At 35.1% G+C, this 114,712-nt stretch overlaps 1 protein-coding gene across 16 annotated transcripts; it reads right to left on the minus strand.

The window, feature by feature from the left end:
- Positions 1-44,147: 44,147 nt before the first annotated feature.
- On the minus strand, positions 44,148-94,208 carry LOC131150442 (casein kinase 1-like protein 3). Of its 16 annotated transcripts, XR_009135534.1 has the most exons (20): positions 94,055-94,192; positions 93,917-93,957; positions 93,252-93,321; positions 92,977-93,125; positions 92,368-92,463; positions 92,184-92,254; positions 87,977-88,038; positions 86,982-87,045; positions 86,764-86,848; positions 85,548-85,674; positions 82,143-82,225; positions 79,897-79,957; positions 78,677-78,813; positions 57,275-57,457; positions 56,160-56,207; positions 48,003-48,107; positions 47,677-47,721; positions 47,425-47,554; positions 44,829-45,019; positions 44,148-44,460 (listed from the first exon to the last, which is right to left on the minus strand). XR_009135534.1 is itself a non-coding variant. In XM_058101160.1 (15 exons), exons 1-14 carry the CDS (start codon positions 94,128-94,130, stop codon positions 57,278-57,280), a joined length of 1,293 nt encoding a protein of 430 aa, XP_057957143.1. In that variant the 5' UTR covers positions 94,131-94,192; the 3' UTR covers positions 56,661-57,123; positions 57,275-57,277. The 16 variants fall into 16 exon arrangements, 3 of the variants coding, with proteins under 3 accessions (XP_057957143.1, XP_057957142.1, XP_057957141.1); XR_009135537.1 differs by lacking the exon at positions 56,160-56,207 and having other exon boundaries at positions 94,055-94,208; XR_009135538.1 differs by lacking the exon at positions 56,160-56,207 and having other exon boundaries at positions 79,897-79,948.
- Positions 94,209-114,712: the final 20,504 nt, after the last annotated feature.

Below are 114,712 nucleotides of genomic sequence, written 5' to 3' on the forward strand. Positions count from 1 at the left end.
TTTATGGAGAGGAATTCTATAATTTTGGTAAATTGAAAATATCAAAGCTTGGTTCCGGGTTGCAATTCCATTTCTCTTTTAAAGGAACCATTGTTGACTTCTAAAAGCTTTAGAGCTTCATATATTTTATTTTGCTTTGATTTTTTTGAAGTACAATTTACATCTCAATTTGTACAACTTGCTCTAAATTTTGAGAGTATTTTTTGTATGCAGAATTTATATTATATTCTTGTAGATTGTGATGATTCCAGGTTTGCTGGATCATTGGCTAGGTGAGGGATTATCACTTAGAGAGGTGCTGCTCTAGCCTTCTGAAGGAGTGTGTAAAGGTATTGTTCTGCCCGGTAAAAGAACAGGTTTAGTGAATCCTTTGGGGGTTTGATAAAGGTGAGGACATAGGCTGTGTTGAAGCCAAACCTCGTAAAATCCTGTGTCTCACTCTCTCTTTCCCTTACTCTTTATTTTTAGTATATTTATATTGCATTAATGGTTTAAATTTGAAATCATATACACTACATATATTTGGAAATCAAACAAACATAAAGTTTAATTTTGATTTCGGTTGCGGAAAACGAAACGGAGTACGGTGGTTAAACCATACTTTGCGGAAACCATACGGGAGTACGTTACTTGGTTAAAACACCCAAAGAAAATTAACTAAGAGTTTACTTGAATTCTGAATTTTGGAAAGAGTGTGAATGTGTGGTTGTAAATCATATAAAAGAAGCAAATTTATTTTAGCAAGCATATCATTCAATTACAGGGCTTGATTCATATTTATAAGGCATACATAAACAAAGAAGCATCCTAATTTCTTACTACTATATATCTTAATTTTGGTTTGGTTGTTTGCTTTCAAATTGTGTTTGATTAGTTTGGATAGTGTGGTTGATTGAAAGGTTGATTGGTGATTTAGTTTTTTAAGTGCTTGTGTTGTTGATTGTATAAAAGAAACCAAGTTATTGTGTGTTTGAAAAATTAAACAAACAAGTAAAAGAATTGGTTAAACAATAAAAAAAGTTAAGTATTCTTAAAAGGAATTAAAGAGAAAGTTTTTAAATTCCCAATTCACCCCCCTCTTGGGAAGCTATCCTAATTTCAATTGGTATCAGAGCCCAATTATAGCAAAACCTAACAAGTAGTTATATAAATATCTAAATGGCACAAATAAGAGTAGCTCCCTTTGGTGAGGGTCAATCCTCAACTAGGCTACCTATTTTTTGTAGAATAAATTACACCTTCTGGAAGCAACGAATGAGAATCTATCTTCAAACAATGGACTGGAAGGCATGGAATATTATAACAAATGGAAATCTAATCCCCACTAAACTAGTTGATGGAAAAGAGGTACCTAAAAAAGATAAAGAACTAAACGATTCAGATTATAAAATGTTGCAAATTATCTCAAGTGCAATAAACACATTATATTGTACAATTGATGCAAATGAATTCAACAGAGTAATGACATGTAAAACAGTCGAAGAGATTTGGGATAAATTGGAAGTAGCTTATGAAGGCCCGGTAGATGTTAGGGAAAGTAGAATCGATATGTTAATTAGTGAATATGAAGCTTTTAGGATGAACTCCGATGAAAGTATACAAGCATGTACACTAGGTTCACCCATATCGTAAACTCATTAAGTGCCTTAGGAAAAACTTATTCCACCCATGAGATGATCCATAAAATTCTAAGAGCACTTCCACCTATTTGGGAACCAAAAGCCATAGCCATTACAGAAGGAAGAAATCTTAAAACAACTTCCTTAGATGAACTCATAGGATCTCTTCTAACCTATGAAATGATGTTGAAAGAAAGAAGCACTAAAAACAAAAATAAGAAGTCTATAGCTCTAAAAACTTTGAAAGAATATTCAAGTGAGGAAGAAAATGAATCTAGTGGATTAGAAGATGAGGACGTAGCACTCATAACTAAAAGACTTGGAAAATTTTCAAGGAGAAACAAAAAATTCACTATAAAATTTAATGGATCAAAAGCCGAAAAAGGAGAAAGTAATAAAAAAGAATACAAAAACAAAAATGATCCTCCCACTTGCTATCATTGTAAAAAGGTCGGGCACATCAAACTGTAATGCCCACAACTCAAGAAGGACAAGAAGAAAAAGAAGCCTGCAATGAAGGCAACTTGGGATGACACTAGTTCGAGTGAATCGAAAAGTGAACCAAGTGATCGAGAAATAGAAAACATGTGCTTCATGGCGCATAACAAAGAGGTAACTCTTATTATTCCCTCTTTTGAAGATTCGTGTAATGAATCTTGTAGTAATTCGTGTGAAAGTATGTCCTCTTACAAAGAACTTCAAAATGAATTACTCTTTCTACATAACAAGTTTATTAAAGTCTCAAAAAGGAACATTAGCTTGAAATAACAAAACGAGGCACTTAAAAATCAACTTGAATTTGCAAAACTTGTTGAAAAAGAAAAAGACTTAAAAATTGAAGAACTTGAGAAGAAAATAGATAATTTATCTCAAAAACTAGCTAATTCTCAAAAGAATGAAGATAACAAGAAAATGCAAGAAATTAATGATCTCAAAAACCAAATTCTAGAGAAAGAAAAGGTCATCTACAACTTTACCAGAGTTAAGGATAATTTTGAAAAGATGGTAGGACAACAAAGGATGGCAAACAACAAAGAAGGAATTGGATATAATGGAGCCTCAAACAAAAGAAAGAAAAACTTGTATATGGGATATTTTGTAAATCAATCTAAATATTATGCAAGTACTTTATCAACAAATATTCATGAGCACACCACTTGCCACATGTGCAAAAAGAAAGGACACATAATGTTTAATTGTCCACTTAAGAAAAAGTATACTAAAGTAAAAGATGAGTGGAAGATAAATGCTAAAAATAGACAAAATTTTTAAAAAAATTAAGAAGGTTTGGGTTCCAAAAGTAACAACTTGAATCCTTTCTAGTTGGTTTGCTCTAGGACCACTCCATCTAAGGATAAATGGTACTTGGACAGCGGATGTTCAAGGCATATGATGGGAGATAAATCTAAGTTCACCTCTCTCACTCCAAAGGATGGAGGATTTGTAACCTTCGGTGACAATGCAAAAGGCAAGATCATCGAAATAGGTAAAATAGATAAAGACTCTTCATTTTCTATAGATGATGTCTTGTTAGTAGATGGTCTAAAGCATAATTTACTAAGTATTAGTCAACTCAGCAACAAAGGATGTGAAATAATGTTTAAGAGAGACAAATGCGTAATACAAGATTCTAAGAATCAAAAAACATTATTCACTACACTTAGAATGAACAATGTTTATTGCATAAATTTTGGTAGTTTAATCTCTAAAGACATAACTTGCCTAGCAGTCATGAGTGAAAATAGTTGGCTTTGGCATAGGAGGTTAGGACATGTCAGCATGGATCTTATATCCGAGCTCTCAAAAAGGAATTTAGTTAAAGGCTTGCCTAAAACAAAACTTGTCAAAGATAAAGTGTGTGATGCTTGTCAATTAGGAAAACAAACCAAGAAAAGTTTCAAAAAAAAGAAACATATATCAACTAGTAGACTCCTAGAACTCATACACTTAGACTTGTTTGGTCCTACTAGAACCCAAAGTTTTGGAGGAAAACAATACGCCTTTGTAATTGTTGATGATTACTCAAGATACATATGGGTGTTGTTACTAGCTAACAAAGAAGAAGCTTGTAACTCATTAATCACTTTATGTAAGAAGCTTCAAAATGAGAAAGGGTATTATGTCTCAAATATTAGAAGTGACCAAGGAAGAAAATTTAAGAATCAAAATGTTGAAATTTTTTGTAATGAATATGGCATAAATCACAACTTTTCGGCACCTAGAACCCCACAACAAAATGGAGTTGTGGAAACGAAAAGTTGAGCCCTCCAAGAAATGGCAAGGACCATGCTTAATGAAAATGACCTACCCAAATATTTTTGGGCCAAAGCTGTAAATACAGCTAGCTATATAATTAATAGGGTCTCCATTAGATCAAACCTAAACAAAACACCCTATGAATTGTCGAAAGGAAGAAGGCCTAACATAAAGTACTTTCATGCTTTTGGATGAAAGTGTTTCATCCTAAATAACAAAGACAACTTAGGAAAATTTGATGCTAAATCGGATGAAGGCATTTTCCTAGGATACTCCACAAATAGTAAAGCCTATAGAGTCCACAACAAAAGAACTCTAACCATAGTTGAATCAATTCACGTAGACTTTGATGAATTTATCCCTCTTTCAAGAGAGGTTAAAAATGAAGAAAAAGATGATGTATTCAAAAAGGAGGATGAGATAGAAATCAAGGAGGAAAATGAAATAATCGAAGAAAAATCAAAAGATGAACTCATAGAAAATATGGAATTTTTAAAAGAATGGAAATATAAGAAAGATCACCCTCAAGAACAAATTATAGGTGAACCATCTAGAGGTGTGACTACTAGATCTTCACTAAAGAAATTTTGCAATCATTATGCATTCCTATCCCAAAATGAACCTAAAGATATTGAAGAAGCCCTTAAGGATGAATCTTGGATAGTTGCAATGCAAGAAGAATTAAACCAATTTGAAAGAAGTCAAGTATGGAAATTAGTACCTAAACCGAAAAATCATTTGATCATAGGAACTAAATGGGTATTTAGAAATAAAAAGGATGAAAATGGTATAATCACTAGAAACAAAACTAGACTTGTGGCAAAGGGGCACAATCAAGAAGAAGGAATAGACTATGATGAAACCTTTGCCCCTATAGCTAAAATGGAAGCTATTAGAATGTTGTTAGCCTATGCTTCCTACAAAGAGTTTAAGTTATACCAAATAGATGTCAAAAGTGCATTCTTGAATGGATATATCAATAAAGAGGTATATGTTGAACAACCCCTGGTTTTGAGGATATTGAAAATCCTAACCATATATTTAGACTAACTAAGGCTTTGTATGGACTTAAAAAGGCCCCTAGGGCTTGGTATGAAAAACTTAGTGGATTTCTAATTGAGAAGGGATTTTTAAGAGGAAAAATTGATAACACCTTGTTAATTAAAAATAAGTAAAATAATTTACTTTTAGTTCAAATCTACGTAGATGATATAATATTTGGTGCTACAAATGAACATCTATGTAAAGAATTTGCAAAATGTATGCAAAAAGAATTTGAAATGAGCTTGATGGGGGAATTAAACTATTTTCTTGGACTGCAAATTAAACAAGCAAAAAATGGGACTTTTATAAGTCAAACAAAATATAGAAAAGATATGATATAAAAATTTGGTATGGAAAATAGTAAACCCATAGGCACACCTATGAGTACCTCCATCAGCCTAGACAAAGATGAAAAGGGAAAATCCGTAGACACAAAGCACTATAGAGGCATGATTGGAAGTCTGTTATATCTAATAGCCAGTAGACTCGATATAATGTTTAGTGTGTGTATGTGTGCACGTTTTCAATCAACACCTAAGGAATCACACCAAATTGCTATTAAAAGAATCCTAAGATACTTAATAGGCACAATGGACTTAGGACTATGGTATCCTAAAGACATCGGTTTTGAAATGATCAGTTATTTAGATGCGGATTATGCCGGTTGTAAGATAGATAGAAAAAGTACAAGTGCCACATGCCACTTCTTAGGAAGATCTTTAGTTTTGTGGTTTTCTAAGAAACAAAATTTTGTGGCTTTGTCAACTACTGAGGCCGAATATGTAGCAGTTGGTAGTTGTTGTGCACAAACTCTTTACATGAAACAACAATTAAGAGATTTCAATTTAAACTACACAATTGTACCAATTAAGTATGTGAACATGAGTGCGATTAACATATCTAAAAATCCTATTTCACACTCAAGAACAAAGCACATTGACATAAGACAGCACTTCATAAGAGATCATGTTCAAAAAGAAGACATAAATCTGGAATTCATCAATACAAATGACCAATGGGCTGATATCTTTACTAACCACTCTCAGAAGATAGATTTATAACCATAAGAAGAGAACTTGGTCTACTACATAGTAGAGAAGTAAACTAAAAGGAACCAGACTTAAAAAAATATCTACAATCTTTAGGGTAACCTAGGGTTTTTCTCTTTTAAGTGATCAAAATTTGTTTTGGCATGTACTTTGATGTGTTGTATAATTCAACACTGAGTTTGAATTGCTTTCCTTGTCTCTTAGGCTCATGATATGTGATATGCAGCATGCTACATGTGGATGTTTGAAAAAATTGGTATCTTTAAATTGGTGATATGTGATATGCAGCATGCTACAAGTGGATGTTTGAAAAAATTGGTATCTTTAAATTGGTATTTTGGAAAATATAAGCATCAAAATTACTAAGTTGAGCACCATATGCGTGATTGAAAATTCAAAAATGTCACAACACATATAAGAATGCCCAATTTGACATATGATGTTGAATCTCGGCATGATTGAGGAGTGTGTGGTCATATGTACAATTTAATGTTTACCCTTTTTGATTGATGTCAAAAGGAGGGGTAGTATTTGAGCAAAATCTTGACATGATTGTGAGCTTGATAGGCATGATAAAGATTAAATTGATTGAAAGCATGATAAAGCATGATATTGATAGCATGATATTGAAACTTGAGCATGTTGAGTATGATTAGAATGAAAAATTTGAGCAATGAGAAAATTGAGCAATGGGCATAATTGGACTTGAATCTACAAATCGTTAAAGAAATGCTTATCGTAAGGAGGAGTAGAATAAAGCAAGTTGTAAGGGGGAGATTTTTTACGCTTATTCATATTTTTTGCTTCTCATTTGTCATCATCAAAAAGGGGGAGATTGTTGATCTAACTGGGCTTTTCAATCCTGTTTTGATGATAACAAAATGAAGGATGCTTTAACATATGATGTTAAGTGATGTGTTTTAAATAAAAGAACTCTCAAGGTTGATAGGTTGAAACTCAATGTTAATCTAGTGAAAGCTCTTCAGAATATTGAAGGCAATGAATGACAAACAAAGAAATTTAAGAGCAAGCGAACCCAAAGTCAAAAGTGAACCTCAAAAGGCTAAAGGATTTAAGAAGACCATAATTAGAAGAACTGTTGTAAGTACTTTAAAACCAAATGTCATTTAGATATGTGAAGCTCTTATAAAAACAAAAGAAACTATGAAACACTTTGTTTTAAAGAGCTTAAAACATGTTTTTGAAATCAAAGTAACAAAGGTCTTAAAGGAAGGAAAGTTTTCAAAATAAAAAAAGAGTTTTTGATAAGCCATGCACCTAACAGACGACTGTCTGTCTATGGACAGACGACTAACAAGTTAAAGGGTTTAATCAAAGTGTTCTAAGTTTAAAATTTTAACTATGACAGATGACTACCTACGTTCTGGCAAACGACTACTAGTATTCTGGGTTTAAATTTTAACTATGACAGATGACTGTCATTTCATGGCAGACGACTACCACATGGAGTAGATTTCAGATCTCAACGAGAAGCTTCTTTTAAAATTTTGAATTTCAAAATTTAGTCAATAATTTTAATATTTTTTCAAAGTTTACCTAATTATTTCAAAATTTAGTCAACAATTTTAATGTTTTTTCAAAATTTACCTAATTTGATGTGGATGTTGTTCTTTCAAAATTTTGAATTTCAAAATTTAATCAACAATTTAATGTTTTTTCAAAGTTTTCCTAATTTGATGTGGATGTTGATCTTTCAAAATTTTGAATTTCAAAATTTAGTCAACAATTTAATGTTTTTTCAAAGTTTATCTAATTTGATGTGGATGTTAATCTTTCAAAATTTTGAATTTCAAAATTTAGTCAACAATTTAATGTTTTTTCAAAGTTTACCTAATTTGATGTGGACGTTGATCTTTTAAATTGCCTATATATACCTCTTTGGGTAATGAAAAAACATGATAAAGAAAACACAAGAAAAGAGAGAAATCAGACAAAATTTGAAATTCATCTTGTGCTGAAATTCTTTCTTGCTCACATCTTTTGCTAAAGAGGAATTCTTTAATTTTGGTAGATTGAAAATATCAAAACTTGGTTCCGTGTTGCAATTCCATTTCTCTTTTAAACGAACCATTGGTGACTTCTAAAAGCTTTAGAGCTTCATATATTCTATTTTGCTTTGGTTTTTTTGAAGTACAATTTACATCTCAATTTGTACAACCTGCTCTAAATTTTGAGAGTATTTTTTGTACGCAGAATTTGTATTATATTCTTATAGATTGTGACGATTCCAGGTTTGCCAGATTGTTGGCTAGGCAAGGGATTTTCGCTTAGAGAGGTGATGCTCTAGCCTTCTGAAACGGGTGTGTAAAGGTATTGTTCCGCTCGGTAAAGGAACAGGTTTAGTGAATCCTTTGGTGGTTTTGCCAAAGGCGAGGACGTAGGTTGTGTTGAAGCCGAACCTCGTAAAATCCTGTGTCTCACTCTCTCTTTCCCTTACTCTTTATTTTTAGCATATTTATATTGCGTGGATGGTTTAAATTTGAAATCATATACATTACGTATATTTGGAAATCAAACAAACTTAAAGCTTAATTTTGATTTGGGTTGCAGAAACCGAAAGGGAGTACGTTGGTTAAACCATACTTTGCAGAAACCATACGGAAGTACGTTACTTGGTTAAAACACCCAAAGAAAATTAACTAAGAGTTTACTTGAATTCTAAATTTTGGAAAGAGTGTGGATGTGTGGTTGTAAATCATATAAAAGATGCAAATTTATTTTAACAAGCATATCATTCAACTACAGGGCTTGATTCATATTTATAAGGCATACATAAACAAAGAACCATCATAATTTCTTACTACTATATATCTTAATTTTGGTTTGACTGTTTGCTTTCAAATTGTGTTTGATTAGTTTGGATAGTGTGGTTGATTGAAAGGTTGATTAGTGATTTAGTTGTTTAAGTGCTTGTGTTGTTGATTGTATAAAAGAAACCAAGTTATTGTGTGTTTGACAAATTAAACAAACAAGTAAAAGAATTGGTTAAACAATAAAAGAAGTTAAGTATTCTTAAAAGGAATTAAAAAGAAAGTTTTTAAATTCCCAATTCACCCCTCTCTTGGGAAGTTATCCTAATTTCAAGAATGTTGATTCTTTTATATATATCCTCTATTGATATTATAAAGTGTTGCAATATTTATGTGATATATGATGAGATTGGTCGAGTCCTTTAATAATGAATATTGTTAGTTTTATAGTTTTTCTCTTCTAAAAATAAAAAAATCATTGTGATTTGAGGTGTAATCCCAAGAGGGGGAGTGAATTGGAGATTTTAAAAATTCTAGGCCAAACTAGAATCAATATCAGTATTACCCAACCTAGAGTCTTTCTAATCCAATCACAAAAACAACAGATATGTGAATGACAAAATAAACTTAGCAACTATAACGGTATCAGAATTTCCTAATCAAACACAAAGTGATACTTAAATACACAAGCAATAATATCAAATAGGTAAAATAAGCAAGCAAGTGCAGGAATGTAAAAAAAAAAGGAAAAAGTGACACAGGGTTTGTTATCGAGGTTTGGCAAACCGTGCCTATGTCCCCACCTCAAGCCAACCCACTTGAGGATTCACTAAATGCTCACTTAATAGGTGGAGTGACGCCTATAAAAACCTCTCGTCAAGCTCAATTTTCTGGGCTGAGCCACAACCTACAACCATACCTTATAGGACGGTGTTCCTAGCTCTCCTAACCAAGTATGAGCCAATTCGGTATACTTTATAGGACAGTGCAATCCTCTTCCGACCACACACTGGGAATACAACAATAATAAAAGATTTTTGTACAAATATAATGCTTCTATAATAAGCTAATGATGTACACTAATAAGCACAACACACTCTAGAATGATGGGAGATTAAGCTCCATAGAGATTTTGTTGATTACATGTCAGCTCTCAAAATATGTGTGTATATGTGTGGGTGTGTGAGTGTGTGTGTGTGTGTGTGTGTGTGTGTGTGTGTGAGAGAGAGAGAGAGAGAGAGAGAGTAGGATCTTTGATTCAAAATTAAATGTTCACTAAATATATTATCAAAATATCTTTAAGAACTTGTGTGTGTGTGTGTGTGTGTGTGAGAGAGAGAGAGAGAGAGAGAGAGAGAGAGAGAGTAAGATCTTTGATTCAAGAAAAAATATTCACTAAATATATTATCAAAAGATCTTTAAGAACTTAGGCTAGTATCTCAAAAGATGTTCTTCAAATATGAAGTGAAAGAGATATTAGGGTTTAACTTTCCAAAAATATTTTTCAAAAGCACAATGCAAACCTTTGAATCTTGCAATGATTTATGCAAAGATTCACAAGCAATAAAGAGTCTTCCCAAGAAATATTTATGAATCAAATAAGACGAGAAGAGCTTAAGTTATACTCTCTAAAAATCGATTTTCAACAATGCAAGAATGAGTGAGAGTATAAGCTTTAAAAATAAATATGTAATTCTCACAATAATGATTACTCAACCTAGTTTCAAGTTGCAATCAATATGCAAATGAAGAAGATGAGTATTATGCTCTCTTTCTAAAAGAATATGCAAACAAATGTGAAAAAGAGTGAAATATAAGCTTGTATGTGAGTGTATAGCAAGAATAGCACAAAAATATTTTGAGAGGATTTCTTTTACTAATCAAAAGTGCTAATCTAGCTTAGAAATGGGCTATATATAGAGTCCCCAAGATTTTCGATAGTTAAGGTGATGCTTGTCAATTAAAATTTGTTTAATTAAAACAATAATGATGATTAGCACTAAAAATATCGGGCAACCCGAGAGGGTCGATCAATTGATGAAGGCATCGGTCGGCTGACCACACAAAAATTTAAGCTTTTCAAAGAAGGTCGGTCGGCTGACCTATGTAAATTTCAAATTTTTAGTGAGGCTCGGTTGGCTGGGTAAGGTGTCGGTTGGCTAAGACAAAGGTAATTTCGAAGCCTTCGTGAGTTCGGTCGACTGAGGCTCAATTTAGTTTGTTTTGGCCGGTCAGCTGAGCAAGTAAAAATGGCCTAGTATAATGATCAGTCAACTAAGGAAGACACGTTCATTTTAGACCGGACGGCTGACCTTGAACAAAGTTACAATTTTGTCCTTAAGGCATGGTCAGTCGACTGAGCTAATTTAGGCATGAATGGTTTGGTCGACCGAGGACAGTGTAAACCTAAGTTTTTGCCCTGATTTTGACATTAAAATTTTCACCCTATATGTATGAGTATGGCATTTTAGTTAAGGGATTTTTCATAAGAGGTTTTGAGACCTAGGGTCAATCTATGGTCTTTGTTGAGCTATCATTCCCATCATGCATTATTACATACCAATACTTAGATGTAATTACAATACAAAATGAAATGTCTTTCTTCTTTGCTCTTCATGTTGTCATTTCATATGCAAATTGAAGTGAACCTTTAGCTCCTCATGGCTTTCAACATACCTAGACTTTACATGCCTTCTAAGAGAGTTATCTGTTTAAGTACTAGGTGCACAAGTGAGATACATTGGATTTGTCATAATCAAAACGAAATAGGACTTATAAAGTCAACAATCATCATTTTTCAAATTTTATTATTTTCTTTTCCAAAAAAAAAAAGCCAAATATTGTTTTTTGAGATTTTAACTTTTTAGTAAGCTATCTATGATGTGGTTGTTGAATATATTAAAGAGATTTTTTTTTTTTTTTGGAAACAAAACCAAGAAATTTCAAGTAGGGTTTTATGATTTTCCTTCCAAAGGAACCAACACGTTCTTTTAGACAAATTTACTTTTTAATGAACTATCCATGATATAGTCATTTGATATATTAAAAAGCCTATTTATGAAAAGCAAAATCAAAGATTTCAGGTTGGGTTTTATGGTTTTTCTTCCAAAGAATCCAATGTAAACAACACCAAGATCTACTTAAAAGAAACAATTGAAGAGACAACACAAAGTTTCATTCCAACAATCAGATTACAACAATCTTTCCAACCATGCGCTCACAAGATGAACTTCAATAGAGAAAGGACAACAAGTAGATAAACAGAAGATGACACACCTCGCAGTTGAGGTTGTGTGCTTAGTTTTAGCGGGGGAGTTATATTTATAGTCTCTAACTTGTGGCAAGGTCACATGGGCGGCTCACCTACCATGGTAGGTGGTCATCATTCACCAACTGTGGCCACCGTTCACACTGGTGGTCATCATTCACCAACCATGGATGGTAGCTGCCGTTCACACTACATAGGCCACGGTGTAACGATGTCAGTCCTCAAACCCCACTATCTAGAGGAGTTGCCTCCCAAACCCCCCATTGGTGGCGCTGCCCCCATACCCCCGTGTCTCGGAGGGGGAAGTCTTATGTCTTTATAGTTCCATTACAGTCTACCACTTCAAGCTCATCTGAGCCATATGTCAAGTAAGTGTGCCTATTAACTCATGGGAGGTGGGCATTGCACACACATATGCCAACATCCACTGCATTCAAGTTTCAAGAATTTTCTCAAATAAACCTAAAAATGTTTTAAAATTGAAAATTTGAAAATATCTTCAGGAACTATAGATGGCTTGATTCCTCTTTAAAGGATATGTAGGTTGTCTACTTTGTAGATCTACCCATACTAGCCTAAAAAAAATATATAGAAAATCACTTTTCTTTATTATTCTCTTTATTTTCAAGTTTGCATAAGTGTATGTTTATTCTGTAGAGACATAAGTAGTAGAATTTTGATGGGTTAAGTCCTCTACATAGACTTAATGAAAGTCTTATCAAAAGGAGTTAAGGAATGGAAGTTTTCTTAAGAATAAACAAAAGGAAGGAAGAGTTATAGTGAACAATCAATTGGATTTACAGGCAGTTGACTAAGTGATGCTACAACTCATTTTTTTCATGTTTTCACAATTATTTTTTTCATTTTTTTTTTCAAAAATCGAGACACATAAACATACACACATATTTCAAGTAGGTTTTTATGATTTTCCTTCCAAAGGAACCAACACATTCTTTTAGACAAATTTACTTTTTAATGAACTATCCATGATATAGTCATTTGATATATTAAAAAGCCTATTTATGAAAAGCAAAATCAAAGATTTCAAGTTGGGTTTTATGGTTTTTCTTCCAAAGAATCCAATGTAAACAACACCAAGATCTGCTTAAAAGAAACAATTGACGAGACAACACAAAGTTTTATTCCAACAATCGCATTACAATAATCTTTCCAACCATGCACTCACACGATGAACTTCAATAGAGAAAGGACAACAAGTAGATAAACAGAAGATGACACACCTCGCAGTTGAGGTTGTGTGCTTAGTTTTAGAGGGGGAGTTATATTTATAGTCTCTAACTTGTGGCAAGGTCACACGGGCTGCTCACCTACCATGGTAGGTGGTTGTCATTCACCAACTGTGGCCGCCATTCACACTGGTGGTCGTCATTCACCAACCATGGATGGTAGCTGTCGTTCACACTACATAGGCCATAACGTAAAAGTGTCAGTCCTCAGACCCCACTGTCTAGGGGCGTTGCCCCCCAAACCCCCCATCGGTGGCGCTACCCCCACACCCCCTGTGTCTCAGAGGGGGAAGTCTTCTGTCTTTATAGTACCATTGCAGTCTACCACTTCAACCTCATCTGAGCTATACGTCAAGTAAGTGTGCCTATTAACTCGTGGGAGGTGGGCATTGCACACACATATACCAACATCCACTGCATTCAAGTTTCAAGAATTTTCTCAAATAAACCTAAAAATGTCTTAAAATTAAAATTTTGAAAATATCTTCAGGAACTACAGATGGTTTGATTCCTCTTTAAAGGATATGTAGGTTGTCTACTTTGTAGATCTACCCATACCAGACTAAAAAAAAAATAGAAAATCACTTTTCCTTCTTATTCTCTTTATTTTCAAGTTTGCATGAGTGTATGTTTGTTTTGTAGAGACATAAGTAGTAGGATTTTCATAGGTTAAGTCCACTACAAAGACTTTATGAAAGTCTTATCAAAAGGAGTTAAGGAATAGAAGTTTTCTTAAGAACTAAAAAAAGGAAGGAAGAGTTATAGTGAACCATCAACAGGATTTATAGGCAGTTGACTAAGTGATGCTACAACTCATTTTTTTTCATGTTTTCACAATTATTTTTTCATTTTTTTTTTCAAAAATGAAGACACACACACACACACATAAGGTAACTATAAAAACCATTTTTCGTAGAATGGGTGCTATAGGGGTGCTAGTTCTTTGAATACTATCAAAAAAGAATTAAAGCAATTACCTTCCCTATTCACAATGGTAATTCTGAATTAAAATATCTTTTCAAAAAGGTTTTTTTTGTTTTTCCTTTGTAAAACTAAAATAAAATGGCAACTCCATTTGATAAATCAAATGGTTTGGTTTTCATTTTATTTTTAAATTATCACCAAATATGTTGGCAACCAAAATGGGTCATTTGAACTTAGTGTCGACAGATACCAATATAGAAATTATGCATGGTCAAAATTTTGATAAAGAGTTTATGCCAAGTGTTACATGGTCATAAGTCATTTCAAGAAATATATGTCCAATTAACTTTAAACTTCCATGCTTGAAAATCCCCCCCCCCCCCTCCTTGTCATTATCAAAAAGAAAAGGTGGGGTATGAATTTTGTAAAATGTATGATTCAAGTTTGAAACCGAATGTAGAATCGAAACCCCAAATGTTCAAAATTCATAATTCATTCAAGATTTGGATATTTCAAAATTTTCAATGAATTCACAATCATTTTCAAAATTCTTCACAATAATACTCATATTTCTAAAAATGAACATTAAGATACTCAATATGATCAATTTTCACGTCAATATGATATTCAGTAAGGCTTAATTTTATACAAGAACAAAATATTCCATAAGCTCAATTCAACATCATCTTTCCCAACATCAAAATGTTCAATATTTTTAACAATGATATGATGCTTATTTTGAGCACACTCCTCTTAAACAATGCATATATATTCAAAAATAAAACAAGGTTTAGCAATAAACATTTTAGTGTAAGAAATTTTAATTTTTCAAAACCATGCTTGCAATTCCAAAAATTCCCAAATTTTATATCAAATTAAAAAAAAAAACAATAAATTTGTACAAAATATCATAAAGCAGAGCAATTATATCAAACATTTGAAGGGAAAAACAAAACACAAGTTCAAAAACAAATTTTATCCCCTTATATAAAATAAAACCTTGGGCAAAAATAAAATAAAAAAAGCTTGAAAAACAACTATTTTGATAAATTCTAAATGGCAACACTTTTCAAAGAAAACATTCAACAATGTCCCAAATTTTAGGCATGTGAAAATAACTTAAACCCCCTTGGTACCCATATATTTTTAACGTATAATCTCCTTTTGTAAGGGTGATGCTCATTTTTGGATTTTTCAAAAAACATCATTTTATTTAGCTAATATTTTGTCAAAATTCTCTTTTACTTGAGCAATTTTTAGAAGAACATAATTAAAATTTTCAACTTTATTCTTTGAAATTTTATTTTCTAATCTCAAGTCATTTGCAAGATAACTAGACACAATCCTAGTCTTCAAATTTTCATTCTCCTTTTTCAAAAGCTCACTTTCACTAGACAAAATATTCCATTTCCTCTTGAGCCCTTTGTATTTAACACCAATGCTTTCAATATCATTATGTTTTTCATTTAAAGCATTATGTAACTCATCATAAGAGGGTTTTTCATCAAGATCAGAATCACATACCTCTTCTTTATTCTCAATAGCTATGAGGCAATGAATTTCTATTGCATTCTGTTCCTTCGTTACCTCCATTTCAATCATGTTACATTCATGAGCAAAGAAATTATAAATTTATCATATCTTCATATATAGTTGGAAGAATATGCCAAATTTTCATAATCATATCACAAGTGGATATCTATCAAATTCACTGTGGCTTGAGGCCCAAAACAAGGTATTCATTACCTTGGCATTTATTATGTGTAAATGCCTTTCATTTTTATCCCATATATGTCATGCCCTAAACCCGCCAGGTGGGGCCTGGGGTGTGATGAGACCATTCACATGTCTCTGAAACCATTCACACAACAACAATAATTAAACATTTTCCAATATATACAACCCAAAAAAAAGAGTATAACAAATTCTCCATATTACATCACCAATATTTAAAATATAAATTGTACATATGATTGTTCTTACAACCACCAAAAATTTCCAAAGTTCTCAACCCTACCCCGGAGCTTTCTAAGCTCGATCACTTGAAGAACGTGAAAAGTTTAACAAATCGCTGGGGTGAGACACCTCTCAGTAAGGAAAGAATAAACTATAACAGTGTGTAGCAGATGAGTTTCAATATATACAAAATATAGTCGTTTCTTAATCCACCATAACAGAGAATACACATGCATATCCACGCACACATACATAAATATTTACCGGTAAAAGTTCCTAATAATAGGGAAGATTACACGCTCATACATGTACCTTCCCTCTGCTCTGATACCATTTGTAACTTTCCCCATTTAATCAAGGTGTGGCTACAATTGATACTGATCAGGGCACTCACCCTAGTCGGCAAGCCCTCAGACGAAGAGTTTTACTTTGCCATAAATATTTATACATTTAAGTCCACATACTAGTATTCACACACATCCACATCAATCATCCCACAAAGTCTGCAAACATATACATCACAATTCATCTACACGGGATACAATACAAGCTACACATGCCCATCCACACAAGATACCACACGTATACTTCACACACCCAAAATTAATCATACCATAGAGATCCACGTATACACATACATCACAAAACATCCCTACTGGATACATTACATTCCATTCACATCCTCATAGGTCCACACAGGATACAATACATTCCATTGATCTCAGTATGTGGTCCACACAAGCCAACTACATACCTCTCAGTACATGGCCCACATAGGGCTACTGTGTACAACTCAGTATGTGGCCCACATAGGGCTACTGTATACTATCCAATACGTGGCGCACATAGGGCTACTATGTAACTCTCAGTACGTGGCCCACATAGGGCAACTGCGTACTACCCAATACGTGGCTTACATAGGGCTAGTGCGTACATCACTATATATGGCCCACGTAGAGCAGCTACGTATTTCACAGTACGTGGCCCGCACAGGGCATTGCATATATCTCAGTAAGCTTTCACAAACAAATCTCACATACACATTTATATTCACAACCAGACAATATTCACACCTTGGCAGTATTCACAAACAGACAGTATTTGCCACTGAACAGTATTCACAACCAAACAGTATTACAACCAGTTAATCATGAAAGGTTATTCTCATGCCACACGATTTTCCCTAAATATGAATTATATTCAAAACCAATCATTTTCAAATGTCTAAACCATTCAAAAAATCATACTATAATTATACGGCTCATTTACTCGAAATTAACCAATTCAAATTTAATAAAAAGCTGTTATAACTTACTCCCCTTACCTGTTCCTCAAAATTCTACCTAAAACTTTCTAAAATCCTGAAACGTAGCTGCTCAAATTCGTCGAGGATCGACAACCTACGTGCTAAGAGGAGGGAGAATAGATCGTGAGGCTTAAAGTGGAGAGAGAGATGAGAGAGATTTGGAGCAGAGAGAGAGAGAATGGTTTTCTAAAAAAAAAATGACCTAAGATCTATTTATAAGTGAGTTGTCCTCACAAAAAACCGTCAACGGTTTTCCTAGCCACCCTAAAACCGTCAACAAAAAACATGTGCTAAAGAATCTCGAGCACCTTTCTGGAGGAAACCAGCGATGGTTTTGTTTGAGGTTCTCCAAACTCTCGACGGTTTTGTCCTGTCCTTCACCGATTTCTTGTTTTTCCTTTCCCTTATTTATTTCCCTTTTTTTTATTTATTTTTCTTTTATTTTCTAGGTTCGGGTTATAACAATATACATTTAGGTTTAAGCTTTGTCACATCATTTTTCACATTAGTTGGATAATATTTCATATTTCAAAATCAAGAGTTTAAAGATATATAATCATCCTTATTTTCCAATAAGAAGAATCATTTCTATTAAAAATGGTGATCTAATGGTGGAATACCCAACAAAGGTAAGGATAAAGGTGTTGGTTATCATAGACCCTCTTTAAGATGGTTAAGTCTAAGACTTTGGACCAAGGCTTTGATATCCTTTGTGTGCCCAAGTGGCAACCCAAAAGAGGAAAGATCAATTGGGTTTAATTAAAATTAAATGCGTAGTATCAAAATTAAAGTAAATTAAATCAACTCAAGAAAATATACAAATATTAAGAAATTAAAAAAAAGAGTAGGGAAAAGAGAAATTCAAACTCTTTTATAGAGGTACGCCCACTCTCTCAAAGCAAACCACCTTGAGGTTCCACTAACTCCTTGTTTCAACAAAGTGAAGGAAACCAATTTCATCTTTTGCTTTATATGGAGGCAAGAAACCAAAGACTCCTTGCCTTAGTGGAGGCAAGGACGCCAATTACGATAAACGAATAAAATCAAATTTTCCTCATAAAGAATGATTTTGTATCAAAGCACAAGCATATAACTCTTAAAGAATGTTGAGATATGGATTGTATAATGAAATTGCACAGCGGAATCAACAACAAGAAATAAATAACACAACCAATAAGCACAACAACACAAAAATTTACGTGGTTCGGTAAAGCCCACATCCATGGAAGCAAAAGGCACACAAATTTCACTATGGAAATAAAAATTTGCACAATACACTTCAATAATGATCACTCTCACTCTCAAAATATGCTTAAATGACATATATAGATTTTTCTCGGAGGTTTCCCCCTATTTGCCCAACCACCCAACGTTCAAAATTCAAAAATTTAGACAAACTGCCGCAGCCCAGGCGCCCCTCGTCGATGAACACATGAGCTTCGTCGACGAGACCAAAAAAAACCTTCGTCAACAAATACAGAGCTCTCATTGATGAAGCTAGAAGTTTGAAATTTCTTACTCTCGATAATTATTTGTCAAAGAGCTTTAGAGCCTTCATCGACGAACCTCTACTATTCCCTCGTCGACAGGTATAGGCCCTTCATCAATGAGTCCTACTATGCTGCTCCCTTCATGTTTTTCCTCCTTCCTTTTTTACTTATCAAAACAGAAGTATAAGAGCCAAAAATAACAATCTCCACCTTGGTGATTATACGTTCCTTAGTAGAATCTCAAAAACATGAATCACTTCACTTTGAACTTAAAAACGCTTGGTTGGGTATGTCTCCCTTCTATCACTTGGAGACATGGAGTAAGTCCAAGCAATGCTTGAACTTCTCTTAAGTAACTAATTTCGTCAGAATATCCGCTGCATTTTCAGATGTGTGAACTTTCTCCAAAACAAGTTCACCCGAAGCAATCAATTCCCGAACCTTGTGGAACCTCACATCAATGTGCTTGGTCCTAGCATGGTATACCTGATTCTTCCCCAAGTAAATGATACTTTGACTATCACAAAGCAGCACCACACCATCTTGTTGTAACCCCAGCTCTCTAACTAAACCAATAAGCCATAAGGCTTCCTTTGTAATTTCGGCAACTCCATATATTCTGCCTTAGTCGTGGACAATGCTACTAGAAACTGTACCATGGATCTCCAACATACTAGTTCTCCTACAAGGGTAAAAACATATCCTATTGTAGACCTTTTTTCATCCATATCTACAGCATAATCAACATCAACAAACCCCATCATTGAAAGACAACCCTATTGCTTGCCGAATATGATGCCATATCCCGATGTACCTTGCAAGTATTTGAGTATCCATTTTACAGCTTCCCAATGCTGCCTTCCTAAATTAGAGAGGACCTTGCTCACCACGCTCACTGCATGAGCTAAATATGGTCTCGTATATACCATGGCATACATTAAACTCCCCATAGCACTAGTATAGGAGACCTTTGACATGTCCCAAATTTCCTCATCCAAACTTGGGCAATCTGCAGTAGACAATTTGAAATGATTTGCTAGAGGTGTACACATCGGTCTTACATCAGTCATGCTAAACCTCTCCAACACCTTCTAAACATAACCGCCCTAAGATAACCATAATCTCCCTGCAATCCTGTCACGACGAATTTCCATTCCAAGTATTTTCTTAGCTGAACCAAGATCCTTCATGTCAAATTCCTTATGCAATAGGTCCTTTAACTGATTCACCTCAGTTAAATCCTTTGCAGCTATCAATATGTCATCGATGTACAATAACAAGAAAACAAGAGAACCATCCTCAAGTTTATTTACATAAATGTAGCAATCATACTCACACCATTTGTAGCCAATCTTCATCATATACGAATCAAACCGTTTATACCATTGCCTTGGAAACTGTTTCAGCCCATAAAGAGATTTCTTCAACCCATAAGCAAAATTCTTTTTTCTTGGTTCAATGAATCCCTCCAACTGTACCATGTAGATTTGTTCCTCCAAGTCACCATGAAGAAACGTAGTCTTCACGTCTATTTGTTCCAAATGAAGATCGTAATAAGTTACTAACCCCAGCAAAATTTTGATAGAAGTATGTCAGACCACTGGAGAAAAGATCTTATCATAATCGATCTCCTTCTTTTGTGAGTATCCTTTTGCCACCAACCATGCCTTGAATTTCTCTCCTTCCTTTTCTGAAATTACCTCCTTCTTCCTATACACCCATTTGCAACCTATCAGTCTCTTCCCATCTAGAAGCTCCACCAACTCCCAAGTTTGATTTTTATGTACTCTCTCCATTTCCTCAATCATTGCTCCCATTCACCTATCTTTCTCCTAGCCATGCATTGCCTCTTGAAAAGAAATTGGATTGTTGCAACAAATAAGGAAAGCATAAGATACTAACTCATCAAAACCATACCTTAATGGAGGTCTAATAATGCATCCGGATCTCCATATAGGAATATCTACTGCATTTCTTGTCCAAACCTCTTCTGCCACTTTCTTTCTAGTGATGCCCTTGGTAATCGATTAACCAGAAAACAAGTCATACTAACTATCTCGACCAAGAAGTTCATTGGTAGCCCTGCATTCAATTTGAGACACCGAGCCCTATCAACAAGAGTCCGGTTCATCTGTTCTGCCACACCATTTTGCTAAGGTGTCTGGCAAAATGTAAAATGCCTCTTGATGTCCTACTCCGCACAAAACTCCATAAACCGAGAATCAACGTACTTGGTCCCATTATCCAACCTTAAGTATTTGATTCTCCTCCTTGTCAGGTTTTCCACTTCATCCCTTCAAATCTTAAACTTGGCAAGCATACTAGATTTTTGACACATGAAGTAAACCCAAACCTTTCGTGAGTAATCATCAATGAAACTAACATAGTACACATGTCCACCCTTTGATGCAACTCTAACTGGACCCCAAACATCTGAATATACATAGTCAAGAATTCCTTTCATCTTGTGAGTAATTGATCTAAATTTTGCCCTATTCTGTTTTCCAAGAACACAAAACCTACAAATTCCAACTGACGCATTTTCAAACCTTTCAACAATTTTCTTTTGTGTAGTTCTTTCATGTCATGTTCCCCCATATGCTCAAGATGCATATGCCACAAGACGGTCTCATCAAATTCGGCATCCACGGCTGCAACTCCACCTACAACGATAGTTCCCTGCAACGTGTAAATATTTCCATTCAGTTTCTACCCTTTCATTACAGTCTTATTACCTTTCCATATTGTCAAAAATCCACCATTGGACTTGAAATTAAAGCCATTACAATCCAAAGTGACAAGAGATATCAAACTCTTTCTTAACTCTGGCATATGTATTACATTACACAATGTTCTTACAGCACCATCAAAAATTTTTATCTTTACATTTCCTATGCCAACAATATTGTAAGAAGCATCATTACCCATAAGAACTGATCCATAATTTACTGACCTATAAGTGCTGAACCACTCCTTGTTTGGAGTCATGTGATAAGAATATGTCGAGTCAAGTATCCAAAAGCCTGTTAGATTATCCAACTTCGCTGAAACTGATAGAACATCACCATCCGCCGAATCCTCTTCTTGAACAACATTCATTAATTTAGAAATCCCCTCATGCTTATCAGCATTTCCCTTCTTCCAATCAGGACACTCCGGTTTCACATGTCCCCTTTTACCGCATTTATAACACCAGATTTCCTTCTTCTTCTTGGATTGATTCCGGGATTTCTGGTTAGACTCATTTTTAAACTTTCCTTTGCCTCACTCATTACAACTCTTTACCACAAGTCCTTCTCCTTCATCATGAATTTTCAACCTTTGATGAAAATTTAACAAAGCACTTATTACCTCTTCCAAATCAAGTGTTTCTTTTCCCCGTGTAAGAGTGGTCACAAGATTTTCATAGGTATGAGTTGAGGGCAAAGAATTTAATAGCATCAAAGTCTTATCATCCTCATCAAACTTCACATCAACTCTCATAAGATCACTTATGATTTGATTAAACGCATTGATGTGTTGATCTAGAGATCCTTTTACCATCTTGAGCCAATACAAACGCTGCTTAAGAAACAAATTTGTTATTGAGGGATTTAGACATGTATCGACTTTCTAAATTTTGCCAGATAGCCGTTGGAGAATCCTCTTCCATCACCCGATAGAGAACTTTGCCAGCCAAATACAAGCGTATTGTCAACGCTACCTTTGCTTTCAAATCTAGCCATGTTGCCTCATCCATTCCTTCTGGTTGAGCATCAAGTAGAGCCTTAGCCATTCCTTGTTGCACAATAATATCTTTCACTCTCCTTTGCCATAAACCAAAGATTTTGGTTCCATTGAATTTGACAATGTCAAATCTTGCAAAAGATGATCCTGATGCCATTACAACAATCTCTCTGATACCAATTTTTTGAGATATGGATCGTATAATGAAATTGCACAGTGGAATCAACAACAAGAAATAAATAACACAACCAATAAGCACAGCAACACAAAGATTTATGTGGTTCGGCAAAGCCTACATCCACAGAAGCAAAAGGCACACAAATTTCACTATGGAAATCACAATGTACACAATACACTTTAATAATGATCACTCTCACTCTCAAAATATACCCAAATGACACATATAGAGTTTCCATGGAGGTTTCCCCCCGTTTGCCCAACCACCCAACGTTCAAAATTCAAAAATTCAGACAAACTGCCGCAGCCTAGGCGCACCTCATCAACGAACATAGGAGTTTCGTCAATGAGACCAAGAAGAACCTTCGTCGATGAATATAAGGCTCTCATCGACGAAGCCAAAAGTATGAAATTTCCTGCTCTCGGTAATTATTTGTTGACAAGCTTCAGAGCCTTCATCGACAAACCTTTGTTGTTCCTTTATCGACGAGTCCTGTTGTGCTGCCCCCTTCATGTTTTTTCTCCTTCCTTCTTTGCTTATCAAAACAGAAGTATAAGAGCCAAAAATAACAAAGAATAAACAAGTGATTGCACTAGTGTTTTGGAGAGTTCTCTCAAAAGTGAACAAATTGAGGCGCAAGAGAGATTAAGAGAGAAAAAAGATATTAGGCATTTATAAAATTGATATCAATAGCTTCTCTAATGGTCTTTGGGCTTAAAAAAAGCATATTTATAGAGATTGGAGTCAAACTAGCTATTTCTACCCATTGAGTCAATTTTTTGTTAAAATTAGTATACCAGTTGTGTAGGCCAGTTGACCAGGCACTAGTCGTTAGAGTGCAAACTTAACCTTTGGAGTCTCTAAAAAGCAAGACCAGTTGATCACTTACTTGGATTGGTCGATTGCTCAAACTGTATACCTAGGCCAATCGGACCTACTTTCAAAGGCAATCAACAGCCTGGGCATTTTGCCTAGACCAATTGACCGCCCTTTCTGGTCGATCAACTGCCATGTAGGGCAAGCCATAACGGTCTTTCTATTATATGTGTTTTTCTTAGTTTATTTTATTTTTTTCTATGACCTTCATATTCTTAGAGATATAAAAATTATAATACAATATAATTAAGAGAAAAAACAACTAAAAAAATGCAAGAAATGAACTCTTCAAGTTCTCTTAATTTTTCAGCTCTAATGAATTGAATTTTTTGAAACATAACTTTAAAATTCATTAGTAAAAGGGCCAAAATGATAAGAAACGAAGAAATTGATGGGCTCTTAACTCAAGAGAGATGAAAAGACTCGTCAAAATTATCAAATGATGTCGAGAATCTATGTGAATAACAAATATTAGTCATGTGTATTTTGAAAATGAAAAATTTGTCACCTAAAGACTACCTAACAAAGTACGTTTTACTTTGTTAAGTAGTATGATTGTATACCAAACACCAACATCTCTTGCCTTCTTTGATTCTTAGAAATTTTAAAAAATTGGTGTATTCATATAATTTTCTTGCTAATTAACGTTTCACATAGGGCATGATTAATTTTACAAAACTTCTCGCTACTCAAGTAATTTAGTCATGTATTAAGCAATGAGGTGGTAGAGGAAACTGGAAAGTGACGATATTTTTATTTTTATTTTTTTGCATTTTTTTTTTCATGGCTCATTGTCACGAGCTAAGCTTGTTCAGGGCATTATGCTTGCCTGTGACCGCTTATCTCGTGTGTCCATCAAGTAAATACTAGTGTAGGGTTATTTTCTGCTAGTAGTGTCTTTGTATGCCAAATAAGGCAGTATGAATCCTCGGTCACATTGATGTTTCCTAGTACTAGGATGATAATTACATAAAAACCTCTTTAGGGGAGGGTGAGTGTTCATCAACAATTGTAAAACTCACTAGCTATTGTCAATGTGTTTAGCCTACTTTCCTCCCTCACTAAACACACCATGTCAACGAAGGTGTTGTTAATGAATTACATTTGCTTCAATGTTTACTTCTTGCTTGCCACAGCTTTCATGAATGCTTACTATTTCCACTGCTATTTGAATGAATGTTAATGAAAGTGTTTCGTGGATGAATGTTGGTAAATGATAGGCTGGCTAGTTAAGCAAGAGTGTTTTAGCTAGCTCCGCACGACCCTTCACAAAGGTGTGAAAATAATCGGATCGTGGCATTTGGTATCAAAGTTAAGTCAGTGACACTTGGTGAGAGCCCAAGGTTGAGTTGCTACGTGAATTCAATTGCCTTCGTTGTTGGATTTGGAAAGTTTCGGTAAGTGACCATGGCACCAAACAATGCTAAGAGGATTAGCGTACTGGAAGCACAGGTTGAGACAACAACCAACACTATGGCCGCGGAGGTGGCCCAGATGAGAGAACTTGCTGATGAAGTGATGGGATCACAAAAACATCAAGTAGGTTTGATAGGCGACATGTCAAAGGACTTTCTCCATACAATTGAAACTTTGTAGTCATGGATGACTGATCTGGATGCAAAGGTGAATCTGATGGTTCTTGCTATGGGGAACTCTAACACTTCGGGAGTTAGCAAGACCAAGGTGCCAGAACCTAGGACGTATGGAGGTGCTCGAGATGCCAAGGAGTTAGAGAACTTGTTGTTTGATGTGGAGCAATACTTTCACGTTGTGAGGATAGCTTCAGAATAGGCAAAGGTGAATACTGTGACCATGTACTTGGTTGGTGATGCCAAACTATGGTGGCGTGCCAAGTACAGAGAAATTAAAAATGGAAGCTGTGTAATCAATAGTTAGGCGGACTTGAAAAGAGAGCTCAAGGCCCAATTCTTTCCTGAAAATGTTGAGTATAATGCAAAGATAAAATTGAGAGACCTCAAGCACACGAGGTCAATCAGGGAATACGTGAAACAATTTTCTGCTTTGATGTTGGATATTCGGGATATGTCAGAGAAGGAAAAGTCGTTCCATTTTCTAGAGGGAATGAAACCGTGGGCAAGAACTGTACTTTATAAGCAAAGAGTTCAAGACTTTTCAACTGCACAAACAGCTACAAAACGCTTGACTGACTATGTTGGTGATGATACTGCTTCGTCCAAACGGTTTTGCGGAGAGGGAAAAAATGGAAAGTCTTAAGAAAGGCAAACCCAAGAGTAGGGGAGCCGAAACTAAATCATCAACCTCAAAGGAAGCTTCATTGTCTCAAGGGTTCAACACACCCAATGGAAAGGGAAAGAGTAAAATTTCAGGTTACTTGTATGGTGGATCTCACAGAGCGAGTGAGTGTCAACACAAGGGATTACTCAATGCCTTACAAGCTCCTGCTTTGGGAAAAGGGGTGGAAAGCGAGGAGGAAGAGGATCATGCCCCGAGGGTGGGCTCAGTGTAACTGGTGAGCGCATTGGAAAATCAGACAAAAATACCAAAAGTTACACAAGAAAAAAGGTTAATGTTTGTGGACTTGAGGATAAATGGGAAGAGTACTCGTGCTATGGTGGATACGGGGGCTACTCATAATTTTGTTTCGCAATTAGAAGCATGAAGACTCAACTTATCCTTAGAGAATGATACAGGATGCATGAAAGCAGTTAACTCTGTAGCACAGCCTACTTTGGGAGTAGCCAAGCAAGTGGTTGTAAAGTTTGGATAGCGGGAAGGTCATGTGAATTTCACAGCGGTGCCATTGGATGACTTTCCAGTCATTCTAGGAATGGAGTTCCTAAGGGGGATGAGGCTAGTGCTAATGCCTTCGGCTGGTTCTCTGTGTCTGATGGGAGATCACTCGTGCATGGTGCAAGTCGTTGCAACAAAAGGAGACTACGGTAAGTCCTTTTCAGCCATACAACTCAATGAAGGATTGGGTCAGGGTGAGCAGACATGTCTAACCACGGTGGTGGTAGACAAAGAAGCAGGCCAAGAGCTGGAGCCTACAACCATCCAAGCAGTGTTGGATAAGGATAAGGAGGTGTTGCCAGATAAGCTACCTCACAATTTGCCTTCACGACGGACTGTGGAGCATGAGATCGAGTTGTTATCAGGAGTGAAACCATCTGCTAAAAGGCCATGTCGGATTGTGCTTATTAAGATAGTAGAGTTGGGGAAAAAGATTGATGATTTGGAAGCGAGATGTTGTTGCCCTTACAAGGCTTAACATCTTATTTTGATGCTAACAAACATATAGAACTTAACATGCTTTGTTTAAGTAATATATTTTCAGGACTCAATGATGAATGCAAGGTTAAAGGATTCATGAAAGCTTGTACTTCAAAGAAGAATGATTATATCAAAGCTTGAGGCATGGATTAAAACTTGAAGATCATAAGAGCATTCATATTAAAGAAAAAGTTTCAAGAATGAAAGCCCAAGTGATCAACATGGAAAGCTTAAAGAAAGATGAAGCAAGTGTAAAGACCTCAAGGAATTCAAGAATTGAAAATTTGAAAGAGTCTATAGGAAATGTCATATAAGTACTTCAAAGAATTTCTATATCGATGCATGAAGCTCTTAGGTTAATTTCTTTGACCTAAATACCTTTTAACATACTTGAAAAATATTTTTATAAGGTCAAAAATTGTTTCAAAAAGGTTAGAATCATTTGTGGAATGAAAAACACCAAAAAAAGGATTTCCTAATTGCTGTCATTTTTTCTATATCTGCATTGAGGTGCATTTTTTGTCTATCAAAGAATCCTTATTCTAAAAGGTATTCAACATGAAAGTTGTATAATTTTCTCTTAACTTTCGGTTGACACCAAGAACACCTAATTTGAAGTTGTATAGAAAATGTTATGAATAAAATACTGAAGTGGGATCGAAGCTGTCAGCCAACTGAACACTGTTCATGGCGGAACAACAGAAGACTGAACCGGACACTTTGGTCGTCTGACCCTCAACCTTGGTCATTTGAAGAATATCTTCAGATGACTAAAGATTAAGTTTAGTCATCTGAAGATTTTTCATAAGGTTGTTTAAAGAGGTTGAACCACCTCAAACGACTGAAGCCGAAAGTTCAAACGTCTGAACATTGTTAACAGTCATTTTTTAAAAAAGTTTTTAGTTTCAAACTTATATTTCTTGTGCTCCAAACTTTCTATAAACTTGGGAAACACTCAAAAACATTTGGGGAAAACGAAATAAACTTGATTACTCATCTATAAATAACCCTCCAAGGCTAAGGATTAATTATACCAAGGAAAGACAGCAAACAAGCTTTCTTGCTCTCAAATCTCCTAATTCTCTCAAAGTTCTCTTGTGCAATCAATTTCCAAGTTTCACTACTGAGATTTGCTATGAATTTATCAATAAAATTATGAGCCTACTCTAAATTCTTTCAACCTAGAAAGATGGCTTACGGTGATATCTTCTTGAGCTTCATATTTCCATATTGTGAATTTGTTTGAAGTATACTAGTTTTAAACTTGTACTAATCAGCTCTTTGTGTGAGCATTCTTTGTACATCTATTTGATTTGTATCTTATAGATTGACGATTCCAATGATTATTTGGATCATTGGCTAAGCAAGGGGATATTACTTAGAGAGGCGGGCTCTAGCCTAGTTAAGGAGTGACTCAACGAGGGGATATCGTTTGGAGAAGGCAGGCTCTAGCCTTAACCAAGGAGTGTTGTAAAGGTATTGTTCCGCCTGTCAAAGGAACATGTTTAATGATTCCTTTAGTGGTTTCCCAAAGGCGAGCATGTGGGCTGGGTATAAGCCGAATCTCGTAAAAATCTCTGTCTCACTCTTCTTTCCCTACTCTTTATTTTCAGTACATATTTAAATTGTGTGGATGGTTTAAATTGAAAATCATATATACTACGTATATTTGGGAATCAAGTAAACTTAAAATTTAATTTTGATTTGGGTTGCGGAAATCGAAAGGGAGTATGTTGGTTAAACCATATCTTGTGGAAACCATATGGGAGTACGTTACTTGGTTAAACATCCCAAAGATAAATTAACTGAGAGTTTATTTGAATTTTGAATATTGGGAAGAGTGTGAATATTGTGTTGGATTTTATATTACATATCATATTAAGCAAATCAATTAATATAAGGCTTCACATCAGTAAACACAAATTATCATCACTACAGGGCTTAATTCAAATTTATATCCAGGGCTGACAACAAAAGCTATATTATGATTGAATAGTTTAAAATTTGATATTGAGTAGTTTGTGTTTATATTTCAAAGAGTGTTTAATCTTGCAAATTTCTATCAATCTAAATTGTGCTACAGGTAACTTGTGCTTGGCAAATCAATTGGTTGTTTGTTTTTCAAATTGTGAATGATTGGCTTGGTTACTTGAATGATTGGTTTGGTTGCTTGGTTGTTTACATAGTTGTGTTGATTGATTGAATTAAAAGAAAAAAGTTCTTGAGTGATTAAAGAATTAAACAAACAAGTCAAGAATTAATTCAAAGAAATAAAAGAAGGTTAAGGATTCTTAAAAGGAATTAAAAGATATTTTTATAATCCAATTCACTCCCCCCCCCCCCCTCTTGGGACTACACCTTACTTTTCAATTGGTATCAGAGTAGGGTTATAGCAAATATTAATTAGTAATTATAAAAAGATCTAAATCGCTAACTTAGGCGTAACTCCCTTTGGAGAGGGACAATCTTTAACTAGGCCACCAATCTTTTGTGGTTTGAACTATACCTTCTGGAAAAAGAGAATGCAAATATATATTCAAACTATGAATTGGAAAGCTTGTGAGGTTGTCATGGAAGGTGACCAAATTCCCACTAAGATAGTTGATAGAAAACAAGTCCCTAAGGAGAAAATTGATATGACAGACTTTGACTATCAGATGCTGCAAGTAAATTCTAGTGCCATGAATGCTCTATATTTTGCTTTATATGCCAATGAATTTAATAGAATAATGGCTTGCAAATCAACTAAGAAGATATAGGACAAATTAGAAGTAACATATAAAGGAACTATAGATGTTAGGGATAATAGGATCGATATGCTTACAAGTGAATATGAAGCCTTTAGGATGAACCCGGATGAATCCATAACTAATATGTTTACTAGATTCACTCACATAATAAATTCTCTAAATGCACTAGGAAAAACCTACACTATTTTTGAGATGATAAGGAAAATTCTTAGAGGGCTGCCAACTATATGGGAACCAAAAGTCACTGCCATAACGGAAAGAAGAAATCTGAAAACCACTTCCTTAGATGAACTTATAGGTTCTCTCCTCACATACGAAATGGCAATAAATAAAAAGAACAGAAAAACCAAAGCTCAAGAATCAATAGCCTTTAAAGCTTTAAAAGAAAACTCAAGTAGTGAAATGGATGAAGATGAAAAAGCCTTCATATCTAAAAAGTTAGCAAGGATACTAAGAAAGATAAACAAATTTAAAAGAAGAAACCAAGACTCCGAATTAGATGAAGAAGGAGAATAAATTAGCAAAAAGAAATCTAAAAGTAAAACTCCTACAAGCTATAATTGCAATAAAGTTGAACATTTAAAATCGGAATATCCTCTACTTAAGAAAGAGTCTAAGAAGAAAAAGAAAAAGGCTATGAAAGCCACTACTTGGGATAGTACAAGTAGTTCAGAAAATGAATCAAGTGACCAAGAGGTTATTTATACCTGTTTTATGGCTTGGGACGATGAGGAAAGCATCCCATCTAAGGCTTTAAATAATTCTTGTAGTGATGAATCCGATGGTGAGTGTATTCCATCTTATGATAAATTACAAAATGATTTATTCAAAGTCTATAAGATGCTAATCAAAGTAACTAAACAAAATACTTCATTGAAAATAAGAATGAAGGATTGATGAAAGAGTTAGAAGCAATTAAACTGCTGAAAGAGAAAAGGATTCAAGACTCAAGAAAATTGAAAGTAAGAATGAAGCTATAATAAAGGAGTTAGAATCCAAAAATCTTACTGAAAAGGAAAAAGACTTGAAAATCAAAGAATCAGAATGCAAGAATGAAAAAATGATGGAAGACCTTTGATCCCTATCCTCTAGGGTATATGATAAAGATATATATATATATATATATATATATATATATATATATATATTTCTGAATTAAAGGATAAAATCAGAAAATTATCTCTAGAATTAGAGAAATCACAAAAGAAGGTTGATGACAAGAAAGATAAAGAAACAAATGATCTCAAGAATCAAATTGAAGATAAAGAAAGGATCATTTATGACTTTACAAAAGGAAAAACAAACTTTGACAAAATGGTATGCTCCCAAAGAATGTCTCTAAACAAAGAAGGTATTGGATTTAATGGAATTGAAAATAAAAAGAAAAGAAATCTTTACTTGGGTTATTTCTCAAAAGCCTCCAAAGATAATGCAAGCACATCCTTTAATGCTTACACTAACATCATATGCTATCAATGTAAGAAAAATGGGCATATAAAGTTTGAATGTCCATTTAAGAGAAAGGATGTAAAAACTAAACAAGTATGGAAAATTAAGGAAACATCCCTTGTAAAACCAACCGGACCCAAGAAAGTTTGGGTACCAAAATGAAAGACTAGTTCATAAATGAAAAACTCCATGGATTAAGTCATTCCCCTTTAAAAATTAAGAAAGTAACTTAATTCATGATCAATGAATGAACTAGTTGAAATAGAAAAACTTAAAGATGAGTTTAGTAGTTTATTATAACAAATTCAAAATGGCATTGTTGGCAAACATCATAAGAGGATTTTAACAAGGCTTAACTTAAGAAAATATCAAATTGAGCTTATCACATAAGTACCTTGATTAAGAAAAAGATACTTGAGTATGAAATCTATATGCCACATGCTTACATGCATATATGATATGGTATATGCTACATGTGTATAACTTTGCTTGTCTTGACTTGTATTGAAAATTCATGGCTCACTATGTTGCAAATTTGAGCATGAGATTTTTTAGCATAAGCATGAATTCTAATATGAAATTAATTCTTAACCATGCATGCTATTAATGAATCACATGGATAAACTTACTGCTTTATATATTGATATCTATGAGTTATGAAAGATATAATGGTTATATTGGTATCCATGAGCTGTGCATAATGTGAATACGACTTTGATATCTATAAATTACTTTGGTATCCATGAATATTTTTGGTTTCACATTCTAAAAGTTTTAATTGGTATCACAATTTTTTTTTTAAAAAAGGCTCATTTGGCATCACAATCTAAAAGATCAATTGGTATTTTTTAAGCATGACAAGAGAAATTATATCTATGAGCATGATATGACATTGATGATATGAGCATAATATTGATATTTGATACATAATGTGAATCAATTTTTTGAAATATAAGATGAAAAAAAAATTGATAACAAAATTAAATGTATTGAATTCAGGGGGAGTGTTATAACTTATTGCTCATATTATGATTATTTCCCTATTAATCAAATTCTCAATTGGTATTAAAGTTAATAAAAATTTTAAATTGATATCATAAATTCTATTTTAAATTGGAATCATAAAATCAACAATTGGTATTGAGTGTGTTCATATGTTGGATATGCAATGTTTGATGATATGCTTAGAATATGATTTTATTTTAACTTAATCATTTTTTTTTTCTCTTTTTGATTGATATCAAAAGGGGGAAAAGTGTTAAGCAAAAATTGGGCATGGGATTGCAAAAATTGAACATGAACATAATATATCAAAATTAGGAGAAGTACTTGACGTTGATTGATAAACTTGAGCTTGAATAAAGTGATGAGCATGATTGTAAAATGAAGTGATGAGCATGATTATAAAAGAGTTTTTGAAATTAATATTGATCTTACAAATATTGTTAAGATGATGCTTATTGAAAGGGGAAGTCTTTTTAAGGCTCACTCCAATTTTTGCTTCTTGTTTGTCATCATCAAAAAGGGGGAGATTGTTGGTCTTACAAGGCTTAACATCTTATTTTGATGCTAACAAAAAAATAAAACTTAATATGCTTTATTTAAGTGATGTATTTTTAGGACTCAATGATGAATGCAAGGTTAAAGAATTCATGAAAGCTTATACTTCAAAGAAGAATGATTATATCAAAACTTGAGGCATGAATTAAAACTTGAAGATAATGAGAGCATTGATATTAAAAAAAAAAAAAGCTTCAAGAATGAAAGCCCAAGTGATCAACATAGAAAGTTCAAAGAAAGATGAAGCAAGCATAAAGACCTCAAGGAATTCAAGAATTGAAAATTTGAAAGAGTTTATAGAAAATGTCATGTAAGTTCTTCAAAGAATTTCAATATGGATGCATGAAACTCTTAGGTTAATTTCTTGAACCTAGATACCTTTTAATATACTTGGAAAATATTTTTATAAGGTCAAAAATTGTTTCAAAAAGGTTAAAATTATTTTTGGAATGAATAACACCAAAAAGAGGATTTCCCAATTGCTGTCATTTTTTCTACATTCGCATTGAGGTGCATTTTTATCTATCAAAGAATCCTTATTTTAAAAAGTGTTCAACATGAAAGTTGTAGATTTTTTTTCTTAGCTTTTTTTTGAGACCAAGAACACCTAATTTGGAGTTGTATAGAAAACGTTATGACTAAATACTGAAGTGGGGTCGAAGTTGTCAGCCAACTGAATACTGTTCACGGCGGAACATCAAAAGACTGAACCGGACACTTCGGTTGTCTGGCCCTCAACCTCGATCATCTGAAGAATATCTTTATAAGACTAAAGATTAAGTTTAGTCATCTGAAGATTTTGCTGAAGGTTTTTTAAAGAGGCAGAACCACCTCAGACGACTGAACCCGAAAGTTCAAACGTCTGAACACTATTAACGGTCATTTTTTAAAAAAGTTTTTAGTTTCAAACTTATATTTCTTGTGCTCCAAATTTTCTATAAACTTGGGAAACACTCAAAGACACTTGAGGAACACGAAATAGACTTGATTACTCATCTATAAATAACCCCCCAAGGCTAAGGATAAATTACACCAAGAAAATACAGCAAACAAGATTTCTTGCTCTCAAATCTCCCAATTCTCTCAAAGCTCTCTTGTGCAATCAATTTTCAAGTTTCACTACTAAGATTTGCTATGAATTTTTCAAGAAAATTCTGAGCCTACTCTAAATTCTTTCAACCTAGAAAGAAGGCTTACGATGATATCTTCTTAAGCTTTATATTTTCGTATTGTGAATTTGTTTGGAGTATATTAATTTTTAACTTGTACTGATCAACTCTTTGTGTGAGCATTCTTTGTACATCTATTTGATTTGTATCTTGTAGATTGACAATTCCAAGGACTGTTTGGATTGTTGGCTAAGCAAGGGGATATTGCTTAGAGAGCCAAGCTCTAGCCTAGTTAAGGAGTGACCGGACGAGAGGATATTGTTTGGAGAAGGCGGGTTCTAACCTTAACCAAGGAGTGTCGTAAAGGTATTGTTCTGCCCATCAAAAGAACAGGTTTATTGAGTCCTTTGGTGATTTTCCAAAGGCGAGGACGTAGGCTGGGTATAAGCCAAACCTCGTAAAAATCTTAGTCTCACTCTTTCTTTCCCTACTCTTTATTTTTAGTACATATATAAATTGTGTGGATTGTTTAAATTGAAAATCATATATACTACGTATATTTGGGAATCAAGTAAACTTAAAGTTTAATTTTGATTTGGGTTGCGGGAACCGAAAGGGAGTACGTTGGTTAAACCATATCTTGCGGAAACCATACGGGAGTACGTTACTTGGTTAAACATCCCGAAGATAAATTAACTGAGAGTTTATTTGAATTTTGAATATTGGGAAGAGTGTGAATATTGTGTTGGATTTTATATTACATATCATATTAAGAAAATCAATTAATACAAGGCTTCACATCAGCAAACACAAATTATCATTCACTACAGGGGTTAATTCAAATTTATATCCAGGGCTGACAACAAAAGCTATATTATGATTGAATAGTTTAAAATTTGATTTTGAGTAGTTTGTGTTTATATTTCAAAGAGTGTTGAATCTTGCAAATTTCCAACACTCTAAATTGTGCTGCAGGTGACTTATGCTTGGCAAATCATTTGGTTTTTTGTTTTTTAAATTATGGATGATTGGCTTGGTTACTTGAATGATTGGTTTGGTTGCTTGGTTGTTTACATAGTTGTGTTGATTGATTGAATTAAAAGAACAAAGTTCTTGAGTGATTAAAGAATTAAACAAACAAGTCAAGAATTAGTTCAAAAAAATAAAAGAAGGTTAAGGATTCTTAAAAGGAATTAAAAGAAATTTTTATAATCCAATTCACCCCTCCCCCCCCCCCCCTTCTTGGGACTACACCTTACTTTTCAGATGTGTTCACCCTTCCAAAGCATTGTTGGGAGCATCGGTGTTGTTTCAATGGAAACATGAAGAGCCTCTACGGAAGGTGTTCGACAGGCTGAGGGGAAACAGTCTGTATGTGAAGAAAAGGAAGGTCTCTTTTGCTCAGTGGAGCAAAAAATCCTTGGTTAAGTGGTTGAACAAGGTCGTATCCAGAGGGGTATGGAGAAGGTAAGGATGATTCAAGAACGAAAGATCCCCACGACAATGAAGGAGTTGCGTTCCTTTCCTAGCCTTACTAGATACTGCAGGAAGTTCTTTGAGGGATATTTGCAGAGAATGACTCCAATGACAGGACTAATGGGGAGGTATTATTGGCCGCACACACGAGATGATGTGGTTGATTATACCAAAACTTGTCTCACTTGCAACCAAGACAAGGGGGAGCGGAAGAAGTATGGTACAGGGCCGCACCAAAGTATTGTTCGGCAAAGGAGACGATACAATTGTTCCTTATGAAACATTGGGGTGTTCCCCAAGTTATTATTTGTGACTGAGATTTAATGTTCACTGACAACTTCTTGACAGAGTTTTTCAGGATATTCAGGTCATATCTTGACATCTCTTCGAGTTCTCACCGACAGACATACAGACAGATGAAGAGATTCAGAGAGCTTCTAGATGAGTACTTGTGCCATTTTGTCAACAACAACCAGAAGAATGGTGTGCAACTACTTGATGTGGTTCCATTCCGTGGCAACACCCAAAGGCGCTCAACAACCAACAAGAGTCCTTTTGAGCTTGTTACAGGCGAGCTACCACTGTTACTTCCCACAGTGAGTGAGCCATATAGACAAAAAATTCCCAGGGCATACATCTTCACCAATGAAGGGAGATAGAATGTAGAGTTTGTCCGAGCCTATCTAGAGAAAGCTTCTAAGCAGATGAAGAAGTGGGCAGATAAGGGGAGAAGATCGCAGTTTCATGTCAGCTACCTCAAGCCATTCAACGCTGACACCAATTACCTGAGCAAAAGTCAGTCCAACAGAGCAGAGTTGAAGACAGTGCAACCTGATAGACATGATGTTGAAGAGATCCTTGTAGACAGAAAGTTCATATCCTTAAGGAAGAAGCGGCAGAAGTTCCTAGTGAAGTGGAAATGCCTTGATGACAAAGAAATCAGTTGGATTTTTACGAAAGATATGCAACCGCTCGTGGACACAGTTCAAGAGTACCTACCGCCAAAATCTACGAGGACGTCGACCGCATAAATGGAGGACAATGTCACGAGCTAAGCTTGTTCAAGGCATTATGCTTTCCTGTGACTGCTTATCTCGTGCGTCTGGGATGGGTTTCTATCATGTAAATACTAGTGTAGGGTTATTTTCGGCTAGTAGTGTCTTTGTATGTCAAATAAGGCAGTATGACTCCTCGGTCATTTTGATGTTTCCTAGTGCTAGGATGATAATTACATAAAAACCTCTTTAGGGGAGGGTGAGTGTTCATCAATCATTGTAAAACTCACTAGCTATTGTCAACGTGTTTAGCCTACTTGCCTCCCTCGCTAAACACACCATGTCAACGGAGTTGTTGTTAATGAATTACGTTTGCTTTAATGTTTACTGCTTGCTTGCCACAGCTTTCATGAATGCTTACTATTTTCGCTGTTATTTGAATGAATGGTAATGAAAGTGCTTCGTGGATGAATGTTGGTAAACGATAAGCTAACTAGTTAAGCAAGAGTGCTTTAGCTAGCGTCGCACGCCCTTCACAAGGGTGTGAAGATAGTCGGACCGTGACACTCATGCATGTCTATCAGCACAGTAAGAATTTGTGGTATAAGAAATATTACTAAGCCCATTTTTCTTTGTTTCTTTTAATTTTCATGGTTTATAAAAATGGGGGGAATTCTTTCTCGAAAAAGTACCAAATAATTAGATTAAATTTTTATTTATTAAGTAATTATTGTCATTTGGAGGCTATGAAATATAGTAGTGATTGTTGGCTTGGTCCTACCCATGTGGTGGGATCCAACTAATACAAATGATAAACAAAGTAAAAATAAAATAAAATGGAAGGAAGAAGGGTGTTGGAAGTTGACTCTTGCATAGGGCATAAAATGTTGGTTGTCATACCACATTTGCTTTCAATACTAATTATTAGTCTCGATTAATGGCAAGCTTGATTAACAATTTGAAACATGGCGATTTCTTCTTTGATGATTCCTTGATTTATGTGTATAACTTAACTTTCCAAGTATGCAGGCGTATTTTCAAAGTCATGCATTGATTTCGGGGACAATTGTCCTGATTGTTGTGGCATGATCATTTATTGAGTGGTTGGACATTATATACATGTAGTGTCTAGAAAAAGAGTGGGTTTCATTGCCATTTGATGTGTAAGATGGAGTAGAGTGGGAGTTTAAGTTCGTGAGAGAATGAATTGTAAAAGGAGTTTACCTTGGATTCTTCCTCCTATACAAATTATCTTTTCTTAGGTTAGAAAAGGAATGTAGATTTTCACAATTGTGGGGAGAGGAGTGGTACTCTCTTGTATTTTTTTTCTACACCTTGATAGTATTAAATTCTTGCTAGAGTGCCCATGGACATATGCCTAGTGTTGAACCACATAAATTTCTTGTACTCTTTTATTTATTGTAATTTTGTTATCTCTTTATCAATTGTGATGTGTGTGGTTCTTGTGACCCAACTAAGCGGTATCAAAGCTATGGTTTTTATTGGTGAGCAATTTGACAAATTTCTAAAAGGAAAATGATGGAGAAGGTTGCAAGCAATCAAATCGAGGTGGAGAAATTTGATAGAAAAAAGACTTTTGAACTATGGAAGTTTAAGGTTCATGATGTGTCAACACATCTTAGGAAACACAAAGACTTTCTTGGGAAGGAGAAAAAAGCTAGAAAATATGTCCAATGATGATCGGGAAGAAATGGGCATGTAGCGGTTCCTAAAATCTATTAATATCGAATGATATCTTGTTCAACGTTAAAAGTGAGAAAGAAGGAAGCGAGGGATAATAATACAAAGTTCTTTCATGCATTTGTGAACCAAAAGAGGAAGAAGGCTAAGATTCATTCATTGAAACTTCCGAACGGAGATGTGTTGGATTCTATGGAGGCTGTTCATGAGGGTGTAGTAAGATATGTTCAAACTTTCTTAACAGGTGCAGGACCTAGTCGAACAGCTTACCTTGATGATATTATATCTCCTATGATTTTTGAAGAAGAGAATATTGCTCTTTGTCGTACTCCGTCCAAGCTGGAGGTAAGGGATACTATTCTTTCTATCCCAAGAAATAGTAGCCTAGGTCTGAATGGTTTTGGTTCAGCTTTTTTCCATGATTATTGGGATATTGTAAAAGAAGAGTTAATCGATGCAGCTAGAGATTTTTTTTGCTGGGTCTCCTCTTCCTAGATTTTATTCTGCATCTTACATTATTCTAATCCCAAAAGTTCAGAATCCCCAAAGTTTTGACAAGTTCAGGCCTATTAGTCTTTGTAGTGTTATTTACAAAAATTTTTCAAAAATTATTGTTACAAGGATGAGAGGTTTATTGTCTACATTGATTTCTCCGGAGCAGAGAGTTTTCATTTCCGGTAGAAGTATATTTGAAAATATTACATTGGCACAATAAATGGTTCATTCTCTGCATAAGAAGTCTAATGGTGGAAATGTAATAATCAAAGTAGACATGGCTAGGGCTTATGATAGGGTCGATTGGGATTTTTTTAACTTGGTTCTGAAAAACTTTGGATTTTCTCAAAAAATTTGTGCTTTAGTGGCGGAATGTGTTTCCTCTCCTTGGTTCTCCATTATGATGAATAACACTTATAAGGGTTTCTTTAAACCTTCTTATTATCTATTTATTATTTTACAAGAAGTTCTTTCTTGGCTTCTAAAGAAAATTTTTATGGAGAATAAGATTGGGGCTTGCTATCATCCTCGTGGGGCGCATTTGGTATCTCACCTACTCTATGCAGATGACATTCTTATTTTTGTCAATGGTAAGAGAAGTTCCATTCGAATGTTTATCAAGACTCTTAAAAAATATGAGGATTGGTTTGACCAAATGATAAATAAAGACAAGTCAAGTATTTTTTTTGTCAAAGAGAATTGCTTATGCTCGGAAGCGATCCTTGTTAAGGATGACTAGCTTTGCGGAAGGAGGATTTCCTGCTACATACTTAGGTGTTCCTTTGGTATCGATTCGTCTTATGACCCGTTTTTTAGAGCCTCTAGTTGATAAATTGAGAAAAGAGAAAGCAGATTGAAAATTTAAACTTTTATCTCAAGGGGGCCGCTTAGTTTTAAATAAGCATGTATTATCATCAATGGGGGTTCATCAATTAGCGGCAATTGACATTCCTAAATTGTCTTCACAAAGTTAAATTCTATGTTATCGATTTCTTTTTGGAGTGGAGTAAAGGATAAAAGAAAAAGGAAATGGTGTTCCTAGCCTTTTGTTAGGGTGGTTTGGGTATTAGGGATTTTGCGGAAGAAAAAAATCATTGCATATGAAGTTTGTGTGGAGATTGTTAACTACGAATAATCTGTGGACTCAATTCTTTAAAGCCAAGTATTTGAATAATTGACACCACTTGAGAGAAATAAAGCCAGATAAAGGAACCAGATTTTGGAGATCAATTGCTCGTGTGATACCTAAAGTATTAGAGCATGTTCGTGTTCAAATTAAAGAAGGATCGGCCTCTTTCTGGTTTGATCGATGGTTAGCCTCCAGTCCCCTTTGTGCTAAGATTCAGGAAATCAGAAACCATAAGTTACGAACACGAGATTGTTGGGATAGAGATGGATGGAATGTTGATTTATTGGTGGATCTGTTGGGTGAATAACAGGCTGAGGAAGTAATGAACTCTGTTATTTCTTGCAAGGAGGGTTCAGATACAGTGATTTGGGAACCTTCAACAGATGGAAAATTTACCACGGCAAGTGCTTGGGAAATTATAAGGGAGCGTAAAGAGGAATTCTTAGTTTCAAAATGGATCTAGCATCCTATATTGCTAAAACGGGTGTCAATTTGTATGTGAAAGTCTTGGTTTGCTAGTCTTCCGGTTGATACTCGTATTCAAGAAGCAGGTGTTCAGATGGCCTTTCGGTGTGATTGTTGTTTAAATGCCAAGATTGAATCTCTAGACCATGTGTTTTGTACAGGATCTTTTGCTCAAGAAGTATGGAAACAAGCAACGGTGGTGTTGGGTGTTAGTTGTATGGCAACAAATACATGGAAAGGCAGAGTTAATTTCTGGTTTAATTGTGAAAGATAGGTCTCACAGTTAGGCATTTTGGTAGGTCTCATACCTAGTCTCATCATTTGGAGACTTTGGACTCGTCAATGTAGAGTCAGGATGAAATCAATTCATGATTCAATGAGAACTGTGTGGCTTAATATTAATTATTGGCTGAGATCCATTTCGAACAAGTTAACTAAATGTGCACCTACTTCTTTTACGGATATTGCAATCCTTCGTGCTTTGGATATTCAAGTAAAAAATGTGAGGGTTCGTCTTCCTCATGTAGTCAGATGGTGTAAACCTGGAATAGGTTGGGTTAAGTTGAATGTGGATGGAAGCTATAGAGGTAACCCAGATAATTGTGGTGGTGAAGGTATAATAAGAGATGAAAGAGGATTATTTAAAGCATCTTTTTCCTCATTACTGGGTTATGGAACCAATAATATGGTTGAATTGAAAGCGATTATTATAGGAATTAGTCTGTGCAAAGATCTTGGATTTGATCTAGTGAAGATTGTCTGTGACTCTGCTTTGTTGGTTCAATGGATTAATTCTGGGAAGTGTTCGGCTTGAGACTTATGGGAATTGTGGGAAGAGTTTGTGTTAGCATTGAGAGGCATACATTACAAAGTGAAACATGTTTACAGGGAGGTAAATCAAAGTGTGGATTTCTTTTCCAAGCAGAGTGAATCTGGTATATCTCGATCATATAGTTGTCAAGATGAGCTTCCACACAAAGTCAAGGGAATGATTCGATTGGATTTGTTGGGATTTCCTTCCTTGCGCTCGTGATGCTTTGTGCTGGTATTTGTGAAGATTGTAGTGGTTGGTTTATTCCTCAAGATCATCCGGAGTTTTGTTTATTTTCCACTTATAGTTGTTTAGTTCTTATTTATTTGTTTGGTTGTCGGTCATTGGTTTATTGATTTTGAATAAGTTGGTTAAGTCAGTTTTACATTCTTGGGGTTTGATTTTATTTTCCCCAAGTCTCAAGCTTAGAACCACGGTATTCATCTGCTATAAGTGAGAGGTTTTCTAATAAAGATAGGAGGTGCTACCCTCTTTTTCCAAAAAAAACAAAAGAAAAAAAGAAAAAAAAAAGATGACTTTGAATTCGTGGGAAAGATTGGAAAGCTTGTCTCAAGTTAAATCTCTCTTCAACCAAATTCTTCTAAAATATGAAGCTTCATCCTTTGAAAAATTTTGGGTCACTTGGATGCATTTTATCACTTTCTAGGCCAATTGGAGAGCATTAGAGTGATGTTGAAAGATGAAGACACGTGGTGACTTTTCTTTTTTACTATTGATAGTTATGACGGTTTAGTCATGAAATTTAGTTACTCCAAGGAAAATCTCAAATTGGATTATGTGACAACCGTATTGTTGGCCAATGAACTTTGAAGGAGTGCCAACCATAAAAAGCTTTAGGTTTAGTGGAAATTAAGTTCTTATTACTAAAGGCCTATCAAGTGAACAAAGAACATCATCAAGGAGCCATTCAAATACCTAGAATAGTAGACTTGTTTGTTGGGATTGTGGAAAGAAAGGGCATGTGAAGAAGGAATGCCGAAATAAGAAGAATCTAGACAACAAACATAGGGGTGAAGCAAATCAAGTAGGAGAGTCCATTGTTTTTTGGTGGTGGTGAAACATTTGCTAGTAAGAGCTCTAATACATATGAAAAAAAGGATTATTGAAAATGGTGCAATTCATCTTGTGTTCACATAAATCATAGTTTCAAACCTATGATTTATGTGAGGGTAGTTATGTGACAATGGGAACAACTTAAAAATTAAGGTGGCAGAAGTTTGTTGTGTCCAAATTAAAATGTATGATGGAATTATGAGAACTCTTGGAAATGTAATGCATGTATCAGATTTGAAAAAAAAAATTGATTTTGCTTTCAGAATTAGATTCGAGAGGGTATAGGCTCACCAGTTAAGGTGGGTATTTAAAATTTCAAAAGGTGCACTTGTGATGATGAAGGGATCTCGAGAAGGAAACTTGTACAAGTTAATAGGCACCACATTAATGAAAAATATGGGTGGTTTGGGTGCATGGAAAAGAATGTTCTCCCCAAGGAAGGGAAAGGTGGTGGAGCCTTACAAACCAAAAGTTACTTCGGGAAAAAGGTGACTGTTGTAATATGCGACTCATATATTGAGTGGAATGCATGTACAAAAAGGAAACATGGTAGAAAACAAGAATGATGCTTTGCAAGATCAAACCGTTGACAATTTTACTAAAACCATCTATGGTTTTTCCAAGTGTAGAAAAAAAGTCGATTGTTTTTGTCTTGTTACATCAACTATTTGGTCTCAGCTTCAAGTCGTCGATGTTAGTTTGAAACCATCGACAATTTTGCTCGATTATTTAGTGCTGGTTTTCAAATTTTGAATTGATAAATTGTATAGGTTGAGTTTCAAGGGGAAACCCTCCGAGAGGGTTATATATATATGTTGTATGATGCAACTCTTATGTCTTGACAAAATATAGTTATAAATCATCGTTTGCTCTCGTAGAGGTAGGTATTGTCAAACCACGTAATTCTTTGTGACATTGTTTTATTTCTTTCATGTAATCTGTGTGATTATATTTTCTGTATATTTCACTGTGGTTGTTGCATTGTAAAATCATTTGTTTCCGTTGCGCATTCATTTGCGCAACAATGATTGTATTTCCAATAGAGAAGGGCAAGCCACATTAGTCTTCTCTATGTTTCAAATCAAGGTTAATTTGATGGTTCGATATTTGGCAAGTGGAGAATTTATCAAGGTGGAGCATTTAAGATCAGGAATGGCACCATATGTATGTGAGGTAGAGATTTGTTGGGTTGGTCTTGCCCATGTGGTGGGATCCAACTAACACATATACTCGGGTTATGTATAAATTGGACTCATTAATCAATCCACATACATATTGAATCCAATCCTTTGGGTTAAGTTGATTCAATTAAGGTGCATTAAGCGGGTTCTGCGAGTCTTTGAACAACACTAGATCTATAATTTTAAAAGATTATTTTTAGTGGTGATAGTTTTATGATACTTGTGTCCAAAGATGTAAAACATTCCTTTTAATAAAGATCCTATTATAGTCCTAAATCGAATGTGTATTAGGGAAATCTTGAACTCATAAGAATGATTTGAACTCCAAGTAAAACATCTTTTATAGGATAAAATGGTAAGACTTGTGAACCAAATAAAATATTCTTGTATGCATCATATTGGCAAGAATGTTACTTCATGAAAATATTTTTGAATTCACAAACCAAACAACACACCCTGACATGATCATTTTATGTATATTTCTTTCAAAAAAAAATTATAATGCAAACCAAACAAATATGCCAATAAGACAAACATCTCATTTTTAAAAATGTTCATTGCTTAAATAATTTTTTGTTTTTTTTTTTTTTTTTTCAATTCCACAAACCAACCGCCTTGTAAGTCTAAATTTCAGGCTTCAGGCACCAATTTTTTTTTTACCATACGCCCTGAAGCCAGCTGTTGTTAACCGTGAGGTCAATCTCAACAGAAGTGAAGAATCTATCACAAGGTGAGAGCACATCAAACCCTAGCAGTTCAGCTTAAGAAAATGGGAAATCCCTTGCTAACTTTTTTTTCTCCTTTTTTTCTGAAAAGATGATCCACACAAGTTCAGGAAATGAATGATTAATGGTGATTTTGCACTCCCTCACTAATTTTTTTTTCCCCCTTTTTGCTGAAAGGATAAATCCAGAGTCATGAAATGGTTAATGGTGATTTTGCTTTCATTGCAAATGAAACTGCATGCATTAAGATATTTCAGTTCATTAATGCATTTCACAATCAAGAAATTGTTAGTTTTATATATGATTCGTATTTCACAATCAAGAAACCCTTTAAACTCTCTCTCTCTCTCTCTCTCTCTCTCTCTCTCTTAAATAAAAATTATCTTTTTAATACTTATGTTCAATGTATGGTTCGCAATTATCAATAAGCACGTAGAAACTCACCTAATCACATGGTATGCTGCCTGATCAGACGCCCTCTCTTCTCTGCAGTGCCTAAATCAAGTAATCAACTCTCTTTAACTGGACTTTACTCTTTCATGGAGAAATACAGAAGCAAAGCCAATGGATGCCATCACCTGCACAACCAGGTTAAATGACTTAATCTAGAAAACACAGCAAGCGGCTAATGGTCTGGGCATACAACCTAGAAATTTCAAGGCTAAATACCACCCACATGACCAGCACATTGGTGACAGATCTATTCGTGCAATTTGCACACAAATTTTATCAGACTCAATTCCCCAATTCATAGTAAATATATCTTTTGTACTGTACCTTCTATGCTGCAATTGTCCAGAAATATTTTGTATAAGACTGACCAAAGTACAGTAAATAGTGATATGGAACAGATAATGACAGCAGCAGGAAATATGTAACCATAAGAATGCACTTCAGAATCAACAGGTCAGCAAGAGAATTGATGTATAGCTCAGCAAACTGATACCGTTATTTCACTCAGTATAAGACGCAGCTGGTTTCCATTTAGACTTCTTGCTCCATTTTATCAGGGCATATCAGATATCCAACATTCTTCCTCCTTTATTGAATATTTCCACATCAAAGGCGGTCTAGAAAAAATGAAAGGGGTAATCATTCCTATGCTTATCCTTCACCAGTTTCATGGGAGAATAATTCCTGTGAAAAATAGTCATATTAGGAAATTTCATAATAAAACATTAGTGCACTGTAAACCAAATCACCATCAACATTCAAAGAATAAACAACATAAAATCCGATTTTTAATGTTTAGCATGAGATTTAGGATTCCCCATCAAAAAGAAAATGCATTAGATTTAGGCTTCGACATTTGCCAAACAACAGTGAATTTGCACATAAATCCTTGTCTTTGAGAGAAAGAGACCGTCCCCTTCCCTCTCCATCCTTTGTCCCCAGCAGGCTGGAGAGTGGAGCTTTTTCTCTTGTTTTTTATCTTTTGTGGGGCAAGGAGGGGGGCATAGTTTTAAAAATCAGTGCTATGGCAGTGTCAACCATCATGTAAAGGCATCAATAGATTCTGAGACCATTAGAGGGGCATAGATTTAAAAAAATCAGTGTAATGGCAGTATATCAGCCATCACGTAAAGGCATCAGTAGATTCTGAGACCATTATAGCACAATCTCTAGGAGGCACTTCAATTCACAACTACATAGGCCAATCCAGTCTATTACAGACAGATATTAATTGTTACAGGCCACTACATTGTCAAATTGCCTTTTCATTCTTCTCCTTTTTTCTTGTTCTTTTTTTTTTTTTTTTTTTTTGAGAAAAAATAAAATAAAATAACATAAGGGCAGCAGGGTGCACAAAGATCCCGCATATGCGGGGTCAGGGAACGGGTGGGCCACGATGCGTCTATAGTACACAGCCTTACCTTGCATTTTTGCAAGAGACGCCTCAAACCCATGACCTTAGGTCAAATAGTGACAACTTTAGTGTAGCACCTAAGCTCCCCTTCAAATTAATAAAGCACCAATCCCGTTGGATTTAAGAGGATCTCACTCCTTTAAAGCAACCAACACCAGCGCACCAAAACGATGCTAAATAATGAACCTTGTCCCGTAACAAAGAGAGAGATTCAATTTTTTTTTCTGTAACCATACGCACATTATGTTGCAGGCTGCAGCCATAATCCCAACACCATTGGGAGAACTGCACATCCAATGACCGCATCTTTGCTTTTACCAAAACCAGAAAAAGGAATATAATCAACGAATTCTCCACCTTAACTGGAAACCCAACTTTCTCCCAATAACTCTAAAAGCTTATTCCACATCTTCCAAGAAAAGTCACAGTACAAAAACAAATGAGAACTTGTTCTGAACTGTCAAAACATAATTAGCAGACATCAGCATAGAGTGTTTTCAAAGGTCTCCTAATCTACAACATATTATTGAAGTTAACTCTACTAAGAACCAACCAACCATATAAAAGCCTTAATTTTTTAGGGAACTTCAGCCTTCCAAATTATTTTTATGGAGCAAAAAAATGGAGCTAGCACTAGTAAAATGATCAAAGAAAGATTTACAAAAATAAATTCACAAAGAATTTAAGAACCAATAATGACTATCCATTCTAGAAAGAAGAATAACAACTTTCCAACATCATCAACAGAGAAGAAAGCTCCTCCATGTCCCTAAACATTTAGAGATCTCCAAGAGTGGAGGTCCCTAGAATGTGTATGACAACGGTCAAACTGGCTATGAATGCCCAAAATAGGTTTTTGATTCCTTCTTTGCATTTTTTTTTTTTTTTTTCACTCTTTCATATACTAAAGCTTAGAAACTCAATTTTAAGTGGTTTATTTTAATTAGTAATTTTTTAAAAAAAATAATTTTAGGTTTATTTACTTTAATATTTCAGTATTATTTTTTTAATAACTAAAATCTACTTCTTTCTTTATTAAAATGACATACATATCTGCATATTGTAAGTTCCTTAAAATGTTTCTTTTTTTTTTTTTCTAAATGTTTTTCTTACACCTAATCTAGAGATAAAAACACATTCTAATTCTATAGCTATATGCATTTAAGTATCTTGTTTGAAATATGAACATTATATTTTTTATATATTTTTTTACATTTCTGATTTCTTAGTTCAAATTGCATATGTAATCAATAAAGTAGTTTAAAGTACCAAATACATGCTTCTTGCCAATGGCAGCTACAGAAACCAACATAAGATTCAATACTTGTAGCATGTCTTATTTTTAGATGGATTAAAATTTACTAAATAATTTGAAGCATTATGTGGGATTTTGGGATAAAAACATTTGAATCTGCATGTTTTTAACAAGTTTGCTAATGCAAAAAATCAATTCACGGGTGCAATGTCCATTACCCATTACTTAACATTCATAATGGCCATGACAGTTAGCTCACAGCCATCATTTTTACATTGAGCACCATCATTTTTTGAAGCCATGGTTGGGGATTGGAAGAATACCTCAACAAGAAAGAAGCTGATACAAAGTCCACCATAGCAGGATACTGGAATGTCTAAAGAATAAAATAACATGCACATGTACGGCTACATTTATTACCTTGCATCCCCGGAAACATAATTGACAGCAAAATCCATACAGCAACAGAAAGTAGTATTTCAACGAAAAGCATGTCAATTTGTCATCACCCCTCCGGTAACAATATCCCCAACATTTAAACCTTCGAGATCTGAAGTATAGAAAACAGGCAAACTAGCAGTAAGAGATGAATCATACAAATCTCTAAATTAATCTTCAATACAGGGAAAGGAACAATTGATGGGAACTCCATAGATAACAGCATTTTGGTACCTGAAGCACTAGATTGCACTTTCATATTCTGAAGGACTTGTGTACCTAGGTTAAAACTAATTGAGGTGAACATCCAAGAGTTATATCCAAAGAAATGAAATAATACGAATATAAAGCAACTCAACACCGAGCTCTAGGACTAGTTGAATCAAACAGAAAGAAATATGATGCATTGACAGAAGAATAAAAGCTGTAAAACCATGTCATCCCTGGCAACAAAACATGGAACTGGCTTAGTCATTTTTTCCATCTACATGTGTAGATACAATCAAGCCTTCATAGGCCAAGTTCTAGCACCATCCAGTGCGTTTGCACTTAGTAGTCACCTTGAGAAAAATACACAATGCCATCCACATGCAGTCCAAACTTCATGGCCTTTGCAACTCTGTAACAGCTTCGGGGAATGCTCACATTCACACACAGGCATACAGCTGACAGAAAAAAAAAAAAAAAAAATCAAGTCCTCACAAATAAATAAATATACAATTTATACAATGAGTTTTACAGCAAAATAAAGAACCCAAGCATTATTCTGTATGAAGGTGAGCACAAGACATACAAAAATGAATTCTGAAAAGACCAAGCAGTCTCTGAAGTTAATTAACTCATTTTTTTTTGGCACAAATTTAGAAGCATTTTATTAGTGCCAAAGGGAATATGTACAAATTCAAGGTTTCAGCAGAGCTGACTGGAATTTCATACGTTGCTCCAAGTTAAGTGCTCCTGCTTTTCACATCAATAACAATCTGTACCGTAACATCTACATTTAGAGCAGCTTTTTCATGTATTAAGAGCTTTTCTAGTTCTTAATATGAGGTAAACTTCAGCATTCCAGGAATGCTTGCAAATTGTGCAGGATTGGAAGTTCCCAAGTATCCATCTGATATTTGTTCCCGATCTTTAGTTTGTCTATCAATACCAAGCTGTGCAAGAACCCCATTGAATATCTTTGCAGTAATTGGGCAGTTAAAAAAAGATATGGTTCCAGGTAATTGTGGAGTCTCCACAGAGTGCATAATGAATCAGATACCTTCCCCCAAGCTTCCAGCTTCTCAAGAGTGATTAGTCTGTCCTCATCCAAGGGCCAAGTGATTAAGGATCCCTTGGGAATGTCTTGATTGAATCACATGCGTTTTGCCCAGTTAACATGGCAGAGTTCTCTCAGATGGAATTTCAAGCCTTTTCAACATTAGGGTTGAAATTATCATCCAACAAATCACAGACTCTCAGTTTAAGTTTGCTACACTTTGGATGGAAGGATAAGCTTCTATGGATTATGGCATGCTGTAGATTCTGATATGTACTTCCACTGTCATAACAAAATGATAAGGGCATATGGGATCCCCTTGTCTCACTCCTTGTTGACCTTTTCAATGGATCCATTTACAATGATTGAGTCGGATGGGGTTGAGATGCATTCCTTGACCCAACCTGCAAAATTTGCTAGTGTTTCAATACATTCAACCAGTTGAATAATGAAATCCAGTGTATGGAGTCAAATGCTTTCATCAGATCGACCTTCAGAGCCAGTCTAGGGGGTTTGATGGCTAGGTGGTACTTATGGGAGAGCTCTTGTGCCATTAGGATGTTGTCATGTACACTTCTGCCTTGAATGAATGCTGTTTGGCTGGGGCTAATGAAGGAGTTGAGGCTTTTTTGTAACCTGTTAGCCACAACTCTGGAGATGAATTCGGATATGAGGTTATAGCAAGCAATGGGTCTGAATTCCTCAGCCGTGTTCGTGTTTTCTGTTTAAGGAACCAATGCCAACAGAGTGCATTTGACTGCCTCAATGTTTTAAAAAGTGAAGGCGTAAAGCAAGGCATTTCAAACCTCGAAAGGTGCCTCGTAAGCCTTACTGCATTGAGGCGTAAGCCTTTTTAGAATTTTATTTTTAGATAAAACTATGTAAAAAAAATTACATATATATATATATATTTAAAAATAAAGAAAAAAATTAATAAAAAATTACAAATAACATGCAAAAAAAAATCAAATATAATTTGTAAACTACTTGTTCGCCATTAAAAGAAAATACTATCTTGAATTCATTAGTATACCATCCCAAGAGATAGCTGTAATATGACAACGTTCAGTTCATTTTTAAGATTTAATATGCAACTTTTAATTATTTTGGAAAGGTTGAGGTTCAAGAATTTTAAAAATCAACTCATATTACAAAATTCCTTATACATAAACATGTAGATAAATTTTCTGGCAAAATCTAACTTGAGATTAACACACCCAAAATGCATAAGCCTCAACTAAGAAGGCTTTAAAGTTTGAGACACATTATTGGCCCACAACCTAAAAGCTTTAGGTAAAGTGGTAATCTAACATGGTATCAGATCTGGTTACCTGGAAGTCCTGGATTCTAGTCTCATTGCCCGCATTTATTGTGTGATAGTTAAAAGTTTTATTGTATTCCCTATCATGGGTGTCATTGTTGTGTATTTATAGCTCCACGTGCTATCGGGCAGCGCGCAGGGGAGTATTAAACTTGATATACATTGTTGGCCCACAACATAAGAGCTTAAACTTTTAGGTAAAGTGGTAATCTAACAGAAAGCACAAAAGGTGTGCCTTTTGTACAAATGCATAAGCTTCAGCATGTAATGCATTTGCCTTTTTGGGATTTGTTATTTTAGACAGCCTCAAGGCATTTTGGGCATGCCTCATATTGAGGAGAGCCTCAATGGAGCCTTTTAAGTAATTGGCCCACCTTAAAAGGTTAGTGTCTTTGAAGAATGACAATATTGCGTTGTGATATCATCTCCCACAATACAGCAACAGGTTTTGTAGAACTTGAGGAGGAGAAAACAGCAGGCCCTTATTCCATCTTTGTCTGCTTCTTTGCTCTGTTAAGCTTTTTCTTCTTTACTCCATATGAAGTTAAGGACCTTTCTTAGAAAGCCAAGACTACAGGTCTAGATCTCTTCATTCTTTTGACAGACGAGATTTGAAGAATGACAGCAGTTCATTATATCCAGTGGGACCCAATGTGCTTCCCTTCAGAGATTTTTTAGTGAATGGATCTGGGATTTGACTTTGTCAATCATTTGTTTCCCATTGAGAAGAACCTGCTGTTTTTGTCTGCTAGTTTTAGTCAGTTCACTCTAGCTCTTTGTCCTAATATCTGTTCTTCTGCTTTGAAATAACTCAATAAGCATTCCAATTCAGCATTTGAGTGACCACATCCCAGTCACTAGTAAGCAGGCCCGCTTGTACGTGTGATAGTTCCACCCTGGCATCACTAATTCTGCTGCTTATGCTTGTGAAAAGCTTGTCATGGACTAGGCTCTGTTTGAGTAGCTTTGGGTTTTGACTTGATAGACTGGGGAGCCATTTATGATAACTGAGTCACTGACCAAGTTTCTGAAACTGTTCTGAGGAAATCCTCATGCTTAGCCCAACAGTTGAAGAAACAATTTGGTTCTGGGCTCTTCCTAGTAGAGTTGATTTTCAAAAGAATTTTGGGAAATGCCAAGCCACAATTTTATGAGACTATACCCTGTTCAATTTTCAGTAAATGAAACCTTCCTTTCTTTTCTTGATCCAAGTGAAAAGGGGTCAATAGCATGGTCTTAAATTTCCATGAAATTGCCGAAATTTCTACCAAATTTTCCATTTTCCATCACCCTAAAAATCAAAATGGAAGTTGATTAGCATCTTACATAATTTCCATCAAAATGTCAATGAATTATCCAAAATTTATTGAAATCTTGAAATTTTAGTAGAACTTGTCAAAATTTTAACAATAGAATGAAATTTCCTTGTAATTCAAATGTGAGATTCAAACACAGAGAAAAATTTCTCTCTTAATTTATATTACTTCTTTTTATTATCAAAAGATTATTACAATGGCATTTGAAATTATATGAAAAGTTAGATCTACAACAACATTTTATATAATCATTCGTATTTAAATTATCTTTATTTGTATAATAAATAATATTTAATTGATTTATAGTTTTCATTTATATTAACTGAATATGTTTAATACAAATTATGAATGTGTTTAATACTTAATACGCATTATATCACAACTATTGCTTCTTATACACAACATAGATGTATTTAATTGTAATATATTAGTCCTAAAACTTACATTATTATGTCTTAACCATTTATAAAGTTTCAGAAAAGAATTCCATATTTTACTACAAATTTCCATCATTTGTTTCAAATCAAAATTAAATTGACATCGAAATCTCAATACTTTTGAAGCTTCAAAATTTTAGTCGATATTGAAATTTAAGAACTTGGACAAGAGATGGAAAATCATATAATCCTATGGAGTATAGGCAGTTCCTGGAATCAGAGATGCCTAATAAGGCACCTGCAGGTATAGAGTCACTGCTTTGAGCTATTCCTGACTTTGTTGAAGTCCCCCATTACAAATCACAGTTTGTTTTTAGTTGATTTTTAGAGATTTTAGAGATCATTTGGAACCACTTATGTAGAAGTATTTCTTAGAAAAAGTGCTGAATTTAGTAAGTGTTGATAATACGTGCTGAACTAGAGAAGTGCTGAAAGTTATAAGTAGTGTTTGGTTGTATTCAAATAAGTGGTATTAGGGTATTTGCTTTTATTATAGGACTATATGATTATTTTTAAACATATTTTAATTAAAAATTTCAGTAATAATTACTTTAATTATTTACAATTAAAATTTCAATATTTTCTATTTAAAAAATAAGATTATTATTTTTAATTAACAATAATCTTGTTAATAATGTATATTTATAACATATTACTATCACATTAAATTATGATTAAAAAAATATTATAAATGAAATTCAAATTTTTAATTTATTTAATGTTAATTTAAATTAATAAATAGTTATTGTTTCAATCCAGAATTGAATTATAATAACTAATATGTCATATTACATAGTAAAACAATATATAGTTATTTTTAAATATATTTTAAATAAAAATATTAATACTTTTATAATTAAAAATTCAATGATAATTATATTAATTTTTCAATTAAAATTTTAAATACTTTTCATTACCAAAAATAATATAATATTATTTATTTATTAACAGTTATTAATGTATATTTATAACATATGATTATCACATTAATTTATATTAAAAATAATATTAATAACTAAATTAAAATTTCTAATTTATATAATGTTAATTAAATTGATAGATGGCTCTTCTTATTCATTCCAGAATATAATTATATTTTATCAATAATTAAAAGGTTATAATGCATAATAAAATAATATATGATTAATTTTTAGTTCACAATTTCATTAATAATTATGTTAACTATTATTCTACATTAATATTTAAATATTTTTAGTAAGTAAAAATAATAGAATATTATTTTTTGATTAAGAATAATCTTTTTTCTTAATTTATGTTTAAAACATATGATTATCATTTAAATTTATGTTAAAATAATATTATTAATTAAATTAATATTTTAAAATTTTAATATTAATTTAAATTAATGGATGGTTCTTCTTCTTCATCCCAAAATTCAAAATTAATATATTATTATACCCAATATATATGATTATCTTCTAATGTATTTTTTAAATTATAAAATTAGGATTAAATTTTCTTATATTTACAAAATTGACTCCACCTATGAATAGTGCCACTTATACGTGGCTAAAAAACTATCTTAGATTGCTTCTCAAAATTCACTTAAATAGTTCTTTAAAAAGTGGTTCTAGAAAAACACTTTTTGCGATAAGTGTTTGTTGTTCCAAAAGGATTTCTTTTCTTGAGAGTTGTTAGAAGCATGAGTTTTAAACCAGCAACTAATTCCCTCCACTAGAGCCTCAAGAGAAAACTCTTGTAAGGTTTCATGGAATTCTGAGATTTTAATGGAACGTGGATACCCAGATTCTAGCAATTGAGCCATTGCTATAGTTATGCAAGACCATCCAATCTTTTTGGATGTTCTCTGTCATTTTTGTAAGGCTGTCTAGCTTGATTTTTATTTCATATAGGATAATCATCTGAACTTCATTGAATTTAATCAATCTTATAACCTCTTCCTGTTTGATTGAGTCATTAGGCCCCTCATGTTCCAGCTGCTGATATTAAACATCATTGTTGGGCTGTTTGAGTTTTTCCTCAGCATTTGTTAGGTTCTTTGAAGGCCTGCCCTTCTTTCTCCCCTTCTTTCCAACAGTTCGTTTTTCTCAGTGATCAGGCTTAGGGGAGGGTTCATTTATTTGCAAGCTTTTGCTGCAAGAAGCCTTCTGATGGCTTGGAATTGGGTGAGGCTGCTTTGGTGAGTCATTGGGCACAATTCCACAAGGGTCAATTTCTTTCGCTTCCCATATTGGCATTAATACACAGCTTTATTAGCTAAGTCCTTCTCATCCTCATCAATAGACTGCCAAAGCTTCAAAAGAATTCTTCTGCCGCACTGAGTTTCCCAATTTAACATTTGAATCCTTTTGAGGTGTACTGGTTGATTTTGTTGTTTTTCAGCTACATTGTCTCCTACAGCTGAGGGTCCAACTTCCTCTTCCTTTGTATTTTCCATCCATTTTTTTCTTAGTTTTACATTGCTTTACATTGTGTCCAAACATAACAGTTTGAACATTTCATTGGTCTCCAAGCATATCCACAGTAAGATGTTCATCATGAGGTTGCTTTAAATCCACAAAGTAGGGCAGTTCATCGTTAGCATCAATATCAATACAAGTTCTTGCATATTATATATTTTTCATATGTCAAGGGTATGAGTCCAAGATGATAAGATCTAATCACCAGACTCTTTTTTATCTCCACATCTAAAGCTAAAATGATTAAAATGGTGATTCAACAATGGGGAATAGCATAAATACAAATAGTCTCTGGACTAATGTAAATGTAGGCAGAGACTGGCCGTGAAGGAATAAAGAATTGGTTTTTTAAAAATGCCAAAACAATAGAAAAGGATAACTTTAAAAAGTATAAAGAGGGAAGAAATGAAGCAAAAAAGGCCAGTGTGGTTAAGCATAAAGCATCTAATAATTTACAAGCTAGGATAGATACAAAAGGAGGAAGAGACATATTTAAACTTGCTTGAGCTGAAAGAAAGAATAAGTGCTTAGTAATATGAAATGTACAAAAAATGAGGATGATAATGTCTTGGTTAAAGAAAAAGAAAGCATTTTTGAAAAAAAAAATCCAAGAAATTCAAGGATCTGGTTAAGACTTTGTTATACTATTTTTATCCTTTTAATTGACATAGGCCCCAATCATCTAGTTAAAAAATATATGGAAAATGAGGAAAAATAATAAAAATTTGGTTTACTTGCAAAAATTGGAGTCAATGAAGTTAATTTTTCATTAAAAAAATATGAAAAATGGAAATGTGGCAGGACCGAATGACATCCCAATTGAAGTTTGGAAATGCCTAGGTGACAACAAAGTTATTTGGTTAACTAATTTATTTGACACAAATAAAAGAACTAAAAATAATCTTGGATGAATGGAGGAAAATCACTTTAATACACGGTATACACATATATACAAAAATAAAGATATTCAAAATTGTAATAACTATAGTGGAAAACTTATGAGTCATGTAATGAAACTTTGGGAAACAATCACTGAACAAAGACAAAGGTTAAAAACAAGGGTTTCAGATAATCAGTTTGACTTTATGCCTAAGAGATCAACTACAAAAGCTATGTATCTTTTAAAAAGATTAATAAAAAAGTTTAGGGCAAAGAAAAGGGACTTGCACATGTTTTAATTGACTAAGAAAAAACCTATGATAGGGTACCTAGAGAAGTTCTATGGTGGGCTGAAAAGAAGGGAATAATAAGTAAGTATATCAATGTCATTAAGAATGTGTACAATAGAATAATGACTAGCATTAGAACTACAATTAGAAAGTCTATGATTTCCAATCACAATAGGTATACATCAAGGTCTGCTTTGAGCCCTCATCATTTTACATTAGTGATGGTAGTGATGGATGAAGAGTATCCAAAATGAGGTTCCATGGTGTCTGTTGTTTGCATATTATCTTGGTTGATGAAGCTAGGGGTTTAGTAGAATATAAATTATAATTATGAGAGAATACTTAGAATCTAGACATTTTAAGATAAGTATGAAATGTAATTTCAGTCATCGTAAAAGAAATACTAGAGAAAAGATTAAACTTGATGGTCAAGACATATTACTATTAGATTTTGCTACCATTGCTCTATTGTGCAAGCTAAAGGTGAAATTGAAGAAGATGAAGTACAAGAGTTGAAGCCTGTTAGGTCAAATGGAGAACTGTTTCAGGCATGGTTTGTGATTGTTGAATACCTTTAAATTAAAATAAATTTTTTTAAAATGGCTATAAGACCATCTATGCAATATTTTTTTACCACAATGCTGGGCAACTAAGAAATAAAGTGTACAAAAAGTAGAGTTGCCGAAAGGAGAATGCTAATGTGATTTTAGTGCTATAATGTTGAAAGATGAATTAAGGAATGAACATATTCAAGGTAAGTCAGGGATAGCACCTCTAGAAGATAAGATAAGGGAGGGATGGCGGCTGAGATGATTGACACCTACAATGTAGACCAAATAGAACGTTAGTCAGGAAGAGTGGCTAGTTACTGTTAGGAATAGAGGCAGACCTAACATAACTTAGAATGTGATATTGAGTCATAATTTACAAACCTTAAATTGTCAAAGGAAATTGCCCTAGATCATGCAAATTGATGAAAAAGGATTCATGTAGCAAACCTCACATACCAGGACTTCAGGCTTGGTTTCTTTTGTTTGTTTTTGTCTCTCGCATATGAGTCCGAGTAGGGTGGTTTCCCAAATGAACTAACAATGTAACTAAGTCCCTCTATAGTTGGAACTTCAAAAAACTTTACCTATATTGGGCTTAGCTAAGCTCAGTAGCAGCATCCCATTTGGGAAGGAATAGTGGGGTATTCCTAATGAACCATGGTCCAGTTTTTACCCTCGTGGTTTGCAAATTCAAAGACAAAAGAGCCAGTGGCAAGTGAGAAATTTTCAAATTTATGTTTCTTCAACATTTTCTCTATCACAGTTTTGCACATACAAGACTGATGGAGGCTTCCCCATTTTCCTACCAGTGGGTCAATCTACATTTCTAATCAAGCTTGAAGACATCAGCATCAACTAAGATTTTTCTTTCATTGTTCGTTGGTCTGAAGTTAATTCAGGATCTACAAGATTCTGATAGCAGAACAAGCTTCTCCAATTAATTTGAGTATTGGCATAAGCATGTTTATTTCTTCTTGATCTTCCTAATAGTTCTTTGTTGCTACTGGGAAATGCTATATGGTCATTCAGGTCGACTCATGAATCATTCCAACTGATGATGCTGCCAGGAGATGGATCAGAACTTTGGTAGTTTGAGCAAGAGATTCCAGGAGGACACATGTTTGCACATACATGCTAATTTGCACCGGGATGAATCTGAAAGTCACTGAGCTCATTTTTCCCTTTCTATTGCACAATTTTCATCATAGGTGGATCAGAAGTTAGATTAACCCATATAGTGTCATGGCAGAAATAAGTAATAAAACATTCATGCATTATGCAGCATGAGCATAACCACAAAAGCTAGGCAACAAAACAAACCAAATAAAGTCTATACCAATCACTTGGCCGAAGAAATGCAGTTAAATGATGGCAACCAACTGCTTGAAGCACGAGTCTTGCCCCCAAGTTCATAACTGAAATTTGTGGCTTCATTTTGCTCCTCTAGTTTTAAAGGATTCTTTTTGAAGGCACTGGCCAAAGAAAGTGAAGTAGGAGCCATTGCTGCATTGCCCATGGTCTGCAACAATCAAATTTCAAACAGTTATGTTATACTAACTGGACAGAGCCCAAAGTGATTACAAACACAATACAATTGACATATGCAAATATTGGCAAGTACAATCCTTCAATAACTAGCAATTTTTTTCAGATGCAGTGAACGCATGCAGATGAATAATAAAATTATTTGCTTTATGAAACAGCTGACTCAAGATGAAACTCTTGAAGCAGGAAACCACCAGGGGTGGGGGAACTGGATGGAAGCTTGCTGACAAAAATGTATTTAGGTTTTAGAAGATACACTCCTCTGTGAACATTGATTGATACGAATTATAAATATATTCAGGTTCCCAAGAAGTCAGCTACAACTACATAAATGTAGCTAACAAAATTGTTTTTGGTTGTCCTACTTCCTGAAGAACACTATAATTTCCAAAATCATCTTAAAATAAAAACCTTCACAATATCTTTGTTCATTGATAATTTAATCAATATTTTAAATTTTTTATCTTGATTAAAATTTTGAGGCTTCACAAGTGCATAAATTTCAATGGGAATTTGATGTTGATCCAATTTTGGTTTCAGTTTTAAGAAATGATTGAAACTAATATTAAAGCATTGAATTTTTTTACTAATGAATCTTTACAAACAGTTAATAGATAAATTAATGCAAAATGTAGAACTAAAATATTTCAAATAAAATACATCAATGACAAATATGTAGTGTATAAGGTGCAGGAAGTGTAATAGAAACAGTCTCTTGCAAAAAAAATGCAAGGTTTGCCCCAAGGTAGCCCTTTTTTTTTTTTTTGCAAATTAAATTTATAAATCAGTTAAATATTACTTATTATGCAACTACAGCTAATTTACACATAAAAGGTTCAATTTTACAAACTACTTTATTTTCAAGAAAAAAAAAAATAGAAAAAATTATTAAGATAGAACTTTCATTTTGGATTTAATATCAAATTTCAATTTCAAGGAAATTTTGGGGCTATAACATTTCAAAACAATTCACTAAAATTTTGGGATTTCAATTTTGAAAGATAAGTGAAAATTTTGACATAAATTCTGTAACATGAAAATTAATTGGTTGTCATTTCAACTTCAAGGGTGGTGGAAAGTGGAAATTTTGATGGAAATTTTGATAATTTCAAGGAAATTTAACACCATGAGTATATGTCAAACACAAATAATTGTGACTAATTTATTTTTTTGAAGGCATTCATTTTTTATTATTTTATGAAATGAGTTACTGAGGAATGAGGATAATTATTCATATTTATGGTAAATTTAATAATTACATAATAAAGTTCACAGTCAGTTTGATAATTACATTATAAAGTTAATTTGTCAGTTTGATAATTATATTATAAAGTCAAGTAATTGTCAGTTTGATAATTACATTATAAAGTTAAGTAACACATTAAAGAAAAATTGAACTCCATTATGAGAGAAAAAAAGAGGAAGGCTTTGTTTCAATTGAATTATCTAATGATAAATCTTGCTTCTAGACTATCTTTGATTTGATCTATTACATTTTAACAAAGGTGATGGAGGCAAAAATATGACCATAACACAAAGGGTCAAAACTAGTTAAGGAGAGGACTCTAATATTCCCAGTGGAGAGTAAAAGGGAATAATAACCTCAAACGGGGCTAAGAAAGGTTTGTAACTCTCACAAAAAACTCGTGACCCCCAAAATAAATGGGGGCATTTAACCCTTAGGAAATTTAAACTAGGGAAGTCTCAATTATAGAAGGGGAGATCTCGTACAAAAAATACAATACAGCCACTATTACTACTGTTACCTAGATTCATAATCTCTCTCTCCCATTAAGCATCAGAGTGATCCTTGAAGCACACCCCAGGTCCTCCAACGCTCGTTTTCTTTTTTGGCAAATTTAGAGAAGCTTAGTCCTGCATTTTTTGGCAGCAACTGGCATGCCAGGTAGGGGAAGAAAGAGAATATTGTTTAGGGCCATGTGGGCTTCTCACAGCAATGCCCCTCAAATGAGTCACAAGGGACCAATTCCCCATTGTCAGTACATTCACCACAAACCAACATACAACATCATAGGGAAATGGTTCCCAGGGAGAAGTTCTTGGCTTTCCAAGGACAAATTGAAGTGATGCTGGGAGAAATTCTGCAGCACAAGGGTTCCTCGTCACAAAAGACCCAAGTAGCACCTCCAACCCCTTCAAGAAATGGAAAAGGTGTCGCTCCTCCAGTATCACTGAGTTAAAGCCCAACAACACCTCCAGTACCAACCAAGAGAATTGGAGTGAAAGACCACGTTAGCACTAATGTTAACAAACTCCATCCAACATAATATGAGGAAAAGTTCAAGAAGATTGATGTTTGGATTAAGCAAATGATAAGGGATGTCTGGGAGCATATGATGCCGGGAGTGGATCCCCATTCACTCAAAAGGTGATGTGGCTCCAAGGGGCTCTTGATGCAATCATGTGCAAAGCCTTTATACCTACCTTGAGAAGGATCATAGCAGTCTTGGTGCAAAGCTGCAATCTGTCGATTCCTTCATTTTTATGGAGAGGTAATTAACAAGGCATTTTGTTAGCACCCACAAGATGGCAAAGACCTCAGCTCACTTGATGAACTTCATTCAAGCAGAGAATGAATCGCTTAAGAAGTTTATGCAATGTTTTACCAACGCCACCCTTGCAGTAAAGAATTTGGGATATAGGGTGGTGTCACACAGGTAGACTATTTTCACACCTTTGAGAAAGGACCGTGCAACGCTAGTTAAAGCACTTTTGCTTAACTAACCAACCTATCGTTTACCCACGAAACACTTTCATTATCATTCAATCAAGTATCAGCGGAAGCAGTAAGCAATTATGAAAGCAGTGACAAGCAAGCAGTAAACATTGAAGCAACGTAATTCATTAACAACACCTCCGTTAACATTATGTGTTTAGCGAGGGAGGCAAGTAGGCTAAACATGTTGACTATAACTAGTGAGTTTTAAAAGATTGATGAACCCTCGCCCTCCCCTAAAGAGCTTTACATGCAATTCTCATCCTGGCACTAGCAAACATCAAAATGATCGAGGAGTCATACTGCCTTATTTCGCATAAGGAGAAACACCTAATAGAAAATAAACATACCCTAGTATTTACACGATGAAAACTCATCCCAAATACACGAGACAAGAGGTCACAGGCAAGCATAATGCCCTAAACAAGCTAGGCCCGTGACGCTCCCCCACTTATGCAGTCAACGTCCTCATAGACTTTGACACTAGGTACACTTCAACTTTGTCCACGAACAGTTGCATATCTTCCGCAAAAATCCAACTGATTTCTTCATCACCAAGGCCTTTCCACTTCACTAAGAACTCCCACCGCTTCTTCCTTAAGGATATGAACTCTTTGTCTGCAAGGATATCTTCAACTTCACGTCTGTCAGACTGCACTGTCTTCAACTCTGCTCTTTTTGACTGACTTATGCTCAAATCGTCCGTGTTGGCATTGAACGGCTTGAGACAGCTGACGTGAAACACAGGATGCTCTTTCATCCAAGTCAGAGGGTCAATTCTGTAAGAGGTCTTCCCAACTTTGGCCAAGATGGGGACTGGTCCTTCATATTTGCGAAGTAGTCTTCTATCTCGTCCTCGTAGTGACCTGATCTATTTAAGATTGGGCTTAACAAGCACCAAGTCACCTACATTGAAGTGTTACAGTCTTCTCCCCTAATCTACCCACCTCTTCATCTGCTTAGAAGCTTTCTTCAGGTAGGCTCAGGCAATCTCTGCATTCTGTCTCCATTCTCTGGTGAAGATGTACGCCCTCAGACCCTTTCCTTTGTACGGCTCATCCACTGTGAGGTAACAGCGGTTGCTGACCTATAACAAGCTTAAAAGGGCTCTTGTTGGTTATTGAGCTCTTTTGGGTGTTGAAATAGAACTGAGCCACATCAAGTAGTTGCACCCAATTCTTTTAGTTGGCATTAACGAAATGGTGCAAGTACTCTTCCAATAGCCCATTGAATCTCTTCGTCTGTCCGTCTATCTGTGGATATTAACTCGAAGAGATTTCAAGTTGTGAACCAAGGATTCTAAAAAGTTTTGTCCAAAAGTTACCGATGAATCTTGAGTCTCGATCACTAACAATGTCTTTGGAAACACTCCAATATTTCACAATATTCGTGAAGAACAATTGTGTCATCTCCTTTGTCGAACAGTACTTTGGTGCGGGTATGAACGTACCATACTTCGCAAATCTGTCTATAACCACAAGTATAAACCCTACGTTTCCCACTCTAGGCAGGTTGTGATGAAGTCCAGTGAGACACTTTCCCATGGTTTGGATGGTACCGGTAAGGGATCTAGCAACCCTGCAATCTTCTTCCACTCCACCTTGTATTGTTGGCAAGTGAGACAAGTTCGGGTATAATGAACCACATCATCATGCATGTGTGGCCAATAATACCTCTGCTTCAACTAGTTCTGTCATTGGAGTCGTTCTCCACGAATACCCCTCTATGAACTTCATGTAATAGTTGGCAAGGCCAAGAAAAGAACGCAACTCCTTCACAGTTATAGGGATCTTCCATTCTTGAATCGCCCTTACCTTCTTCATATCCCTCCGGATATAACCTTGTTCAATCACATGACCAAGGGATTTTTTATGTTCCGCTGAGCGAAAAAGCACTTCTCTTTCTTCACATACAGATTGTCCCCCCCCCCCCCCAAGCCTGTTGAACACCTTCCTCAGATGCTCTTCATGTTTCCCCTAAAACAACACTGATGCTTCGAACGGTGCTTTGGAAGGGCGAACATATCCTGCTTCCAACAACTCATCAAGTTATTTCCTCTGCTCTGCTAGATCTGGAGGCGCCATACGATATTGCCCTTTAGTAGGTGGTTTCACTCCTGGAAACAACTCGATCTCATGCTCCACACCCCATCGTGGAGGCAAGTTGTGAGGCAGCTTATCTAGCATCACCTCCTTGTACTCATCCAACACCACTTATATGATCATAGGCACCCGCTCTTGGCCTACTTCTTCATCTACCACCACCATGGCTAGATATGTCTGCTCGCGCTTTCTCAATCCCTTCTTGAGTTGCATGGCTGAAAGGAACTTCCCATTGTCTCCTTTCATCACAACGGCTTGCCCCATGCATGGGTGATCTCCCATCTGACATAGGGAACCAACAAAAGGCATCAGCACTGCCTTCGTTCCCCTTAGGAATTTCATTCCCAAAATGACTTGAAAGTCATCCAATGGCATCGCTATGAAATTCGCCTGACCTTCTCATTGTTCAAGCTTCATAGTCACTTGCTTGGCCACTCCCAAAGTAGGATGGGCTACAGAATTCACTGCTTTCATGCACCCTATATCCTTCTCCAAGGATAAGTTAGAGTCTCCATGCTTCTAGCTGTGAAACAAAATTATGAATAGCCCCAGTATCCATCATAGCGCGGGTACTCTTCCCATTGATCCTCAAGTCCACAAACATCAGTCCTTTTGCTTGTGTAACTTTTGGAGCTTTCGTTTGCTTTTCCATTGTGCTCACTAGCCGCATTGAACCCATCCTTAGGGTATCCTCTTCCCCATCGCTTTCCACCACTTTTCCCAAAGTGGAAACTTGTAAGGCACTGAGTAATCCCTTGTAAGGGCACTCTATAACTCTATAAGGGCCTCGACACAAGTAGCATGAAATTTTACCCTTTCCATTGGGTGTGTTGAACCCTCGAGACGATGAAGCTTCCTTTGAAGTTCATGCCCTATAGTCGCCTCCCCCACTTTTGGATTTGCCCTTCTTGAAAGACTTTCCACTGTTTCCCCCTCCACCAAACTCTTTGGACGAAGCAGTGTTATCACCAGCGTAGTCAGTCAAGTGTTCCACAGCAGCTTGTACTGTAGACAAGTCTTGAACTCTTTGCCTGCGAAGTTCTATTCTTGCCCACGATTTCAACCCCTCAAGATAGAATAGCTTATCCTTTTCTGACATGTCCCTAATATCCAACATCAAATCAAAAAATTATTTCACATATTCCCTGATTGACCCAGTATGCCTAAGGCTTCTCAACTTTTTCCTAACATTGTACTCAACATTCTCAAGAAAGAATTGGGCCTTGAGCTCTCTCTTCAAGTCTACCCAACTATCCACTACACAATGTCCATTTTCAATTTCATTGCACTTGGTGCGCCACCACAATTTGGCATCACCAACCAAGTACATGATCGCAGTATCCACTTTCCCATGTTCTTGCACCATATCAAACAAGAAGTTCTCCAACTCCTTGGCATCACGGGCACCCCCATACGTCCTAGGTTTTGGTACCTTGGTCTTGCTAGATCCCGGAGCATTAGAGTTTCCCAAAGCAAGAACCATCAGATTCATCTTTGCATCCAAATCAATTATCTAAGATTGCAAAATTTTCACAGTATAGTGAAAGTCCTCTGACATTTCACCTATCAAACTTGCTTAATGCTTTTGTGATCCCATCACTTCATCAACAAGTCCCCTTAGTTGGGCCATCTTCATGGCCACATTGTTGGTTGTTGTCTTAGCCTGTGCTTCCAGGCTTCCAGCACACTGATTCTCTCAGCATTGGTTGGTGCCATGGTCATTTACCAAAGTTTTCCTAATTCGAAAACGAAGGTAATTGAATTCACATTGCCACTAACCAAGCTCTAATACTAGGTGTCATGGGCCGACTATTTTCACACCTTTGTGAAAGGACCGTGTGGCGCTAGCTAAAGCACTCTTGCTTAACTAGCGAGTCTATCGTTTACCACAATTCATCCACGAAATACTTTCATTATCATTCAATCAAATATCAGCAAAGGCATTAAGCAATGAACATTGAAGCAACGTAATTCATTAACAACACCACCATTAACATTGTGTGTTTAGAGAGGGAGGCAAGTAGGCTAAACACGTTAACAATAGCTAGTGAGTTTTACAAGATTGAACACTCACCCTCCCCTAAAGAGTTGTACATGCAATTCTCATCCTGGCACTAGGTAACATCACAATGACCGAGGAGTCATACTGCTTTTTTTGCATAGGGAGAAACAACTAGTAGAAAATAAACCTACACTAGTATTTACATTATGGAAACTCATCCCAAACGCATGAGACAAGTGGTCACTGGCAAGCATAATGCCCTGAACGAACTAAGCTCGTGATGTGGCAATGGAAGCCTTGACAGCAGCCTTGCACCCAGGGGCGTTCCTAGTATCTTGGGAAAGAGACCATCATTGGAGATGGGAGAATTGATGGCTTGGGCACCAAACATATAAACTTAGATGAAATAATGATCACTTAAAGGAGTAATTTAAAGAGGAAGGAAACCAGAGAGAATGCAAAACTTCGCGTGGAGAAAACAAGAGAAAAGACATCCCAATCTTACCCAAGAGACTAGGTCAGCCCTCAAGGTATCAAAATTATACTCCATTGACTGCATACTCACGTGTTTATGTAGATCATGGAGAAAAGCTATCTAACATGGTCAAGACCTAATAGAAAAATATTATGAGTACCATGGGAACCACAGGCATGATAAAAAGGAATGTGCACACCTCAAGAATGAGATTGAGGCATTGATCCATCAAGGCTATCTTTCAAAATTTGGTGGAAAGAAGGAAGATATTCATAAGGAGAAGCATAGCCTCAACAACTACACAAGGAGGATCTGGCGAGGGGAGAAATTGCAGCAATTTTTGGAGGCACAAAGTATAGCTCCCAAGAGAGATGCATGATAGTATTCAAAGTCGATCCCCCAAGATTCAAGGAGGAACAAAGTTCACAAAAGAAGGCTCAAAAGGAGGAAGTCATCACCTATATGAAATATGACATGGAAGGTGTCCAAACACCCTATGAGGTTGCCCCAATGGTATTATTGGTAATTGAAAATTACAAAATGAGAAGGATTCTGGCCAATGGCAGCTTGGCGAATATCCTATTTGTCCTGCTTTGGAGGGTATTGAGATTTGACAGGACTATTGAAGTCCCATAGGACCCTTTAGTGCAGTTTGGAGGAGATACAGTGAAACCATTGGCACAATTCCACTTCCTGTGAATGTAGGGACCAACCTTATTACAATGATGGCAAGACTTTCTAGCAGCCATCAATATATAATGTGATCATGACGCGTCCTAGTCTAAATGCTTTAAAGTCTTTTACATTTACCTATCACTTCTTGATGAAGTCCAGACCCCACATAGGATAGGAGAAGTCAAAGGCAACCAGGTAGCGGCTCAAAGCTATTATTTGGCTTTGGTTATTGAAGATCTAAATATCATAGATGGAAGTTTAATGAAATGGAAGTTTAATGAAGTGCCCCTCAAGGAAGATAAGCCAGGAAGTGTGTAGACATTGAACTTTACTTTCAAAACCACTTAGGAGCTTAGTCCTAGGACTACCAAAAGAATACGCAAACATCTTTTCCTGGACTTCCACATATATGCCAGATCAATCATTGTCTACAAATTGCAGGTAGATCCAAGACACTCGCCTATGAAGAAAAAGTAGAGAAGCCTTGCCCCTAAACGATTTAAGCTATCAATGAGGAGGTAGCTCGGTTAATGAAGGCAAAGTTCAAGGAGCTGCACTATCTTGAGTGGCTGAGCTATGCAATGATGGTAAAAACAACAAAAGGAAAATGGCGGGCATGCATCGATTTCACAAATCTTAATAAAGCCTGTCCTAAGGACAATTTTCCTTTACCCTGAATAGACCAACTCTAGATTCTAGATTCTGCCTCTAATCAGGGTTGTTGAGTTTTATGGATTAAGTGTACTCTAGGTATAAACAAATTCACATGCATTAAAAAACTCCATCATTTATTACAGAAAGAGGGCTTTTACAAGATGATGTAGTCTTAAAAATATGGGGGCAACGCATCAAGACATGCCAACAGGATATTCAAGGACCAACAAGACAACAGAGGCATATGTGACGCAAATTGAAGATTAACTAAGAGAAGCATTTGAACTACTCCAAAAATACCGAATGAGATTGAACTCATCTATCTACATCGGGTTCAGATGACGCATTTTTCTTGCCAACAATTTGGTGACTATTTACAAATCAAACAAGTATAAACAACCAAACCATTGGTTCCCTAACTTGTCTATTTATTTTATAAAGTGGAGTCGCTACTTATTTTAGTTTTGAAAAGGCAAAATAAAGGAAAATCATTTTTGAAAGGAGATAGGTTCGGAAGTACTTTTTTGAATAGGGAAGATAATTCTTTAAATTCCTTTTTATGTTGGAATTCAAAAAACTAGCACCCAATTAACGCATGGTTTCCTTACCTTGAGTGTGTGTGTGTGTGTGTGTGTGTGTGTGTGTGTGTGTGTGTGTGTGTGTGTGTGTGTGTGTCCCTTTATTGAAAGCAATTTTATGAAAAATGGTCAAAACATGAAAATAATTTGAAAAATCAAGTTGCAGGATCTCTACAATTTTATTCTCTTTTGCTTATGCTTTTCAAAAATCTTCTAGCCCTTGACCCTTTTGAAAAAGCTTTCGTAGGGTCTATATAGAGGAATTAACCCCATGAAGACCCTACTACTTATTACCTCTCCAAAACGTACATACATTCACACTTTGTTGTTTTTGGTTGGTATGGCTGGATCTACAAAGTAGACTGCCTACATATCCTCTAAAGAGAAATCAAGCCATCTATAGCTCCCAAAAAACATTTTAAATTTCAATTTTAAAAATATTTTTTTGAGTTGTTTTATGAAAATTTTTGAATTTGAATGATGTGGTTTTCTTTGGGAGGAAAACCATAAAATACAACTTAAAAACACTGATTTTACCTTTTAGAAAAGAGGCTTTTTAATCCATCCAACAGCCATATTATGAATGGTTCATTAAAAGTTAAATTTTAAAAAAATAGAAGCTTTGATTTCTTTGGAAGGAAAACTATAAAACCTAACTTGAAAAAGTGTGGATTTTGGTGGGAGAGCCACAAACCCACCTTGAATCTTGTTCAAAAAAAGATTTGGAAAGCATTCAAAAGCCACATCTTAGACATATGACTCCAAGAATGTTGGAAAAATTTGTGAAAACTTCACATGACTTCATCTATTGATGAAAATTTGGTTTTTTATGGAGTAACCATAAAAACCTCTAGTAAAACAGCATTCTGATTCAACCAAATGCACTCTACTAAATGTAGAGACTAAAAAACACTTAAAATCTCAAAGAAAATCAAGAAAAGGTCAAGATTTGACGGTCGACCACTTACAAGGGTGGTTGACAACATAGTAGCCCAACAGCTACCTTTTCAAATAAAACAAGGAGTGGTCAACCGCCTAAGTGGACCAATCAACAGCTTGAAAGCAAATTTTAGTAAAAACATGCATTTTTTATTTTATTTTTGAACATGCTTTTTTCATAAAACTAAAGTAGAAACGTATGCTAACACCTTTAACATGCATTAGTGGCACAAACTAATGGAGAAATCATAAAGCAATGACCATCAACATTCCTAAGTCTTCTTTTTTATCTGCCTTCTGTTAATCCTAGTTTAGTTTTGTCTATCTATTTCTCTTTTATATTATCTTATAAAATGCCTTAAGCCACTCAGCCTTAGCCCATCTCACTCAATAGCTCAATGGTAGAGCAGTCGTCTATTAACTAATTGGTCATAGGTTCGAAACCTACTTAGGAAGATGTGTTTAGTGGCTTAAAAAAAAGTTGGATTAATGTTTGTTTATAGTCGCAATTATTCATTCAGGCTCCCAAGAAAAAAAGAAACATCAACATGCCTCAACATACAAAAACTCATAAAACATGTGAAAAATGAATAAAGTGAAGGCTAAAGCACTGACCTTATTGAAGAAAACCTCTATAGATCAAGTAGAGGACCCTCTCACTTTAATTCACTCCCAAATACCCACTCTCAATAGTCAATTTTCGACCAAACACATTTAATCCAAATGAAGAGAAAAGTCAAGTGTTGCAGTAGGTGGTCGACCAGTCCCTTAGGGCGGTCGACAGACCTTCCCTCTAAAACCAGTTGTTGGCCAGAACCTGCAAGCGATCGACAAGCCCCTCAAGGTGGTTGACCGGCTTGCAACATCTCAACCTTCAACATATGCAGGTAATGATTGGTAGTTATTAGCAGTTATTGGTAGTTATTTTCAAATTCGTACTCGAAAATGGATTTCCCTCCCTCTAAAAGTTTATAAAAAGGCATTCTCTATGAGACTTTAGGGAGGAACAAAATGGGGGCAAAGTGATGATTTTCAAGAGGAATTCGTGGATTCCAAAAGGGACTTCATTTGAAAAAGAGAAAGAAGAGAAATCATACATTCACTACTCTCAAAGGAGTGCGTTTCAAAGTTTGGGGTCTTCCACTTCGTTTATAGAGGGTTCTTCTTCAAAAAGGTCAGCGCTAAATCCCTTCCTTCATTTCCATGCATTACATTGATTTTGGCAAGTTGAAACATGTTTATCTTTTCTTGAATGTTATGAATCATACTTCATGATTTCTTCCCCTTCCTATGTCAAAATTGAATGTTAGGGATCATAGTACATGTTTCTTTCATGTTTGCTTAAGAAAAAGCAGGATAAGAGGTCAAAATTGCATGTGCGCATTGAAGTCTTTCTTTAGGTGGTCTACTAGCTCTAGGCAGTCGACCGACCTCTTCTTCTCTTGAAAATTTAGTCATTGGCTATAAGTAGTCGACTGGTCTCTTCTTCTTTTGAAGATGTAACTGTTGACTACAGGCGTTCGACTAGCCCCTGCATGTGATCAACCGCTAATTCCCAAGAGTGCATTTTGCATTCACCCTTTGATTTCTTTGGGGATTTCTAGTATGTTATTGTCTCTATATATGGTAAAGCACTTGTGACAGATGTTAAGGGATCTTCTTTTTAAAGTTTTCATGGCTTCTCTATTAAAAAACAACTTTTTCATCAACAACCAATGGATTTGCGTTAGTTTTTTGAGAAAACTCAAGCAAAGTTTTTACGCAAAAAACTTTTTAATGTTTTTGCAAAGTTTTTCATGTCATTTGGGGTCATACATCCATGAAGTGGTGTTTGGGCATTCTCCAATTGTTTCATCTCAAAGACACCAATGATTTTTGCATAAGTTTTCATTTTACTTGGGGTTAAACACCCATGAAGCAGTGTTTGGGTGCTCTCCAATCTTTCCAAATTGAAGGTTCGAGCAGGTTTGTAGTTCTCCCAAAAATTCACACTTTTCAAATGGTTTTCATGGTTTTCTTTCAAAATAAACCAAAATTTTCTTTTATGAAATTGCCCTTTTAATGGACCATTCATGATGTGGCGGTTGAATGGATCAAAAGGCCTCTTTACTAGAAGATAAAACCGGAATTTTAAGCTAGGTTTTATGGTCTTCCTCCCAAAGAAACCAAAATCATGCAAATTCATGTTGTTTGATATCTTTAAGAAAAAAATTGGTTTTTTTTTTTTTTTCAAATTAAAAATAACTTGATTCCTCTTTTGAGGATATGTAGGCAATCTACTTTGTAGATTCAGCCATAAGAAACAAAAAACTCAAATCCTCTTACATTTCTCACCTATTTGATATGCATGTGTATGTTATGCGTATTCATTGTATTGTTTGTTTCGTTTTTTATTTGGCTTCAAAGTAGTAAGATTTTTATAAATCCAATGAAATCCTTTTTAAGGGTTGGTTTCTTTCAAAGAATCATTTCAAATGGGATCTACAGACACACATAAGGTAAGCATGGTAACCATTCAAAGGAATGAGTGTTTTAGGATGCTCACCCATTGAATTCTCAAGACTTAAGATTTTAAATGTTGCCTTTCCTATGCACAATTGTACTCCCGAACTCAATCTCTTCAAAAAGCTACACTCACAAAACAACAAATGAAAGATGGACTTTTCCCTTTCTTTCCTTCAACCAAATTCCCTATTTAACCCAACAAAACACTTAGAAAATCCTCTTTTTGCCCCCACTTGGACATGCCACTATCTCTCTCCCAAGAGGTCCTTTTACAGACCTCCAATGGAATGAAGGAAAAAGCCTCTTTAAATTTGAATTCTGAAATTTCAACTTCTAGTTAACTACCAAAAACTATCAACCACCAACTGCTAATGTCGTAACTTGACATGTGGCAACCTTAAGACACATGGCATGCCCAAATTTCCCATCCAATCACAAGAGGACAACACAAAAATTCAAAATTTGCTAAGGCCAATCGACCGCCTTCTGGTGGCGCCAAGCAAAAGAAAGGAGGGAAAGAGACCGGTCAACCGCCTTACAGTGGCTGGTCAACTGCTTAATGAAAAATTCATTTTCTCTTTTTTTCCTAGATTTTGATATCTTCATTAGAGTTAGGATTGTTTGGCCAAAAATGACTATTGACACCAATCGAAATGCACTTGAGGTATCAACTAGAAATTTTATAGGATTCATGGGTGCACACAATGATAGAAGCTAACCCTAATAAAAATAGGCTTTGATGGAGATGAGATCTCCTCAACATACTAGGAGACTTAGGTTCTCGCAAGAAGGATAGTCAATTTAAACAAGATCATACCCTCTGCAACTACAAAGTGTCTACCCTTTTTTAAGATCCTACAGAGGCGAATCAAAGAAGTACTTAGGCTTGCCTCCATTGTTAACTAAGGTTGAACCATGATAGCATCTCTTCCTCTACCTAGCATCCACTAAGATAGTTGAAAGTTTAGTGTTGGTTCGGAAGCCTCCACTGAAATGGTGGTAACTTTAGTTTTCTAATTATGGTCAATAAAGTTGGGTAAGTTCAATAACTAGTATCCATCACAGCCAACTATTAAGCCTTTGGTGCCTACAAACTTTGAGGCTAAACAAACTTTAAATATGGCTTAGGGGTAAAAGACCCATGGCGGACGTTTTCACATTGTATTAGGATGGATCATCAAATGCCTCAGGTGGAGGGGTAGGGTTTAACCTAGAAAGTTGCACATGGGACAAAAGTCATATACGCTTGTTAAGGTTTAATAATGATGCTTACTATGAGGCCCTTTTAGAGGAGCTCAAACTTGCTAGTATCGTAGGGCTAGGAAAGTGAAGGCCTTTAAGGATTCACAGCAAGTGATAAAACAATTACAAAGAGAGTTTAAAGCTTAAGAAGCAAATATGGTAAATTATCTAGCAAAGGTGCAAGAACTCATGCATGTCCTTTGTGATTTAATGTACTAATCACATACCCCTGGTTTTGATTTCGAAATGGGAAAGGCTAGTAAACTTGGAAAGGTTGAGAGAAGAAGCACTAGTGGAGCAAGTTAACCAAAGATGGGGGCAGCTTGTCCTAAATGAGTCCTATTCGAGAATATTTACAAGAAAGGAAGGTTCCTTCTAACAAAAATGAGGCATGCAAACTTAGGAGAGCAGCGACATGATTGGGGAGCACATGTATCAGAGGTCTCTAACCCTCACATAGAAGTAGTGTTTTTGGAAGCAAAGGAAGTAGACTACATGCCAAGGGAAATTCATGAAGAAATTTATGGAAACCACCTGAGTAGGGATTTCGCATACAAAGCCCTACCCAAGGTGTACTACTGGCCTACCATAAGAGGATGCATAAGGGTTGGTCAAAAGATGCCATTAGTGCAAGAGGTGTGTCAACAATCCCAGTTTAACAACCATGGAGCTTAATTCACCAATGGACCCATATCCTTTTGCCTAATGGGGGAGGATTAATATATTAGGGCCAAAAGCTACAAGACAAAAACAAAACCTGGTAGTGGCTATTGACTACTTTACAAAGTGGAAGATGGAGAAACCCTATCTCGAATAATCGAGAGGTAGAAGACGACTTTCTTCCGGACCTCATTTGTTTGCAGTTATGTAGTCCCATAGGTGGTGGTGGTTATTGATCACAAGAAGCAATTTGACAATGATCAATTCAAGAAATATTTCTCAGAGCTTATGATCAACTTTAGGTATTCCAAGTAAACCCAGAGCAACATGAGCAGGAAACATGAACCGGGTCATACTTCATGGACTCAAAACTTGACAGAAAGTTGCGCAAGGAAGTTGCATAGAGGAGCTACCTAAATTTCTGGGTATACCATATGACTAGCAAGGCAGTGACAAGACTCCTTTCAATTTGGCTTGTGGAACCAAAAGGTAATCCCAACTAAAGTGGGGGCACCGACTATGATAATTCAACATTATGGCAATAAGAGTAACAAGGAGACACTCAAAATGGAGAAAGATCTTTTGAAAGAACTTAAGTAACTTGTTAGGATCCACATAACCACGCATAATAAAGAGTTGCTATGTACTACAGTATGAAGGTGAAGACTCACCTTCAATCTTCGAGAGCTAGTGCTGAAGAAGGTGGAGTTGCTTCCTAACAAGCTTGAGGTAAAAAAAATTCCAACTTAATTGGGAGGGACCCAATTAAGCGATCAAAGAGATCAAGCCAAGAATTTACAAGATCAAGGGCATGGAAGGAAGGGATTTTCCTAGGACATGGAACTCTAAGGGCCTATCTGGTATCGTCACTATTTTCTACTTCTATTTTTGCACAATGAGGCAACAAATTATAAAATGCGTTTGTTTATGTTCCCTGTTTCTATTATCAATTTTCAATTGTTTGCGAAAAAATTGAAAACCAAATTTTTAGTTTTCAATTGTTTTGGCAACTTGTGGCAAGAAAATTTAAAAATTCATAAATAGTGTTTTGGATTAAATCATTCATTTTATATAAATTTTTTAATTAAAATTAAAATTAAATGATCATATGAATTTAAGCACACAACACAACTATTTGGAAAACCACAAATCCTAGCCCTTTCCTCTTGCATAAAGTTGTTTAGAATGCAATAATTCCTTTTAAAATATATGCCTTCATTTGGACCTTAATTCTTGACAAGATCAATGCAAATGATATGCTACCAAAAAAAAGAGGCCTTACAAAGTCCTTATTCTAGATATTTGCATGGTGTGCAATGAATCTAAAGAGACAATTAGTCATTTGTTCATTCAGTGTAAGGTAGTAGGATGCATGTAGAACAATTTGTTTTCATACCCTAGTGAATATTGGATGGCTTCAGCTATATATAAAGATTTTTTGAAAATGAAGTTCTAGGATTTCACGAAGGAGAGAGAGGATATTTTGGGAATACATTGTTTCTACAATCTTGTGGTTGCTTTGGCTGGAAAGGAATGCTAGAGTTTTTGAAGATCAAAAGACTTCTCCAAGATTGCTTTGGGAGAAAAAAGTTATTTTTCTTGCCCCTTTTTGGGCTCATTCTTTTGGGGTTTTCGGGGCTCATTTGCTATCATGCACTCAAAAGGTCTGGAGAGCAGCTTCGACGTAATTTGTTAGTTTTTTCTCCTTTCTTCTTTTGCGCTTTTTATTGGTGGATTTCTTATCCTCATTTCCATGTAATTATGTTTTATTTTTAATATATTTGTTTTATTATCTAAAAATATATAAAACACACCAACAACAAAAAAACACAATAATAATAATAATAAGCCTTAAGTCCCACCAAGATATGAATTTAAATAACTAAACTTAAAATATAAATAAATTACAAAAATAAAAATAAAAAATAAGAATAAAAGTCAATTACAAAAAAATACACATAAACTTCGAAAAAAATATTAAGTCAATTACAAAATATTTCTACTTTTTTTCAATTGTCATGTAAAATAGGATTGTCATTGTAAATTAAATATTGAAAATATAACAATTGGGTAAAAATATTATAATAATTTTTATTTTTATTATAGTATTTTTAGTTTGTATTATTTTGCACTTTTTATTTTATTCGTATTTTTTTTAAAATATCATTTGATTTAAAGACAAAATGAACATTATTTTAACTAGGTTTTTAATTTGTTTTAGCTTTACAAATATAAAGCAAAAAGGTTACTAATCTCTGGTTTTTAGTTTTCTTTACTGGTTTTCGTTTTGTATAATTTTTAACAGTGATAACAAACAGCCCCTAAGCTTTTAAAGAAGTATTATCAATAGTTTAGTTTTGAGTTTTTCTGCATTGAAGTTTCTTATCAAATAAATGAAACAAGCTAAAGCATGTTATTACCCTAATCCTGAAGGTGTCAATATCAGGGTACTTCAACTTAAATTAGTCCCTGCACTGTTTGTAGGCCCTAAGAAAGGTGCAGTAGACATACTTTGTTAGCGCCCCCTTATATTCCTTCAAGGCTTTGAACTCCTTGGCCCCATCTTGTCTAGCCTCAAGAATTTCCCTCGTCGATGCACATTCTCTCCCCCCCAAGACCTTAATCCTAGTGGCATCCTCAGAAGCTTGCCTCTGCAGCTCAACTATTTAGCTCCTGCAGTCCAGCATGATCGAGCGCATCATCCCAATCTAATAGCACATGGCAGCCAACTACAAAGGGAAAGGAAAGAAGAGGAGTAAGTTTGAATGGGCCTAAAAAAAAGGGGAGTAAGTAGCATGCCCAAAAGCCTCATGATTGAAAGAAGAGTTGAGGACCTTTGGCATCACCAAACTCAACTCCTCTTGAGGCCGGGGCATCCCACATCGTCCTAGTTGTGAAGAACAAACATCAACGATAGTTGGGAGGTGTACACCGCAAGGATCCCAAGATGAATAGCCTCCTTGGAGGCACTAGCAGGAGGATGAGGAGAACCCTTCTTGCTAGAAGGCTCTCCTGGATTTAGGCAATGAAAGTTGTCAAAATCCACTAAATCCAAACATGCCTAAAATAAAGAGTAAGTACTAGTTAGTACACGCACATGAATGACAATGTATGTATTTCACATTAACATAAGATACATTTGATCTCAGTGTTGCCCCCTATCGTCGAGTGCCCCACCGGGTTCATTGTGTTGTTGGCATACCAAGCACTTGCCCGTGATGGGGCTGAGTCCGTAAAAGGAGAAATTAGGTTCATAAATAAGTTTCTGGTATCAAATAACCCTTTAGTGGGTAGCTAAGTACTTCAATGCATTGAATATTTCTATTTCTAGACTCGGGGAAGGGGAAAGACGACTCTGCTGAGATGCAAAGATAAGGGAAGTTAGATGAATGATTGCCAAAAATAAAGGAGAAAAAGGTGTTCCATCACCTTGTAGAGGGAAATACCACCTCGAGGGCACAGGCCTAGAGCACATAATGCAAAGAAATATCTACTCTACCACCCATGGATAGAAAGAGCCCTATGAAGAAGAGCTTGCATCTAGCATGAGGAATAAAGTACCACCACCGATCTCATCAAGATGCCTCCTCAATTAAAACATAAAAGCATGCCCCGAAGATCTTGATAGCCACATTGCAAAGGAGAGATGCAAAGGAGACCAGGATCAGCCAAGAGTTGGGAGCCGGTTAGAGGTCAACATCCGAGCAGAAAGAGTGGAGTGGGAAGCATAAGCCTGCTTTGAAATAGGCTTCTCTCCCTTATGACAATAAAGAGCGCAATCCTCACAATCACACAATTGCAGGTTAATGGAGGGAGAGATGTGGTAGGTGCATCAAGTCTTCTCAAGTTAGAGAGCACACCTCATCAATAGCACTAGAGGGAGTAAAAGTATTGGATTCAACTGAAGGCAAGCTTGAAGGGTCCATGGGGGCATGCATTAAAGGACCGAACTAGGCAAATGGGTCAAACCATGCTATAAAGAAAAGATAGAAGTTCTTATGCAAGTGTGAATCCATGAAGTTGAATGTGTGAAGAACGAAGGAACATTTGAAGAATGTTCAAGGGATATGAGAAAAACATTCGAATATATATGAGAAAAACATTCAAATACCTGAAGAACATTCAAAGAATGTTCAAAGAAAACTCAAAGGAAATTTTTTATAAAAAATAAAATAAAATGAACTTTTGAGGATATGAAAGAAAACTATTGAGACATGAAAGAAATTTGAGATGAGGAAAGATAGCTTTGATAGGTGTTCTTCAAAATCTTGCACCCTTTTTTTTCTGAAGTAGGGTGAGGATAAGGGAAGGAATGCAGTAATCTATAGAAAAGGTGCAGCCTTAGGAGAAGGGAAATCTTCAGAGGCACAAAAGTTCAAAAACACACCTTGGGAATATATCTGCTTCATTTCCTGAGATACTCAAGAACCTAAATTTCAAGAAGTCTAGGGAAAACCCAAGATGGGGAAGGCCATCTAGGTTCGAAATTTTGAGTAAGTAACCCTAGAAAATAACCATTTAAAATTTTAAATTAAAAAAATAATAATAAAGTTGTCAGAGTCAGACAACCTAAGGTGATAAACTTGGCCAAAGGTATTGATAAGTGGGCCACCGGCATTGTTAAGATAAGAGGAGGAAACCCTCAAAAATACCCATGAAAAAGAAGGTCATCTTGATCGAAAGACCTGAGCTGGCAACCTTGGGAAAGGCCCTTGATGAGCAAATCTCCACTGTTGCTAACGCAAGAGGAGATTGTAAAATCCCCTCGAAAAGCCCTAGAGGTCACCTTGATCCAGAAATCTAAACTGCTAAAAAGGTCCAGGGATTACCTCGGTCCTAGAATTCGAGGTGCCAAAAGACAATAAAAAAAAAAATCCCAAGAGTTAGACTTCTAAAAAAACTGAGGTATCAAAAGGCGGCTTTGAAGCTCGCTGCTCACCTCAGTCCAAGAATCCAAGGTACCAAAAGAAAGCCCTAAACCTGACCTCAGTCCAAGAATTTGAGGTCCAAAAAAAGACCCTAGAGCTCACCTTAGTCCAAGAATAAGTGGTGCCAAAAGAAGCCCTAGGGTCACCTCAGCCCAAGAACTTGAGGTGCCATAGAGAAAGCCCTAGAGCTCACCTCGGTCCAAGAATCCAAGGATCCAAAAGAGGCCAGGGTCACCTCAATCATATCCAATGTAACAAAAAGGCCCACAAGTCACCTCCATTCAAGAATCCGAGGTCTCAAAACGAGGCCTTATAGTTCACCTCAGTCCAAGCATTCAAGCATCCAAAAAAGTTTGACATGTAAAAGAAATTGGAATATATATATATATACACACAAACACATATATATTTTAAAGGTCCCCTTGGCTTAAGTAGCCCAACTCTGCCTCTGATGGAAACACCGAACTAAGGATTCACCTCAGAGTAAGAAAAAATAGGCACCAAGGCTGCCTTAGCTCGGAACACTGAGTTCCACCTTCACTTGGAAGAATGAGCTTAGGATTCTCCTCAAAAAAAGAAGAGGCTGCAAGGCCACCTTGGCTCAAATAACTGAACTCACCTCAACTCAGTAAACCAAGCTCCATCTCAATTGGAAACACTGAGCTAAGTATTTGCCTCAGCTCTAGGTGCTGAGCTCCACCTCGGTGGATAAATGAACTCACCTCAGCTCAAGAAACTAGGCTCCACCTCAGTTTGAAACACCAAATTTGGTATTCACCTCGGCTCGAAGTGTTAAGCTTCACCTCACATCGAAATAATAGATTCTACCACACCTGATCAGAAGAAGAGGTACACCTGATCAGAAGAAGAGGTGTGGTTTTATTCTCTGATGAATAGCGTAGATACATCCATGAACTTGAAAGTGTGAGGCTTGTGAGTTGGGGGCAAATGGAGGAAAACATATGTCCATGACACCAAGCATCAACACCAATTAACAAGGGGACTAGGATTTCCCTGGGGAATAAAGAGGATGAATAACCTCAAAAGAATTAAGAGGGGCTATGAAAGGTTTGTAACCCTCACATAAAAGTTCTATCCCCCAAAATCAATGGGAGCATTTAACCTAGAGGGCATTAAGCTAGGGGAATCTCACTCATAAAAGAGGAGGTCTCATACAAGATAAGGTATACTCACTACTACTATTGGTCCCTAGATTCATATTTTCCCTATTCTACCTATGTAGAAAATATTTATCTTTTCTATTTAGCCTTATGGCACTGTTGCTCTCATTTTGTATTTCAATAAAATGGAATTTTTTTCCTGACATTTTGGTTGATGATAAAAAAATTGTGACACTAAAATTTTTGTTGAAGTGAAAAGCTTAATTATAAATCATTGAAATTTTAACTGTACCAATTGATTCATTGTAACAGAAATAAGCCCTTCTCAACTAGCATAGAAAGAACACTGAAGTCATGCGCAAAGTTTTTATAAATATTATGTACAGAAATTTAAACTTAATTCTCTTTAGGAATGTTTTTTCATATTTTTCAAAGATGAGGAAATTTTTGTCCCCTAAATGTTTTACCACATTTTCCAAAGAACATAACAGGTATTCCCTGTGAAATGGCATAAAATGATGACAAAGCAAGTGGACAAAGATATATTCTGCATCTATTATCAAAGGAAAGCTTACATTTTTCTCAATAAGATTATCATTACTTGTATCCTGCGCCATTGTTGCCCTTAAATGCATGTGAACAGTGGGACAAGCAACATTACTAGATCCTCTATGCTTCATTAGTTCAGCTAAATTAGAAGCATTATTGCCCCCTGAAATTGAAGAAATGTAACAGATTTAAAATTCCCAAAGAAGCAGAGATGAAAGGTTAGTTTAGGCCTCCTCTAAGTTCTCAATCTGGGTCATATCTTATCCACATATCGGTCTCAGCTCTGCTAGCTGGGTCCAGACTTCAAGTTCTAAAAGCTTTCACAAAACAAGTAGTAAGGCGCCAATTACAAAGAATTATGTAACTTTAATCATAGATACAGGAAAAACTATGGGGAACCCATGGGAATAGTGAATAAAATCATTCCACTGTGTAATAAATACATACTTGCAATAAATAAATAAACAAATTGGGATTCAAAAACAGGGAAGGCCAATGCTTTTGCATGCCAATAACTTATGCAAACAGGATCACAAAAACCGGAAACCTGGCGTTTTAGTTTCATTTTCAAATGGAAATCCCTTCAGAAAATATCCAGAAAAGCAATGATCCATCTTTCTTAGTGATTGTCTTAGTCCACTGTCTGACAACTCATTTCATATCAAATAGCATTAAAATTAAGAGTGAATCACATAAAAGGGAGTTCCAACTGCTTAATAACAACAACAACATAGTTAATATGAGTTTAATTCTCCTTTTTGTAATGTCTAAATGCATTAATTTGTTTTGCTTCATACTTGTATTGAACTAGTTCCAGCTAGCAATAGAATAGACGACTTCAATACTATTCTACTATTATGATTTTAGGGTTTTGGTGTTGGCCCCATTGTGGTCCACCCCTTCCCCAGACCCTGCATAAGCGTGAGCTTTGTGCACTAGGCTGCCCTTTTTTTTTTTTTTTTTTTGGTGTTGGCCCCATCTCAACTTTACTCACTCGTGCATTATTACACCATGAGAACAGAATTAAATTGCTTTCATTTCAATGAAAAGTCTAAATGTCCCTCAGTATTCACTCACACAGACATCCAAGCATGCACTCACACAGGTACACGCCAACACAATTCAAAGTATAATTGAAAAAGTTTTCCATATACATTTAAAGAAGACCAACCGCCAACACATTAATAAGTTACTTTTGTTTTAAGGATTTTGATCAACTTAATGCCTGCATGAACAAAAAGTTTACCTTGATGCCTGTCTGTATTAATTGACAATGGTTGACTGGTTCCAGAAACCCACTGCAAATTCTGAGATTTTGTGAGAAAAGCAAGACAATATAAGACTTGAATGCTAATAACTATATGCAGGAATGATTAAACATAAAATCCAAAAGCAGATTATGTATCTAATCACTTCTTAAAAATACAAAAATATTAAATCCAAAAATAAACTGTGACAGAATTTGAAACTAGGAAGTAGGAAACGGGAGAGAGATGGGGGCGGGAATAGGGGAGCAGAATTAAACTTGCATCCCCTAAATTTGAACTACAAAATGGACCTCCACGTGAAAGAATACAAACATATATTATATTCTTTTCTATTCTATCACTTACCCCCTGTTTGGTTTATGGAATGAAAATTGAAACAAAAAAGGAATCAAGAGAGGAATGAAATCAAGGAACAGATTTGTTCTCAGAATGTAATTACTGTGTTTGGTTAGTTAGTAACATGGAATCATTGTAGGAATCACAGTTTCCATTTCTTTCAATGATCGATTTCTTCAATGGCTGCATAATGGAATGAAAAATAAGTTATTTTTATAAATACCCTTAATACATAATTATTTACTTTTGTAAATTATTTTTATTTTCTATTATTTTTATAATATGATTATTATTAGTGCAATTGTTATTTTTTATTGTTGTTATTATAATTTTTTATTATTTTATAATAATTATTATCCTCAAAAATTATTATTATTTTTTCCTCTTTTTTATTATTATTATTATTTTTGTCGTTATTATTAATTTTATGATAAATATTATTGTTATTATAGTTATTATTAGTTGCTATTATTTTTATAATAATTATTATCCTTAAAGTAAACATAATTATTATTTTTTCCTTTTTATTATTATTACTGTTCTTGATTATTATATGTTATAATAATAAATACTATTAGAGTAATTATTATTAGTTATTACTCTTTATTTATTATTTTATAATAAATATTATTGCCTTTATTATTATTGTTGTTTTTGTTGCTATTATTATAAAATAAATATTATTGTTATTGTAATTATTATTAATTTTTATTATTTTTATAATAATTATTAGTATAATTACTATTTTCTGTTGTTTCTTTAATATTTTATATTACAAATTGAGTTTGATTCTCTGGAATAAATATGGATTCCAGCCTATTTAAACTAGAATCATGATTCCATTGCTTGTAGGAATTGTATTCCAGTCGGAAAATGATTATGCCCTTGATTCTGCAAACCAATGCAGGAATATGATTCCATGCTTAAAATTCGATTCCATTGCAGGCCTAATTTTGCAAACTAAACGGGAGGTTACTGCCCATCCTGCCCTTTCAATCAACAAATATGTTTGATTACAACTTTACCTAAAAGCTTATATTGTTAGGTTATGGACCAACAATGTGAATCAAGCTTTAATATTCTCCCGCATGTGCAGCTTGATAGTTCGTGAAGAGATAACACACAATAATAACACCCATTATGGGGGATACAATAATCTTTAAATACTAACAACAAACGCAGCCGACAAGACCAGAACCCAAGACATCCTGGTCACCAGCTGGCCCAGCTCTGATACCATGTCAGATTTCCACTTAATCTAAAAACTTAAGCTGCTAGGTTGTGGGCCAACAGTGTATATCAAGCTTTGACAAAATATAATCACAGTGACAGCATCAGCATTTTGCAAATAAAAATGACGTCTATGCCAAAATTTTCCTCCTTCACAGGAAGAAGAGTCTAGTTTTCAAACCAATAATAATAACGACAATAATAATAATAATAATAATAATAATCATCATCATCATCGTCATCTAATTTTCTCAAAAAAATAAAGAAAAACAGCCTTTTCTATAGCCATTTGAGGCATATCCTTCTAAATTGCAAATCGGACCATTTCATTATAAGTTGTATTATTGCAGAAAGCTTTGCTTTTGTCACCATATTTTATTGATGTTGAGAGGAATGTAGACAATAAGAAAAACAAATCTTAGGAGATAATGTTTATTTTAAGTCAAAGGGCTAATAGAAGTCAGCATATTCCCACACCAATTCCTCCACCAACTTAAATAAATAAATGAATTAAAACACAGAAAAAAAAAAAAGAAAAAACAGAAACACAAAAAGAAGAACCAAGAACCTGATAATTAATCAAAGCATAGAAACCTTACACATGATTGAGCCAAAAGAAGAAGTAACTAACAAATAGAAAAATCACAGAACTACTTACAGATGACTGGGTTTGTGTCTTTGTCCTTTGTGATCGCTGGTACTTCAGAATCATCCAATCAAATGTATAATCAAACTGATATCCTGCCACACATTGAGTAAGACACATGACAATTGACAAAATATAAATGGGTCTACCAAGTAAAGGATAAGACCTAGCTTTGCATTACATTCCTCAAAGTGTGCAGTCCTTGTACAGAAAAAAAAAATGACTTATTTATTTGTTGGGGAAAAAAATACAATGTTCAAAAAGGCTCAATCAATGTGACCCTTCCTAGTTCACCTCAATGCAATGTATGCAAAAACATCCTAATGCGTCTCCAAGCTTTGCACAGGCAAACAATCACAAAAGGCACATCTATTGTGGCTTTGAGGGTTATGCGTTCTAGATGTGTGAATTTTAAGTTACATTTTGATGTAGGACAAGAAGCACGGCCTTGGGAAGAACCTTGTTGGAGAAAACTTAAGAAGAATTGGATCGAGGATTGTTGGGTTTAGTTAGTAATTAATTGTGTTTAATTTTATTAGTATAGAATTATGGGCATTTGGGGGCTTGTTTGTAGTATTTGTGCATTCTAGGCGTATGTGTGTAATTTCACGTGTTTGAAGGCTTTCTTATAAAATAATGTGTGAAAGCCGTGTTGTAAGCAATTGATGTTGAATTTGGATTCAGTTGTGAATGTGTTCAAAAAAAATTTGGCCTCAAATTTTGAAATGTTGGAGGATTAGGAGCAAGAAACAAACTTGGACTCTTCAAAAGCCAGCGCTTGAGTGAAACAAGAAACCATGTTCCATTGACAGCATCATAGACTTGAATCGAAAGTTAGCATCAATGAACATATCAAAAATGACAAACTCAACAACTAGTATGTTTGAAAGACTTTGGATGTCTTCAAAGACACTCATTTCCTTCCTTGTTCCTTGTAGTATCTTCAAGTTGAGTAATTGTGCATGATTCCTTGTCTTAGTCAATTGGTAGAGCAGGCTTCAAAATGATCTTCTAACCATTATAGTGGAAGACATGTTCTCATGTCCTTGAGTCACACCTAAATCATCCAACCAAGGAGAGCCAAGAAGTACATTGCCAAGCTTTAGGTATTAAATCACACCAAAAATTATCAAAGAAAGCACCCATTTTGGACAGGAATCATACATCTTTTGTAAACATGTATGGTAGTGTCATCAATCCAAGGCATCTCATAAGGTTCTGAGTGAGGTTCTGGATGAAATTACATATGAGCGACTCCATTTGTAGAAACCATATTCATTGGGCATAGTCCATCAATGATGATTTTACAAACATGATGGCATTCCTTTTTTCAATAATGTCTCCATATTGCTGGATTTATACATATGTACACTACAACTATATATCACCAAAAGTTTCTTAACACACTTGCTCAATATACTCGGTCTAAACATGCAAAGCCATAAACTTGACTCCCAATTTTCAAGAACTATCTTCAATTCGCCTTAGATCTCGAGCATCATGCTGAAATGCAACAAATTCACCTTGAAAATTCACAAAATGCAGCAATAAAACCTGACTTTTAGTGCTGGCAGTGACAATTTCTCATTTTTCATAGCAAATTATTGCACTTTCTTGCAAAACATCTAATCCACACACAAATTATCACACTGCAGATAAAAACATCACAGGAGAAACCCAAAATATCATGGCTTGAGACAATTTCTCGCAAAGTTGAAAAATGCAGAAAATTTGGGTTCAGTCGCACACATGTCGCAGGCACGTGAGGCGTATGGGCCGCCAGCAATGACCTACCAGCAAATGCAATGGTGGTGGTGGTGGTGGTGGTGTGAAGAGAAAAGAACAGGAGGTTAGGGATTTCGAAGGGAGATTGACCGGAAATATTTCAGCCAGCACAAGATTCCTCCAGAGGTCAGATAGCAAAGAAATTTCAGGTGATGGGCTTTTGGGGGTTCTGTTTTTTATGGTATGGGAGGTGTCCCAAAATTATTCCAGGAAATTAGGGTTCCGAAATCAGGGGCATGACTTTAATTTCCTGGAAGTTAAAGATGAAGAGTATTTTTGCTTTCTGGGATTTTCCCACAATTTCTGAAGTAATTTGTTGCGGTGGAAGCAAGGTTGGAAATAACTAGAAGTCTTTGGCATTGATTTTGACGTAAGACAGCTAGCGGAATCCAGATTTCACAGAGAGATTGATTGAGGAACTGAATGGAAATTCTAGAATTCAGAAAGACAGAGAAATGAGAGAGAATTAAGGGATATAAACAGAGAGAAGACGAGAATCAAAGAAGGAAGAATAAGAGAGAAGGAAAGAGAGGCAGCAACAGATTAGACAGAAATTAGAAGACAGCAGGAAGGGAGAGAGAAGTTGTAGAACAGTGGTAGAAGGAAGAAGAGAAGAAGAGGGGCAAGAAGAAGAGTGAAAGAGAAAAATGGGGGAATCAAAATGTAAGAATGAGATAATGCTTGGGCTCTGAATACCAAACGATGCAGGGCAGCATCAAGGAACTGCAGCCATGGGAGAGATTAGAAGAAATTGAGCGGAGAAAGGAAGGGGAAGGGAGGAGAGAGGAGATGCAGGGGGAACTCAAGTTCCCAACTCAAATCAAATTCAACACCAACTGCTTACAACATGGCTTTCACACACTATTTATAGGAAAGCCTCTAAACACATGAAATTACACACATACCACTAGAATACACAAATACTACAAACAAGCCCCCAAATACTCATAATCTATATACTAATTAAACTAAACACACAATTAACTACTAACCAAACCCAACAATCCTCAATCTAACTCTTCTTAAGTCTCCAACAAGGATCTTCCCAAAGTCTTGCTTCTTGTCCTAGACCACATTTGTTTATAAAATTTTAATGAGATGTTTATACAAAAGGAAGGCCATAATCTGAGTCAATCTCTAAAACTCCCAAACCTAAACCTTTCCAAAACATTTGAGAGTTTCTTCTTAGATGATGAAAATAATTTGTAATTTATAATGTTAATCATCCCTTAGCTCAATTTACTTAATGAATTTTAGCATTCATAGAACAATCACGTAGTTTATAAATTATACTTGATTTTTTTATTAAAAAAAATTACTAGTAATTTTCTTTATTTTGAAAAGCAAATGTTATTTATTTACATATTTTTACCTAAAAAAATATGATTGGAAAAAAGCTTATGCCCTGGACACTTTAAGGCCCACACCTCACCACAAAAAGGTTAAAAATGCCTCACCATATCTATTTGCAAAAAATATATATGAAATGGGGAACTGACCACACAGCATACAAAAGCAGGCAATCAATATGCACAAAACTCAAGTTTTATGATGGCCTGTACTGTGGTCTGACAATCAATTATGTGCAGAGAGATTTAAAAATATGAAAAATTTAAGAAGTCCACTTAATACCTTCATGAATAAACAGGTCACGAAACAGGCGCTTCAGGAATCCATAATCAGGGCGCTGATCAAATGTTAATGAATGGCAATAATGTAGGTAGGATGCAAACTCCGGAGGGCAAGACTTGCATAGCACCTTCTTAAACAAATGCGACACTTGTTAACCTTTACAGAAAGCTCAAAAATAATGGTAAATTACAGAAATAGAACAACTAATTTTTTTTCTGCTTGTAATTATAATTTTATAACACAATGTCACCTGTGGTTCACTGTGTTGTATAAAAAGTTAATTTTTTTGGTAATGATAGTGAGGCAGGAATCTGGCATGGTAGGGGGAAACTGTCATAGCTTATGATGTTTAGAAGTTTATGGTATTGCAAAACTCATTTCGTCTCATTCAGTAGAGTATGACACATCAAGCCTAATTTCAAAGTACATGCAGTTAACTTGCTTTTCAGAAGCATGTTTTGTATGAGCCAAAGTATAGGTAATAGGTATTTCCACTTTACATTGTTCTCTTGATGTGTCATGGTCATTGCTCCAAAACTGTGTTTTTCCTCTGTTTTGGTCAATGTGCTTACTAGGTTTTGATGTATTGTCACTATTTATATTGTTTCTGGCTGCAAAATGCCATTATGTGGTGCAGTGTTAGAAATCTAGGATCATGAAGCCCCAGTGCACAAGTTAAAGTCTGAATGGACAAGTCCAAGTCCCAGAGTGACCATTTCAAGAAAAATGCAATGAGGTTAGGACTGTATCCCTATGTTCCCTCACAACTCAACTTCATGATTAGGCAATGAAACTTATTTGAAGAAAACAGATAAAGTACGAAGAATTTTTTAGATTTCCAGATTGAGAGGTGTAGGCAAACCTAATCACGTTTTATATCACAGATGGTTATGCACTGGCTAATCATAGTGAAATTGCTCCAGAAACTTTTAATTTGATTCTCCTTCCCTAAAGCCTAACTAATGGTTCCTATTCTCACCTTAAGTTACAACTTATAGTAACAGCCTCAATCAATAATCCAGAAAAGGCCAACATAATTTTTTAATAGTAAACAATAAGAAACTCAGAAATTAACGTGAGAATGAGAGCCAATGGCTAGAGAGAAGAGTTAATTTGAATATGATTGCCCAGGAAATATTCTTTTTGAACAAAACTTATTTTTTTCTATATCAAATTGTGAAAGGAAAATGTTTCTCGTATGCATTAAGGATAATACCTCAATTGGAATTGATAGCTTCTTGTCACATATTTTGTCATATTTTTCCTTTTTTGTGGCAGCTTTCAGACCCTGCCAAGGAAGACTAATAGCAGAAACATGATCATTGGACTCAAAATACGATCATCATTCGAGCTTAAATATCCCCCGTAGAGAGAGCAGAGTATAAAAAATATCATATGTGAATAATATTGACTTGCAGAAGAAAAAATGCATACCTTCCTCTCATAAAGTACAAAAGTACATAGCCAAGAGACTCCAAATCATCTCGACGGCTTTGCTCTAAATACATCAAATCAAGAATGAGACAAGATGCACAGCCTAAAACCTTATCATATACATATGCAAACATATACATATAAATACATACATACATACACACATACACATAGAGACATACATTCATACATCCATATATATATATATGTATGTATGTATGTATGTATGTATATAGTGGAAGCTTCATTGAATTCACTATTGAGAAGCTGACCTGTAGCATAAAAAATTAAGCATCATAACATTGTTTACATTAACATATATACCAAATGTTCTTGATGTCTCAACATTAAAATGTTACCTAGATTAATTTTTTTTTATGCATGAAATGTTTTTAATAATAAATATTATTTAATATTATCTATATTTAGTGTATATTAAATATTGGTTATATTTACATGACCAACTCTTAAGAGGCTTCATATGGCATTAAATGTACTTCAAGTGAAATTTCCTTAACCACTAATTTAATAGTGTGAATTTTTTTATTAACACTTTTAAAAGAAGGGGCAATAATAAGAGATTTAGAAAAAAAAAAAAAGGATACATAGTCATGTTCTGTCACATGTCAGAATGCAATACAATATGTATTTAACATTCTTTATATCAAGGTTATTTATATAGTTGAAGTGTTGAGATGTAACAAAAAAGTGTTATATAATAATAAACTTAATAGAGAATGCCCAATGCACAAGGCTCCAATGACATATAGAAGGTCTGAGGACATTATGCACACAGCCTTACCTCTACATTTGGAGACTGTTTCTACATGACTTGAACTTATGACCTTTAGGTTCGGGTGTAACACCATTACCCTTGGGTCAAGGCTCACCCTCATAAAATAATAAACTTCAAAAAACAACAAAATAAATAAAGCCAATGCCATCAAACTTGGTCTACAACTGATACATTACACATGAAGCATTTGCACACATACCAATTCCTAGATGAGTATTGCAACTTGCATAACGAGCAGTGCCTGTTAAGTTTTTGTTCTCTCTGCACAGATTTAGAAGGGAACAAATTTGTTAGACAAAGCGATCCGAGGAACTTTTCACCAAAGAAAAGTGGCAAATACCATAATAAAACCAGCATTTTGGGTTGGGGCAGTCCAAGAGAACAAAAAGGGATGGCCCTTACTACCAAATCCTTGGACAACAACCTAATTTCTTATTCATGACACTGATATTGATGAAAGCAACAATATCACTGAGATCAGAGCATAACAGATTGGAAGAGAAAATTCTACAAATGATCCAAGCTGCTCAAGATTTCATATGTCACAAATGTATCACTATGTTGTCAAAAAATTATGAGATAAGGAGATTAGAGAGTATAAGCATAGTGCAATATAAATGGTACAAAAGAACGTTTTGGTAGTGTTAGATTTCATATGTCACAAATGTATCTCTATGTTGTCAAAAAATTATGAGATAAGGAGATTAGAGAGTATAAGCATAGTGCAAGATAGATTGTACAAAAGGAGGTTTTGGTGGTGTTTCAGCTCTACCAGGCAGAAAGAGGCCAACTGCTCAATTGACACAACAGTATTAACAATAAACTGTGGATTTTTTTTTTTTTTTGATAGAAAAATGAAATAAATTAAGGAAGAAAGAGAGATTACAACCTAAGAGAGGATAAGAAATCCTCAAAAAGAAAAAATAAAAAGGCAAAAAAAAAAAAAAAAAAGGGGGGAAAAAAAAAAAGAACGAGCAAAACCTAATTAAGAGAATGGCAAAAGACACTGACCTCCCCTGAGATTTGGTAAAAAGATAGGGACCTCACCTGAGGTTTCAAAAATCCCACAGACCTCCCTTGAGATTTCTAAAATCCCACAGACCTTCCTGAGAGTTCAAAAATCCCACAGACCTCCTTTGACATTTGATTTTTAGGGCACTTATACACCCCCCCCCCCCCCCCCAAAAAAAAAAAAAATTGTCTTTTTTCCAAATATAAAAGGAGTTCTGTGTCATTTTAGCAAACCAAAGGGGTGGTCTATGGAATTTTTGAAATTTCAAGGCCTCTCCCTCAAATTTTTGAAACCTCAAGGGAGGTCCTTGTCTTTTTGTCAAACTAAGGGGAGGTCAATGCCTTTTACCCTAAACCTCTCTTTAAACCCCTACCATCGTAATTCACTAAACACTATAGGTTTGCTAATTCACGCCAGCCTTTCTTCATCTTCCTTGCGCCCCTATCTAGAAGAACTTCCTTTCCTCCAAGAACAAATAGCCATAACCCCATCTAATCCTACTTCCAATTAATTTCCTCCTCAGGAATAGGCAAAAAACCCATTCATACATTCGTCAAAAATAAGAATTCCCTCCAATCCCTCCATCGGACATGGAGGCACATATATATCCACAATGTTCCCAAAATTCATTCAATAACAACTCTATGCTCCTTTGGCAAATCTAGTCTACCGTCAAGTTGACACACACATTTGTTTCCCCAAAAGAGATGTTTTCAATGCTGTCAAGCTAAATTAAGTTTAGATTGTGGGGGAGGTCAATTGCTCCTTAGGCAACATTTTTTTTCGCTTGCGGACAATGGCGAGTTTTTTCAAAACTACAAAGAAATAAGGGCAACAGTTCTACCATATTTTCCTAGCCAGGGAAGAAAAGAAATGGCTTTCTGCACATTTACATTGTTTTCTCTTTACAAAAACTGAAAACCCCATGGATAAAGAATCTTAGGGCACAGAATCATTTCCATATGCTAAGTGTGGGAGCCCCTGGATAAGATCCCAAATAAAGGAATAGTACAGTTTATCTATACTCTAGAAGGGGAGGAGGCTGAGATATGGAAGAGGTCCTATGGAATCATGAAAGGAACTCCAAAAGGGAAGGGATATGAACATGTTTACTATAAGGCTGCACCAAAGATGCACTGCATGGATTGTGGATCTACAAACGTAAGACCAATAGCAGTGAACACTGAACAGCCTCTCGGGGATAGTAACCAACCCAACACGGAATCAGGAAAAGTGAAAACAAGGATTCCAGCCATAAACAACAGATTGGGTGAATTTCCGGCAAAGGAATCCAAGAAAGGAAAGAACCCATTCCAGGGCATTTTAACCATACCTTGAATAAGAGGATTGGAGACAAATTTTAGCAATGGAATTCTAGACTTCCTTGACATAATCAACGTAATTACAGGGGAAGATTTTACAAGGCACTACTGAAGTATTTAAGAGAGATGAAGACATTGGTTTTAACTGGGCCAGAAGGAATAATTTTTCTGAAACTTTGTATGATTTTAGTCTTTTTAGAAAAAGGTTTTTGGTGAAATGTTAAGAGTCCTATGGTCAACCTATGGTCATCTGAGCAATCAATCCATATCATCCAGATGCATGCATTATTACAGACCAAAGATATAAAAATTAAATGCAATACAAATACAATAAATGTCTTCTTCTTCTTTTGCTCTTCAAGTCTTCATGGAACAGCCAGGATGATGTGAGCTTTAAGTCCTTTCTGGCTTCCATCTTCCTCTTTTGTGCGTGCATTCCGAATTATGAGTCTATTCAAATACTAGGCACACACATGAGACACTTGTATTTTCAACATCAAAACAGAGATCGGACTCAAAAAGCCAACACATTGTCAAGTAGCAATGTACAAGTGGAACAACTTGTTTTCATACTCCGTGAGGATTGGGCAGCTTTGGTTATCATTCAAGAGTTTTTGAAGGTTAAGTTGGAGCTTTAATAAGAATAAGAGAGGAAAGATATCTTGGAACTGCACAGTTTCTACAATTCCTTGGTTGCATAGGCTCAAAAGGAGTCCTAGAACTTTTAAAGATCAGAAACCTTCTCCAAGATTGCCCATGATTCAAAACAGAATCTTCAAAATACCCAAAATCTGGACGAAGTCCAATGTAATATTAATAATACCCAGCCCACCCCATTCAAAGCCTGCACAATTCCCCTTGAACTCACCTGCTCCACTTTTCGTAAGGCCCAACCCATTCCACTCCACCTTCTTCACAAAGCCATTCTCCATAGTAACTCTAGCTGACTCTAGAGTTCACCAACCCCTCCAAGTGTGTTATGGGAGAAGATGCAAAACACAAGTAGTATCGCTCCACACATTGAACGCCAGTCTAGTTCCCTCCTACCATCATAACCTGGCCCAATGATCAAGCTTTACTTCGTGCTCCCTCACTAACACCACATTCACCAGAATCCTTTGCCATTGCAAGAAATTCCTTAGCCAATGCACAAAATTCCTGCACAAACCCACACCATCCATCTCCTCTGGTTCACAGAAACAAAAATCGAAAATATTTACCTTTTCATCCCAAGCCTAAACCCAAAAACTGCCCCATCTTCATTGATCAACTCACAAGCCAATACTTACTACCAATCTGCATGCTTCGATGACCCCTTCCAAACCTTTCAAATGTTGCTGACATCCCCTCCAAGAATGTGCACTAACACCAAAGACAACCCCGCCCATTGATTCCAATTTGGGTTATGCTCAAGCACAAATAAAAAACTCACCTTTACCCGCTCTGTCTGGTTTTATCAGGTTATGCGATGACGTGGCTTTTGATTAGGTTATATGATATGGACATGATTTTTTCATTAGGTTATACAATTTGTTTAAAGGGCAACCAGGCAAGCCACAAAATATTGATAGAGAATTTTTTAAAACAAAAAGGGCGGGCATTTTGATAAAAACAAGCAAAAATCCATTATGCCCTTAATTCCATATATGAACATGACCATCAAATATCTGAAATCTTCAGTGGAAATCATAGAAAAGAACATTAGGAAAAAATGAAAAATGTTTATGTCGTCTCTATGATTTATCTAACGCTTCAATATAGCAAATGAACTCCACAAGAAGAAAACATTAACCAAGATACAACTTATAAACAATGAGTTGAAGCTCTAATTGTAGTAGAAGTCCATTTTCAAAGTCATGCTACAAATTTCAAGATTCTAAACTCTCACTGGTCAAACCTCCGGAAAAATTTTCAGATTTGACAAAACAAAATAAATCAAAATCAAAAAACAAGCAGCATCTCATCCTGAAAAAGAGACGTTTCTCATTGACAACCACAAATAGCGAATAAACACAATAAGGAAAGTGTTGAACCATCAGATTTGAGCAAGGGAAGAGCCACAGAATATATACCTATAAGGAATATGACAATTTGTCATGGGTTCTCGATACCTTTTTGCAAGTCCAAAATCAATTATGTTGACCTGATTAATATTTAAATAAATTATTATAATAGAAAAATAAGAAAATAAATTTCAAATGAATAAATAAATAAAATAAAATGTCTATAAAAGTCAAAGTAAAAAGTGGCAATTACCTGATTTTCTTTCCTGCTAAGACCCATGAGAAAATTTTCAGGTTTGATGTCTCTATGCAGAAACCCTTTAGAATGCACATATTCAATTCTTGTAATCTGCAGTTCAGCAAAAGATGCAAAACATCACTCAATAGTATTTATTTTTTCTAGACAATTTAATCAGCAACACACATACACTGAAACGTCATTTCATTGCATAGGGACATTGTCCACCAATTCAATAATCTTATTTTACATTATTTTTAAAAAAATTTAAAAAAATACTAACAAGTAATGCCCAACTAAAGAATTAGTCAGAATTCAAAAAAAAAAAAAAGGAAAAATATTGAATATTACTAGTGAAACTTAAACAAAATAAACTCAGTTGAAACATGCTTGAATGCAGTCAGCTTTTTTAAAGCCACTTAAAAAGCGCATCTTAACTGCTTGCCACTCTAGACAAAAGTAAATGAACAGAACATGTCTGCTGCAGCAATAAAGCAAGTCCTCATGGAAGGTAATGCATGCCCATTTCTAACAGCCTTTATGAAATATTAAACCTAAAGGCAGCAGAAATATTGTTCACAGCAGCAATAAAAGCAAGTGTTCATTGAATGAAATATTATTTACCATCTGATCAGCCAGCATTAGCACTGTTTTCAGTGAAAACTTCCTCCCACAATAAACAAATAGGTCCTCAAGACTCTGTCCCAGCAGATCAAGGATGAGAATATGGTCATCTCCATCAACTCCACACCATTTTATGCCTGCAACACCACCTGGATTATGACAAAATTGAAGAATTAATAACCATGATTAGATGACTCAGAAAGAGCATCTAAACCCAACTGTGCATTCTCTGCATGAAACTTCTACCACAAACCAACTTATACAGTAATACTTACTCCCTCCTTGCAGATTATTATACACCTTGGCCTCATAAAGCAACTGACGGTGTTTAGTCTTGCTACTCTCCTACAAAACATGGTAAAATGAAAATTAAATATAAGTCCTCAAACCAATGACAACTGTCTTCACAAGATGACTACAAACAAATGGTCCACACAAAATATTCGTGTTCTCAAACAAATCATTTTAACTAGCAATCAATTGTTCACAAAATATGATCAAATTGTCCAATTCAAATCGTTATGCAGCTCAAACAGAAGTGCCTTGTTTCCCCTTTGGTTGCTGGAAGTTCTCTTTTGACTTGTTTAATTCTTTTGGGCAATGAAAATGATGCCAGTGAACCAAAACGATTAATTTAATCAAATTATACCAAAATAAGCGGCCAATTACTACATGGCTTATAAGTTAAAACAAATTAAAAGCACCAGCAAAATAGAAATTCCTTAGTACTAGTAACAAAAAGAACAAATCAGATAAAAATGATCATCTTCAAATGAACTCAAAAATAATCAAGAACTCCACCCCATTAAGCAAATTATTAAACCAATTCAACGACCGCCATTACATTGATATTCAGTTAACCAACTGCAGAATCATTATGTGCTTGAATTAGTGTAAAAATATGCCATATAATTCAAAGGAGTAAGTTGAAGAAGCTCACAATCTTGACAGCAACGATCTCGAAAGTATCAACATGAGTGGCTGAGAGAGAGGAAACAATCGCAATCAGGATAGCATAAAAAAAGAGCCGCTTATTCAGAACAAAGAAACAAATTGAGAATCGAAACGAAACAGAGACCCAAGTAGATTTCACCGAACGATCCACTGCCGATCTTGCGCCCCAGCTTGAATTTTCCGCCAACGATTCTCTCCATCGGTAAGCGCTCTCTCGCTCTCACCAGATGCTTCTTCTCATTTCAGGATTATGAAGCATGACTTGTGCCACATTACCACTACTACTTATTTATTTTCATATTTATTTACATATAAAAATTGTTAATATATATTTTATATAAAAATATGAATATAATTCAAATAAAGGGTTGCTTCTAATGCAGGGACTGTATAAATGGCAAAAATATCTTTATTTTTCCGAGAGAAACATTAAAAATTCTTTTAAAAATGTAATATTAAATTAATTTATTAATAAAATCTCATTTTTAAAAATAAAATTCTAAAAAAAAATTATATATATAAACATTAAAAATTCTTTTAAAAATGTAATATTAAATTAATTTATTAATAAAATCTCATTTTTAAAAATAAATTCTAAAAAAAAAATTTATATATATAAAAATGCGTGAAATGTAAATCTTGATAAAAATATTTTTACTTTTTGAAGTTATGACCAAGTCTCCTTAAAAACAAGAAAATATTTAGTCAAAAAGTACAAATACATAATGTTGTAGATAAAAATTTTATTATTGTTGTAGAAGTAATATAGTATTTTGAGAAAAAAATAAATTTAGTAATATTAGATACATCTATATTTAATTTTTTATTTTAAATAGGTCAAAATTTAAACCTATAAAAATCCATTTCATTCAAAGAATAAAATAAATACAATGGTATTTCTAAGTTTTAATGAAATGTATATCTCAAAATAAAATAGATAAATTACTTCGATATCTATAAATAATTATTATAAAGTACCTAACACCATTTAGATAAATAATAATATAATTTCTATATGAAAAATTTTAGAATTAAACAATAGACCTAGAAGAACCCTCTTAATAATAAAAGATAATGAAAAATGTGCTTATTATTTTTTTTATTTATAATGTTATGTGAGTATAAGTTCAATACTTTTCGCAACCCTTGGTGAAATAGGGTCACCTTTTTTCATCAATCATAGCTCTCTCTTTTTTGTGGATTTGATTGATTTTAATTTACTTAAATTTATAACTTTTAAATAATATATAAGTAGGATTAAAAGAAGAGAATAAATAAATTATCATATGGATTCAAGATCTTTTACTAGTGGGTAACTTGTCAATACTTTTTGCAATTCTTCCTTAAACTAGGGTTAGATTCATCACCTTTTTTTCATCAATCACATCACTTCTTTTTATAGTGGCTTAGATTGATTTTAATTTACTTAAATCAATAACTTTATAAATAATATATTGGTTGGACAAAAAGAAGAGATTAAATAAATTTTTACATGGATTCAAAACCTTTTACTCATGGGTAACTTGTTTATATCTATATATGTATAACCTCTTTAAACTTGAGTCTATGGGTCACGTGTCAAGTCTTGAGTTGTGTCACATGGTTACATGGTTTCCTTCTTTTTTTCTTTTGATTGGGCAGGCATGTGCCAAGAGTCAAATAGAAGACATTCTTGCATTTTTTACAGTATCGAGTGTGAAAACGAAAAAGCAAACATAACTCCTCTTTAGACTTCAACATGTAATTCTTCCCTTTTTTTTTTTCCCAAGTGTTATGCAAGCTACACTCAAATGCTTTTTGAACTCCATTTTCCCCCACACTATGTTTCCCTTTATAATTCTTTTTGGTTGGTTTTGTTTGATGTTCTTATTTGAGGAGAAGAAGACTCAATGATAGTTCAACAACACTGATTCGAAGTAGTGCATGCATTTGTGTTTTATTAACTACTAAAAAAATGTGTTATGCTAACATAAACACAATGTCACTAATAATACATTTAGTGTTATAAAATGTTGACATCAACTAGATATCATCTTTACAAGTGTTATTCTATCTTTTATGTGACATTAAGGCAATATTTGGTGACATGCTGTAAAAGTTACTAAAAGGGTCTTTTTAGTTATAATAAGGGAGATGTCACTGAAGATTTGTTTTTGGTGACATCCAAGTACTTATTGGTGACAACAACTTGAATTCATGAAAAATATTTTTTCATAACATCAAATAGTGTCACCAAAAGTCTATTTGTTTTTAGTTCTCTAGTTTTAATATCATCAACTTATATCACCACCAGTTCTTCTAGATGTTACAAAATTATCCACATTGTCACAAAAAACTTGTTGTCACTAAAAGTAAAACCTTCAACAAGTATATAATCAATGTGTACGCTTAGACCCCTTTTTTGAACTTACAAGATATTTTCAAATTTGTTTTGTTTGCATTTATAAATAAAAATAACATCTACAAATGAAAATATAGTTTATTTATGAAAAAAAAAATTTAATGTTTAAAATTATGTCATAAAAAAATAAATATAAATACTTTTCGTAATATTATTGACATAAATATATATAAATTGCATGTTTGTGTATCAAATTTACTTAAATATTCTAACAACAATTTTATTTTTAAATCTTCATCATTATTATCCACAATAGCTATCCTTAAGTATTAGTCTACAAAGACAAATTAATCAATAATATAGCATAAAAAGATATGCAAAATAAGATAACAATCAATATTTCATGACATTTTAAACATCCTTAACCCATTAGACAACCCTTGAGCAATCTTGAAGCCGTTGCTTTATAATAAATTTGATAAATAAGTTCAAGATTTGAACTTCTTGAATCCATATTATAACCTTTAGTTTGAATGTCAAGTGTTAATAATTTATATAATGACTCATCATTAAGATTTGCCCTAATATTTGGATAACATTCAAAATAAATTGGTCTTTCAGCAATATTTGACTCAAGATAACAATCAATATTTCATGACATTTTAAACATCCTTAACCCATTACTCCAAATCAAATGAACTCACCACCTCCTTCGTTATTGAAAATTTAAATGAATCCAACTACAATGCAAAGCCAAATATGCCTAACTTAAATCAAAGCATAAATACTACAAAATAACAAAAACAATATAAATCAACTACATTATTTCTACTATTTAAAAAAAAAAAACTCATACATGTTTCACTATCTTCGTTTTCTCAAACATTTGTTTCTTAAAGATCTAACTAATTGTCACGATTTAGGGTTAAAATGTAATGTCTTTTGGACTTAAAATGCATCCTTGGGATTCCAAAAGATTGTGAATATTTTCAATAGTTTATTGTTGATGTTTTAATATTTTCAAAATATGAGGATGAGCAAAACGAGTGACCATACCTTGGAAAAAAACCTTATAGACGACACCAAAATTAAAACTAAGAATAAATATTAAAAAAATAAAAGGAATCCTAAAGTTTTGTTATATGAAGTCCCGGACAAAATGGGGTGTCTACATATATATATTTTTTATAGTACAACTACCAGCCACGTCTCCCAATTTTATTAGAATACATTAGTTTTTTTAATTTTTTTATTTATTTTTAAAATTGAGAGTTGGAGGACAGAAAATGCATATGATTTTATTTTCACATGTGTAATTTAGACAATATAGAATATTCAAAACCTAAGGGTTATTAGCAACACACACCCCTCAATCAATTCCATCCATGAAGACATCAATTTCACCTATGAAAACACTTCAGCAAATCACGAAGAAATCAATTCCACTCATGAAGACACTTTAATTCACCTGTGAAGACACTTCAGCAAATCATGAATAAAACAATTTCACCCATGAAGACACTTCAATTCCATTCATGAAGACACTTCAGCAAACCCCTCACCAATTAAAGAAGAATTCAAACCGTTGCTGCACACTTGTTGAAGATCTTATTCTAATCTTCAAGGTGCCGAATTTTTGAAATTCAAACTACTACAAATGTATCATTCATCCACTATAAATACTACCCATTGTATATCCTAAGTGTTCACGTTGCCACATTTTTTGAAATAAAATTTTTTTTTTTTCTAACTTCATTGTGTTTCTAATTTTCTTTATGGTATCAAAGGCTGTGTGAACACTAGGCAAAAAAAATTTTTACAGTTCCTACGACGTTCAACCTCCTTACTCATCTTCCGTTCCATTTCTTTTGTATCCTTCTTGTTTTTTTCCCCCCTCATAGCTACATTATCCCTAAATGTTGGCAACTTTATCACCCTTAAACTCATCCCAAACAATTATCCATAGTGGCGTAAGCAAGCGCTGGCTCTAGCTGAGAGTCAAGAATTAGTTAGGCATGTCACAAATGAAGACTTTGCACCATCAAAATACAACATACCAAATCCAAGCATTCCCACGAATGCAGGGGACACAATTCCGCAATTATTAGATGCTTTTATAGTGTGGCAAAAGTCCAATCGTCTCCTTCGAGGGCGGCTCATTGGGACACTGTCTAAGGAGACTCTCAAACTTGTTTTTGGCCGCGACACAGCTCATGCGATGTGGGAGGCTCTCAAAAATGCATATGCTCGTGTGTTGACCTTATAGGTCATATCTCGTTTTAATTATGACAAATACTTTGAAATTTAATGATTGATGAGTTTGTGTGCAGAATCAATTGGAAGTATCATATGGTGCACGCACATGGATTTGAGGAAGATAAAGACCCAGTCCATTTATTTGTTGTAATTTAATCAAGTTTATTTGGGTCTGTAATATTTAAATATTAATTGTCTGTAATAATTAATGCATTGCATGCATGATAGGATAAATAAGCTTAAAGACCTTAAATTGACCATAAGACCCAAAATATTGCATGAAAAGTCCCCAATAATCTTAGAATTAATTATTATGTGAATAAAGGTGACTTTATAAGAAGAATAATACTGAATTGTGCAAAGTTGGTGTGTTCGGTCGACTGAACCCCAACAAACAAAGCACTTTGGTCGACCGAACCTCCCCAGGGTCAATGATTTGACCATTTGGTTGACCGCTCTTAAAATAAGCAGCAACGCCCTGGTCGACCAAACTGGTACGTAAGGAAATCCCAATGCCCTGGTCGACCAAACTTGAAGAAGAAAAATGGCCTGGTCGACCGAACATCCCAATTCGATCAACCAAACTTAGCTTGGTCGACCGAATCTCGAAGGTTCTGAAATTGCCTCAAGCCTGGTCAACCATCTCCTCAGTTCAAATACACCTTGGTCGACCGAACCTTAAAAATGGTCAACCGACCCTCTCGGGTTACTTGAATTTTACCGAAGTTAAAACAAGGTTAATTTTTATTAACCCTATTTAAACTTTTCCAAAAATACCAGATAGGTCCCAAACGGTTATAATTCTTGGGGTGTTTATATATACCCCCTCATTTGCATGGATTAGTAACTAATTAGCAAATACAATTAGCAAATTCTCTCTCAAATTCAAAAACCCTATTTCTCATATTCAAGCTCTCCTCTTCCATTCTTACTTATCCTCATTGCAAAAGTTGTTTAGTAAGAGTGTTCTTGTGATTATCCTGTAAGGCTTACACTCTCATCTGCTCTGTTTGATTGAGATTTATTTTTTACTTGAGAGTAAGTTTAGAGTTTTTCTAAGAAACTTTATTAATAAGTCTTCCTTGGGAAAACTCCTTAGAGCTTGTGAGTTTTGCATTATCATTGCAATACTCAAGAGTTTGTAATGTATTTTGTTTGTGAAATAATTTTTTACAAACCAATCTTAAATATCTCTTGTGCTTATTTTTGAGAAAAATATTTTTGAGATATTTGCTTGTGTGCTGAAGATCTTGTTGCTAAATCTTGCGATTGATATTATTATCTTGACACAAAGATCCTAACACAATACACTCTCACATTCTGATTGATATACTAGCAATATTTTTGAGAGTAGACATTGAGACTACATTGAGCTTATCATATCCTATCATGTTGTAGTGTGTTGATTGTAGTGGTGCAAATCTGCTTGTTTGAGAAGCATATATTTTGTACATAAATTGTAATGTGAATCCATTGTATTCCAGGCGTGGCCTGAAGGGGTGATAATCTAACCCTGAATGATTGTATAGGTTGAGGTCAGCTGCGTTAATTGACCTGGTTGTATTAGGTGCTGTTCCACCCATTAAGTGAGCCATAGTGGAATCCTTGTGCTTGTAAGCCAAGGCAGGGACGTAGGCACATTTGCCGAACCTCAATAATATATCTGGTGTTCTACTTGATTTTTTGTGCTTGCTTGAGTAATTTATTTATGCAATTTAATTTGAGCTGCATTTATTGATTCATTCAATTATCTGCTTTAAATTGACCCTAGGATTGTGTAATATTAGTGCTAGATATCTTACCTAGGAGGGAAAAATTTTAAAATACCAATTCACCACTCCCCCCTCTTAGGATTACAATAAAACCAACATCGAGACTCAAAAAAACGTGAGTTTACTTTACGCCAACAAGTTAAATATCTTCAGAAAGAAGATCACATAACAATCACAGACCACATCCGCAACTTCAAAGGTCTTTGTGACAATTTAGCAGCAATTGAGAAGTCTGTTCTAATGCAAAAGAAGATATTTTTCCTTCTCACTATTCTTGGTCCACAATATGAAGTCTTCAGAACAACTACGTTAAAGCCTCCAAGACCATCCTACTTTAAGTTCGTCTCTCAACTCCAAATTTTTTATCAGAGGTGAAATTGGTTTTCTAGCCACACCAATGTTCTCATTTTATGGACAACAATAGTGACATCCCCAATCAAGCTCTTCAGGCTATCGTGAACCATCACAAAAATTCACGTCAATCGGACGTGGGTTTCAAGCACAGCAAAACAGGGACTCAAGGCAAGTCCACACAAAATATACCCCTTAGTCAAATACACAGTAGAGTCCTCCACCACCAGATGAACGTTGCATAACACCTATCGAGAGGGACAAATATCATGACCAACAATGTCAATATTGTGGCATGATGGGTTACATTGCAAAGATATGCTTGTGGGTACCCAAGAAAGCAATTTCTTAAGATGACATTCCACAATCACTTGCAGCATTAACGCTGGACAACACCATTGTAGACGTAGAATGGACTACCAACACTAGTGCTTCCAATCACATAACTGGTAAGTCAGGTATGTTAACTAATCACCAAAAATACTCTGGTTCTGACTCAGTACTAATTGGAGATGGATCTTTATTGCCAATTCTTGCCATTGGAGACTCTTATTTAAAACAAAACAAGTCTTCCTTACCCCTAAATGATGTGTTATTAGTCCCTAACTTAACAAATAAACTTACTTTTTGTAAGTCAATTAACCACTCAATTTCTTGTTAATTGTGAATTTTCTAATGTTGATTTTCTTGTTAAGGAAAGGGAAATAGGACAAGCGGTGATGACAGGGAAACGCAAGGGTGATCTTTATATCTTACCAACTTCACCAGAGTTATATTTCTCTCATCGATTTAAATCTAGCACTACAATAGTTTGACATCAACACCTTGGTCATCCTTAGTCTTCAACTTTATAAAGACTAAAAAATAAATGATCAATTGATGTTATAGGGATAACAAAAACACAACATCTTTGTGATAGTTGTCAACTAGGAAAAATTAGTCGATTACCTTTTTCTTGTTCAAAACATTCAAGTATTAGTTCCTTTGAAAAAATTAATTATGATTTGTGGGGACTTGCTCCTAATCTTTCTATTGAAAAATTAAGATAATATGCTTGTTTAGTTGATGAATTCTCTAAATATACATGGATTATTCCTTTACGTCAGAAACCTGATTTTTTCAGTGCATATATGACTTTTGAAAATTACGTAGCTTGACAATTCAACAAGAAAATTAAAAATTTTCATTCAGATGGAGGTGGTGAGTTCATAAATTCCAAATAGACACCATAGGACTATAAGAGAACTAGGTATGACCATGCTATTTCATTGTGGTGCACCTTTATATTTATGGGTAGAAGCCTTCACTATGGCTGTTTATTTAATCAATTGGCTGCCCTCATCAGCCCTCAATTTTGAAACTCCATATTATGCATTACATGGAACCCATCCAGTTTACTCCTTACTTCGAACCTTTGGGTCTAAGTGTTTTCCCTACACTTGGGATACACAACGTCACAAGTTTGACCCCAAAACACTTCTTTGCATTTTTGTTGGTTACAGTGATCAACACAAGGCTTATAAATGTTTTCATCCATCAAGTAGGAAAATTTTTTATTTCCCAGCATATTTTCTTTGATTAAATGGTTTTTCCCTATAAGTCTACACACACCACCTGTTTGACAACAACAACACCACACGCAATTAGTATCTTTGACGCCTGGCTACCTAACAATACCTTTCACTCACTTGGAAACTCAGCCACAGACTCGTCCATATCTCCATGGGTAAGTAACTTACAGCCATCCCAAGATGCAACAACATCCATCTCCCCAAATTCCACATCAACCGACCCTCCATCTTTGCCTCTTCACAGCACAGTGTCTCCAACCACTACTAATGCCTTAGCACAGGCTTCTCTTGCATTACCTCACAACGTAGCTTCATTAACCATGTCACTGCCCCATGACTCATTGCTACCTGATAACTCCGCAATATCTCATACCATAGACCCACAACCTATGCTTGAATCAGTGGCGCCATCTCACCAACACCCTATCCTTTTAGGACAAACACACTCTATGGTTACTCGGTCTAAACTTGGTATAGTCAAATCCGATCCAAAGTATGCATTGACCACCCTCACATCAACCACCATTCTCCGTGAACCTCACAACATAAAGGCAGCCCTAGCACACCTTGGTTGGACAACGACCATGAATGAAGAACTCACTGCCCTCCATCAAAACAAGACCTGGACACTTGTTCCTCGCACACCTCACATGCCTATCATTGGTTCCAAATGGGTGTTTAAGTCAAAGTTCAAACCTGATGGCACCTTAGATCAACTTAAGGATTGCCTGCCAAAGGGTACCATCAAATTGATAACGTTGACTACATTGAAACTTTTTCCTCGTCATCAAACTTGGCACCATATGCATGATTATAACAATAGCTCTCAATCGACAGTGGACTATTCGTTAACTACATGTCAAAAATGTCTTCTTGCATGGTCTCATTCATAAAGATCTATATATGCATCAACCACCAGGGATGGCTGATTGACATCATCCAACATATGTTTGTAAACTACAATGTGCACTCTATGCCTTAAAACTAGCACCCCGTGCTTGGTTTGATTGGTTTAGTGTTTTTCTTCTTAAATATGGTTTCCTTTGTAGCTTGGCCAACCCTTCCCTCTTTGTTCTTCACTCTGATTTTGGCTCTCTAATTTTACTTCTTTATGTGGATGATATATTACTCACTGGCTCTACTCCAACACTTGTTACATCTTTCATTTAACTCCTAAGTAGTGAATTCATGATGAAAGACTTAGGGCCTATTCATCACTCTCTTGGCATAGAAATCACTCCAACACCCAATGGGCTTCATCTATCACAATCACACTATGCTCTCACTATTCTTGAATGCTCCAACATGGTTGATTGTAAACCCATGAGTACACCACTTGAAGCTAAAAATAAACTTCCTTCCAATGACACTCCCAGTAACGATCCTAGTTACTATCGGGGACTTGTTGGTTCTTTACAATATCTCACACTCACTCGTACTAACCTTTCATTTAGTGTTAATTATGTCTCATAATTCATTCATGCTCCCACAATGACACACATACAATTGGTTGCTTTTTCAGATGCAGATTGGGTAGGATCTCCTACAATAAGATGATCAACCATGGGCTATTGTACATTCCTTGGCAGGAACCTCATCTCGTGGTGTGCAAAGAACAACACACCATTTCACATTCAAGCACGGAGGTCAAGTACCGTGCCATGGTCAACACAGTAGCTAAACTCACTTGGATCACCTTTGTCGTCCAAGACCTTCGAATTACATTACCATCACCTCCCATACTCTACTGGGACAATCTTAGTACGCTTCACATGACCGTTAATCATGTTTTCCATGCTTGAAGCAAACATATTGAGCTGGATTATCATTTTTTCCGCAAACATGTTGCACGTGGTTTACTCATCACTCAATATGTCTCAACCACTCAATAGGTTGACAATCTCTTTACAAAGCCAATGTCTAAGTCAGCTATTCATTATTTTTGTACCAAACTTTGCCTCTAGACCTGACAAGGTTTGCGGGAGGGTACTTCACTCAATCAATTCCATTCATGAAGACATCAATTCCACCCATGAAGACTTAGACACTTCAGCAAATCATGAAGAAATGCATTCCACCTATGAAAACACTTCAATTAACCCATGAAGACACTTCAACAAATCATGAAGAAATCAATTCCAACCCATGAAGACACTTCAATTCCATTCATGAAGACATTTCAGTAAAGCCCTCACCAATTAAAGAAGAATTCAAACCGTTGTTGCACACTTATTGAAGAACTGATTCTAATATTCAAGGAGCTGAATTTTTGAAATTTAAACTATCACAACTATATCATTCATCCCCTATAAATACTACCTTTTGTATAGCCTAAGTGTTCACGTTGCCACATTTTTTGAAATAAAATTATTTTTTTTTCCAATTTCATTGTGTTTCAAATTTTCTTTAAGGGTAAGTTTAGTATTATAAAAATAATTTTAATTTTTTTTTCATTTTAGTTTTCTAAGATTTACATGAAAAAAAATAATTTTCATTTCTACGACATTTAAAAAAATAATAATTTTGGCACTAATTTCTCTATGCATATAGTTTTATTTTTTATTTTTTATTTTTCAAACAATTTCAAAAATGCCTCGTTAATTTTAACCTTTTTGAATTTATATTAAATTTTTATTTTAAAAAAGAATTAAAACATCTACTCCTAACTTACATACTCAATGTGCTATTAAGGGCAATCCTCGGGACATAAACAAAAAAAAAAAAAAAAAAGTTATAAGCAAACATTATCCTATCAAAATATGAGATATATTCTGCAAGTCACCACTTGTACAATGTTAATTTTAATTTGAAATAAGATAAAATAAATTTTACAAGATTATTTATTTAATTAAGAAAAATGAGCAATTTTAGATTTATATTCTCGAACATCTTATCAGATTTTTTTTGGGGGGGGGTGGTTTTGTACTCTGTCTACTTTTGTTTGAGCCCACATTCTTTCGCTTCAAGCCCTTAAAAGTAGTATAATGGTAATGAGTCACGTCAAAAAATAGGAATACAAGATGTTAAATGGTGGGAAGCTTACTTGCGCAATCGTATCTATTAATGTCTTTACATGTTTTAAGCCCTTAAACTTTTTCCTAAAGAACTCAATTGGACAGAAATTCTGAGGAAGTTAAAGGTTTACTCCTAATAAATAATATTTTGTCCAACTCTTAAAGATAATAAAGTAAAAGCACCTAAATTTTTTTTTTTTTTTTTGAAAAAGTAGATAAAATAGGAAAAATTAATTATAATGAGCTATCAGGAAGTATTATTTTTCACTTTTTTTTTGTTTAAAAAATGTTATTTGAAATAATTATTAATTATGTTATGTGTAAACATATGACCATTTAAATTAGATGTATTGAAAATATAAAAATATTTTTATGTTAATATTATTTATATTTTTATGCCCACTGAAAGAAATTTCTGAATCTGTCACTAATTAAACCAACAGATAAATTTTCTTAAATATGTTTTATTATCTCTACCAAGCAAAAGCACTGGATAGAAAACACAATAAAGTGAACCACAATATAATTTGTTCTTAAAACTTTTTCATTGGTGCAAACCTAAACTTTTGAAGTCACAAAGGATGTAATATTATGTTGAACAATTATTCAACTAAAAACTAAATACCTTAAGTGAGGCACAAGAAAGGATTTTATTAGCTACGGCTTTCCCTATTTTAACACAAACAAGGATGGTTATAATTAACAGGAAGAATGAAGCAAATCAATAGCATCAATTTTAATTAAACTTTAAATTTAGTCATTGGCCTTTTAAAGATAGGGTTGGTGGCAAAAGCTAGACAACTAGTTTGTTTTTATGAACCACATTTGCAATTGGCTCTTCTATCAAGCATGGCTTTGAATTAGAATCCATCGTAGGCAAAAGCCATTAGCAGTTGAAGCTATAGATGATTGATTCTGTCTTGAAGCAATTGTATGTTTTGTGGTCTCTACCTAAAATTATAAATTGGTATTTATTGTTGAAATAAACTTTTGCTGCAAAGAATAAATTGCACATTTTTACTTTAAAAACTATCCAAAAAAAAAGTATAAACCATATGTATAACCATTTTGGGCAATGTAGCATTATTAAATTCATTTTGCTTTACTATAAGTGGGTGTTTGGTTCACATAATTTAAAATTCTAGTAAATGTTTTAATTACTGGATTTTAGAATTTTAGTAAACATGTATGTGATGTAGGACGAGGATGGTCGGCCTATGTCCTACGGTTTCAACCCTCAAAAGCAAGTACATACACTCAATATACTTTAAATTAAGAATTCAGTTATCCAAACATAAATACAATAAATCATGCTATATTCACATGTTCAAGGGTTTTGAAAAGGTGTATGATGGTGTTCAAAAATAAGTCTCAATTGATTCTTTCACAAAGGAATCAAGTTAAACGCAGAAAAGATGCTATTTCAATATTTCAAAAATGAAAGTTTTATGTTTAGTACAACAATATTTCTAAAATTGATTTTAAGCTTAGACTGAAGGGTTAGTCGCCTGAAGCATTTAGAAACAAAATTCTAGAGTGATAGTAGTAGGTCAGTCGACTGAGCCAATGACCTCAGTCTCTTGATGAATTTCTAAACTAAATTTTGGAGTGGTAGTAGCAGGTTAGTAAACTGACTGTCGGGGTCAGTTGCTTGACCTGCTATGGATTTCAAAGAAATGAACAGAATTCGGGGACTATTTTTCAACTAAGGCTTATAGGTTTCAAAGAAAGGTTCGCAACCAGCTTAAGGGTTAAGAAAAGAATAATCTTACCAAAGGAAATCGTCAGATGAATTGATATGTTCACCACAAACTCAGATCTTGCTAGAAAATTCTTGGAACAAGCTTCGAAATGTAATGATGGAAGTGGAACTACTATGTGTATATGAAATGGTTCAAACGAATGCTAAATTTACCAATAACTACGAATGATGAATTGACAATATTCTACACAAGTTAGAACTCGTCTGAAGTCCTTCACGCAAGCTGTGAAATACTGATATGTATGCAGCGATGAAATGGCAGATTGGTGGCCTTGGGGTGTAACTTGGTGGTGGCCGCGTGGGTAATGGATGGGAGATCGTGAGTGTGGGATAGGAATGGAGTTGCTAGATAGGATAGTGGTCTCTTATCACTTGATCTTCGGAGAAAACGTTATAGCTTCACACTACACAATCACAAGGATTGGACAAAGCTAAATAAGCTTCAACAAAGACAATCTCTTTTAATTTAACATCAATACTCTCTCTCTCTCTCTCTCTCTCTCTCTCTCTCTCTCTCTCTCTCTCTCTCTCTCTCTCTCTCTATTTTTTTTCATTACAATGAAGGGTTATATATAAGCTAGCATGGGGATACAAGATTAGGTAGCATGGGAGGACAATACAATAAATACACTTGCACTTCCCACACACGCATGGGAGACAAGCTAATTAAGACTAATAACTTACTAGACATATTAAACACTAAGCACAAATTACTAAGAACAATTTTCTAGGAACGAACACATGCAAGCAATCAAGTTATCTTGCAATGTTATACATTAAATACAAAAAAAATTCAAAGGGAGGACCAATTCTGTGTGGGACCCATAAGACAATGTGGGGCCCACATGAATATTATTGCTTCAACACCTCTCTTGGATCTTCAAATAGGATCTTCAAGCACCTAATAATCTTGAAATGAAATGTCCAAGAAAAAATAATAATAAAGTCTTTTATCAAAAGAAGTCTTCAAATCAAAGAGTCTTCAAAACAAGTCTTCAAATAATCCATGCAAAACCTACAAACAGTTATGAACTAATGTGGACATCGGGAGGTTGTCCACGTGTCATTATGTTGACAAAGGAAATGTGAACATCAGGAGGTTGTCCACGTGTCACAACATCTAAAAAAGAGATTGGTAAGGCATATTGATTCCCATTAGTATGATTCCCATGTTTGGTTCACTAGTCATAGTAATACCAAATTTCTATCAATGTAATGTTTCTATGTTTAATTTGACACAAACCAGTCATCTTTGCCTCTTTCAAGATAGATTTGCTATTTCTCAAATGTTTGGAGAACAGAAATTTGTGTATCTATGCACAAGAACCCACTTGCAGCTACTCATTTGAAGGTTCTTGAGATTCTATTTCCTTTCATAATTTTCTTTTCCTTAATCGTAAGCTTCTCGCATATCTTTATAAAAAGATTCTACTCCCCCGGACACATTAGTTGCCTCTAGCTTTCTACCCTAAAAGGTCATCCTTGCCTCTTAATCACTAAATCTAAAAATGATCTTAAATGACTATGCTAATTATGAAGAGTATAGACGTTTAGGTTTTGTGAATCGTTCTTCGACCGTAACCACCAAAAAAGAATCAAATGTAAATCTCTTGGAGGACCTAGGGTGTACTTCAAGGATCACTTTTGAAAGTTAAGGTGTAGTCCCGAGAGGGGGGGGTGAATTAGGTTATTAAAATTTTCTTTTGACTCTTATTACAAATTTGCAACCTTTTGTTAATTTAGTAAACACACAAGTTTGTTTTAACTTCTAATGCTTAGTTAGATTAATCACAACTTAAATATCACCACAACCCAATAATTCTCAACAATATCAATTAAACAAACATTAAACCGTTCAACCACAATATCTCAATCAAGATATGACATGTAGTACTTTTGCAATTTTCAGCTTTTACAAGATCTCAAAGTAGAGTTTGTTTATCACCCTGTATATATGAATTTGATTCTAGCCCTGTATGAATGGATTGTGTTTCCTCAATACAAACCACAACTCAAACTTTGAATAAATTTTTAGTTAATTTGTCTTGGGTGTTAACCAATCAACGTACTCTCTTTGAGGTTGTCGCAATTTATATTGATCAACCAATGTACTCCCTTTCGGTTTCTACAATCCCAAAAACAAATTAAACCTTGGTTTATTTAATTTTCAATCCACGTAGTATATATGATCAAGAATTAAAATCCAACCACGCAGTTAATATAAACAAGAAATTAAATGAGAGTAGGGAAGAGAGTGAGACCGAGATTTTTTATGAGGTTCGCCTTATACCCTGCCTACATCCTCGCCTTAAACCAATACCACCTAAGGTCTCCACTATACCACTCCTTTTCGGGCGGAGCAAACCGTTATTATCTCTCCTTCAGGGTGGAGCCCCCTCTCCAAGCGATACCCCACGCTCGATCACTCCTTCAATAGATTAGAGCAATGCCTCTCCAAGCAATATCCCATGCTCGGTCTAACAACGATTCAAGAACCTGAACCATCTAAAAAATAAGAAACAAATATTGGTGTACAAAGACACTCTCCAAAAGAGTAGACTAGTACAATTGAAATCTATATACTTCAATAAAAACCACAATATGGAAAAAAGAAGCTCAAGAAGATATCACCTGGGTTCTTTCTTAGTTGTAAAACTTAATTAAGAACACAAGAAATATGGCCTTTAAATCAGAAAAATTTTAGTAGTGAAATTTAGAAATTGATTGCACAAGAGAGCTTTGAGAGAATTGAGAGATTTGAGAGCAAGAAAGCTTGATTGTTGTATTTTCTTGGTGTATTTAATCCTTAGGCTTGGGGGATTATTTTGGGGTACGTGTGCAATAAGGCATGGCCGGAAGGTTCAATCATTGAGGCGTATATTGACAGTGAATACCTTGCATTTTGCTTACGAAGATGAAGAACCCAGGAGCTCTATATTTCGAGAAAATGTTTGGCCTCTTGGTGCACAAGTTTACGATTTCATTGATATGGACGACCTAGAAAAGACTCATTTTTATGTCCTCAACAATTGTGATGAAACTGTTCCATATATCGAGTACGTGGTTCCAAACTCCTTACTTTGCATTGTATTTACATATGCATAATTATATACTTACTTGACATTAACATGTACTACTATTGCATATAGCGAACATAAAGCTGAACTCCTGGCCCAAAATGAACGGAATGTTGGCGAAAGACATAAGAAGGAATTTATCAATTGGTTTAGGAGTCGTGTAAGTAACAAAAACTGCTTCAATTAGAAGCAATGTATGTTTTCACTATTGACGGTATTCTTCTAAACTCCTATTTATTTAATAGATGAAAGTTATGTTTTACAATAAGGAACCAACGACAAGTAAAGATTTGTACGCGTTGGCATGTGGCCCCAATCAATGAGTTAACCGCTACAGCGGTTGCATTCTTAACGGGTTACGATTTCATATAAAGTCTCTTGAACTGCATAGAAGAACCCAAAATTGTGGGGTTGTGGTGCTAGGCACAGAAGAAGATGAAGATATTGACTGCTTTGGTGTGTTAGATGACATTATAGAGCTTAGCTATGGAGCAAACAAAGTCGTCCACCTGTTCAAGTGTACCTAGTGGGACATCGGCAATAAAAAGATTAGGATAAACACCGATGCCTACTTCACCAGTGTCAATTTTAGCAAGACCTGGTATCAAAATGACCCTTTCGTGCTTACGACACAGGCAGAACAAGTGTTTTACCTTAAAAACACAAAATTGAAAGGTGAATGGCATGTGGCCCAAAAGATTCCTCCTTGAAGTTTGTACGCTATTTCAGAAATGGCAGATAGTGAGATGAGTTCGAGTGAGACTGCATTCCAAGAAGATGAGTCATTTGTCCACGCAGTTACGCAATCTAATACAAATGTTGTCGAAGAAGGCACTGATCCTATACCATTGCATAGGGATGGTGCCAGGGCAGAACACGTAGGGACTGCTGACATTACAATTGAACCTTTTGTAGACATTCACTTCATCGATGATGAGGAAACTGATGGGGAAGATGAAACAGGGGTCAAATATTGTAGTGAAGAGGAAGACACTTTAGAAAGTGAGGATGATACGGATATTGAGGATGTATAGGGGGGTAAGCATGTTATTTTTGTCATTATGTATCTGACATGTGTAAATAACTTTAAAATAAATGTATGTTGCATCCATATAATATTCATACTTCATATATGTACTTGTCTATTTTTGTCACTATGTATCAGACATGTGTAAATAACTTAAAAATTCGTACTTCTTATATTTACTTATCTATTAATTTGTAGATATGGCACCAGGAGGCCGACGTTGGAGAAATCCTTTTAGGCACATAAGTACATCGCATGAGGATGATCCGACATTCTCTGGACTAGCGAACCCTGTCGGTCCTGATGCGGTGGAACCATTGTCTGAGCCATCGGCACCTCGGCCAGACATGGATACCACTTATGCGACTGACACGCAGGGTGAGTTGCCGACCGTCATGAGCAGTGTTGATATGGATACGATTAATTTAATTACATGTCAGCTGTTGATGATAGTTATTCACATGTATGATTATAATGTTGTTCTTAAATTAACTCTACTTTCAGCATCTAAGTCCACAGTCAGGTTAGGCCGTGGTGCAGCAAAGAACATGTCACTGAAGAAGCACCTAGATACGATTAAACAGCGGATTTGGATCGACATTCCTCTAGGATACACTGCCCCGCTAAACGATTGGTGCACCACGTGGACAAGGGAGCTTGACATTATATGCCGACAGTATGCTCCAGTCACCGCATTCAGCTGGCCCCAGGTGACTCAGGAGCAACGCATGGTTCTTTACATGCGCATTTTGATAAGTTCCCTAACCCTACATAGCTATTTTTAATTTAAATATTTTTTACTTTTAATATACTAGCCAATTAACAATTGTCTAACATTGTAATTGTATTACCTATATATGCAGGAGGAGTTTGATATGGACATCCTCGAGGATGACCATGTGAGGAGGGCGGTCGACGTCTAATTGTGTAATAAAGTTAAGAGCTATTGCTCGAAAATGCGCTCCCATTTTCGAGCGATGGGAGATGAAGCAGAAACGCGGCCATACGATAAGATATCCCAACAAGATTGGGACGTGGTGTGTCGCTATTTTCGCAACCCGCACTATCAGGTGATGTGTTTGTATTATAATCACTAATTTTTCACAATGATGTCGCTAATATGTCATCATTACATCTTCCTTGTAGGCCATATGTGAAACAAATGTTGCGAACCGCAGCAAACTCCCTACGACGCATTGTGGTGGATCGAGGCTATTCGTAAATCATCGCTAGGTAATTACTATATATAAAATTATCCGACCATTACATGACATAATACTAATGATGACTTATATGATAATGTAGCGTGATCTTGAGACTGGCATAGAGGAGCCGCTGCCAGATCTATATCAGAGAACACACCAACGACGATCGGGGGAGTGGTGCGAGGGTGCGCAGGATTGACATGTAAGTGAAGCAAAAGATTTAGTTTATTACTTTATTCAAAACATCAAAGTTGTAGTCTTACTTATTCCTTTTATCATTTTCATGATTGAAATTAGGCATGGATGGTCGAGCTGAGGGATGCACCTGTTTCAGAGGGGAGTCCGCACATGACAGATTTCGAGATCACTTCCCAGGTGCTTGAGCAACGAGCGGGGGGCTAGGTGAAAGGTCTTGGAAGTGGTTACATTGCCCCAACAGCATCATCATCCATGGGTGCGGTGGTTCGTGCAAAGATGAAACGACAGCGTTGAGAGGTCGAGTATGATTAGTAGGAGATGGCTCGACAGATGTAGATGATCGCTATGGAGAATGCGGAACTGAGATCGGAGGTCTCCAGCTTTTGAGCCCAGATGCAAGCCATGATGGATAGGACCGCACGGTTAGAGGAAAGGATGCGCCAATCTGGACAAGATGATGCGGATGGCTCCTCTGATTGATTATAAGGTATTATGATCACAAATTGAGTTTCATGTTAAATCATGCTAGTCTAGAATGCCTCCTGCATGGTGGATGCAGTTGATGTGTATTGCATGCTGGTAGTGGATATAGATTCTCGTGTACCTTCAACTTCTTATAAATGCTCTATTTGAACCTATCAACTCATGATATACTATGCTTATTTGGCAGCCACTCAGGTAGGACAATTCATGAAGTTTCAAGAAGCATCCAAAATATTTTCGAGCCATGGTGGGATGACAACTGTAGGGGCAGTTCCTGTCCCTCAGTTGCCAAAATTACAAGAAAATGTGTGCAACTCCATGTTCTTCTGTTGAATGGTTTGGATAAACTTCTTTTGGGGGGGGGGGGGGGTAAGGGGGTTAAAATGACTGAGCGCGGCATGCATTGCTTCTATATAGTTTATGGATTTTGTTCCGTGTGTTGGACAACTTGAATCTTTAGAGGTAGTAGTGGTGATAAACAGTAAAATATTAATTATGTTTAGTTTTTCCAAAACAACTTTGCATAAAGATTTTTTATTGCTTATCACCACTACTACCTTTAAAGATTCAAGTTGTCCAACACACGGAACAAAATCCAGAAACTATACAGAAGCAATGCATGCTGTGCTCAGTCATTTTAACCCTCCTACCCCCCAAAAAAAAAGAAGTTTATCCAAGCCATTCAACAGAAGAACATGGAGTTTCACACATTTTCTTGTAATTTTGGCAACTGAGGGACAGGAATTGCCCATGCAGTTGTCATCCCACCATGGCTCGAAGATGTTTCGGATGCTTTTTCAAACTTCATGAATTGTCCCACCTGAGTGGCTACCAAATGAGCATAAAATATCATGAGTTGACAAAAATAGATGTTTTTACAGGAGCTGAGTTCAAACATGTCACATTTTTAGACATATCCATTAACCCAAAAGTCCAATTCCACTTCATTCTCTCCTTCCCCATTGATTACACTGCCTTATCTTCTCCTCGTCCAACAAATGGAAACTATCCACAATTCTCTGCTATTTATATTCTGAATTTAAGATATGGTTACATGTATTATTGTCATGAATATGCTACATGATTGCATGCTAGTCTAGAATGCCTCCTGCATGGCGGATGCAGTTGATGTGTATTGCATGCTGGTAGTGGATATAGGTTCTCGTGTGCCTTCAACTTCTTATAAATGCTCTATTTGAACCTAACAGGTGCAGGTTTTATGGGAAAACGTCCAATTTACAAATGGCATGCTGCCAAAATTGCGTTAAAATTTTTCCAAACAAAAAGAAAAGATAGGCTTAGTCGTTTAATGTTAAAATATTTTTGAAAGGATGAGTGAAACTTAGGAATCATAATAAATGAGGCAATGTAGACTTAGTTAATTTAGAACGTACATTTATTTATATATTTTTGGTCCGGTAAGCTTAAAGCATTCATTGCCATGCTGAAATCATTGAAAATATTATATGCACTTGGCTGAGGATTTGAAAATTTGAAAAAGTGGTACGTTGAATATATACATAACTCACTGGGAGCATCAGTTTAATAATTATTTAAATTAAATGCTCTCATCATCTCATAACGTTTATGTCCAAATGCCTGGATGAATAACAATACTACACTGAACCAAATACTATCCACTGTTCTCTACTATTTATATCCTGAATTTAAGATATGGTTACATATATTATTGTCGTGAATATGCTACATGATTGCATGCTAGTC

Source organism: Malania oleifera, chromosome 3, assembly GCF_029873635.1.
Source record: "Malania oleifera isolate guangnan ecotype guangnan chromosome 3, ASM2987363v1, whole genome shotgun sequence".
NCBI classification, from domain to species: Eukaryota; Viridiplantae; Streptophyta; class Magnoliopsida; order Santalales; family Ximeniaceae; genus Malania; species Malania oleifera.

What these genes read in the sequence shown, in the direction of transcription:
- LOC131150442 (XM_058101159.1), bottom strand. Translation starts at nt 94,130, where the DNA reads ATGGAGAGAATCGTTGGCGGAAAATTCAAGCTGGGGCGCAAGATCGGC. An exon ending in GTTCGGTGAAATCTACTTGG is followed by an intron (nt 93,958 to 94,054) that starts GTCTCTGTTTCG and finishes CCTCTCTCTCAG; the next exon opens with CCACTCATGTTGATACTTTC. An exon ending in AATTGTCATATTCCTTATAG is followed by an intron (nt 88,039 to 92,183) that starts GTATATATTCTG and finishes AAATCTGTGCAG; the next exon opens with AGAGAACAAAAACTTAACAG.